This window comes from Bombina bombina, chromosome 9 (genome assembly GCF_027579735.1).
Source record: "Bombina bombina isolate aBomBom1 chromosome 9, aBomBom1.pri, whole genome shotgun sequence".
Classification (NCBI taxonomy): domain Eukaryota; kingdom Metazoa; phylum Chordata; class Amphibia; order Anura; family Bombinatoridae; genus Bombina; species Bombina bombina.
Window position 1 is genome coordinate 159,342,700 of NC_069507.1, and position 144,179 is coordinate 159,486,878.

At 38.4% G+C, this 144,179-nt stretch overlaps 1 protein-coding gene across 1 annotated transcript; it reads left to right on the top strand.

Annotated features, from left to right (window-relative positions):
- Positions 1 to 13,249: 13,249 nt before the first annotated feature.
- On the top strand, positions 13,250 to 110,928 carry LOC128640469 (steroid 17-alpha-hydroxylase/17,20 lyase). The gene is made up of 8 exons (XM_053692948.1): positions 13,250 to 13,564; positions 48,799 to 48,937; positions 65,485 to 65,714; positions 77,116 to 77,202; positions 87,678 to 87,890; positions 90,339 to 90,508; positions 105,890 to 105,993; positions 110,651 to 110,928. The coding sequence occupies exons 1-8, from the start codon at positions 13,250 to 13,252 to the stop codon at positions 110,926 to 110,928; spliced, it is 1,536 nt and encodes a 511-aa protein (XP_053548923.1).
- Positions 110,929 to 144,179: the final 33,251 nt, after the last annotated feature.

Sequence of the window (144,179 nt, forward strand, 5' to 3'; positions counted from 1 at the left end):
TGATCCCCCACCCCTTCAACCTCTGTAGCAATGCTGGCAGCATTCATACGTCTATTTCCCAAAGACAACCTCTGGATATGACGCTGAGCACATGCACTCAACTTCTTTGGTCGTCCATGGCAAAACCTGTTCTGAGTGGAACCTGTCCTGTGAAACCGCTTTATGTTCTTGCCCACCGTGCTGCAGCTCAGTTTCAGGGTCTTGGCAATCTTCTTATAGCCTAGGCCATCTTTATGTAGAGCAACAATTCTTTTTTTTCAGATCCTCAGAGAGTTCTTTGCCAAGAGGTGACTTCCAGTGACCAGTATGAGAGCGTGTGAGAGTGATAACACAAAACTTAACACACCTGCTCCCCATTCACACCTGAGACCTTGTAACACTAACGAGTCACATGACACTGGGAGGGAAAATGACTAATTAGGCCCTATTTAGACATTTTCTCTTAGGGGTGTACTCACTTTTGTTGCCAACGGTTTAGACATTAATGGTTGTGTGTTGAGTTATTTTGAGGGGACAGCAAATTTACACTGTTATACAGGCTGTACACTCACTACTTTACATTGTATCAAAGTGTCATTTCTTCAGTGTTGTCACATGAAAAGATATAATAAAATATTTACAAAAATGTGAGGGGTGTACTCACTTTTGTGAGATACTGTATATATATATATATATATATATATATATATATATATTATATATATATATATATATATATATAGATATATCTATATATCTATCTATCTATCTATCTATATATATATATATCATACATATCATATATATATATATATATATATATATCATATATGACCCCAGACACAGTCCCCAAATACTGACCCCAGACACAGTCCTTAGTAACTGACCCCAGACACTGACCCCAGACACTGACCTAACGAGCTGTCACCTCAGGAAACATGATGTTGATCATCATAGCATGATGGCAGACGCCGCCGCAAAATACGCTTTTTACTTCCTTACTGTCCTGTGGTGCGCAGCCCGTGTTTATCAGTGTGCGGGCATATAGAATACTGCGCGTCTGCGCTGCCGCACACGCTACAGGAAACATTGATATATATATATATACACACAGGTGTATCTCCTTTTATTGCACTTCACAGTCCAGATATTGTGTTTTTTACCACTTCAAGTGTTGTGGCAACCCTTCATCGAACAAGTCTATGAGTGCCATTTTTCCAACATTTATACTCATATAAACACATGTATACACACACATACTTATATATTTATATACTGTATATATATATATATATATATATATATATACACACCACTAGCAAAAAGATTATGACTCGCTGAAGGCTCAGATGATTTGTTAGCTTTTTTTTTTTAGCTATTGCATACTTAATAGACTACAGTATAGAGTAAACATAACTTTTATAAACGCCCAGGAATACAAAATATTTGTGTCTCGCTTTATTGCAATATTTGCTTTATTGCTGTGTTGTTAAGTTTACCTGAAGTTGTTGTTGTTGGGGATCCACTAACAGGTATTAGCACTCCCTTTATGTATACCCCTACTAGGAGCCTGGAGTGGGAACAAAACTTCCTAGAGAGAAGTAGGCACAAGGGCCGAAAAACAGTGTCCGGGAGAATCCGATGCCAGAAGATCCGTATGAAGGGAATACAGGGACAAGGCAAAAGAGGAGTTGAAAACAGGCCAGGATCAGCAACAGATGAACAGTCTGCCAGATAATTGAGCCAACAGAGAAAGAGATACGAGAGTCAAAGTCCAAGCCAGAGTCAGTCCAATCAGAAGTCAAATAATCAGGAAATAAATTTAGTTCAAAGCCAGTAAGGAAAGCCAGGGGTCTGAATACCAGAATACAGAATAAAGCAGAGGAATTGAAGCAGGTGGGGAAGACTGGATAACCAGGAAAATCAACTAGGAGAGTTGGGAGCTGGGGAAAGGAATGTCTTAACACTAGAATATGCAAGCAAGGTCTGAAAGGCCTTTAGAGGACTTTATAGTGCCTTGAATGATGTCACTGTGACATATTGCAGCATCCCTTGTCTTTAAATTATAGTGCGGCCTTGCGTGCAGGAACATCACTTGACGTGCCTTGAGGACCAATAGAAGTCACGGATTACGCGTCCAGCACAATCTTCATCTTTAATGCAGACAGTCATAGCACACTTGGTTCTTCAGCAGATAGCGCACCAAGACTCTGGGGAGCGGTATTCTGAGTTAGCACGCCCCTGCCTGACTTCACCGAAGGAGCAGCGCTCTGGATTAGAGCACCTCAAGTTGCTATCGGAGGAGGAGAGGGTTAGTGTGTGTGTATATATATATATATATATATATATATATATATACAGTATATATATATATATATATACAGTATATATATATATATATATGGACATACAGTCTGTCAGGTAATACATGTATAGTTTCTGTCTGGCAAGCACTGGATGCCTCTATGTGTGTTTTTGTTGTTTATATCACAAAGCTTACAGAGAGCCAATTACTGGGGAGCTTATTTTATCACTGTTTGGGTCACAATATTAGGACATTGTGTTTTTTAAAATATGGAGGATTTATTAGCATGCTTTTGGGATTTGCATGAGCTGTGACTTAATGGGTTAGTATACATCAGTCATCTAATGCTCTATGAACTCTTCATATATGTATGGGCTGAGTTTAAATGATTTATTATATATTAGCCACTTATGTAGCTGTTTGGGTGAATGCAAATATTTTCTAGTAAGACAATGATTACCGATGTCTGTATATCCTTTGTGGTAATTAATTAATAAATATCTATATGTATTTTTCATTAAGAATGGATTCTGTGTCCTTCTATTGACAAATACACATAGTGCCAGATTACGAGTGGAGCGCTATAGTTTGCGGGGAAGCGATATCAGGTTTTTGCTTTGTTTGTGCTCAAGTTAAATTGCTCTTGTATTACAAGTTGAATGTAAACACGATTGCTTGAGCACATTTGAAGTTAATACTTGTCGGGTTAGCGCCTCCAACTGTTTCGTGAAACAAAAAAGTGTCACAAAACACATCAAAAATACATTACACAATACAGTTACACTCATAATAACACTACCTAATAAAAATGATTAAAAAAAAATATTGCACAAAAAAGTTATAAGGGCTCAAAGATATGAGGTCTCAGGTGTGAAAAAAAAAGGTAGGCAAAGGGCATTAAAATTGAGAAACATAGGGGGCGTGTCTAGGCAACGGCCATGTTCGGTCGCAATATCTGTGGCTCTGAGTTGGATGTTCCTAACCCGCCAGTTATTGAGCCCATCCTGCAACTTAGACTAAAAACAGTGGTAACTATAAACAGCCCACATTCTGGGGATACCAAATTTGCAGAGTTTTATGAAAACTAGACCCAGATCTGGACCGCTGGAACCTTGGGCGGTTGCCTTTCAACAAGGAATCAGCACCCCCCCCCCCGCACTTGGGGTATAGCAGTTGTGTTCAAACTGCCTTTTCTACTTAAAACCACTTTAGCATTTTCAATAAGGCACCTGAAAATAGCACTAACCTAAACAATGGCGGCGACAGAAGCGTTTATACTGGAGCTCAGCAAGCTCCTTGAATTTCACAAGGCAGCCTTCACAGACATGCTTAATGAAGCTTGCAGCTCGATCCGGGAAGCTATACATAAGGGGTGTAACAGAGGAGAGTCGGATGGAGAGCTCTGCAGGAGTGACGATTTCTATGGACCACAACACCCGCCGAATTGTACCCCTCACCTTCACAATACAGAAGCAGACCAGGAAGCCTTGTGTGATTACTCACAAATTGCGGGTGCACTTCAGTCTTCCAGGGATCAGCCAGAGCAGTCCGGTGGCGGATCGGATTTAGAGGTCCAGACGGTGGAGGTAGAGCTCAGGCATAACCCTCTACACTCAACTGAAGCAGCGCCACATCCTATGGAAAGCAAAGCTGATAGGCAGCTTCAGATCTTACGGAGTGCAGCAAGGTTGATACGACGCTCCGATGTTGGTGAGATAGGGGCCTCTGGGGCTCAGCATATTGGGCTGTACGGGGCAGCTGTTTTCACGTTGGGCCACACTGCCTATCTGTGGGATCTGGATCCATTTAAACTCTGCAGGGAGGTAATCCAATTCCAGAAAAATGTGTTGCCCTTCCTATCAGCCCCTGCGGCTCTCACCACATCCTTTACCGAACAGCTAGAAGCGGGACCTCTACATGCTAGAAAAGATCTGTCTCAAATTTTGCTTGAAATGAAGCTAGCACCTGGATGCCTACCTTCCTATGTGACAAGTACTCTCAAAGTTGGTGTCGGCTGATCTCAGTGCACTTTTGCTCACATCGGCTGAACAGAGGGGTTTGACCGGTGAGAGTCTGATTGTTTCCCGGATCCTGGGGGAGGCAATACCTACCTGTAGCCATTTCATTATAAGGATTGTTCCCCAGAAAAGTTTTGCCAACCATTTGTGGCAGGACAGTGATCTGTTTGCGGTGTTCCTCTTTTTGACCCCCTCTGCCATTTATTGCGACACTAATGATGTGGACAACTGAGCTCTAGGTCTATGGATGGTATGTAGATGTGGGCTATAGCTGGTTGATTTTGAACCTTGTTCCATGTGTTTCCCCCACTGCCGGACATCTAGTTATGTTCCTTTGTTAAGTTTGACATTGTGTGTTTGTCTTTAATATTTTGACTGGGTGGTGTCACAATTTCATATCGGTTATGCAAATATTGTTGAAGTTGCGTATGTAAAATTAAGTATTCATATGCGTAGCTCACATAACAGCAATGTATGTTAAATCTGTCATGTCCACACATTCCTAGATGTTTATTTGTATTTATTTCGAACTGTGCCTTCCCAGGCTTGCAATTTAGAGACACCTGCTTAAGATCCTAGATATGTGTAGCAAGCAATGAAAGGATTATATTTCATTAACACTACCTGACTAACCCCTTCCTTTTACACCTTATTCTATCGCTATATAATCTACTTCTGCCTGTCATTGTCTCCATACAATAAGATAGGGTGCCTTCAGCATTTAATAGGTAATGACCCAGTACCTTATGTCCTCCTTTTCCCTGATATGTGATATAGTTACAGTATTTTAGTATTTTAGGGAGTTTATCTGTGTATCATACTGCATGTGAGGCTAATTGTACCCAAGTTTACACAGGCCCCCAGACTCTAAATTTATACATTGCAACAGGGCAAGTTTCTATGTTTCTATGTTACTATAATTTTCTAGTTCATTATAGAATTTAGTTTGTACCATCATGGCCTAAGAGTTGCCCTAAGCTTTATTAAACCCCCCTCCCATTGCCACATGATAGTACATAGGCCCAAAAGTGGCCTCCTGTTCAGTAGGGGTATATTAAATTAATTAATAAAATGGAAAACTGAGGTCTAATTCAGGTCGATCCATTCTCCTTGCAGATACTATTCTGATTTTTGGTACCATGGTTACTGTGTTGAATTGAGTCTCTTGTATGCCTGTATAATTATTTAAATACAATTGTCTGTAATCTTTTTTTCCTCAAAACCTCAATAATAAAAAAATATTTATAAAAAAAAATAAAAAATTGAGAAACATACATATACATGTATAAAGATGTCTATGTATGTATATATATTTCTATATCTGTATGTATATGTGTATATATGTATTTACAGACATATATACACATATAAATACATATGTACACACACACACACACACATATATATATATATATTTGAGCCCTTTGCTGTCAAGTAGATGAAAACATGAAAAAACATTTATGCAATATTCATATTTAATAGTGTTATACTGTGTATGTACTGTACATTTTTCACATTCTAATGTTCTATTTATTTATAAATAGATATTCCTATGTATATCTGTATATATCTATACCTATATATAATCATGATAAGTTTATACAGTATCTTTGTGCAAAGCGCTCACCATAGTTTTACTACGCTGACAGGGAGCCGACACAATGGAGCGTGGGCGGGGGCACACCCCCTTGAAGTTGATCCTGTGAAAGGCTGCCACTCCGAGCAAAGCTGCCAAACTTGCTCCAAATAGGGTATGTGCAAACACAGAGTGGAGAAAGGCGCTCAGATACAGGATTGGTATAAATATAAAGATTCCAGGCAGGCTGATAAAAGAAAGTTCCAATTTTATTGTTTAAAACGGATGTTGAGAAATCACGTCCCAACAAAGATAGCCAGATAGCCAGCAGAGATACACATCAGGTGTGGGGGCTGATCTCCACGCAGACGCGTTTCGTGCCCATGCGCACTTGTTCACTGCTTACCTGGAGATCAGCCCAGCACCTTTTTAAAAGCCATATCATCAAAGTTAATTGAGCACCTGATTGCAAACGGATTTAAAGGGGAAAAACACCTCTATAAGAAATACAATAAGAAAGCCTGCAAGCACACCGAGATATACAGATTCAGTATGTAAATATAAGTGTTATACGAACATCAAAAACTGATCTAGATATAAAGGGCAATACATAAAATTACAGTTTCATAAAAATTCACATGTCTCTGATCATATTAGGTAATTTAGAAAAGAATTTATAAAAGAATGTATCACCCATAAAGATAAGGATCAACTGGCAAGGATCCAATATGAATAATGAAGGTAAGGACTAATGTATATGTTGATGTAGAACCAATCCAATAGACTACAAATTTTCAATTGATACCATCAGACTCAACCATATACTGTGATATGATCCTGGAATAATCCTAATTATAATTATATTAAAAGGATTAATGCCTGATTTAGAATTTGTTATATATAGATTGTTCTATGCAAATACAAAGACTTTTAGATTAGGGTAATTGGTTAAGGGGTAACTAAAAATTAAGTGAAAACATCAAAATCTCTTCTTATGTTGAGACCGTCAGGTTCACTAGTTTTTAATGTGAACATCCAAAAGATTTCTCTTTTGTTGAGCACCATCTCCCTATTACCCCCTCTGATCTATACCTTGTATTTTCAATGATTACACATCAGAGCCATGAAGTAATTTAAAGTGTCTAGATATCGGAGTATCACTATCTTCATCTTCTATTGATCTAAGGTGTTGGAGGAACCTATCTTTTAGGGATCTTTTGGTTTTCCCTGTGTATTGTATATTACATATATCACAGGTGAGCAAATAACAAGCTAAAGAGGCCACTCAAAGGTTCATTGACAGGGGCTATAGAGAAAATGGCAGGGTGGTGAAAGAATCCACCTGGATGCAGCTTACTCTTTCACCACCCTGCCATTTTCGGAATCCATCTGGATGCAGCTTACGCTCTAAACCAGGAGGTCCATTGTTTGAGAGATATTGACTAGTTTAGTTATTTTTCCCATTTCTGTGTGTAGTTTGGTTTAGTGGGTAGGTGTGACTTAAGGAGGCACCTATACATCATTGATATTACTTTTTGGGGTGGTGTTGTGTAGTGCAGAGGGTTTCAAATATAGTGAATGGTCTTAGCAAATCTTTTTTTGATTTGTGGGTAATGATATAGAGGCCTACTTATCAAGCCGTCAACTTACTTGCATTCAATGGCACCAATACGCTCGCCTAACATCGCTGCTGCGGACCTGAATACTTTCTCCAAAGTTGCCAAAAAAGCTGTCAAAAAGCCGCGCACCAAGTACGGGGTGATGAGTAGCGGACTGTTGTTAACTAACAGTTATCGATCTCGCTGCTCTTCGGCTTTTTCACAGCTTTATTTATACCCTGTCACTAAACACCCACACTATACTATACTGTTTTACCCCTATCTCGCTGCTCACTGACCCCACCGCAACTAAATAAAGTTATTAAACCCTAAACCGCCGCTCCAGGAGCCCACAGCAACTCTAATACACTTATTAACCCCTATCCTGACGCTCCCAGAGCCCACCACCACCTACATTATGTTATTAACCCCTAATCTGCCGCCCCCTACATTATGTTATTAACCCCTAATCTGCCGCCCTACATTATGTTATTAACCCCTAATCTGCCGCCCCCTACAACGCCGCCACCTACATTATGTTATTAACCCTAATCTGCCACCCCCTATACCGCCGCCACCTACATTATACTTATTAACCCCTATCCCGCCGCTCCCGGAGCCCACCGCAACTAAATAAAGTTATTAACCCCTAAACCGCCAGCCCCCCACCTCACCATAAACTAAATTAACCTATTAACCCCTAAACCTAACAACCCGCTAACTTTATATTAAATATTAACTCTTCCCTATCCTATAATAAATTTAAACTTACCTTTAGATTTAAATTAAACTATATTAAACTAATAATTAATCTACACTAACTTTTATGATAAAATTACATTAAACTATATTAAACTAATAATTAATCTACCCTAACTATTATACTCAAATTACATTAAACTATATTAAAATAATAATTAACCTACCCTAACTGTTATACTAAAACTACATTAAACTACAAATTAAATTAACTATTATATATTTAGAAACCTAACCCTACTCAAATAATTTAAATCTACACTAAAAAATTACTAAGTTACAAAACACTAATAACTTAGTTACAAAAAATAACAAACACTAAGTTACACAAAAAAATAAACACTAAGTTACAAAAAAGAAAAAAGAAATGATCAAAGACTTAAACTAATTACACCTAATCTAAGGGCCCTATGAAAATTAAAAAGCTCCCCCAAAATAAAAAAAACCCTAACCTACAATAAACTACAAATAGCCCTTAAAAGGGCCTTTTGCGGGGCATTGCCCCAAAGAAATCAGCTCTTTTACCTGTAAAAAAATACAAACAACCCCCCCAACAGTAAAACCCACCACCCACACAACCAACCCCCCAAATAAAATACTAACTATAAAAACCTAAGCTCCCCATTGCCATGAAAAGGGCATTTGTATGGGCATTGCCCTTAAAAGGGCAGTTAGCTCTATTGCAGGCCCAAACCCTAACCTAAAAATAAAACCCACCCAATACACCCTTAAAAAATCCTAACACTAACCCCCTGAAGATCGACTTACTGTTCTGAAGACCGGACATCCATCCTCAAAGAAGCGGCAGAAGTCTTCATCCAACCGGGCCGAAGTCCTCAACGAAGCCGGGAGAAGTCTTCATCCAAGCCGGGCGAAGTGGTCCTCCAGACGGGCAGAAGTCTTCATCCAGACGGCATCTTCTATCTTCATCCATCCGACGTGGAGCGACTCCATCTTCAAGACATCCAACGCGGAGCATCCTCTTCATCCGGAGTCTTCTTACTGAATGAAGGTACCTTTAAGTGACGTCATCCAAGATGTCATCCCTTAGATTCCGATTGGCTGATAGAATCGGAATTAAGGTAGAAAAAACCCTTTTGGCTGATGCAATCAGCCAATAGGATTGAAGTTCAATCATATTGGCTGATCCAATAAGCCAATAGGATTGAGCTTGCATTCTTTTGGCTGTTCCAATCAGCCAATAGAATGTGAGCTCAATCCTATTGGTTGATTGGATCAGCCAATAGGATTCAACTTCAATCCTATTGGCTGATTGCATCAGTCAATAGGATTTTTTCTACCTTAATTCCGATTGGCTGATAGAATTCTATCAGCCAATCGGAATCTAAGGGACGCCATCTTGTATGACGTCACTTAAAGGTACCTTCATTCAGTAAGAAGACACCGAATGAAGAGGATGCTCCGTGTCGGATGTCTTGAAGATGGAGCTGCTCCGCGTCGGATGGATGAAGATAGAAGATGCCGTCTGGATGAAGACTTCTGCCCGTCTGGAGGACCACATCGCCCGGCTTGGATGAAGACTTCTCCCGTCTTTGTTGAGGACTTCGGCCCGGTTGGATGAAGACGTCTCCCGGCTTCTTTGAGGATGGATGTCGGCTCTTCAAAACTGTAAGTGAATCTTCAGGGGTTAGTGTTAGGATTTTTAAGGGTTTAAATCTAAAGGTAAGTTTAAATTTATTATAAGATAGGGATGAGTTAATATGTAATATAAAGTTAGCGGGTTGTTAGGTTTAGGGGTTAATAGGTTAATTTAGTTTATGGCGAGGTGGGGGACTGGCGGTTTAGGGGTAATAACTTTATTTTGTTGCGGTGGGCTCCAGGAGCGGCGGGATAGGGGTTAATAAGTATAATGTAGGTGGCGGCGGTATAGGGGGCCGCAGATTAGGGGTGTTTAGACTCGGGGGTTATGTTAGGGTGTTAGGTGTAAACATAACTTTTATTCTCCCATAGGAATCAATGGGATATCGGGCAGCATCGAACATGAGCTTTGCTGCTTTCAGACTCCCATTGATTCCTATGGCATCCGCCGCCTCCAGGGCGGCGGATTGAAAACCAGGTACGCTGGGCCGGAATAGCTGCGAGCGTACTTGGTAGAAATTTGATAACTAGCAAAAGTATTTAGATAGTGCCTAATTTGCATTCAGAACATCTGTAGTGACGTAAGCATCGATCTGTGTTGGACTGAGACCGGCGGATCGTGTGTTACGTCACAAAACTCTACTTTTGCCGGTCTGTAGGGTTTGATAACTAAGGGGAATCAAGCTCGCCATAATTACGCTGCGGAATTCCAGCGTATTTGCGGTTGACGGCTTGATAAATAGGGGCCATAGTGTCTAAACTGGTGATAAAGCAGCCAGGAGTTAAAGTGAGTGAATCTATTTTCTATTAGTGTCTGTCTTGGGGCTATTTGTCCTGACTCTACAAGCTCATGTATGGGGAGAAAGTCTAGCAAAGAAGGGGTATTAGAGGTAAGCAATTCTTTCCTGTGAATCTCGGTTGGGATGTCTTTGTTGAGAAGTAGGGTGGTCAGCGGGGAGTGAGGGGTCGAGATTAGATGGTATTTGTTGCGTATGGATACCCATTCTGACCAGGTTTCCTTTATAATCGGATATGATGAAATTGAGGTCAAGGGTTTTTTTTGGGGAGCCCAGCATATCCTCCTAATATGAGGTGTGTTCAGTAACTGGGTTTCTAGATAAATGCTTCTTGTATTAGATATTTCCTTTTCTACACCATTCAATGACTCTGTTTAGTGATATCACAATTTTATATAACTGAAGATTACGGTCTCCCAATCTACCTTCCTCTCTATGAGTGTATAGGGTGTTTTTAGCCAGTCTAGGAAGTCTGCGATGCCATATATATGTATCCATAATGTATTGTAGTTTGTGAATTTCTGCTCCTGCGCCTGAAATCATGAGAGCTTGCATTATATATAGGGCTTTTGGTAACAATATAATTTTAACGGCTGCTACTCTCCCTAGCCAGGAAATATACATTGGAAGCCATTAAGAGGTTAGAGCACAAAACGTGTACTGTAAACTGCCATAGTTCAATTTACGTAAGTCTTCTGTATTAGAGGTTATAAAATCTCCTAAGTATTTCAGTGCTTTCTTCTGAATCTTAAAGGGGAATTTTTGTTTGAGTGTAGTGAGTTCCTCAGTAGTTAAATTAATTGGGTTTAGTTCGGACTTTAAAGTATTAATTATAAAATTAGATACTGCACCATATGATTCTAGTTCAGATTGAACAGCGGGGAAATAATTTAATGGGGATGTCAATGTCATTAAAATGTCATAATTCTGAAAAAGTAGGAATGTAAGTATAGGAGCAAGCCCATTTTTAGTTCAGCACCCTAAATAGCGCTTGCTGATTGGTGGCTACATTTAGCCACCAATCAGCAAGCGCTACCCAGGTGCTGAATCAAAGATGGGCTGGCTTGTAAGCTTACATTCCTGCTTTTTCAAATACAGATACCAAGAGAATGAAGAAAATTTGATAATAGGAATAAATTAGAAAGTTGCTTCAAATTGCATGCTCTATCTGAATCATGAAAAAAAAATGGGTTCATTATCCCTTTAATATCATAGAATGTAAACTCTCTAGGGAGCTGGACCATGTGATTTTTTGGTCCCAGTCTGCCTTCCTTGTCTCACCTTTATTTATTGCTCTCCCTGTATAGTGCTACAGAATCTGTTGACACATTACAAATAAAGATACAGGTGACCCTCGGTTTACAACGGTTCAATTTACACCGTTTCAGAATAACAACCTTTTTTTTCCAGTCATGTGACTGCTATTGAAAAGTATTGAGAAGCAGTGCATTGATTAAAATAGCCAGTAGGTGGAGCTGTCTGCTTGTGTTGCAGCAAAGTCAAGCAAGCTGAAATTAATCAGTTTAACCAGACCTGAGCTATCAAGCAGATTTCAAAGGAACGAGATCTTCCTGTCTATAAATCAGTCCAGATTGGAATGCATAGAAAGAACTGTTTGCAGAAAAATGCAAGTGAAGTCTGTGTTGTGTAATTATTTTATTAGGTTTATAATGCTGTTTAGCAAATGTTTTTGTTCATTTAATTTAGTTTAATTATATATTCTGTGTTGTGTGATTATTTTATTAGGTTTATAATGCTGTTTAGCATTTAAAATCTTCATTTCAAAGCTTTAAAAATAATGTATTAGGTGTTACTTATGACAATTTTGAGAGGGGCCTGGAACCTAACTCCTTCGCTTCCCATTGACTTACATTATAAACTGGGTTTCAATTTACAACAGTTTCGATTTACAACCATTCCTTCTGGAACCTAACCCCGGCGTAAACTGAGGGCTGTCTACTGATAATAATGACTAAGGTGGAATTAATTATATATTGTTTTATGACACATTTAGTAAAGATTGCGGGAGACCTTGCAGGAATGTAATTCATGCCATTAAATACTTTAGTGAAAATCAGCCTCACTGTGAATAGGTAGTACCAGCAGTATGAGAGATGCCCCTTGCCAGTAGCCCTGTTCATTTTCTGCAGGCTTTTCATTCCACTTTGTATTCTGTATATAACTTGCATTCCTATTAAAGGGATATAAATGTGCGACATGAAAAAGCTCTAGTGTGTTACATTATTTTATTATTGCACTATTGTTTGTATATAACTGTGTTTAACCCCTGCAAATGGGTTGGAGTAAAATAGAGGCACCAGATAGGAGTATTTAAAAGGGGTTATCATGAAGTACCATTAAAGTGGGCATTATATTTTTAATAATTGACTGTTTTCTTAATAAACTGTATAAATAAATAGTTTAAACAAAGTATTATGTAAGATGCAGAAAATGATTTCAGCTGAATCATTTTTGGATGATGTGTGGATACATCCAGCAGCACAGGGGTTACACATCTGTATGTGAATCCATTCTTATTGGCTGCTGCTGATAGCTCCATGATATTTATTTGGAATGTAAACTGAGATTACTTTCAAGGCAAGCGAGAAGCTTCCAACATGTGCGCTCTGCTAGTAGGTGCATTTTTTCTCACCCTTGGGCTGGCTCTTTTTTATTTCTGGTGGTTACCAAGAAGACACCCTAGGAAGGTCAAATACCCCAGGAGCTTACCTTGCTTACCTGTCATTGGGAGTCTATTGCATCTTGGCAATAACCTTCCTCCCCATAGCCTTTTCTACAACTTACAAAAAAAGTATGGCAGTCTGTTCTCCTTCAAGATGGGCTCTCATTTTGTTGTTATTGTAAATAACCATAAGGATGCTAAAGAGGTTCTTCTTAAGAAGGGTAAAACATTTGCTGGGAGACCACGTACAGTGAGTATGACATATTCTTACTATAAAGTCATCACAATACTTACTTCAATTGCTTATAAGCTAATGGTTATGTCATCATTAAATTATCATCATTTTATCAATTGTATTTTATTTATTACATAAGTCATTTTGTTTCCTTTATTCTCATAGTTAACAAAGTATTATAGTCTGTGGAATATAAATATGTTATTAAAAAAATCTGAAATAATTTTGAATTAAAAACATTTTGAGTTTTAAGATCATTCTATATTGTCAGACATAAAGAATATGAAATTGTTGTAAAAAGATTACTGTCTAATTATCATTCAATTATTTGTGTTATTTTAAATATGGATATTTAGTCTCCTTTTTTTATTTTGAATAAGAATGATGTGGTAAATAGCTACTGTATTCAAAGGACACTAAACCCAAAAGTTTTGCTTTCATGACTCAGATAGAGCATGCAATTTTAAGCAACTTTCTAATTTACTTCTAATATCAAATTTTCTTAGTTCTCTTGCTATCTTTATTTAAAAAGCCGGAATGTGATGCATAGGAGCCAGCCTATGTTTGTTGAGAACCTGGGTTATGCTTGCTTATTGGTGGGCAAATGTAAGCCTCCAATAAGCAAGCACTATCCATGGTGCTGTACCTAAAATGGGCTGCTGCTAAGATTTACATTCCTGCTTTTAAAATAAAGATAGCAAGAGAACAAAGAAAAATTGATAATAGGAGTAAATTAGAAAGTTGCTCTATCTGAATCATGAAAGAAAAATTTGGGTTCAGTGTCCCTTTAAATAAAAACGTTAAATAAACAAAGATGAACGTGTATAAAATTACTTTTTTCCACCAGAAAGTGGACAGTTTATAAGTAATGAGGTATCTGATGACGGCATAATGCCGAAACGCGTAATACCGATTTTTCCTGTGCTTGCAAGCCATTTTATGGTTGAATTTTTGTTTTATCCTATTGCTAAATAAACTATTATATTCTAAAGTGCTTTCCTGTGCACCGCTATCTTTTGTTTTTCAGTTTATAATTAATGCAATGCAGCAACCAGCAAGTAGTTATCTTAAACGTCTAGAATAAGAGGCATTTTGAATGAATGTTTTTCATTTCTTTACTTGTTTATTTGCTGGTGTTATTTTAAACTTTTTAAATCTGTTAAGTAAAGGAACTTAGTCTGCGTTTTTTAAATGTATCTCCCCTATTAAGGGGAAACCCCTGCAAAGGAGTTAAACACATGGCTAAATTCAGCTCCATAGTGGCAATGCACTTCACCTCTTGAGCTGAACATGTCAGTGATTGGTGGATGTGTACGAGTATGTATCGCAATGTTAAAGCCCTTTACCTGCATTTTTTCTTTTTCTAGCACCTTAGACCTCATAACTTTGAGCCCTTATAACTTTTGTGTGCAATATTGTTTTTCTATCATTTTTTTAGATGTTATTATGAGTGTAGCTAACTGTACTTAGTAATGTATTTTTGATTTGTTTTGTGAGACTTTTTTGTTTTTGCTAAACTGTTAGCCACAGCTCTGAGTACGCGATTACCCAACGAGCTCAAGCGATAGCAATTACATACATCTTGTAATACGAGCGCTCCATTCATAATCTGTCCCATAGTTTTTGTATTTTGATATATGTAGGTACTTCACAACACCTTCACTGGAAATGAACACCACAATACCTGGTTGTGCGACAACATATCAAAGGGATATTAAACCCACATTTTTTTTTTCAGTATTCAGATAGAGTATGTAATTTGAAGCAACTTTCTAATTTACTTCAATTATCAATTTTCTTCGTTCTCTTGCTTATCTTTATTTGAAAAAGCAGTTCTCTAAGCTAAGGAGCCGGCCCATTTTTGGTTCAGCACCCTGGTTAGCGCTTGCTAATTGGTGGCTACATTTAGCCACTAATCAGCAAGCGCTACCCAAGTGCTGAACCAAAAAATGGGCCAGCTCCTAAGCTTACATTCTTGCTTTTCAAATAAAGATAGCAAGAGAACGCCGAAAAATTGATAATAGGAGTAAGTTAGAAAGTTGCTTAAAATTGCATGCTCTATCTGAATCACAAAATAAACAATTTGGGTTTAGTGTTCCTTTAAGGTTTTTTTTTGCTGTAATTCCTTTATATATCGGAAACTCACAGATTATCCACCCACATGATTTATCTGTACAGCTGAAGATAAAATTTATCTTAAAATGTCTCTGGCTCCAACAATTTTTTTAAAGAACAGCCCAAAATATTGATATTTTCAAAAGTGAAGATGTATTTAAAGGGACATTAAACCCAAACATTGATTCAAGTAGAGAATACAATTTTAAACAACATTTCAATTTACTTCTATTATCTAATTTGCTTAAGTCTTTAGATATCCTTTGTTGAAGAAATTGCAATGCACATCGGTGAGCCAATCACATGAGGCATCTATGTGCAGCAACCAATCAGTAGCTGCTGAGCCTATCTAGATATGCTTTTCAGCAAAGTATATCAAAAGAATGAAGCAAATTAGACAATAGAAGTAAATTAGAAAGTTCTTTAAAGTTGCATGTTCTTTCTAAATCATGAAAGAAAGAAAAAAATGGGTTTCATGCCCCTTTAACTTTTAGCTCATCAGCTTTTACATACTCCTAAAGCTGCTGATCTCACAACATACAGATCTGATTGGTTTATGCATTTTGTTTTCTCTGCAGCTGTCTAGCTTGTGTCCTCTCTGAGGCAATCTTATATACATTTCTGCATCTGGTGCTAAGACTTAAAGGGACACGAAACCCAATATTTTTCTTTCATGATTTAGGTAGACCATACAATTTTAAACAACTTTCCAATTTACTTCTATTATTAAATGTGCTTCATTCTCTTGGTATCATTTGTTGAAGGAGCAGCAATGCAGTACTGGTTTCTAACTGAACACATGGGCGAGCCAATGACAATTGGTATATACAGTATATATATGCAGCCACCAATCAGCAGCTAGAACCTAGGTTCTTTGCCGCTCCTGAGCTTATCTAGATAAACCTTTCAGCAAAGGATAACAAGAGACGGAAGAAAATTAAATAACAAAAGTAAATTGGAAAGTTGTTTAAAATTGTATTCTCTGTCTAAATCATAAATGTCTAATTATGACTTCACTGCCCCTTTAAGTCCATCAGATTTTGTTTATATAATAGTAGGAATTCTTATTTTAATTTAAACTTTGTTTAGTATTTCTGTAAAAAAAACAATATGGCTCCTGATTTGAAAAAGTTAAACATTGTTACATAGAAGATATTTCAAACCAATATATAAGAATTTGCTGTCTAAGACCTTGATAGGAAGGACGTTTGATGTAAAGAATGTTACCAGGCCTTCCAATGATATCTGTAATAAGAGATATGATGTGCTAATGTGTAAATTACAGGACCATGAAAAGCCAAAATATTTTGTCAGGCATTTAAAAGAACATATAAAAAAACTTGTAGCTGTAAAAATATCAGAAACTTTTTTCTCTTGTAAGGTGTATCCAGTCCACGGATCATCCATTACTTGTGGGATATTCTCATTCCCCAACAGGAAGTTGCAAGAGGACACCCACAGCAGAGCTGTTATATAGCTCCTCCCCTCACTACCATATCCAGTCATTCTCTTGCAACTCTCAACGCGCATGGAGGTAGTAAGAGGGAGTGGTGAAAAATAGTTAGTTTATTTTCTTCAATCAAAAGTTTGTTATTTTAAATAGTACCGGAGTTGTGCTATTTTATCTCAGGCAGAGATAGAAGAAGAATCTGCCTGAGTTTTCTATGATCTTAGCAGGTTGTAACTAAGATCCATTGCTGTTCTCACATATGTCTGAGGAGAGAGGTAACTTCAGAGGGAGAATGGCGTGCAGTTTACTCTGCTATGAGGTATGTGCAGTTACAATTTTTTCTAGGATTGGAAATGCTAGAAAATGCTGCTGATACCTGATAAATGTAAGTTAAGCCTGAATACAGTGATTTAATAACGACTGGTATCATGCTTACTCTCAGGGGTAATACCCTTATAGAAATGCTATATAAAGCGTTTGCTGGCATGTTTAATCGTTTTTTTATATATGCTTGATGATAAAACTTTATTGGGGCCTAATTTTTTCCACATGGCTGGCTTTATTTTTGCCTAGAAACAGTTTCCTGAGGCCTTCCACTGTTGTAGTATGAGTGGGAGGGGCCTATTTTAGCGCTTTTTTTGCGCAGTTAAAATTACAGACTGAGACATCCAGTTTTCCTCAGAAGTCCCCTAAATGCTACAGGACATCTCTAATGGGCCTAAAGTCGTTTATTGGGGAAGGTAGGAGCCACAGTAGAGCTGTGGCAGTTTGTTGTGACTGTTAAAAAAACGTCTATGTCGTTTTTTTGATCCGTTTTTTGAACTAAGGGGTTAATCATCCATTTGCAAGTGGGTGCAATGCTCTGTTAGCCTATTACATACACTGTAAAAATTTCGTTTGTGTAACTGCCTTTTTTCACTGTTTTTTCAAATTTTGACAAAACTTGTTTCTCTTAAAGGCACAGTACCGTTTTTTATATTTGCTTGTTAACTTGATTTAAAGTGTTTTCCAAGCTTGCTAGTCTCATTGCTAGTCTGTACAAACATGTCTGACATAGAGGAAACTCCTTCTTCATTATGTTTAAAAGCCATGGTGGAACCCCCTCTTAGAATGTGTACCAATTGTACTGATTTCACTCTAAGCAATAAAGATCATATTCTGTCTTTAAAAAATTTATCGCCAGAGGAATCTAACGAGGGGGAAGTTATGCCGACTAACTCTCCCCATGTGTCAGATCCTTTGACTCCCGCTCAAGGGACTCACGCTGAAATGGCGCCAAGTACATCTAGGGCACCCATAGCGTTTACTTTACAAGACATGGCGGCAGTCATGGATAATACACTGTCAGCGGTATTAGCCAGACTACCTGAATTTAGAGGTAAGCGAGATAGCTCTGGGGTTAGACGAAATGCAGAGCATACTGACGCTTTAAGAACCATGTCTGATACTGCCTCACAATATGCTGAAGCTGAAGAAGGGGAACTTCAGTCTGTGGGTGATGTTTCTGACTCAGGAAAGATACCTGATTCTGATATTTCTACATTTAAATTTAAGCTTGAACACCTCCGCGTATTACTCAAGGAGGTTTTAGCTGCTCTGAATGACTGTGACACAATTGCAGTGCCAGAGAAATTGTGTAGACTGGATAAATACTATGCAGTGCCGGTGTGTACTGATGTTTTTCCAATACCTAAAAGGTTTACAGAAATTATTACTAAGGAATGGGATAGACCAGGTGTGCCGTTCTCTCCCCCTCCTATTTTTAGAAAAATGTTTCCTATAGACGCCACCACACGGGACTTATGGCAGACAGTCCCTAAGGTGGAGGGAGCAGTTTCTACTTTAGCAAAGCGTACTACTATCCCTGTCGAGGACAGTTGTGCTTTTTCAGATCCAATGGATAAAAAATTAGAAGGTTACCTTAAGAAAATGTTTATTCAACAAGGTTTTATCCTACAGCCCCTTGCATGCATTGCTCCTGTCACTGCTGCTGCGGCGTTCTGGTTTGAGTCTCTGGAAGAGGCTTTACAGGTAGCGACTCCATTGGATGATATACTTGGCAAACTTAGAGCACTTAAGCTAGCCAATTCTTTTGTTTCTGATGCCATTGTTCATTTGACTAAACTAACGGCTAAGAATTCTGGTTTTGCTATACAGGCGCGCAGGGCGCTATGGCTTAAATCATGGTCAGCTGACGTGACTTCAAAATCTAAGCTGCTTAACATTCCCTTCAAGGGGCAGACCCTATTCGGGCCTGATTTGAAGGAGATTATTGCTGATATCACTGGAGGAAAAGGTCATGCCCTTCCTCAGGACAGGTCCAAATCCAGGGCCAAACAGTCTAATTTTCGTGCCTTTCGAAACTTCAAGGCAGGTGCGGCATCAACTTCCTCTAATGCAAAACAAGAGGGAACTGTTGCTCAGTCCAAGACGGTCTGGAGGCCAAACCAGACCTGGAACAAAGGTAAGCAGGCCAAAAAACCTGCTGCTGCCTCTAAGACAGCATGAAGGAACGGCCCCCTATCCGGTAATGGATCTAGTGGGGGGCAGACTTTCTCTCTTCGTCCAGGCGTGGGCAAGAGATGTTCAGGATCCCTGGGCGTTGGAAATTATATCCCAGGGATATCTTCTGGACTTCAAAGCTTCTCCCCCAAAAGGGAGATTTCACCTTTTCACAATTATCTGCAAACCAGATAAAGAGAGAGGCATTCTTACACTGTGTAGGAGACCTCCTAGTTATGGGAGTGATCCATCCAGTTCCAAAAGAGGAATAAGGACAGGGTTTTTACTCAAATCTGTTTGTGGTTCCCAAAAAAGAGGGAACCTTCAGACCAATTTTGGATCTAAAGATCTTAAACAAATTCCTCAGAGTTCCATCATTCAAGATGGAAACTATTCGTACCATCCTACCTATGATCCAGGAGGGTCAATATATGACTACAGTGGATCTAAAGGATGCTTATCTTCACATTCCGATACACAAAGATCATCATCGGTTTCTCAGGTTTGCCTTTCTGGACAGGCATTACCAGTTTGTAGCTCTTCCCTTTGGATTAGCTACAGCCCCAAGAATCTTCACGAAGGTTCTAGGGTCGCTTCTGGCGGTCCTAAGGCCGCGGGGCATATCGGTGGCCCCTTATTTAGACGACATCCTGATACAGGCGTCAAACTTCCAAATTGCCAAGTCTCATACGGACATAGTACTGGCATTTCTGAGGTCGCATGGGTGGAAAGTGAACGAGGAAAAGAGTTCTCTATCCCCACTCACAAGAGTTTCCTTCCTAGGGACTCTGATAGATTCTATAGAAATGAAAATTTACCTGACGGAGTCCAGGTTATCAAAGCTTCTAAATTCCTGCCGTATTCTTCATTCCATTCCGCGCCCTTCGGTGGCTCAGTGCATGGAAGTAATCGGCTTAATGGTAGCGGCAATGGACATAGTGCCGTTTGCACGCTTACATCTCAGACCGCTGCAACTATGCATGCTCAGTCAGTGGAACGGGGATTACACAGACTTGTCCCCTCTACTAAATCTGGATCAAGAGACCAGGGATTCTCTTCTCTGCTGGCTATCTCGGGTCCATCTGTCCAAAGGTATGACCTTTCGCAGGCCAGATTGGACAATTGTGACGACAGATGCCAGCCTTCTAGGCTGGGGTGCAGTCTGGAACTCCCTGAAGGCTCAGGGGTCGTGGACTCAGGAGGAGTCTCTCCTCCCAATAAACATTCTGGAACTAAGAGCGATATTCAATGCTCTTCAAGCTTGGCCTCAGTTAGCAACTCTGAGGTTCATCAGATTTCAGTCAGACAACATCACGACTGTGGCTTCCATCAACCATCAAGGGGGAACAAGAAGTTCCCTAGCGATCAGCTATCCATATCCCAGGTGTAGAGAACTGGGAGGCGGATTTTCTAAGTCGACAGACTTTTCATCCGGGGGAGTGGGAACTCCATCCGGAGGTGTTTTCACAAATGATTCATCGCTGGGGCAAACCAGGACTGGATCTCATGGCGTCTCGACAGAACGCCAAGCTTCCTTGTTACGGATCCAGGTCCAGGGACCCCAAGGCGACGCTGATAGATGCTCTAGCAGCGCCCTGGTCTTTCAACCTGGCTTATGTGTTTCCACCGTTTCCTCTACTCCCTCGACTGATTGCCAAGATCAAGCAGGAGAGAGCATCAGTGATTTTAATAGCACCTGCGTGGCCATGCAGGACCTGGTATGCAGATCTAATGGACATGTCATCCTTTCCACCATGGACTCTGCCTCTAAGACAGGACCTTCTACTTCAGGGTCCTTTCCACCATCCAAATCTAATTTCTCTGAGACTGACTGCATGGAGATTGAACGCTTGATTTTATCAAGGCGTGGCTTCTCCGAGTCAGTCATTGATACCTTAATACAGGCACGAAAGCCTGTCACCAGGAAAATTTATCATAAAATATGGCGTAAATATCTTTATTGGTGGGAATCCAAGGGTTACTCATGGAGTAAAGTCAGGATTCCCAGGATATTATCCTTTCTCCAAGATGGTTTGGAAAAAGGATTGTCAGCTAGTTCCTTAAAGGGACAGATTTCTGCTCTGTCTATTCTTTTGCACAAGCGTCTGGCAGATGTTCCAGACGTTCAGGCATTTTGTCAGGCTTTAGTTAGAATCAAGCCTGTGTTTAGACCTGTTGCTCCGCCATGGAGCTTAAATTTGGTTCTTAATGTTCTTCAAGGAGTTCCATTTGAACCTCTTCATTCCATAGATATCAAACTTTTATCTTGGAAAGTTCTTTTTTTGGTAGCTATTTCCTCGGCTCGTAGAGTCTCAGAGTTATCTGCCTTACATTGTGATTCTCCTTATCTGATTTTCCATACGGATAAGGTAGTCCTGCGTACCAAACCTGGGTTTTTACCTAAGGTGGTATCTAACAAGAATATCAATCAAGAGATTGTTGTTCCATCCTTGTGTCCTAATCCTTCTTCAAAGAAGGAACGTCTATTACACAATCTGGACGTGGTTCGTGCTTTGAAGTTTTTCTTACAAGCTACTAAAGATTTTTGGCAAACATCTGCTTTGTTTGTTGTCTACTCTGGACAGAGGAGAGGTCAAAAGGCTTCGGCAACCTCTCTTTATTTTTGGCTAAGAAGCATAATCCGCTTAGCCTATGAGACTGCTGGACAGCAGCCTCCTGAAAGGATTACAGCTCATTCTACTAGAGCTGTGGCTTCCACCTGGGCCTTTAAAAATGAGGCGTCTGTTGAACAGATTTGCAAGGCGGCGACTTGGTCTTCACTTCATACTTTTTCAAAATTCTACAAATTTGATACTTTTGCTTCTTCAGAGGCTATTTTTGGGAGAAAAGTTTTACAGGCAGTGGTACCTTCCGTTTAAGTACCTGCCTTGTCCCTCCCTTCATCCGTGTACTTTAGCTTTGGTATTTGTATCCCACAAGTAATGGATGATCCGTGGACCGGATACACCTTACAAGAGAAAACACAATTTATGCTTACCTGATACATTTATTTCTCTTGTGGTGTATCCCGTCCATGGCCCGCCCTGTCATTTTAAGGCAGGTAATTTTTAAATTTAAACTACAGTCACCACTGCACCCTATGGTTTCCCCTTTCTCTGCTTGTTTTCGGTCGAATGACTGGATATGGTAGTGAGGGGAGGAGCTATATAACAGCTCTGCTGTGGGTGTCCTCTTGCAACTTCCTGTTGGGGAATGAGAATATCCCACAAGTAATGGATGATCCGTGGACTGGATACACCACAAGAGAAATAAATTTATCAGGTAAGCATAAATTGTGTTTTTTTCCTTAGTAAAATCAAAGAACACTTTTTGTTTATTAGGAAACATAACTACATCTTCAAAGTCTTGCAAACCAAGTCACAATAAAGCAAAACACTTTATATAAATTTGCAGGTTGAACAAAACAAATGAAAAAAAAACTGATACTTGGAACCGCATAAAACCTTATTGTAAAATTGGAATAGTGGTTTATACATAAGCCACATATTTATTTTTAGACATATACCACATATTTATTTTTAGACATATACCACATATTTATTTTTAGGCATAGGCCACATATTTTATTTTTGTGATTTTTTTTTTCTTTTCCTTTTTTCATAATAATGCTATAAATCTTTGATATTTCAGTACCAATGTATTTTGCGTGCTGTGTTTTTTTAGTTTTTTATTATTCACATTATAAATTGGTTAACTGATTGATATATGAGAAATGTAATATATTTTATACTAAAGCTGTAAGAATTTAGCTTTTTGATTTGTTATTATGATTCTATCCCTTTTTTATACTGTTTATAAAAACTTATTAGTAAATATTTTACTTAAAAAAAACTGATTAAAATTTTTTTTTAAATATAAAAAGTGAGTTACAGAACAAGTTTAGATAGCTCATCCTGCAATGTCTATATCCTGAGCATGTGCACTGGCAGGGGGTGGTACAAAGAAATCGCTGAACATAATCAATTGCAACATACACAGAAGGAGAGAGTTGATTGTTGTACACATGTGCTCAACATCATTTTAAAAATGGTGACTCGGTGTGGAATAAAAAAAAATGAATAAAATAGGTCTTCATAATTTAAGGGACACTTAAGTCAAAATTAAAGCTTCACGATTCAGATAGAGAATGCAATTTTAAAAAACTTTACAATTTACTACAATTAACAAAATGTGCACAGTCTTTATATTTACACTTTTTGAGTCACCAGCTCCTACTGAGCATGCGCAAGAATCCACAGACTCAACGTATATGCATTTGTGATTGGCTGATGGCTGTCACCTGATATGGGGGAGTAAAAATAGACATAACTGAAATTTGTCAGAAAAAAAATCTACTACTCACTTGAAGTGGCATTGTATTTTTATCATGCATGTGTTAATTATGCAAATCTACTGTATTTACTGATCCTTTAATATAAAGATCCCACTTCCAGAGAGGCATATTTTAAAACTATAATAATTCCATTTAGAAAGAAAAGGAGTACTAAGGGCTATGGATAGATTTTTAGAAATGTATTTGTCAGCTGATTTTAAATGATAGTTCTTTGTTTAGCATGATACTTTCTTCCCATTCCTATGCTCTTCAAATGTTTGTTTATTAATTTTTATTTCAAATTAGGTATCATTGTTTGTCTAGTATGGCTGACTGACCAACTTCATGCATTCCTGGTCTCTGGATTTGAGAAATACATGGGACAAAAATTTACAGGGGCAGCACAAAAACAAAATACTCTATTTTCTTCTTAAACAGGAAGAGTCCACAGCTGCATTCATTACTTGTGGGAATTCAGAACCTGGCCACCAGGAGGAGGCAAATACACCCCAGCCAAAGGCTTCAAATACCTCCCCCACTTCCCTCATCCCCCAGTCATTCTTTGCCTTTCGTCACAGGAGATTGGCAGAGAAGTGTCAGAAGTTCGAGAGAGTCTCTTATGGAGGGTACTCTTCGAAATGGGACTGGAGTTTTAAGTAGTCCTGTCAGCCTCTCAGTGAGAGCATGGATGAAAGTTAGAGTCCAGAGATGCAGGGAGAGTTTTTCTGCGAATCCATCCATACTTATATTAACAGCTCCTTGGCAATCAGCGTTGACGAGTTTCGCTGCCTGCCTTTGTTCACTCAAGTCCATTTCAGAAGCGAGGCTACTATCTGTCACACTTGAAGGTCCGTGTTCCTGTTCCATGGCGTAGATTCCGGTAAGATCATTTCATTTTACTTCATTATGTGAATGTGATGTTAACGTAAAGGTAGGGTCCCAGTAGGACTCCTTTTATCTTAAAATAAGGAATCATGGGTTAATATCCCTAATGGGGGTTATTGAGCAGGGGGGACTTTAATCATGTTTGTTATGTGGTTCTATCGGCTGATGTGTAGTAATACTTTAGGCTCATGGTCTTTCGGAACATTAACGGCTTACGTCATTTGGCGCGATCTTTGGATTTGCACGCTATTTTATGACTTACGCAGTGCACCTCGTGACCAGGTGCGGTTACGTTACTTTTTCACTTCCATCTGCTGACCGTGTGGCGACAGACAGAGTCTAAGGCTTGTGGGTTGTCTGGTTCACAGGAGGTGGTGAGTGCCCCAGCCATTGGGGGTGTAAATAAGGTGTCAGTTACCGTTTGTCATTTTTGTAATCCCATGATGGAGGATTCTGACTTTTTAGACACGGATGTCTCCGATGTGGAGAATGCGTCTTGTGATGAATATGAAATGGCCTGGGTTATTCATGCCCATCAGTTATGTTCCGATTGCCGTTCCAGAGTACTCTCTTCTACCCATTCAGGGTCCTCAGAGTGCGTTGAGCCATCCACCCCCGAGGATGCTAGGTCCTGCGAGGCACGTGTCCCAGAAACTCCCTTTGCTATGCATGCAGGTGTCCCTGTGGTCTTTACTCCTTCTCCAGAAGGTGGTTCGTTTCCTCCAGAGGTTACGGCACCGTTGTGCATGGCCATATCTGCGGCCTTGGTGCATTTGTATCTCCCAAGTGAAATCTTTCTAAGATACTGTCCATGTTCTGTCAACCAGGGCCCGCTGAGCGGGGGATTGCCCGATTTAGTTCGGCCTTCTGGGGAAGCGGGGGCCTCTAAGGCTTCAGGGGCCCCAAGGGGCTGGAGTCGTTTGTCGATCTGGCGAGGGATAATTTTGCTTTTTGCTATAGGTTGGCACGTCTTCGTTTTGGCGTTGCTAAAGGATCCAAGTTCTAGTGGTCCAAGGGATTAGAGGCCTTAGATGCTGGATGGCAACCTGGATAGACGGTTGGGGATTAAGCTAATCTCCTTGTTGTCTCTGTTTTTTCTTTATTTTATGTATCGCTTCCAGTTCTAAGCTTGGGTGAAGGGGCCCTTCTGATTGGCTGGTCTGGTTGGGCGTATCCTTTTTTTTTTCCCTTGGGCGTTCACCTGCGGGTGCTGCCTTACTTTTAATCTAGATCTGGATAGGATGTATTTGATTTCATTTGTATAAAGCTCATGGATATAATTTTTGTGGAGAACTTACTTCTCTGGGACCGATACTTGAGATTTTGTGGTCACATGCGCACTTCCTCAGAAGTTGCGCACTTTGGTTAAGTCCGAGATTATGTTTCTAGTTCATATTATCGAGCCTTCGGGTCGATTTTTCTTGGACCTTAGACAGATCGGGGGTGCTCTTGTACCAGGCGGGTACTGGCCGGGCGCTGTCTACTGTTTCTTGGGTTCATGTCACCCTCATGGTGCTGATTAGCCTGTCGACTTAAAAAAAAAAAAATCTCTTAAGGCCTAGTGTTATGGATTCTGAACTCGGATCCTACAACAAAGTTTAGGGCCTGGGGCATAGATCCAATACTTCTGGTAGGAATGTTGTATGCTCCGATATAAGTTTTTTTTTTCTGGATATTGCTTGAGATGCGTGACCGACTTTTTCTTACGTCATCGTGGTTTCTAGGGTCCCTGGGGACTAGGAACTGTGGGTTTCTATTCCTTTAGTAATCTGGGGATGGGATTGATTTCCGGAGGTTTAGTATCTGAATAGTGGACTATTTGCGTCTTCACTTGCGGTTTCTCTGGATGACGACTTTGTAACCTAGTCGCTTTCTTTGTGGTGGCGATGTCTTTCTTCCCTCCTGTCTTGGGTTGGGTCATTTGTTATGGAAAAGTGGACATGTCCTTCTTCTTTGTCTCAGTGTTTCTTTTGCTCTAGTGCGTGGAGTGCAGGGGTCTCCCTGCTGTTTTACCAGGAGCTGCGAGGCTCCCGTTGCTATTCCATTTCAAGGATGTCGGGAGACAGATCCTGCAGGGATCTCTGGAGACTGTTGTCTTCACCAGATAATAAACTGCCCCTTGTCATACCAGGGTCTTTTAAATCTCAGGTGCTACCTGTCAATCTTATTGCAGATCTAGCTTTTGGGCTTGAGGGTACGAGGTCTAGGCTCAGTTACATTCTTTTCACCTGTCTGAGGTCAGGAAACTGACCATTTAGCCTTTCAGCGTGGGGTCAGGTCGTCTGACCTCTCTACAGGGATTACCTAGTGATCCAAGGGTACTGGTGGCCCTTTCCTAAACCGGTCGGGAGTTCTTTTCAGACTCTTGGGTTTGTGGATGTTGCTAGGTACTTTACATCTAAGGACTTTAGATGGCGGAAGGCTCTGTCTGGGTGCGCTCCTAACCATAGAAGGCAGTTTATGGGTTCCTCAGGGGCTTCAGATCTTCGTATTGGTTCCGTTTTTTCGAGGACTCCGGCTTAGGACCATGTCTCTTGCCTGGGAAGGGTATGGACAGTTCTGCTTAACCTTAGGGTTTGATTCCCCCGCGCGTCCCTTTGGAGGGAGTGGGGGTTTTCTGACTCTTATGAGATATTAACATCATCCTGAGGCTTCAGTTTGAGGTTTTCTGATGGGTGCCTACTTGTCTGCTGGGACATCTGGGACATCTGGTGCTTCCTAGTAGGCTCCAGGTGTTATCCATTTGGGCTGACAATCTAGTAGGGTGTTTTCCGTGGTTTAATCTTCTTCTTCTTACCTAGGGTGGGGAAGGGATGTTTACGTGTTCTCCTTAGTTGGATCTACCTCAGTATCTGTAAAGGTCTCGTGGGTCCTTATTTCTCTTGCTTCATAGGATTTTTTTCCCCTCTCTTGCGTTCTCAGTATCACAGAATTGATTTCTGGTATTGGAATGCTGTGGGTCAGAGTGCTTTCTTCCCTTGAGGAGTATTCCTTCTTATGGAAGGCTGCAGTGTAGGGGTCCTTGGACCCGAGCATGAGGTTCCTGTCATGGTTCAGGGTAGCATGCTAAAAATTTTTTTTAGTAGCAGTTGGAGTTCAACTCTGGGGCTTTGATGTCTCGTAGATCTGCCCCCTTTTTCTTCCAAAGGTCTGCGCCTATTGTCTACGAAAAGTTTTTCTCTAGCCTTGGGGCTGGGACCGTTATCCTGCAAGGAAGGTCGGGATCAGTCTGCTTTGCTGCATGGACCGTTTACTTTTACGAATCTGTCCTCGTCTTTGTTGCGGGGACTATTAGTGCCCATCTCTCTACTGGCGGCAGCGGTTGCCGGGATGGATCGCTCCTTGGATTCCAGGATTTTCTGGTTGGGAGCTGTTGTTGAGATTTTTCAGCGCTTTTCAGTGGGATGAGTCCCACGATGGCTTAAGATGGCTTTGTTGTCTGTGGAAAGGTCATCACGAGTTTGCCATAAGTGCGTCTGTGCCCTCTTGGAGAGCTCTTTTTAAGCTGCTGGGACGGTTTTCCTGTCTCTGCTTGTCTATGCTTAACCTAAAGGGTATTTTCTTACCTAGGTTACAAGGGAGAACTTGCGGGTTTCCTGGAACACCATAGTTGGTATGGTGCTGTGTCAGGGATGAGGGTGGCCTTCCGGTCATCTTAGTGACGTTTTTTCCTGACTATGGACTTATCTTCTGGTTCTTGTCTTCCTATGGAGTTTGTTCCCTGGACAGTGGGCCTGCAGCGACCTCGGGTTGCTCTATGTTAATTGATCCTTTGGATATCTCATGGGTCCTCTATTCTCCCTTTCGGGGGTAGATATAGAGTTTGACCAGTTTTTGATTTAAGTCCATTTTGGATGGTCCTTCGGATTCCTCTACTCTTCCTCTCGGGGGTTGATAGAGGTTTTTCGGTTTTGAAATGTGGGAGTTGAGTGCCGCAGGGCTGACTCCTTGGAGGCCTTATGCTCAGCAGACTCTAGGTCTGAGTGGTCTCTAGCACTGCTTTGCAGGTTGTGTAACTGATGAGTGGTTATCCAGGCTCCGGTTTTTCCCTTGTCGTTATAGTTTTTTGTAGGGTGTGGGGTAATTTCAGGCTGTGGTGCCTTTCGAAGGAGCCGCCTTTTTTGTACCCACCCTTGATTTGCATTCAGTGTCCTCTAGCTTGGCTATTGTTTTCCCACAAGTAATGAATGCAGCTGTGGACTCTTCCTGTTTAAGAAGAAAAACATAAATTATGCTTACCTGATAATTTTTTTTTTTCTTCTGACAGGAAGAGTCCACAGCTCCCGCACACGCTTTATCTATGGGGCGGCTGTACTGTTTTTGTTCTTCTGGCACCTTTTTTCACCCTGATATTTCTCCTACTGTTTCTTGTTCCCTTGGCAGAATGACTGGTAGATGAGGGAAGTGGGGGAGGTTTTTGAAGCCTTTGGCTGGGGTGTCTTTGCCTCCTCTTGGTGGCCAGGTTCTGAATTCCCACAAGTAATGAATGCAGCTGTGGACTCTTCCTGTTTAAGAAGAAAATAGAGTATTTCATTTTTGTGCTGCCCCTGTAAATTTTTGTCCCATGTATTTCTCAAATCCAGAGACCAGGAATGCATGAAGTTGGTCAGTCAGCCATACTAGACAAACAATGATACCTAATTTGAAATAAAAATTAATAAATAAACATTTGAAGAGCATAGGAATGGGAAGAAAGTATCATGCCATAGAACTATCATTTAAAATCAGCTGACAAATACATTTCTAAAAATCTATCCATAGCCCTTAGTACTCCTTTTCTTTCTAAATGGAATTATTATAGTTTTAAAATATGCCTCTCTGGAAGAAGAAAAGAAAATGATCAGGTAAGCATAATTTATGTTTTCTTTCATGTAAGTTGCAAGAGTCCATGAGCTAGTGGCGTATGGAATATACATTCCTATCAGGGGGGGGCAAAGTTTCCCAAACCTCAAAATGCATATAAATACACCTCCCACCTCACTCATACCTTATTTTTTACAAACTTTGCCTCCTTGTGGAGGTGGTGAAGCAAGTTGTGCTTGATTTCTTCTGTGATAGGCGCTTCTAAGCATATTGAAGCCCAGTTCCTCTCAAAGTACAGTGTTTGTCTGAGGGATGTGAAGGGAGTATTTCCTAATGATGCCATGTTTTCACCTATGGGAAATCTATTCTAAGGCTCTCTGTAATCGGTCGCAGAGATTCATCTCTACCTCCCTTTGCAGATCGACATTATACTCCTCTACCATTACCTCTGCTGATATGTTTCAGTACTGGTTTGGCTGTCTGCTATATGTGGATGGGTGTCTTCTGTTAAGTATATATCATTTTTAAGACACTCTCAGCTATTTTTGGCACTTTATCTTATAAAGTTTTAAATGTATATTGTATATATTTGCCATGAGTCAGGTCTGTGTATTTCCCTCTGCAGTCTAACAGTTTTAGCTTGGAAATTATGTTTATTGGAGTTTTTAGGCTTACCTAGGGTTCCAGTTAGTTGTAACTTGGAGTCTGTTTTTTTTAAAAATTTCGCGGACTTAGGCCGGCAATGGTGCAGAATGTTACTTTTTATTGTGACATTTTTGGCACGAAAAATGTTGGTGCGAAGTCTGCGAGTTATGTATTTTCTTGCAACTTTTTTTGTTGTAAGGTTTTTTGACGCAAAGTCACGCCTGTTATGATGCGAGTGTCGTCGTTTCATTTGTTTAGCGCCAAAAGTCTTTTTCTCTGCGTTTGCGCCATTTTTGGCACCTAAATTTGTTATATTAAGTCTCTCCCTCTTTTTGCTCTCTGCTCTCATTTGATTCATAGAGGGCTAGGTTCCTTGCTTTTGATTTTACTTTTGTATTAAACATTTTTATTATAAGCATTTTTTCCCATTACTGAAACTGCTATTTTGAGGAAATTGGATATTTTGTTTAATTGTTCTTGGGGTTTTTTGTTACATTTTGCAAGATGTCTCAAACTGATCCTGCCTCTGATGTTACTGTAGGAACCAAGCTGCCTGTACACAATTTCTACCAAAGCTAAGTGTGTATATTGTTTATTAGCTGATTCTTCTTCAGCTGAAATATGTGGCACTTGTTATGTTATATTATTTCCTACTGATAATGTTTCTATAGTACAAATACCTTCACAGTCTAATGTACATGATATTCCTGTAGATATAAGGATTTTATTGCTACAGCCATATAGAAGGCTATGACTGCTTTTCTGCCTTCAAATTAACATAAAAGATCTCTCCAAACTTCTCATAAATTTAATGAAGTTTGTATTGATCGACAGCATACTGAAGTATTTCTGCTGAGGAGGATTTCTCTGACTCAGATGATCCTACTTCAGAGACTGATATTGATAAATCAACCTTTCTATTGAATATCTTTTTATTTGTTCTTTATTAAGGAAGTACTGTATTGTTTACGTTGGGTATTGAGGAATCTAGTCCTCTTGATAATAAGAATAGCAAATGTTTGAATTCTAGTTTTGAAACCTTCTGAGGTTACTCTTGATTTTTTTCTTATTCCAGATGCTCTCTCTCGTATGTTTAGTAAGTAATCTAAACTCAGTGCTTCTTTTTACCTTTTTTCTAGGTTTTAAAAGCTATATCCTTTACCTGTGGCTAATTTAGAGTTTTTTGGGTAAAAGTCCCTAAGGTGGGGCTATTTCTACTCTTGCCGAACATACTATCACTATCTTATGGAAGATATCTCTTCTTTTAAGTATCCTTTAGATAGGAAGTTTGTATCCTATCTTAGGGAAGCATATTTACATATTGGCTATATTCTTTAACCTGCCATTTCTATGGCTGACGCTGCTGTTTCAACTTTTTGGTTGGACAGTTTAGTTATCAGATCTTGAATTGTCTAAGCATTGTTCTTTTACTTCAACATGCTAATCATTTCATTTGTAATGCTATATTTTATGTCATTTTAATTGATATTAAATCTTTGTTTTTAGCCATTCTTACTAGAAGAGTTTTATGGCTTAAATCTTTGATATGGTGTCTAAATTTAGATTACTATCTTATCTTTTTAGAATAGTAATTTTTTTGGTTTTCTATTGGATTTTATTATCTCCACTATTACTGGGGGAAAGGGAGATTTTTTATGCCCCAAGATAAGACATCTAAGGGTAATGTTTAAGCTCCTAATTATTTTTTCCTTCCCCTTAGGCCTCTGGCTCTAATTAGAGATCTATGCTGAATTTGAATAAATCCAAGCTTTATAAATAAAACCAAATTCAGCCGCTAAGACTGCATGAAGGTGCGGCCCTTAAACCAGTTCAACTGGTGGGGGGGGCAGATTGAATTTATTTCAACACATTTGGACAGTTTCTGTTCAAAATCAGTGGATTCAGAATGTTGTTTTCTCAGGGGTATCGAATAGGTTTCCGAATAAAAACTCCCATGGGAAGATTTTTTTGTTTCCCATGTTACAACAAACCCTGTGAAAGCTCAGGTTTTTCAGAAATGTTTTTCAGATCTAGAGTTTTCAGGGGTGATTGTTTTAGTTCCTCTTCAGGAATGGAGTTTGGGTTTCTATTTAAATCTATTCATTGTACCAAAGAAAGAAGATTCGTTCAGACCAATTCTGGATCTGAAATCTTTTAATCATTTTGTAAGAGTCCCAACTTTCAAGATGGTGACAATAAGGACTATTCTGCCTTTTGTTCAGCAAGGTCACTTCATGTCCATAATAGACTTACAAGATGCTTATCTTAACATTCCAATTCATTCAGACAACTATCGTTTTCTGAGATTTTCTTTTCTATATAAGCATTACCAGTTTGTCGCTCTTCTGTTTGGCCTAGCGACAGCTCAGAGATTCTTTTCTATGGTTCTCAGTGCCCTTCTATCTGTATTCAGAGAGCAGGGTATTGCGGTGTTTCCTTATTTGGACGATATCTTGGTACTAGCGCAGATCTTTTCATTTAGTAGAATCTCACTCAAAACAATTAGTGTGGATTCTTCAAAGACATGGTTGGACAATTAATTTACAAAAGAGTTTTTTGTTTCCTTAGACAAGGGTCACCTTTTTAGGTTTCCAGATAAGATTCAGTGTTTTTGATTCTTTCTCTGACAGACAAGAGACAAATTAAGTTAATTTTAGTTTGTCTAGACCTTTAGTCTCTATTATTCCCTTCAATGGCTATGTGCATGGAAGTTTTAGGTCTCATGACTGCAGCATCGGGTGCGATCCCCTTTGCTCGCTTTCATATGAAGCTTCTATAGCTTTGCAAGTTGCACCAAAGGTGCAGGGATTATTTTCAGATATCACAACTAATATACTTAAATCCCAAAACTCTATTCTCTCTGATTTGGTGGTTGTACTATCACCTTATTGTTCAGGGGGCCTCATTTGTTCATCCTACCTGGACTGTATTCTCAACAGATGCAAGTTTTCAGGTTGGGGAGCTCTCTGAGAGTCTCTGACAGCACAAGGGGTTTGGAAACCTCAAGAGGCAAGGTTACCAATCAATATTTAGATCTCCGTGCCATTTTCAGAGCTCTTCAGGCGTGGCCTCTATTGAAGAGAGAACTTTACATTTGTTTTCAAAAAGACAATATCACAACAGTGGCATATGTCAATCATCAAGGAGAGACTCGCAGCAATGAAGGAAGTATCTTGGATACTTTCTTGGGCGGAATCCAACTCTTGTTTAATTTCTGTGATTCATATCCTAGGTGTAGACAATTGGGAAGCGGATTATCTCAGCCGTCAGACTTTACATCCGGGGGAGTGGTCTCTTCATCCAGATCTGTTTTTTCATCTTGTACAGGTTAGGGTCTTCCAGAAATAGATCTGATGGCCTCTCTTCTAAACAAGAAGCTTCCCAGATACCTTTCCAGGTCAAGGGATCCTCAGGCGGAGATGGTGGATGTCTTAGCAGTTCCTTGGTTTTACCAACCTGCTTATATTTTTCCGCCTCTGGGCGGAATCCAACTGATGGTGGATGTCTTAGAAGTTCCTTGGTTTTACCAACCTGCTTATATTTTTCCGCCTCTGGTTCTTCTTCCAAGGGTGATCTCCAAGATCATAATGGAACAATCTCATGTGTTTCTGATAGCACCAGTATGGCCTCATAGGTTTTGGTATGCAGATCTTGTCCGGATGTCCAGCTGCCAGCCTTGGCCACTTCCTTTAAGGCTAGACCTTCTGTCTCAAGGACAGTTTTTCCATCAGGATCTCAAATCTCTAAATTTGAAGGCATGGAAATTGAACGCTTAGTGCTTAGTCATAGAGCTTTCTCTGACTCAGTAATTAGCACTATGATACAGGCTCGTAAGTCTGTTTCAAGGAAAATGTATCATCGAGTTTGGAAAACCAATATTTCATGATGTTCCACTCATAATTATTCCTGGCATTCTTTTAGAATTCCTAGGATTTTACAGTTTCTTCACGATGGTTTGGATAAGGTTTTGTCTGCAAATACTTTGAAAGGACAAATTTCTGCTCTTTCTGTCTTATTTCATAAAAAGATTGCTAAACTTCCTGACATTCACTGTTTTGTTCAGGCTTTGATTCGTATCAAACCTGTTATTAAATCTATTTCTCCTCCTTGTAGTCTCAATTTGTTTTGAAGATTTTGCAGGCTCCTCCTTTTGAGCCTATGCATTCTTTGGATATTAAACTACTTTCTTGGAAAGTGTTATTCCTTTTGGCTATCTCTTCTGCTAGAAGAGTTTCCAAATTGTCTGCTCTCTCTTGTGAGTCTCCTTATCTGATTTTCCATCAGGATAGGGCTGTTTTGCGGACTTCATTAAAATTTTTACCTAAAGTTGTGAATTCTAATAACATCAATAGAGAAATTGTCTTTCCTTCCTTGTGTCCTAATCCTAAGAATTCTCTTGAAAGATCTTTACATTCTTTGGATGTGGTAAGAGCTTTGAAATATTATGTAGAGGCTACTAAAGATTTCAGAAAGACTTTTAGTCTATTTATTATTTTTTCTGGTCCTAGGAAAGGTCAGAAAGCCTCTGCTATTTCTTTAGCATCTTGGTTGAAACTTTTGATTCCCAAAGCTTATTAGGAAGCGGGGCAATATCCACATCAGATAATTACAGCTCAATCTACTAGATCAGTTGCCACTTCTTGGGCTTTTAAGAATGAAGCTTCAGTTGATCAAATTTGCAAATCAGCAACTTGGTCTTCTTTGCATACTTTTACTAAATTTTACCATTTTGATGTGTTTGCTTCCTCGGAAGCAGCCTTTGGTAGAAAGGTTCTTCAGGCAGCTGTGATTTGAGTTTTTTTTAAATTTTTAAGAAAACTTAATTTTTTGGGAGGTTTAATTTCTCAGCGGATTTAGCTGTTATTTTTAACCCTCCCTCTCTAGTGACTTGTGGATTTCCACATCTTGGGTATTATATCCCATACGTCACTAGCTCATGGACTCTTGCCACTTACATGAAATAAAACATAATTTATGTAAGAACTTACCTGATAAATGCATTTATTTCATAGTGGCAAGAGCCCATGAGACCCACCCTATTTTTTGGTCGTTATGATTTTTTTGTATAAAGCATTTTATTTTTCCCAGTTCCTCTTTTTGTATGCTTTTTACTCCTTCTTTTACACCTCACTTCTTGGCTGCACGTTAAACTAAGGTATGAGTGAGGTGGGAGGTGTATTTATAGGCATTTTGAGGTTTGGGAAACTTTGCCCCCTCCTGGTAGGAATGTATATCCCATACGTCACTAGCTCATGGGCTCTTCCCACTATGAAAGAAATTAATTTATCAGGTAAGTTCTTACATAAATTATGTTTTTCTTAAATCAGATTATTTTTACACAAAAGCGCTTTCTTAAAGGGATACTGAACCCACATTTGTTCTTTCATTATTCAGACAGAGCATGCAATTTTAAGCAATATTCTAATTTACTCCTATAATCATTTTTTTCTTCATTCTCTTGGTATCTTTATTTGAAAAAGCAGGAATGTAAGCTCACTAGCTGGCCCATTTTTGGTTCAGCCTCCTGGATAGCACTTGATGATTAGTGGGTACATTTAGCCACCAATCAGCAAGCTGTACCCATGTGGTGAACCAAAGATGGGCCAGCTTGTGAGCTTACATTACTGTTTTTTTAAATAAAGATACCAAGAGAATGAAGAGATTTTGATAAAAGGAGTAAATTAGAAAGTTGCTTAAAATTGCATGCTCTGGGAGTGGGAGGAAGAGGAGGAGTCTGTGCTGAGAGAGCATTCTCCAGGCTACCATCCCCTGTAGCTTGTCCAGTGGTGTTTTTTTTGCGCGCCAGGACCCCCCTGGGACAAGGGAGAGATTGCTGCAGCCCAGGAAAACAACAACTTTTACAGCTAGGTGTTCCCCCCGGCAGCGCAAGATACCAACGGCGCTAAAATAGACCTGTCCCTCCAGGAGCTTAGAGCGAAGGGCAGAATATTCACGCAAGCTCCGCTATTTGTGGAAGGACCTGAAAAGCGAGTGTGGGCCGCCCACTCACAGATCTGCCAAGTGAGGAGGGTAAGAAGTCCCAAATTGTGTTCAACTATGCAGCCCGGACACAGTGGCAGCTAACCGACACCCGCCGCACTTCTACATACCGCAGGGGCTCTCGTGACCCAAGAGAAGAAGTCAAGGTAACGTCGGTATCTGAGGTGAGACTTTGCGAGAACAGCTGCTCATCTATCCCACCCACTGGTGTTGCGTGTGGGGATTGAACGGCACGGGCTCCTGTCTTCCCCGGTCTACCTGGCTGGAAGGTCTAAGGAGGATCTATCTCTGGCGGCGAAGGTGGCTCCTCCCCACCAATGCTGCGAGGTGGAGTCCGCAGCACAGGTTGCCACTCTGCAGGAAAAAGAGACGGCAAGTGTCTCGGCAATCGGGAAAAGTGTTGTGAACCGCAGGATCCAGTAATACTCACTGAGACAGGCAGAGATTGACTGAACGAATCACTCCAGCTGTTTCACGAGAGTCCGACACAGAGCCTCCAAGGGAAGACGGGTGAGTGCGGGGCGGCTGCTACTGTGTGTGCACAAGCCAGCTGGCCGTTGGGGAACAGAAACTGTAACGGGAACTGTTTAAGTTATGATTGCAAGAGTTATGCTTAAAAATTCTCCTCTAGAGCCAAAGCTGCACCCACTGGCTAAAAAGCACAGCTAAACTGCATCATAAATTGCATCTTAAATCTAATCTTTGTAAAACAGAGTTGGAGGAACTTGCAATTCCTATTTAGTTACCGGGCAAGAGATCTATTTTTTGTCTGCTGAAAAATCTACATAAATTGGTGGGGAAGATTGGTTATCGCCACTGCAAAGCTGTGGATTGTGTGTTTCCTTGATGACTCTGAGAGGAGGGAGGTTGTGAAGAAAGGAACAAGAAAGGTTAAAGAGACACATGAATCCTCACTGGAACTTGCTTACATTGAGGCAGGGGTAAAGTTTACAAGCAAATTAATGCATGAGCTTTCAACGTTCTGGGGACATTTATTCCTTCTGTGGTAATCAAGAGCCACCCTCTTCTAAACATTGTTTAGCAACCTTCTACGTTATTAGGTGCTAACCTGTCAGGAAAGGAAGAGGAGGAAGAAAGAATCTGTTGTTTTTTTCTTATTTTTAGTTCTTTCTTTTTTTTTCTCTCTCTTTTTTTTTTTTTTTTTTCTTCTTCTGTTACAGTCATTTATAAGCAGCTGCAGAGTTAAAAGTTGATGTCATAGCTATCTGCTACAAACAACAAATGGTTTATCTATCATAGTATTATTGTTTGTGCAATTGTGAAATACACTGTGTAGAGGTTAAGACATATGATGTGGCAATTGTAATAAAATAATTCACAGAGTTTAGAAACTCAAATAGGTTAAAAGGTTTTGGGGTAAAGAGAGGGGAACTAATAGCTGGGGCACACCTTTAAAGGATATAGTGGGTATCACGCACTCCACATACCCAGGAAATTCAAGTAACATTGTACATTCTCAAGGTTTAAGACAATATAAATATGTTTTCTTGATTTGTTTATAACAAGTAAGATCAGCCTCTGAGTCTACGTGACTAAATAAATGAATGCACAATTTATTTATTTTTTCTGCTTAGAGAATACACTTAGATAGGAGTATACAACAAAGCTACTCTGCCCGACGTGACAGGAGGTCACCTAGGGAACACATTGAAAAAAGAAACAGCTGTACTTTTAACCACAGAGCTAGCAGTTACATCGTAGTTACAGGTTAATATTGAGGGAATTACAGGTGAATACACAGTCTTGAGTTGATAAAGTTATTAAAATCCTGCGTCCTTGATTTTCAGCACCAGAATACACTAAGCACGTTGGCATATTCTGTCCCTTAAAAACTGAGGGTTCTTAACGCTTATCGTCTTCTTAGCTATAAGTCACTCAATTTGCACTTCACTTCTTTCACGGAATAGGTATCACTGAATAAGAGGCACACTAGTTCCTGCCTTTCGTACGTCACTTCTCTTGCACCTCACTCTTCTTTTTCACGTAACAAGCACTTCCAAAGTGAGAGGAACTGATTATTTTTTTTCACTTCCTCCTTATTGTCTCACACTCAAGTTTTGGTAGGGTTTAAATTACTCGCACCCCGCCTAGCACCCCCTCCTGCATCACCTAACACGCTTGCACGAAATTTCTTGTATGGATAAGTACATCACTTCACCATCACTTACGGGCATTAATAATAATTAATAATAAATAATTTAGGCATGGCAGCCAAAAACAAGGACCGCAGGAATAAAAACCCTCCAGGGACATCTGCAGACCTCCCTACAGAAACGACCCCCTCAAAATCCCAAAACTTATCGATCTCACATGATTTGCAAAATCTCGTTGCTAATATACTAGAAGCCATTACTCCAAAATTTGATCTATTAAAAAACGAAATCAGACAGGATATCTCAATACTGACTCTGGAGGTAAGACAATTTTCTAAGAGAATCCAAGAAGCAGAGCAGAGAATTTCAGACCTAGAAGATACATCAAGCGCATATTTCTCCAAAACTGATGATAATCAGTCTAAGATAGCGAAACTCCAAGCTAGAGTCGAAGATTTAGAAAATAGATCAAGGAGGAATAACCTCAGGGTTATAGGTTTCCCAGAGTCAGTTAAACAAGAGGAACTCATGCAGGTCATGACACACGTCTTGCCACAATTATTAAAAATTCCCCCAACGCAAGTACTTATTCCAATTGAAAGAGTTCACAGATTGGGGAGAGCTCCTGATTCCTCAACTAATCTGACCAGACCTTGACCTATTATCGCAAAAATTCCTGAACTTTAAGGACAAAATGATGTTTCTTCAATCTTATCGTAAAAACCAACCCATTTCCATAATGGAAATAAAATTCTGTTATTTCAGGATTTCTCAATAGAGACCTCCTTAAAGAGGAGGGAGCTCTCCTCGGTCTGTTGCAGAATGTTGAAGCTGGGCTGGCAGGCCACTGTCATCTTCCCAGCCAGACTCAAACTTATACTCGAAGGTCAAACGTTTTTTTTTTTTCTGCAGCTGAAGCTGAGAAAAAAATAGCTGAACATGGGGCTAATTGATAAATTTATGAGAGTCAGTCTAACAGCAAGAATTAAAGATTATATAAGATATTATGCTGCCAGTAACGGCAGGAGTTTTACCCCTTTTTTTTTTTTTCTCTTTCTCTCTCTCTCTCTTCTTCTCTTCTTTACGCGCTCCCTCTCCTTCCCCGCCCTCTACCCCTGCGTGCGCCCCTCATTCACTAGGATTAATCTACACATAATCTATGCCCTCCAGAGGCATAAGAATAGTGCCATGAATAAAGCCATTAAAATTACCTCATGGAATATAGGTGGGATTGTTACACCCATTAAACGGAAAACAATCTTAGCGCACCTAAGGAAAACAAATACTCTTATAGCGCTACTCCAGGAAACACACCTTAACACAGAGGAATCATTAAAACTGAAATCTTCCTGGGTGGCCGAATGTATTTTTGTGCCCTCACCTAACAGGAAGAAAGGAGTTGCAATTCTTTTAGGGAAGAAGTTAAGCTATGAAAAATTAGATATACTGATCGACCCGGGCAGCAGATTTATAATATTAAAATTGAAAATCTTAAATTCAATATACACCATATGTAGTCTGTATGCGCCCAATATAATCGATTATGGGTTCTGGGACTCTCTTCAATCGAAAATCTTGCAAATAGCGGAAGGTCATGTAATAATAGGAGGGGACTTTAATATGTCCCCACGAGCACCTCTGGATAGACTAAGAAGGGGGGTGGCGCAGAAGATAAATAAGAAAGATAAGTTGGAAAGTAAACTATTTAATTCTATTATGCGCAATTTAGCAGTCAGAGACATCTGGAGGGTGCAAAACCCTGGCCTAGATTTGGAGTTCAGCGGTAAAAGGGCTGTTAACGCTCCGCGGGCTTTTTTCTGGCCGCACCATAAAATTAACTCTGGTATCGAGAGTTCAAACAAATGCTGCGTTAGGCTCCAAAAAAGGAGCGTAGAGCATTTTTACCGCAAATGCAACTCTCGATACCAGAGTTGCTTACGGACGCGGCCGGCCTCAAAAACGTGCTCGTGCACGATTCCCCCATAGGGAACAATGGGGCAGTTTGAGCTGGAAAAAAACCTAACACCTGCAAAAAAGCAGCGTTCAGCTCCTAACGCAGCCCCATTGTTTCCTATGGGGAAACACTTCCTACGTCTGCACCTAACACTCTAACATGTACCCCGAGTCTAAACACCCCTAACCTTACACTTATTAACCCCTAATCTGCCGCCCCCGCTATCGCTGACCCCTGCATATTTTTTTTAACTCCTAATATGCCGCTCCGTAAACCGCCGCCACCTAAATTATCCTTATGTACCCCTAATCTGCTGCCCCTAACATCGCCGACCCCTATATTATATTTATTAACCCCTAATCTGCCCCCCTCAACGTCGCCGACACCTGCCTACACTTATTAACCCCTAATCTGCCGAGCGGACCTGAGCGCTACTATAATAAAGTTATGAACCCCTAACCCGCCTCACTAACCCTATCATAAATAGTATTAACCCCTAATCTGCCCTCCCTAACATCGCCGACACCTAACTTCAATTATTAACCCCTAATCTGCCGACCGGAGCTCACCGCTATTCTAATAAATGTATTAACCCCTAAAGCTAAGTCTAACCCTAACACTAACGCCCCCCTAAGTTAAATATAATTTTTATCTAACGAAATAAATTAACTCTTATTAAATAACTTATTCCTATTTAAAGCTAAATACTTACCTGTAAAATAAACCCTAATATAGCTACAATATAAATTATAATTATATTATAGCTATTTTAGGATTAATATTTATTTTACAGGCAACTTTGTAATTATTTTAACCAGGTACAATAGCTATTAAATAGTTAAGAACTATTTAATAGTTACCTAGTTAAAATAATAACAAATTTACCTGTAAAATAAATCCTAACCTAAGATATAATTAAACCTAACACTACCCTATCAATAAAATAATTAAATAAACTACCTACAATTACCTACAATTAACCTAACACTACACTATCAATAAATTAATTAAATACAATTCCTACAAATAAATACAATTAAATAAACTAGCTAAAGTACAAAAAATAAAAAAGAACTAAGTTACAGAAAATAAAAAAATATTTACAAACATAAGAAAAATATTACAACAATTTTAAACTAATTACACCTACTCTAAGCCCCCTAATAAAATAACAAAGCCCCCCAAAATAAAAAATTCCCTACCCTATTCTAAATTAAAAAAGTTACAAGCTCTTTTACCTTACCAGCCCTGAACAGGGCCCTTTGTGGGGCATGCCCCAAGAATTTCAGCTCTTTTGCCTGTAAAAGAATAAATACAATACCCCCCCCAACATTACAACCCACCACCCACATACCCCTAATCTAACCCAAACCCCCCTTAAATAAACCTAACACTAAGCCCCTGAAGATCTTCCTACCTTGTCTTCACCATACCAGGTTCACCGATCCGTCCTGAAGAGCTCCTCCGATGTCCTGATCCAAGCCCAAGCGGGGGCTGAAGAGGTCCATGATCCGGTCAAAGTCTTCATCCAAGCGGGGCAGAAGAGGATCTTCCATCCGATTGAAGTCATCATCCAGGCGGCATCTTCTATGGTCTTCCATCCGGAGCGAAGCGGCAGGATCCTGAAGACCTCCAGCGCGGAACATCCATCCGGACCGACGACTGAACGACGAATGACTGTTCCTTTAAGGGACGTCATCCAAGATGGCGTCCCTCGAATTCCGATTGGCTGATAGGATTCTATCAGCCAATCGGAATTAAGGTAGGAATTTTCTGATTGGCTGATGGAATCAGCCAATCAGAATCAAGTTCAATCCGATTGGCTGATCCAATCAGCCAATCAGATTGAGCTCGCATTCTATTGGCTGTTCCGATCAGATTCAAATAATAAAGATTCAGTCTCTAGTCCAGTGATTTTGTGGGAAGCAGCAAAAGCGGTACTGAGGGGAGATATAATTGCATACATGGCAAAGTTCAAGAGGGAAATCCGTTTGAGAGAGAGACAGGTAATTGCTACAGTAACCAATGCTTATAATAGATATTTGAATCTATCCTCCGATGAGAACTGGAAGAAATACATTAAAGCCAAGGAGGAGAGAGATACTTTTTTAACCCTCAATGCGACACAAGTGGACTTAAGATTTCAATCCAACCTGTACAGGTTCGGAAATAAATCAGGCAAATTAATGACTAAATTGGTAAAGATCTTGAGAGCCTCAAAAACAATTGAAGCATTACAACTTAATAATAAATTGCTCACCTCACCAGAGGAAATAACCGAAGCTTTTTTTCAATATTATAAATCAATCTATGCGGCTAACCCAGTAAACACAAACATAAGGGAGAGATTCTTGGAAGACATTGATATCACGAAAATATCGCCTGAATTCAACCTGGTGTTGAATGCTCCAATAACAGAGGCGGAAGTTAGTCAGGCAATTCAAGCTTTAAAAGGGGAGAAAGCGCCGGGCTCTGATGCCCTACCAAATGAATTTTATAAAAGTCTAGATAAAGCAATTACTCCCCAACTGACTAGTCTCTTTAATTATTTGTTTCAACCGAACAATCAAATACCTGCTAGCTTTCTTGCATCACATACCATTCTTATACCTAAAGCCGGTAAAGATCCACAATGCAGAGAATCTTATAGACCTATCACATTATTGAATACGGATTATAAAATATTTGCTTCAATCTTGGCTAAAAGAATGCAAGAAGGCTTAGCTGAGATTATTCATAGCGATCAAGTGGGGTTTCTTCTAAAAAGCTAAGATCAGACAACTTCTTTTAACTATCGATTATTTCAGAAACAGTGAAAGAATATTACTTGAGGGCCTTCCGGATGCAGCGATAATAGCTATCGACGCGGAGAAGGCGTTCGATCGAGTCAGCCATGATCATATTCTAACTACACTAAAACAATATGGTTTTCAAGATAACTTTGCAAATTTAGTAAACAATTTATGCACTCAGGCATCAACAAAATTAGTTATGCATGGGCAAGAGTCAAAGAGCATTCGCTTAGAGCAGGGTACGAGGCAGGGCTGCCCGCTCTCCCCTCTTCTGTTCGATCTGGCAATCGAACCTCTAGCCATAAAAATTAGAAAGCATATCGAAGGCATTAAGATCCAGAATTATGAGGCAAAGGTGGCTCTATATGCGGACGATCTGCTCGTATATGTTTCGAATACCCCTAGGAATATCCCAAAGCTGCTTAACATAATTGAACAATTTGGCCAATTTGCAGGGTATAAAATGAATAAACAAAAAACAGAATTACTCTGGTTAAGAAAGACTGATACTTCATACTTAAATAACCCACTTAAAACAGTTATTGAATCGCTTAGATATTTGGGGATAATAGTTTCGGCCAATCCTCAGGAGTGGTATTCCCTAAACATAACCCCAATTATCGCACGCGCCATCACACTTATGAGAGACTGGCAAAATCTGCCTCTCTCTCTCTCTGGTTGTATTGCCCTATATAAAATGATAATTCTGCCAAAGATATCATATATTCTTCAAAATCTCCCGCTTATCGTTAAGACACAAGAAAATCAATATGGCGCTTCGAAAATTCATATGGCAGTCAAGGAAACCCAGAATCTCCCTGCAGAGATTATATTTGGCAAAGCAATTCGCTGGGCTGGCTCTCCCAAATTTATACCTTTATAACTTAGTTTTCTTAGGCCGAATTGCGGCAGACTGGGTAGCAGAAGCCGATTACTTCACGAATAATGGGTTAGAGAATAGCATAACCCATCCTTTGAAGCCAGTATCGCTACTACACACACCGATTCATTTAATACCTAAACAGGTGAAAAAGCTTAAAACATTGTATGTAATAATCCAGGCATGGAAAAAGATTGGTGTATTAGTAGGAGTAAATACTAACATTCCTAGATTCCAAATTTTTATAGGTAATCCAGAATTTCAAGAGGGCTCACAAGCTCCACACTTGAAAAAATGGCAGGAACAAGGACTCAGATATGCTGCACAGCTACATCACACAGAGACATGAATCATTAAATCTTTCCAAGAACTAAAACTGGAATTCAATCTTGGCAACCAAGACTTCTTTGCCTACTTGGAAGCTAGGCATTACACTAGCCAATTGTATACCCAATTTAACTGGAAGTGGACCTGGGGGAGATTAGAGTCGTGGCCAGCCTTGATCAAGGCGGGCCATTACTCTATTTCTCCATGGTACTCCTATCTTAACTCCCAGAAGGGTAGCGGTAACATAGAGAAACTAGCTTTAAAATGGTCAGATCAATTGTCGATGAATATTGATAAGGAAGTACATATTAAGAGATCACTCACGCTACTCCGTGACACCACTATAGCTGAAACTTGGAGAGAGTCTCATATATATCAGATATATTATACACCAGATAAAGCCTATAGATGGAACAATACTGATTTCAATAAATGCTCAAAATGTAGTTTATTGGCCGCAGACTTACTGCATATGGTGTGGTTGTGCCCAAACATTAAACAATTCTGCCACAGAATTGAGTATTGGTTGCTTAAAGTGGTGAAAATAAAGCCTTTCAAACTTACTCCCCTAAACATAATCTTCTTGTCTAGTAATAAGGAGGACTTCAGAGATGCTAAAATATTAAACCTAGTTATTCTGGCCGCGAGAAATCTGATATTCAAAAAATGGAAAACTAGAGTCATACCCACAATGAATGAGGTAAAGAACTACCTTAAAAGACAATACCGGATAGAACAGCTCGCCACAGACCTGAATTCAGAATGCAAAATTGTAGCTTTTTTCAGTAAATGGTCAAAGTTTATCAAAAGCTTTTCCCCGGCTGAAATAGAGTACATGATAACCCCATTCCAAGACTCTGAAATAGTTTTATTGGGCATATGGTAGTGGGGGGTTGGCGCGGCAGGGGGGTGGAGGAGAGAGAGAGATCTTGTGTGAGGTAAGAGAAATTCTCTTTTTCTTTTCTTTTTTTTTCTTTTTTCTTTTCTTTTCCTTGTTCCTTATGGTTTTTTAAAGGTCTTCGTTTTTCGGCTGTTATAAAATTAAAAACTCCAACAATATTTCATAAAACCAAGGCGAAGGAAGCCTAGAGAGGTTATTTTATGGGTAAAAGGTACAAGGTGGAAATGTCGTTTCCTAAGAGGCATGTACTTGTTATGTTGAATAGACACAAATAGTGCAATGTTGGTTACTTGTCTCTTTTTTCTTTTTTTTTTCTCTCATTTTCTTTTTCTTGATTATTGTCTGGTTTATATTATTGCTGAATATGTTATATTGTTGGTTCAAAAAAAAAAAAATATAAAAAAAAAAAAATTGCATGCTCTATCTGAATCATGAAAGACAAAAATTGGGTTCAGTATCCCTTTACATGAAAAGGGGTCAAGCTCATAGTTGAAGATCCATTCAGGAGTTGGATACACATGATTTTACCAATCACAGGCTGTGCTGGAGTTTAAAGGGACGTACAAGTGTAAAAAAGAAAATGCACTAATGTGATAGAGCTTTTTATTACTGTACTGTTGCTTGCATATAACTATGGGGTCGATTCTAATCTTTCCATTCCCATTTATAGTTTTTTTTGGGCTCATGCTGATTCAAGGTTTGAGTGTTCACAGTCCGAGCAATAAAACCATTTCTGTATTGGGAAAAGTTTGGATCAGAATTGTGCGGATAGCAGGAAAATGGCCCATATGGCACACAGAGCAATGGCTTCAGTGCTAACAATCCTCCTGACGATGGGTTTTGTACTTTATTTTGGAAACAATGGGTGTAGACTAATTGCAAAATTGTCCTTTTCGTCATGTTCGCCAGTATTCCAAAATTATTTAGAATAATTCTATTTTCTGCATGTTCCAAACACTCTGAAGCCATTTTAGATGTGCGTGTGTGTATATTTATTAAAATATGGTCTAGATTAATGATGTCCATAATTAGCTCTATAGTATAGTCCCCCTGTAGTGGGCAGGACAGACACTTGCATATCTAATTAATAGACATGTACATGATGTCTCATACGGCTAATGAGATCTGAGGGAAACCTGAGTAATTGAAATCATGTCTGCGACAACTAGAAATGGCATTTAGCAATCTCGTTCTTAAAATGTTTCTTTTTATTTCATACTCGCATTTTTGTGATTTTAAGTTACAGTAATTTAATCTTCTTAAAGGGACAGTCTACTCCAGAACTGTTATTGTTTAAAAATATAGAAAATCCCTTTATTACACATTCCCCAGTTTTGCATAACTAACGCTTATTTTAATACACTACCTTGTACCTAAGCTTCTGCAAACTGCCCCCTTATTTCATTTCTTTTGACAAACTTGCATTTTACCCAATCTGTGCCATCTCATAAGTAACTCCATGTGTTTGAGCACAATGTTATCTATATGGCACACATGAACTAATGCCCTCTAGCGGTGAGAAACTAAAACTGTCAAATGTATTCAGATAAGAGGCGGCCTTCAAGGACTTAGAAATTAGCATATGAGCCTACCTAGGTTTTGCTTTCCACTAAGAATACCAAGAGAACAAAGCACATTTGCTGATAAAAGTAAATTGGAAAGTTGTTTAAAATTACATGCCCTATCTTAATCATGAAAGTTTAATTTTGACTAGGTTTTCTTAAAGGGAAATGAAACCCAATTTTTTTCTTTCATGATTCAGATAGAGAACACAATGTTAAACAACTTTCTAATTTACTTCTATTATCAAATCGGTTTCATTCTCTTGGTATCATTTGTTGAAGGAGCAGCAATGCACTAATGGTTTCTCACTGAACTCATGGGTGAGCCAATGACAATCAGTAAATATATGCAGCCACCAATCAAAAGCTAGAACCTAGGTTCTTTGCTGCTCCTGAGCTTAACTAGATAAACCTTTCAGCAAAGAATAACAAGAGAATTAAGCAAATTAAATAATAGAAGTAAATTGGAAAGTTGTTTAAAATTGTATTCTCTATCTGAATCCTGAAAGAAACATTTTGGGTTTCATGTCCCTTTAAGAAATTAAAAAAATACTTTTAAAATATTAAGAACAAGACCAAACATGCCCGTTATGGCATTCAGATTGTTTAATACATTATTGCTAGTTCTGAGAACTGTTGTGTAAAAATGGAGATCATAGTTTGTGTGAGGTAAAAATCTCAGCTGTTTTTGATGTGGAAAGATTGTGATCACTTTGTTAAAGGGGCACTCAAGTCAAAATAAACTTTTATGATTCAGATAGAGCAGCAGTTTTAAGACACTTTCCAATTTACTTCCATTATCAAAATGTGCACAATCTTTTTATAGACACACTTTCGGGGGAACAAGATCGTACTGAGCATGTGCACAAGCTCACAGGGTATACGTATACTAGTCTGTGATTGGCTGATGTCTGTCACATGATACAGGGGGCCTGGAATATAGGAGAAAAAATAAATTTGTGAGAAACAAATCTACTGCTTATTTGAAATTCAGAGTAGGTATTAAATCATTGTCTTTTTATTATGTACTTTTTGATTATGTAATTCTACTGCATTGAGTAGTCCTTTAATGGAAAAAAAGGCTGTTCCTGGTTTTCCAATATTGGGAAAAAAAGAAAAGATTGAAACCAACCCCATCGTGTTTAACCCCTGTAAAGCGGTTAAGCACATAAATAAAGTCAGCTCCTGAACAGCAATGCACTACTGGAATATAGCTAAATACTTCTGGTAAGCCAATAACATGAGGCATATGTGTGTAACCACCAATCGCCAACTATCTCCCAGTAAGAGCATTGCTGCTCCTGAGCCTACACAGGTTTTCAACAAAAGATACCAAGAAAAGATCATTGCAAAGTCTCTTAAAATGACACAGTGTATAAATTAGCATATTTACAGACTAACTTTATGAGCAATCCCTCTGATTGTTAAAGGGACATGAAACCCAAAATATTTCTTTCATGATTTAGATAGAGAATACAAGTTTTAAAAAGTTTCCAATTTACTTCTATTATCAAGTTTGCTTTGTTTTCATGCCTTATTGAAGAGATATCTAGATAGGTAGCATGCACGTGTCTGGGGCACTACATGACAGGAAATAGTGCTGCCATCTAGTGCGCTTGCTAATGTATAACATTTTTGCAAAACTGCTGCCATATAGTGCTGAAGAGTTGTGCACACTCCTGAACTTACCGTCCTGTTTTTCAACAAAGGATAACAAGAAAACAAAGAAAATTAGAATAGAATTAAATTGTAAAGTTGTTTACATTTGTATGTTCTTTCTGAATCATGAATGAACATTTTTGGGTTTTATGTCCCTTTAATAAGATAATTACGATAAAGGAGGGGGGGGACACTTGCTTTAAATTTCAAGGAAAAAGTATCTCAAATGACTCAAATGTATTGTATTTCCTATAATTGTTTCCATTTTTGTACTAATGTATATATATATATATATATATTCTTGTTTGTTTTTCTTGTATTAAAAAGGTCACAACTGATATTTTGACAAGAAATGCCAAAGATATTGCATTTGCTGACTACAGCCCAAGCTGGAAATTTCATCGCAAATTAGTACATTCATCGCTGTCAATGTTTGGAGAAGGAACCATCGCTATTGAGAAAATTAGTAAGTACATACCAAAGTTATCGAAGAGTTAAAACTAAGAATAAGAGTATACCTTGTACTTGGATGTTAAAGGTTTTAGCCTACCTGTCAACTGAATCATCATACATATGCTAGAGAGTAATGTTGTCTCTACTATATTGGGAAATGATTCTGTGAACATGTGAATTAGCATATGTATATCCAATGTTGCTATATAATGTCTTTTTTTATTTAAAAAACAACAACAAAATTGCTCATAAGGCATATTATGTGTGGATTGTAATTTATTAATTTACCAGTTACAGGAAAATACAGGGTAATCTCATAGGTCATGGAAAGACCTATGAAGATTATTGCAGAAATATTACAAAGGATTCAAGAAAAACAACATGAAAGTGTTGTCTGGAGTGCTAATTTTCTCTTTTTAGTAACTATTTGTAATGTTAGGATCAAAACCATATATTATCTTAAATGGACATAAAGTATTTTATATATGCATCAGACATTAATCACTTCACTCAATGGATCTGCATACAAAATACATGTTTATCTTATCTCCTTTGCTGTAGCCAGAGGCGTAACTACAGGGGTTTCAGGGTCTCCACTGCTACCTGGCCTGTCCTTTTAGGGAGCCCTCTGCTGCTCAAGCAAAATCAGATTTCAGAGCAGCTTTTTTACAGGGCTGCAATTTTTCTAATCACCACTAGAGGCTACACCTTTGGGGACAGAAAAACAACTGGCAAAATATATATATATCGAAAAGAAAGTGGTGTGATCTGGGCGCTGAGAAATAAGTGCTATGAAGCAAAAGTATGCTGCCAAAATCCACCTATTGTGTAATCTGAATCCCCTCAAATCCAGAGGCACAATATAAAAGAAAATTAAAAGATAAAAGGAGGTTTGTGGATTGGCGCAGAATCACAAAATCATAAACACACACAAATCTCAATGATTGTAATGTGTCAACAATTTGATGATAGTATATCGCAGATGGTATCATAGAAACATAGAAACATATAATTTGACGGTAGATAAGAACCAAAAAGGCCCATCAAGTCTACCCATATTACATGTTACTTTTTCCTTAGGATAGCCTTATGCATGTCCCAGGCATTTTTGAATTCCTTTACAGTCTTTGTGTTTACCACCTCAAATGGAAGTTTATTCCATGAATCCACCACCCTTTCTGTAAAAAAATGCTTCCTCAAATTTCTCCTGAATCTGCTACCCTCTAACTTTAGATTGTGACCCCTTGTTTTGGCATTTATTTTTTTGTGAAAATTGCTTTTAGCTTCTATTTTATTAAGTCCCTTCATATATTTGAAGGTTTCTATCATGTCACCTCTTTCCCTTCTATCCTCTAAACTATACATATTTAGATCATAGAGTCTTTCTTTGTACGTTTTATATTTTAGACCATGTACCATTTTAGTAGCCCTCCTTTGGACAGCTTCTAGTTTATTTATATCTTTCTGAAGATATGGTCTGCAGAACTGTACACAGTATTCCAGATTTGGTCTAACTAATGATCTGTAAAACCTTGCTATTTCTGCTACTAATACCTCTTCCAATGCAACCAATTATTCGACTGGCCTTACTGGCTGCACTGCTGCATTGTGTACCAAATTTTAAATCATCTAAAATAATAATTCCCAAGTCCCTTTCTTCTTTAGTTACAGTCAGTAATGTACCATTGATCCTATATGCATAATTTTGCTCTTGGTAATATTTCATTTCAGATCCTATTAATTTGACCAGTCCTCTAGATTTTTAATATCCCAATTCATTTGACAACCCCTCCTGGAACATCTACCCTGTTACAAATTTTTGTATCAGCAAACAAGCAAACCTTCCCCTTAAGCCCACTTCTAATATCACTTATGAAAATGTTAAACAAAACAAGCCCAAGAACTGACCCTTGGGGAACACCACTAGTAACTGATGCCTCATTTGAATGTACTCCGTTAATTTAAAACCCTTTGTCGTCTATCTTTAAGCCAGCATTCTACCCACTTAACAATCTTAGCATCTATACCAAGGCAATACATTTTGTGAATAAGCTTGTTGTGTGGGACGGTGTCAAATGCTTTGTTAAAGTCTAGATATGCAATATCTACGGCTCCACCCTGGTCTATTATTTTAGTTACATGGTCAAAGAAATGAATTAGATTAGTCTGACATGATCTTCCAGCAGTGAAACCATGCTGTCCTTTGTCTTCTAAATTGTTTGTCTGAAGGAAAGATACAAGTCTTTCCTTTAAAAGAGTTTCCATTAATTTCCCTGTAATTGAGGTCAAACTGACTGGCCTATAGTTAGCAGAATCTTTCCTAGTACCCTTTTTATGAAGAGGGACTACATTAGCAATTTTCCAGTCTTTTGGAACAACTCCTGTTAGAAGTGACCAATTAAATAAATCAGCTAATGGAGTAGTTATTACGGATTGAAGTTCTCTTAGAACCCTTGGATGAATATTATCTGGACCCACAGACTTATTTACTTTTATTTTTGATAAAGCCCTTGAAACCTCTTCCTCTGTAAAAAGAAAAGTACTACTCACATTATTATTTACAGTAACATCCCTTAATATAATCTCACTATCTTTACCATCCGTTGTAAAGACTGAACAAAAGTAATCATTTAAACAGTTTGCTATTTGTTTATCTTCTTCCACTACTCTATCATCATTCTTGAGTCTAACTATCCCTCTGTTAGTTTTTCTCTTTTCACTGATATATCTAAAGAAGGTTTTGTCACCGTTTTTTACTGATTGTGCTATTTTCTCTTCTGCATCAGCTTTAGCCTTTCTGATTAACTGTTTTGTCATATTTTAATGGGTTCTCCATTTTTCCTTATCTTCCTTATCTTCTGAGCCAGTGAGTTTGAATTTTTTTATAGACTGTCTTTTTGTCTTAACTGCATGTGCTACTTCTCTTGAAAACCATATTGGTTTTCTTTTACTTTTACAAACAAGCCTAATATAGTGTTTAGTTGCATCTAGAATAGCATTTTTTTAAATATTCCCACTGTTCTTGTACTCCTGTAATCTGTGCCATCCCTTTTAGAGATTCATCTAGGTATCTGCCCATGTAAGAAAAATCAGTTGTTCTAAAGTCTAAGACTTTTATTTTACTATGGTTGCACAATACCTTGGCCTGAATATTAAAACATACAGACTGATGATCACTAGAACCTAAGTTCTCACCCACAGACACCTCAGAAACTATATCACTGTTTGTAAGTACTAAATCTAATATAGTTCCTTTATGTGTTGGTTCTTTTACTAGTTGCTCAAGAGATTCCCCTTGTAAAGATTCCAGAATATATTTACTTCTAGTTGATTTGACAACAGGTACTTCCCAGTCTATATCAGGCATATTAAAGTCCCCCACTACTATAACATTGCCCTTCATTGTAATTTTGGCTATTTCATCAATTAATACATTGTCTGATGCTTCATCCTGTAATGGTGGTCTATATACTACTCCTATTCTAAACACCTGTTTCCCTTCAGTTTCTATAGTTACCAAAACACTTTCTACATTGTCATTTCAGTTACTTTAATATTATCTTTCATGTACAGAGCAACTCTGCCCCCCTTTTTTCCTACTCTATTTTTTTTTAAACAAGATGTAACCAGGTATGACTGTTTCCCAGTCGTGAGAGTCATTGTACCATGTCTCTGTTATAGCTACGAAATCCAATTTATCTTGAATCATTATTGCAGTAAGTGCAGGTAATTTACTTACTAAACTGCGAGCATGTGTGCACATTGCACGTAGAACATTTCTAGGATTCTCAAATCCTTTTGCATGGTCAATACAACCCCTGCCTACATTATTCAAAGTCTTATTCCTAAAAGTAAAGTTTTTTTATTAAAAAAACAAGAATGTAAAATTTGGTTGACTGTCTTGTCATGCTCTGGGGGACAGATTGGTATGTTAAAACTGTCCCCCTTCTTTAGTTTAAATTGCTGCTAATAAAATCTTTAAATTATTTACTCAATGCTCCTGTCCCTTTAATATCCAGATGTGAACCATCCTTCTTATACAAGTTACTATCAAGCCAAACAGGGCTTTGATGGCTAACAAAACCATATCTTCTCTCCCTGCACCACCTCTAACCAAGAGTTAAATTCTATAATACGCTGCATTCTTCCTACTTCCTGTCCATACACAGGTAAAACAGCAGAAAAGGACACAGATGCAGTCACATGATCTAAACAACTTCCTAGTTTAAAAAACTCATTTTGCACAGCAACAACATCATTGCTAGCCAGATCATTTGTACCTAGGTGAACAATAACATCTAACTCACTGTCTTTTCTAGCTGCCTTAACAATTCTTGAAATACGATTTAAATCTCTGTGAGCGGTAGAACCTGGAAGACATCTAACCTCTCTCAAATCTCAGATAGAGCTAAAACAATTATTGTAGGTTCTAAATCTATTAGAACCACAAAATAGTAAAAATAGTGGTAGTCAACATGGGTTAGTAAGGAAGGAGGTAGGTGGTACTAACATGGGTTAGTAAGGTGCAGAGAGGTAGATTTGGGTGTCATCGGCATACAAATGATATTGAAACCCATGGGACTTTATTAAGGAACCTAATGATGACGTGCAGATTGAAAAGAGGGGACAGAGGACAGAGCCTTGAGGTACCCCAACAGAAAGTGGTAACGGGGCAGCGGATGCTCCGGAGAAGGGTACACTAAAGGTACGGTTATATAGATAGGAAGAGAACCACGAGAGAGCTGTGTCGCAGATGCTGGAGGATTGGAGGGTTTGGAGCAAAAGAGGATGGTCAACAGTGTCAAAGGCTGCAGACAGATCAAGGAGGATAAGCAGAGAGAAGTGGCCTTTGGATTTTGCTGTAAGTAGGTCGTTGGTAACCATAACAATTGCTGTCTCTGTGGAGTGATGGGGACGAAATCCAGATTGCAGTGGGTCAAGAAGAAAGTTTAGTGTAAGGAAATGGGATAGACGTGCATATACTAGCTTTTCGAGGAGCTTTGAGGCAAGAGGGTGTAGGGAAATAGGACGGTAGTTGAATGGGGAGGTTGGATCGAGGGAAGGTTTTTTGAGGATAGGTGTGACCAGTGCATGTTTTAGAGATGAGGGAAATATACCAGTGCTGAGGGAGAGGTTGAAAACGTGTGTGAGTATAGGGGTGAGGGTAGAAGAGAGGGAGGGGAGTAGCTGTGAGGGCATGGGGTCGAGGGGACAGGTAGTGAGGTGGGAGGACAGTATAAGGGCAGAAACTTCTTCCTCGACAACAGGGGCAAAAGAGTTAAATTTATGGGTATTTGAGTTTTGGATGATTGGGAGCATTTGATGGGGTTGGAGATTGGTAGTATGTTGAGAGCTGATTTAATTTCTGAAGGAGTCAATTTTGTTTTTGAAGTGGCTGGCAAAATCTTGAGCTGAGAGAGAAGTTGTATTAGGAGGTGGGGGTGGGCAGAGAAGAGTATTGAACATAGACAACAGACGTTTGGGTTAGAGGAAAGAGTAGAGATGAGATTAGAGAAGTATTGTTGCTTATAAAGATTAAGGACAGAATAGTAGGAGTTCAGGATGAACTTGTAATGAAGAAAGTCAGCTGAACTCTGAGATTTCCTCCAGTGTCGCTCAGCAGTATGGGAACATCTGCGTAGGTACCGTGTCAGAGGAGTATGCCAAGACTGAGGATGAGAGTTTGGTTTCTGAGCTATGGTAGGAGGTGCCAGAGTGTAAATGACCGATGTAAGGGTGGAGTTATAGTTGCAGATAGATTGGTCAGGGCAGGAAAAGGAGGTGATGGAAGAGAGGAGATGTTCGAGAGGTTCGAGAGAGCTAGCGAGCTGTTGCTGATCTAATGACTTAGTGCTTCTAATGACTTAGTGCTTCTGTGATGTTTGGTGTGAGGGGTAGAGGAAGGGGGGGTTGTAGGGAGGGAAGTGATGTTGCAAGTTAGGAGATGATGGTCAGAAAGAGGAAAAGGGGAGTTTGTGAAATTTGAGATAGTGCATCGATAGCTGAAAGTCAGATCAAGGGAGTGACCATCTTTGTGAGTGGGAGAGTCAGTCCATTGTGACAGGTCGAAAGAGGAAGTGAGTTGCAGAAGTTGTTTTGCAGAGGAGGCAGTGGGATTATCAAGAGGGATGTTGAAGTCGCCAAGAATGAGGGCAGGGGTGTCTGAGGAAAGGAAGTAAGGAAGCCAGGCAGCAAAGTTATCTACAAATTGAGTTGGGGAGAAAGGGGGCGGTATATGACTGCAAAACATATAGAGAGGGGAGAAAATAAACAAATCATGTGTGCTTCAAATTAAGAAAATGTTAGGGAAGAGAAGGGCTGTATTTGTTGAAAGGTGCAATGAGAGGAAAGTAAAATACCAACACCACCTCCTTGTCTATTGCCAGACCTAGGAGTGTGGCTCAAATGGAGATCCCCATGTGACAGTGCAGCAGTGGATGCTGTGTCTGAAGCAGAGAGCCAGGTTTCTGTAAGAGCCAGAAGGTTAAGAGAGTGGGAGATAAAGAGATCATAGATAGAAGTGAACTTGTTGCAAACAGAGCGAGAGTTCCAGAGTGCACAAGTGAAGGGGGTGGTGGTTTTAGATGCAAGAGGAATGAGATTAAGGTTACCAGAGTTTTGTTATTGAAGTCTACTGAAAGGCACACATGGATGTGCAAGGCTAGGAAATTGTGGGGGACCAGGATTAGGGGAGATGTCGCCAGCAGCTAGTATGAGCAAGAGGGAGAGTGACATGAGATGAGATGCAGTTTTGCAGTAATGAGACTGTTTTCTGGCTGAAGTGCAAGGGGGAGAGAGAGTGTTTAGGAATGTGGGAAGTTCATGAATACAAAAGTAAGGTGAGGTTAAGGGAGATGGGCTAATGAGCAGTGCAGGTGGTGAGGGGGAAGGAGTAATAGAATAAAGTAGTTTGCTATAGAGACAAAGGGTAGCAAAAAGGAACGTGAAGAAACTGAGCATTATAACAAGCTAAGCAAACAGTCAATAAAACAGTGTTACAACAGGACTTGCCTTATCCCTTGTCCAATCCTTGTGTAATTCTTTTGCTCAATTGTTAATGTCTCACTTATAAATGTTCACTTAAAGGGCCAGCCAACACAGTAGATTTGCATAATCAACAAATGCAAGATAATAAGACAATGCAATAGCACTTAGTCTGAACTTCAAATGAGTAGTAGATTTTTTTCTGACAATTTTAAAAGTTATGTCTATTTCCACTCCCCCTGTACCATGTGACAGCCATCAGCCATTCACAAATGCATTCACGTACCATGTGACAGCCATCAGCCATTCACAAATGCATACACACTTATTCTTGCACATGTAAATATAAAAGACTGTGCACATTTTGTTAATGGAAGTAAAGTGGAAAGTTGTTTAAAATTGCATTGTCTATCCGAATAATAAAAGTTTAATTTTGATTGAGTGTCCCTTTAAGAGATGTGAACAGATGATGTTACACTACTGCTATCTAACCTGCATTGCTAGCCCCTGCATTGCTTCCCCTTAGCAGTGTTACATTTAAAGGCCACAGCATTCAGCTGATTGCAATACATTAGGTAAAGACACAATCAAAGACAGTCAAAAGGACAATTGGGAAAGTTTGATTAAGGGTGAGATAAATAAAAAATAACAGACAATAGCATTTGGGGGAAGCTGGGGTTATACCATTAGTGAAATTAAACATTTAGGAATTATAACAAGTATTGACAAGGTTTGAACATCACATAGATAATGACAAGATATCAGCAGAATAAATACATAACGTATTACACAGACTACAGACACATACCAAAAGAGAGACTTTGAGAACAATTAACACAGAAAACAGAGATTTTGGCAGCAGTAGAATGCAGGGACACAATTCACATACCTGAAAGCAAAAGAAAGAGAGTATGTTAACTTAGCTTTCCTTAGCAGATGCCAATAGGCAGTATATTATGTGTATATGATTGCATATCGTGGCATGTACTTAACTTTGAATGTGTTTAACTCCTTAGTAAAAGGGGCATGAAACCCCAATTTTTTCTTTCATGATTCAGACAGAGCATACAATTATAAACAACTTTCCACTGTAAGTCTATTATCAAATTTGCTTCATTTTTTATATCCTTTGCCGATGGAGCAGCAATGCACTACTGGGAACTAGTTGAACACATCAGGTGAACCAATCACAAGAGGCATATATGTAGAGCTCGAGTGTGTGTGTGAGCGAGAGAGAGAGTGAAGTGAGTGAGTGTGTGAGTGTGTGTGTGAGTGAGAGAGTGAGTGTGTGTGTGTGAGAGAGAGAGTGTGTGTGTGTGTGTGAGAGAGAGAGTTAGTGAATGTGTGTGTGAGAGAGTGAGTGTGTGAGAGAGAGAGAGAGAGAGAGAGAGTGTGTGAGAGAGTGAGTGTGTGTGTGTGTGAGAGAGAGTTAGTGAATGTGTGTGTGAGAGAGTGAGTGTGTGAGAGAGAGAGAGAGTGTGTGAGAGAGTGAGTGAGTGTGTGTGTGTGTGTGTGTGTGTGTGAGAGAGAGAGAGAGAGTGTGTGTGTGTGTGAGAGAGAGTTAGTGAATGTGTGTGTGAGAGAGTGAGTGTGTGAGAGAGAGAGTGTGTGAGAGAGTGAGTGTGTGTGTATGTGTGAGAGAGAGTGTGTGTGTGAGAGAGAGTGTGATTGAGTGTGTGTGTGAGAGAGTGTGTGTGTGAGAGTGTGATTGCGTGTGTGTGTGAGTGAGTGTGTGTGTGAGTGAGTGAGTGTGTGAAAGAGAGAAATGTACTTTCTACTTTTTAATCGTATGAAAAGAACTGTCAAGTCACATTATTAGACAGTATGACTCACTATTTAGGCTCTGTTCTCCAAATCACAATATGGATCAGTAAAATCACATTTATATCTGTCATATCTATCAACTTACAAATAACAAATCTATGGGCCGGCTCCTAAGCTTACATTTTTGCTTTTTCAAATAAAGATAGCAAGAGAACAAAGAAAAAAATTATAATAGGAGTAAATTAGAAAGATGTTTAAAATTGCATGCTCTATCTGAATTATTAAAGACAAAAATTAGGTTTTGTGACCCTAATACTCACAATGCAACAAAAGCGTGTCAAATAGAAAGATGTTTCTTAATTTAGATACAAAATAATTATTAATACTGTGTGAAAACAGGAATTACATTATATGTGTATAGAGTAATTCTCATATTTAAATAAAATACTCCATCTAGTGGTGCAAAGTTAAAATAGCATCTGTAAGATACATTGGCCATATTACTGAGTCACTGTGAAAAGCAGGCCCAACAAATATATACCAAACTTGTGAGCCATGCACAAAAACATTGAGGAGCAGTTACATATGTTTTAAGAGTCCTTGATTAAATTATAGAATTTGTGGCGTCTTAGTATTTCTCAAGCTCTGTTGAAGAACATTTATAAGCTCGAGTCAAGCTCTCCTATTAATCGTCTCATGTAATGTAAGGTTTTTATTATTATTAGTTATTTGTAGAGCGCAGCGCTAAAGCCATGGGTCTATGCAAGGTGACAATTATGGGAGACAAATGGACAGAGGACCCTGCCAGGAGTTTCACTGTTGTAAACCATCTCTCATGAAAGTGATCTACAAAGCAGCTAGGCTCGTAGGCTTTCATGCTAAGGGCGTTCAAGGTGATAGCTAAAACTAGGATAGGGTTACTAGAGTGGCTGCCGGGCAGGTCCCTGTATACTTCATGGTTCATGTAAATTTCTTTTAGCACTTTGCAACTATACTCATAATGTCATACTATGTTGCTTATATGTTTGCACTCTACAAATAAATTATAAAAATAATAGTAACGTACCTCCCTACCATTCTGCATCTTGCAGAATTCTCACGGGTTGGGAGGTATGACCTGCTTTCTGCCTGCAGCCCCTCTGTGTCCTGGTTTTTAAAGGACAGTCTAGTCCAAAACAAACTTTCATTATTCAGATAGGGCATGCAATTTTAAACAACTTTCCAATTTACTTATATCATCAAATTTGCTTTGTTCTATTGATATTCTTTGTTGAAAGCTAAACCTAGGTAAGCTCATATGCTAATTTTTAAGCCCTTGAAGGCCTCCTCTTAGCTCAGTGCATTTAGACAGTTTTTCCCAGCTAGGCAGCGCTAGTTCATATGTGCCATATAGATAACATTGTGCTCACTCCTGTGGATGTACCTATGGGTCAGCACTGATTGGCTAAAATGCAAGTCTGTCAAAAGAACTGAAAATAACGGGGCAGTCTGCAGAGACTTAGATACATGGTAATCAATGAGGTAAAACGTGTATTAATATAACAGTATTGGTTATGCAAAACTGAGGAATGTGTAATAAAGGGATTATTTATCTTTTTAAACAATAAAAATTCTGGAATAGACTGTCCCTAAATGCATAATAATCAGACAATGCAATGACACTGAATTTCTGTCAGAATGCAACAAGTCTGAATTTCAATTTCACACAGTGGCAGCTTTATGGACACTAAAGGGGCTATGCACCCTTACTGGGTAAGTCCTAATGTATGGACACTGTCTCCATTTATATATATTTATGTCTATATATATCAAATTTTTTTTCATGACTCCTGTGTGTGATTATGTGTAAGTTTGTACTTTTACACATTTATATGCATGCACATATGTATTTGTGTATATTTGTGTGTGTCTGTTTATTTGTGTGACATTGTGTGTTGTTGTATGTCGTATACATGTAGAGGGAGTCAGTTGCTATTTGTGTTTCTGTATTTTGTGTGTGCTGTTTGTTGTGTATGTGTGTGTGTGTGTTATTAGTTGTGTGTGTGTTTTGAAATAAGTTTCTTAGTAGTCAGGTTACCTTGTGTATGTGTGTGTGTGTTGTTTGTTGTGTGTGCATGTATGTTTTGAAATAAGTTCCTCAGTAGTCAGGTTACCTTGTGTATGTGTGTGTGTTGTTTATTGTATGTGTGTGTGTTTTGAAATAAGTTCCTCAGTAGTCAGGTTACCTTGTGTATGTGTGTGTGTTGTTTGTTGTATGTGTGTGTGTTTTGAAATAAGTACCTCGGTAGTCAGGTTACCTTGTGTATGTGTGTGTCTGTTTTGAAATAAGTACCTTAGTAGTCAGGTTACCTTGTGTATGTGTATGTGTTGTTTGTGTGTTTTGAAATAATTACCTCAGTAGTCAGGTTACCATGTGTGTGTGTGTTTTGAAATAAGTTCCTCAGTAGTCAGGTTACCTTGTGTGTGTGTGTGTTGTGTGTGTAATTTGAAATAAGCTCCTCACTCAGTAGTCAGGTTACCTTGTGTGTGTGTTTTGAAATAAGTACCTTAGTAGTCAGGTAACTTTGTGTATGTGTGTGTGTTGCAGTGTGATTTATAAGTGCTGCAGGGATTATGTTTCAGGCTATAAGAAAGGAACAATGCACAAGAAAAGAATTTAAATATGACTATTTTGGCCACTTGCAAATTATTATTATTATTATACTTTATTTATGAAGCACCAACATATTCCTCAGCACTGTCCATAGGTACAATTCATTTAAATAAAACAATGATATAAAACTTGTAAGAGACAGGACAACATTTACAAACACATACAGGAGTAATTGAGGGTCTTATTCCCGTATGAATTTACAATCTAGAAGGGTAGGAGGTTGAGAAACAGGAGGTGAGGACTTCAAGATTGAGAAAGATGTTAATGCAGAGTTAGATAAGGGAAATGTTGTTAGGTGAGTGAAATTAATTTATTATTGAGTTGGGTGGTAGGCTTCTCTGAACAAAGAAGTCTTCAGGAAGCATTTAAAAGAAGAAATATTAGGGCAAAGTCTGACAGCACGAGGGAGAGTGTTCCAGAGGGTAGGTGCTGCATGACAGAAGTCCTGCAGTCTAGCATGGGAAGAGGTGATAGTCGACGATGCAAGGAGCACATCATTGTTGGATCTTAGTGAGCGGGCTGGAGTATACTTGTTTATTAGAGAGAATAGGTAGTAGGGAGCGGTGTTGGTGAGAGCTTTGCATGTAAGGGTGAGAATTTTGAATTTAATTCTGCTGTGAATGGGGAGCCAATGAAGGGACTCGCAGAGAGGTGCAGCAGATACAGAGCGACGGGAAAGGTGGATTAGCCTGGCAGAGGCATTTAGGATGGATTGAAGAGGGGAGAGACGGGAAAGAGGAAGGCCATTAAGTAGGTTATTGCAGTAGTCAAGTCGGGAAATAACAAGGGAGTGGATTATTTGCTTTGTGGTGTTAGCGCTCAGAAAAGGGCGGATCTTGGAAATATTGCATAGATGGTTGCGGCAGGATGTAGAAAGTGATTGGATGTGGGGGGCGAAGGATAGATTTGAGTCAAGTGTAACTCCAAGGCAGCGGACATGGGGCGATGGGGAAATGGTGATGCCGTCGACAGGGATAGAGAAGTCAGACGTCAGCGTAGAGCTTGAGGGGGGATTAGAAGGAGCTCAGTCTTGGACATGTTACTTTTTAGGTGGTGAGAGGCTATCCAGGAAGAGATACCAGATAAGCAGTCGCTGACATGAGAAATGACAGAGGGATAGAGAGCAGGGGTGGAGAGGTCGATCTGGGTGTCATCAGCATAGAGGTGATATTTGAAGCCATAACTGTTGATAAGTTTACCCAGTGAAGAAATATAAATGGAGAAGAGTAGACGACCCAGAACAGATCCTTGAGGTACTCCAACAGACAGAGGCATTGGAGAGGAGGAGTCCCCGGCAAATGACACAGAGAAAGACCTTTGATAAAGATAGGAGTGAATCCAAGAAAGAGCAGTGTCACAGAGGCCAAAAGAGCTAAGGGTCTGTAGGAGGAGGGGTTGGTCAACTGTGCCGAAGGCAGCTGAGAGGTCAAGTAAGATGAGTATAGAGTAGTGACCAATACTTTTAGCAGAGAGAAGATCACTAGTAACCTTGGTAAGGGCAGTCTCAGTTGAGTGTTTGGGGCGGAATCCAGCTTGCAGGGGTCAAGCAAGGAGTTGGTGGACAGGTAGTGGGTTAGGCGATTGTAAACTAGTTTTTCAAGTAGTTTTGATGTTAGTGGAAGCATTGATATGGGGCGGTAGCTTTCAGGAGAATTAGGGTAGAGGGAGGGTTTTTTGAGTATGGGAGTGACTTTTTCATGTTTGAAAGAAGATGGGAATGAACTGGTAGAGAGGGAGTGGTCGAAGATGTGAGTAAGAGCAGAAGTGAGGGTGGAAGACAGGGAGGGTATTGAATATGAAGGGATAGGGTCGAGCGGGGAGGTAGTGAGGCGTGAGGATGATAGTAAGGAAACTTCAAAGTTATCATGTGTACCAAGGTGACATTTTTAAAACACCAATTTAAAAATAAGTAATTAAACCATACAAATCATGTACCTTTTAACATATTTTTAGAAAGAGATTTATTAAAAAAAAACATGCGAAGGATGTATTTAGATGATTATTTGACACATTTTATTGATATTTGATAATGTTGCTGTTGCTTTAGAAGGAAAATATATAAGGTCAAATTTTGGCATATATTTAATTTCTTACATTTGAATATTATTTAATTATTATCTTACATTTGAAACTAAAAAAAGAAATACTTGACTCAGAGATCAGCTCTTTACAAAAGAACTGATGCAGTTTTTGCATTATTTGCAAATTGTTTGTGTATCTTTCCCTTTTTTTCAGTGTTGCTTTAGTGCAATAGCCATCTGAAATTCTATTATCCTAGGTGCAGTTATAAACTACCCCATTACACAAAGTTATTTAACTGCAAAACAATGAAGTACATTAATAACAGAAAAACTAAAAAAGATAGTGTGATACATAATTAAAGGGATAGTTAAGTCTAAATTAAAGAGACGGTAAAGTCAAAATTAAACTTAAATGCACTGGATAGATCATGAAGTTATGAACAACTGCTGCCATATACTACTAAAGACGTGCACACTCCTTAGCTGCTATCAGCCTACCTAGGTATGCTCTTCAACAAAGGATACCAAGAAAAGAGCAAAATAGATAATATAAGTACATTGGAAATTTTAAAATTGCCTGCTCTATCTGTTTTGCTCTTCTCTTGGTATCCTTTGTTGAAAGCAATGCTAAGTAGGCTCTGGGGTAGCAATGCAGCAACAATGCACTACTGGGAGCTAGCTGTTGATTGGTCGCTGCATATATATGCCTCTTGTCATTGACTCATTCAATGTGTTCATCTAGCTCCCAGTAGTGCATTGCTGCTCCTTCAATAAAGGATACCAAGAGAATAAAGCAAAGTGATAATCGAAGTAAACTGGAGAGCTGTTTTATAATAGCATGTTCTATCTGAATCATGAAATAAATTTGTGTTTTATGTCCCTTTAAAGGGACAGTCTACTTCAGAATGTATATTATTTAAAAAGATAGATAATCCCTTTATTACCCATTCCCCAGTTTTGCACAACCAACACGATTATATTAATATAATTTTTACCTCTGTGATTACCTTGTATCTAAGCCTCTGCAAACTGCTCCCTTATTTCAGTTATTTTGACAGTCTTGCATTTAAGCCAATCAGTGCTGACCCCACAAGAGTGAGCACAATGTTATCAATATGGCACACATGAACTAGCACTGTATAGCTGTGAAAAACTTTCAAACTGCACTGAGAAAAGAGGCGGCCTTCAAGGGCTTACAAATTAGCATATGAGCCTACCTTGGTTTAGCTTTGAACAACAAGTACCAAGAGATCAAAGCAAATTTGATGATAAAAGTAAATTGGAAAGTTGTTTAAAATCGCATACCCTATCTGAATCATAAAAGTTTAATTTTGACTAGACTGTCCCTTTAAATCCCCCTTTCCAATTCACTCTGTACAGCAACACTGTGTCACAAAAAAGGCAAATCCTTACACCTTCCTTACACTGATTTGCAGAGGGGCTGGACATGATACCTACAGTATGTAACCTGGGTCCAATAAGCTCCCCCTCTAATAATGCCTCAAGTGACTGCAGAGCCAGATGCGCCCCCTAGAATTGAGACCTCTGAGACCCTGTAGTTACGCCCCTGTCTCTAATGTGTTTTACAGTTGTGCTCATAAGTTTACATACCCTGGCAGAATTTATGATTTCTTGGCCATTTTTGAGAGAATATGAATGAAAACACAAAAACTTTTCATCATGGTTAGTGTTTGGCTGAAGCCATTGATGTATATGTGTATTACTAGCAGATAGATGTTAATGGCTAAGTTCTTATTTTGTGGAAAATTAAATTAGGCAAATATTATATGAAATTTGTTTGAGAGGGCAGTAGATGTCTGTATGGGTAGCCCATATCCTCAATACACCATTGTGCGCACAACATACAAAATTAAGAAAGCAAAATGACAATAATTTATATCAGAGTGATACCGCTTTGATTAGCCTTCATCAATATTAAGTGAATCTAGTGATGTTGCTTTCACAATACAGCACATTTAAAAAGTTATTTTCTCCTTGCAGGGAAACAAAATCTTCAATAAAATAATAACTAAAGTATTGTATACATTGTTTGATAGTATTGTATACATTGTTTGATAGTATTGTATACATTGTTTGATAGTATTGTATACATTGTTTGATAAATTAGTGGCATACCATGATCACAAACGAAGCAAACGCTTAGAAAGAAGATACTTTGAAAGAAAGAAAGATTTTACTGTTAAAAACAATTCAAAATACTTGTGCATGAGCATATTTGTTATTCTATTGAAATATTTTTTCATACATATTGATTCAACTTGAAAAATTGGTTAGTGCTATATTAATAGGTTAAATGAAAGTGTACAATGAAATATTTTTTTTAATTAAATTGATTGCATAGAACATGACATTTTAAACAATTTGATTCTATAATCATTTTTGCTTAGTTCTTTTGATATCCTTTGTCATGTCTTAAAGGGATATTAACAAAAAATAATCAATTTTTTCGTTTGCTTGGTATCTTTATTTGAAAAGCAGGAATGTAAGCTTAGGAGCCATCCCATTTTTGGTTCAGAACCTAGGTAGCACTTGCTAATTGGTGTAGCCAATGTAGCCACCAATCAGCAAGCGCTAACCAGTGTGCTGAACCAAAAATGGGCCGGCTCCTAAGCTTTATTGCTTTTTCAAATAAAGATACCAAGAGAACAAAGAAAAATTGATAATAGAAGTAAATTAGAAAGTTTCTTAAAATTGCATGCTGCTGAATCATGAAATAATAAAAAAAATTTGGATTAATATCCCTTTAAGCCTCTGGCAGCAGTGTTTGCAACATTGTTTATAGCAGTGTTATACATAGTTACAAACACTGCTGCCACTGCTGTAGACACGTGCATGCTCCTAAGCTCCTATCCGCCTACCTAGGTTTAGTCTTCAACAAAAAATACCAAGAGAACAAAGCAAATTTGATAATAGAAGTATATGTGAAAGTTGTTTAAAATTGCATGCTCTATCTGAATCATGAAAGTTAAATTTTTACTTTACTGTCCCTTTAATAAATGTTTTTATACTGAAATGCAAATTAAGATAGAATATTGTTAATCTTCCTTTATCTTGACAATACATCAGTGGCGTCCGTTACATATTTGTCCTAATTGTCTTTTCCTTCTTATTTATTAGTTTCTCGTGAAGCCACATCATTATGCCAAACGCTTATTGATTTTCAGAGCAATCCACTGGACATGGCACCAGAACTGACCCGAGCTGTCACCAATGTGGTTTGCGCTCTGTGTTTCAATACCAGATACTGTAGAGGTGATCCAGAGTTTAAGTCAATGCTGAAATACTCCAAAGGAATTGTGGACACGGTTGCTAAGGATAGTCTGGTTGACATCTTCCCATGGTTACAGGTGAGGGATTACAGGGATGCTCCAGATCTATTGCAAAAGGGTTTAATATAACAGTAAGCAACATTATAATTCTGTACATGGACTTAATATATGCTCTCTATATACCAAAGCTACTTGAACTTTTTCACCTGGGACTCTTTTTTTACATTGGAAAATATTTAGCAACATGCATTATTATAATATAGTCCAAAACAAACCACTTGTCAGACCAGAATACAAATTTTGTTTTATTCATCTATATACCATAAATGTGAGGGGATTATTAGTGAAATAAGTAACTTTTTTAGCCATTGCTAATCACTAACCGTTTCACTCATTGGCCTCTAGTTATCAAGCCATCAATTTACCTGCATTCAACGGCACCAACACGCTCGCCTAAGATTGCCACCGCGGACCTGAATACGTTCTTCAAAATTATAAAAAAAAGCTGTCAAAAAGCCGCGCACCAAGTACGGTGCGATGAGCAGCGGACTGTTGTTAACTAACAGTCATCGATCTCGCTGCTCTTCGGCTTTTTTACAGCTTTCTTGCTACCCTGTCACTAAGCACCCACACTATACTATACTGTTTTACCCCCTAAACCGCCGCACCCGGACCCCGCCGAAACTCTAATAAATATATTAACCCCTAAACCACTGCTCTCCCCCCCCGCCGCAACTCTAATACATGTATTAACCCCTAAACCGCCGCTCCCGGATCCCGCCACCTACATTATATTTATTAACCCCTAATCTGCTACCCCCAACGTCGCCGCCACTATATTAAATTTATTAACCCCTAAACCTAAGTCTACCCCTAACCCTAACACCCCCTAACTGAAATATAATTACAATAAATCTAAATAAATATTCCTATCATTAAATAAATTATTACTATTTAAAAGTAAATACTTACCTATAAAATAAACCCTAAGATAGCTGCAATATAACTAATAGTTACATTGTAGCTAGCTTAGGGTTTATTTTTATTTTACAGGCAACTTTGTATTTATTTTAACTAGGTAGATTAGTTAGTAAATAGTTATTAACTATTTAATAACTACCTAGTTAAAATAAAGACAAATTTACCTGTAAAATAAAACCTAACCTAAGTTACAATTACACCTAACACTACACTATAATTAAATACATTTACTAAACTAAATACAATTAAATACAATTAAGAAAAATTATCTAAAGTTTTTTAAACTAATTACACCTAATCTAATCCCCCTAATAAAATAAAAAAGCCCCCCAAAATAATAAAAAGCCCTACCCTATACTAAATTACAAATAGCCCTTAAAAGGGCTTTTGCGGGACATTGCCCCAAAGTAATCAGCTCTTTTACCTGTAAAAAAAGAAATACAACCCCCCCATCATTAAAACCCACCACCCACACACCCAACCCTACTCTAAAACCCACCCAATCCACTCTTAAAAAATCCTAACACTAACCCCTTGAAGATCACCCTACCTTGAGACGTCTTCACCCAACCAGGCAGAAGTGGTCCTCCAGATGGTCCGAAGTCTTCATCCTATCCTGGCAGAAGAGGTCCTCCAGACGGCCAGTCGAACAGCCAATAAAATGTGAGCTCAATCCTATTGGCTGATTGGATCAGCCAATAGGATTGAACTTCAATCCTAATGGCTGATTGCATCAGCCAATAGGATTTTTCCTACCTTAATTCCGATTGGCTGATAGAATTCTATCAGCCAATCAGAATTGAAGGGACACCATCTTGGATGACGTCACTTAAAGGAACCTTCATTCTTCAGTTGGACTTCATTTGAAGAGGATGCTCCACGTCGGATGTCTTGAAGATGGACCCGCTTCGCTCCGGATGGATGAAGATAGAAGATGCCGTCTGGATGAAGACTTCTGGCCGTCTGGAGGACCTCTTCTGCCCGGATAGGATGAAGACTTCGGACCATCTGGAGGACCACTTCTGCCAGGTTGGGTGAAGACCTCTCAAGGTAGGGGGATCTTCAAGGGGTTAGTGTTAGATTTTTTTAAGGGTGGATTGGGTGGGTTTTAGAGTAGGGTTGGGTGTGTGGGTGGTGGGTTTTAATGTTGGGGGAGTTGTATTTCTTTTTTTACAGGTAAAAGAGCTGATTACTTTGGGGCAATGCCCCGCAAAGGCCCTTTTAAGGGCTATTTGTAATTTAGTATAGGGTAGGGCTTTTTATTAATTTGGGGGGCTTTTTTATTTTATTAGGGGATTAGATTAGGTATAATTAGTTTAAAAAACTTGTAATTATTTTATTATTTTCTGTAATTTAGTGTTTTTTATTTTTTGTACTTTAGATAATTTTATTTAATTTTATTTAATTGTAGTTAATTGTAGCTAATGTAGGTAATTAATTTAATGATAGTGTAGTGTTAGGTGTAATTGTAACTTAGGTTAGGTTTTATTTTACAGGTACTTTTGTATTTATTTTAACTAGGTAGCTATTAAATAGTTAATAACTATTTAATAACTATTCTACCTAGTTAAAATAAATACAAACTTGCCTGTAAAATAAAAATAAATCCTAAGATAGCTACAATGTAACTATTAGTTATATTGTAGCTAGCTTAGGGTTTATTTTATAGGTAAGTATTTACTTTTAAATAGTAATAATTGTATTTTGATTTATTTAAATTATATTTAAGTTAGGTGGTGTTAGGGTTAGTGTTAGACTTTGGTTTAGGGGTTAATACATTTAATATAGTGGCGGCGGTGTAGGGGGGGCAGATTAGGGGTTAATAAATTTAATTTAGGTGGCGGCAGTGTAGGGGGCAGATTAGGGGTTAATAAATATAATGTAGGTGGCGGCGGTGTAGATGGGGCAGATTAGGGGTTAATAAGTATAATGTAGGTGGCGGTGGGCTCCGGGAGCGGCGGTTTAGGGGTTAAACACTTTATTTAGTTGTGGCGGGGTCCGGGAGCGGCGGTTTAGGGGTTAATAAGTATAATGTAGGTGGCGGCGGTGTATGTAGGTGGCGGCGGTGTAGGGGGAGGCAGATTAGGGGTGTTTAGACTCGGGGTACATGTTAGGGTGTTAGGTGTAGACATTCCCATAGGAATCAATGGTATATCGGGCAGCAGCGAACATTAGCTTTCTCTGCTTTCAGACTCCCATTGATTCCTATGGTATCCGCTGCCTCCAGGACGGAGGATTGAAAACCAGGTACGCTGGGCCGGAATAGTGGCGAGCGTACCTGGTAGAAAATTGATTGATCCAAAAGTAGTCAGATTGTGCCGAACTTGCGTTCGGAACATCTGTAGTGACGTAAGCATCTATCTGTGTCGGACTGAGTCCGGCGGATCGTATGTTACGTCACTAAATTCTTCTTTTGCCGGTCTGTAGGGTTTGATAACTAAGGCGAATCAGGCTTGCCACAAATACGCTGCGGAATTCCAGCGTATTTGCGGTTGACGGCTTGATAAATATAGGCCATTGTCTAATTTCTTGTACCTTCCATGTTGAATTCGCCCCTGTGTGTGGAGATGAGCAACACTGTGTGTACTCCGCACTCAAATTATCCTCTAATTTTTTTTAGCAGTGTCCACAAAAAAATTGTCCGTTGCAATTTTTGTGACTATAACACATATGTTAACATTTGAAGAGGTACAAAATTAGCTTCTCATTCTGTACGTCAGCAATGACAAAACTGTCTTCCTCCAATCACGGTGTGGCCTCACAAGATGGAGGCTCTGGGGTGCACACCATGATTGGAGGAAGCCGTTTTTATCATTGCTGACGTAAGTACAGAGGCGCTGTGGGATCGCCGGTCCGGCTTTACTGAAGAAAAAGGTAAGTATTTAAAAAAAAAACGCAAAAATTTAAAGTTTCATGAATGAAAGTGCCCCTGTTTTTAATATAATTTTTTACATTCTCTTTAAGCAAAATACAGAAAAAAGTTACTCACACAACACACACACACTCATACATACACACAATCACTATTAAATATATATATATATACACATACAGAAACATACAAAGACAATCACAATACACATACACTTATTTATACACACAATCACTTATACATTCACTAATAAATACATTCATATATATATATATATATATATATATATATATATAAAAATATATTGTAGAGATAAGTGCACTCTCACTAACAGCATAAACACATGCCAGGGTGCTAAGAGGAAATCACAGGGTTAATTAGACGAAGCACTCACTGGTCTTATCAAGTGTATCCAAATTGTATTCCTTAGTGACGTTTCGGGGTGTTCACCCCTTCATCAGACCAACAACAGTGCAAAAAACAAACAAACTTTTAAACAGTATTAAGTCCCTCCCCCAATAGAAAAAAACGCCAAAGAGTTGTCATGGTGATATCTAAATAGCAGAGTAGCCGTATCAACAGAAAAAAGCAAAATAATCCACATTTGAAAATATAAACAATTCATCTAAGTGCTATGACCTTCATAGTAGTGCAAAATCATTAATAGCAAACAGTGATATAGTTATAATAGCTTCAGCACTATAAAGTGTACTCATATGTGTGGCTAAGCTAAGTGTATAACGGTAGTGTGAGGTGATATGTAATGGGACATCTAGGGATATCAATTACGGCCTATATGGGGTTTATTTATTAGTGTGCGGACGGACATGATACAATGTAGCGTATGCTGTCGGCATTTATCATTGCACCAGCAGTTCTTGTGAACTGCTGGTGCAATGCCGCCCACTTTAGATTTGCGGCCAATCAGCCACTAGCAGGGGGTGTCAATCAACCCGATCGTATTCGATCGGGTTGATTTCTGTCCGCCGCCTCAGAGCAAGCAGACAGGTTATGACGCAGCGGTCTTTAAACCGCTGCTTCATAACGTCTGTTTTCGCCGAGCCTGACGGCTCACCAGAAACACGGGGCATCAAACTCCATACGGAGCTTGATAAATTGACCCCTATATGTGTCATGATGTCTAATACATAACAGGCCACCACGGTATTCTTACCATAATGCAAACATGCAGGGAAGGAAAGCTGGATGTTAGAAATGTAAACAGTTATCTGTGCCAACAGTGGAGTGGATAATTCCAAAAATTCTGTTCACTCTGCATGTGCGCATGTGTGATAACGCCCCTGATGTAATGCCCCTACTACTTGCATATCTTGATGTAGACATAATAACACATAAATTTACTGCACAGATACAGCCTAGCATTTAAAAAATGCTAACATTTACAATACAGTGCTTTCTAAACTGGTCAGGTTGGGACCCCCTTAAATAATTTTGAAGGTCCCCACAAAATTTGATAATGTACTGTGCTCAGGGAGATAGGTCAAGAGTTTAAGTTGGAATTATGAACCAAACAGCAGCAGTAAAGCAATTATGAAGAAAGGAAGATAAGGTTAATATTGACCTCTGCTTGTTCTTCAAATGTATTTTGGGTTTGGCTAAATGTTTTCAACTTTTCACACAACCTTGTCCATAAAGAAAAGTTAATGCAAATACAGTTTTTGTGTGTGTGCATGTATGTGTGTGTGTGTGTTTTGTTTATGTATGTATATGTACTGTATTTATGTATGAGTGAGTGTGTGTGTATGTATGAATTTATGTGTATTGTGAGCGTCTTTGTATGTGTCTGTATGTATATATATATAAAGGGTTAATTAGACGAAGCACTCACTGGTCTTATCAAGTGTATCCAAATTGTATTCCTTAGGGACGTTTTGGGGTCTATGCTCATGATAGAATTTCCTTCACTTAAGGAATTATTTAAAGTATTAGTTACTTTTCATACCTTTCCCAATAAAGAATTTTCTATAGTTAGAGAATTGGGGTTATTTTCATGTTATACTACAGGTCTGTTCCTATTTATATTTTTCCTGTTCTAAGACAAGCCTCTATACTCTTAAAGTGAAGGTGTTAATTTTTAAGTATTTTTATGGCGTCACATGCAGTGCCCTGCGGTTCTTCTCAGTCTCCTGGATGAGTTATTTGCCTGCAGAATTTGCTGCCCAGGAATCTTCTGCTGTATCTGTGGCTGTTCCACCTGCTGCTATATAGGTTGCCCGTCCTCATAGGTCTGTTGAGGAGGATATGTCGGTTGCCTGTGAGGGTGAAATCTCAGATTCGGACAGCATAATTCCTTCATTTGATGCTGAAGTAGTATCCTTCAGATTTAAGCTTAAACACCTCCGTGTATTGTTTAGGGAGGTTTTGGCTACTTGGACAACTCTGATACGCCTGTTGTTGTCAACCCTAAGAAATCTAGTAGACTTTTTAGTTACTACGATGTTCCTTCCTCTGTGGAAGTGTTTCTGTTCCAGAACGTGCAACAAAGGTATTTCGCAGGAATTGAAGAAGTCAGGGATTCCTTTCCCCCGTCTCCTGTATCTAAAATGTTTCCTGTTGCTGACTCCATTAACGGTTTATGGCGCATGGTGCCTACAGTGGAAGGGTCTATTTCTACTCTGGCTAAGAGAACTATGATCACTATAGAGGATAGCTGCTCTTTTAGGATCACTGGACTAATCTGGAGGCTTATTTTATCTTTGTATTGCTACTGTGTCAAGTGCGGCATCTTTTGGGTGCAAAGCCTTGTCTTATTCAATTTGGTAGAGACTCCTTTGGGAGATCCTGGCCAGAAGCCAATTCTTTTATTTCTGATGCTACCTTACACGTTTTTAAGCTGGGAACCAAGATATCTGGTTTCGCTGTGCTAGTCCACAGGGCATTGTGGTCAACTCTTGGTGAGTTGAATTTTCCTCTAAGTCCAAGCTTCTGGCGCTTTCTTACAAGGATAAGACCTTGTTTGGTCATGGTCTGGCATAACAATTTCTGATATTACGGGTGGAAAAGGGTCTTTTCTACCACAAGACAAGATGAATAGACCTAAAGGATATCAGAGTAGAAAACTGCAGCTGAGTCTAACTCAGCATGATAGGTTTGCCCCTGATCCGGGATCGGACTAGTGGGGGGCTGAATTTCTCTGTTTCTTCAGGATGGATACGAGTTGTCCCAGATGGGCTGTGGACTTAGTATCTCAGGGTTTCTAAATAGATTTAAAACCTTTCTTCCCAGAGGCATATTCCTCCTCTCAAGTTTATCTACAGTCCAGATTAAAGAGAGGCGTTTTAGAATTGCGTTTAGGATTTTTTCTCTCTGGGAGTAATAGTTACATTCCTGTAAGGGAACAGGGTCTAGGATAAAAGATGGAAATCATTCGTTCCATTCTCCTTGGTCCAAGAGGGTCAGTTCCTGACTACTATAGACCTGAAGGGTGTGTATCTTCAAATTCATGAGATTTGCCTTGCTGGAAAAACTCTTTTAGTTTGTGGCTATTTCTTTTGGCCTTGCCACGGCTTCCAGAATTTCCTCAAAGGTTCTGGAAACTCTTAGATTTCGGGGAATTGCAGTGGCGCCTTTCTGGATTATATATGGTTCAGGTGCCATCCTTTCAAAAAGCAAATTCTCAACTAAGATCTTGTTGTCCTTTCTGCGTTCTCACGGATAGAAAGTGAATCTGGAAAAGAGTTCCCTTGTTCCAGCTGCAGGGGTACTTTTCTTAGGGACCATAATAGTTTTCCCTATCTATGAAAATATTTTGACAGTGGTCAGAAAATCAAAGACTCTTTCTTCTTGCCTCTTTCTGCAGTCTACTATTCGGCCATTAGTGGCTCATGGTATGGAGGTCATTGGTCCATTGGTTGCTTCCATGGACATCATTCCCTTTGCTCATTTTTCGTCTGAGAGTTCTGCAGTTATGCATACTCAGACAATGGAACAGAGACCATTCAGATCTGTCTTAGAGGATAGATCTAGATCAGTCATCAAGAGATTCTCTTCTGTGGGGTTTTCTCAGGAGCATCTGTCTCAGGGCACATGCTTCTGCTGACTTTCCTGGGTGATCATGACCACGGACGCCAGCCTGCTGGGCTGGGGAGCAGTCTGGGACTCATTTAAGGTGCTAGGACTTTGGACTCGAGAGGAGTCTGCTCTCTCCATAAACATCTTGGAGTTGAGAGCAATTTTCTATGCTCTGATTGATTGGTCTCAGTTGTCCTTAGCCCGGTTTATCAGATTCCAGTCGTACAATATTATCTCCGTGGCTTACTTTATTTTCCTAGGAAGCAACTCAGAGTTCCTTAGCCATGAAGGAGGTGGCTCGGATTGTTTAGTGGATGGAAGCTCACACAATTGTTGTCTATCTGCCATCCACATTCCAGGACAACTGGGAAGCGGATTTCCTGAGCAGACAGACTTTTCTTCCGGGAGCAGACTCTCCATTCAGAGGTGTTCTCCAGGTTAGCCCTCAAATGGAGGGTGCCGTAGTTGGACTTGATAGTGTCTCAGCAGAATGCCAAGCTTCCAAGGTATGGTTCAAGGTCAAGAGTTCCAAAGGCCGCCCTAATAGATGACCTGGCGGTTCCTTGGGATTTTAGTCTAGCATACCAGTTTTATCCGTTTGCTCTCCTTTCATGAGTCATTGCTTGTAACAATCAGGAGAGAGCATTGGTCATTATAGTAGCTCCTGTGTGGCCTCACAGTATCTGGTATGCAGACCTAATAGAGATGTGCTCTCTTCCACCTTAGAGGTTGCCTCTGAGGAAGGATCTTCTAACTAAGATCCATTCCTTCTCCCAAATCTCGTTTCTCTGAAGCTGTCTGCTTGGAGATTGAACTAAGCATGGTTTTTCTGAGGCGGTCATTGGGACCATGATTCGGGTTCGCTAGCCTGTTTATAGAAAGATTTTCCATAAGATATGGCGTAAATATTTTTCTTGGTATGAATCTGAGGGTTACTCTTGGAGTATGGTCAGGTTTACTAGGATTTTTGTCTTTTCTCCAGGAAGGTCTGGAGAAGGGTTTGTCAGTCATTATTCTGAAGAGTCAGATTTCTGCATTATCCATTTTGTTACATAAGTGTCTGGCAGGATACGTCAGATGTGCAATCTTTTTGTCAGGCCTTTTGCTCCTTTTTGGAGTTTCAATCTTGTTCTTTTAGTTTTGCAGCAGGCTCTGTTTGAGCCTTTGCATTTCATAGCTATTGAATTATTATTTTGGAAGGCTTTGTTTCTTTTTGCTATCTCTTCTGCTCTGAGAGTTTCGGAACTCTCGGCCTTGCAGTGTGATTCGCCTTATCTTCTCTTTCATGTTGATAAGTCGGTTCTTCGTTCTAAGTTGGTTTTTCTTCCTAAAGTGGTTTCTGATAGAAATGTTAATCTGGAAATTGTTGTTCCTTCATTTAATCCTTCTTCTTATAAGGAACGTTTGTTGCACAACTTGGATGTGGCGCGTTCTCTAACATTCTACCTATAGGCGACTTAGGATTTTCACCAGTCTTCTGTCCTGTTTGTTTGCTTCTCAGGAAAGTGTAGGGTCAGAAAGCTACTGCTACTTCTTTTTTCTCCTGGTTGAGAAGTATTGTTCGTTTTGCTTATGAGACGGCTGGTTAGTAGCCTCCTGGGAGAATTACAGCTCATTCCATGAGGACTGTATCCTCTTCTTGGGCCTTCATAAATGAAGCTTCTGTGGATCAGATTTGCTAGACTGCAACTTGGTCCTCTCTGCATACTTTTTCTAAATTATTTTGCCTCGGCTGAGGTTTCTTTTGGGAGAAAGGTTCTTCAAGCGGTGGTGCCTTCTTTTTAGGTCTGCCTGTCTTGTTTTCCCTCCCTAGTCCTCTGTGTCCCGTAGCTTGGGTATTGATTCCCACTAGTAACTGAGGACATAGTGGACCTTAGGAAAGAAAACAAAATTTATGCTTACCTGATAAATGTATTTATTTCCGGATATGGTGAGTCCACGACCCAACCCCTTTTTTTTTATCAAGACAGTTATTTTTGACTATACGTCAGGCACCTCTATACCTTGTATTATTCCTTTTTCCATTTCCCTTCGGTCAAATGACTGGGATTTGTGGGAAGGGAAGTTATTCTTAACAGCTTTGCTGTGGTGCTCTTTGCCTCCTCCTACTGGCCAGGAGTGATATTCCCACTAGTAATTGAGGACGTCGTGTACTCACCATATTCGGAAATAAATAAATTTATCAAGTAAGCATAAATTTTGTTTTTGTAACTCATACTAAAATAACCACCTTGGGCTTCCCATGACAAAAATTTTTTTGTTTATGAGGTGACATTTCCACCTCTTATCCAATAGCCATACTAGCCATTTTTGCCGTGGCCTGACGAATGGGGTCATTTTAGTATGAAAAGCAACAAAATAAAGGTACGTTTTTTTGTACATTCAGTTAAACATCATTATTTATTGCACAGATGCAGCCTAGAGTTTCAAAAACACTAATATTTATAATTACTTTAAGTAATATTTGCATATATAAATGGTGGCTCTATAATTCCCTTGATATTTATGTGTGCCATTTATAAAGATGTCCAACATAGTTGGAACCGATCAGAAGATTTTGGCACCCTAGCAAGCTGAAAGCAATACAGAAATCAGGAACTTGTATATTGGTATTTAGTAGGTGAAATACTTCCTTTTATTAAATGAGGCATACCACTTATAAAACCACAAAGATTCAAGGATTCATATTGTAATACTGGTTCTAAAGCAAAGTAACCTCATTGTATGAATTGATACCTATTTAAAAGGATAGGAAGTCAAAATTAAACTTGCATGCTTCTAAAATAGTGTAATGTTAAGGCACTTTTAAATGTACTTCTATTTTCAAATGTGCTTCATTTTCTTGGTATCCTTTGTTGAAAAAGAATACACATATATCCTGCTGATTGGTGCCTGCACACATTTATCTCTTGTGATTGGCTAACTAGATGTATTCATCTAGCCGACAGTAGTGCAATGCTGTTCCTTCAGCAAAGGATGACAAGAGAAGAAAGCAAATTTGATATTAAGGGGCCGAATTATCATTGTGCGAGCGGACATGATCCGATATTGCGGATAATTTCCGCTGCACATCGATAAATGCCGACAGCATACGCTCTCTGCATTCTGGTGAACTGCTGGTGCAATACCGCCCCCTACATATTTGCTGCCACCAGCAGGGGGTGTCAATCAACCCGATATTCAATCTGGTTGATTTCTGCCGATTTCTATCCGCCGCCTCAAAGCAGGTGGACAGGTTATGTAGCAGCGGCCTTTAGACCGCTGCTTCATAACTTGTGTTTCGGGCGAGCCTGAAGGCTCGCTAGAAACTCGGGGCATCAAACTCCATACGGAGCTTGATAAATATGCCCTAAAAGTAAATTGGGAAATTGTTTTAAATTGTATCTTCTATTCAAATCATGAAAGATTGTTTGGGGGTTTCCTGTCCCTTTAAGAGCCTACAAGAAATGGCTCATTTAAAACTGTATAACCTTCTAGAGCTATGAAGTATTACTAATTAGTTACCTAAAAGGTATCACCTACCAGGTATTTGTAACCATATTAATTTTTCATTACTAATAGTGTGATAACATCCAACTTATATTTCTTTTGCAGATATTTCCAAACAAAGATCTTGAAATACTGAAGAAGTCTGTAGCAGTTCGAGATAAACTATTGCAGAAGAAATTGAAGGAACATGAGGTACGTATTTAAGATTATGCTTGTTAAGCTGTTTTGGAATCATCTTATAGTGTATCTAGAATGGTAAAACTGGGTAATAACTGTATTAAGGATGTTATGCAAATACGTTAAAAGAAGAAAAAATTGACAGGCTGAATGAAACACAAGGAACTGATAAAGCTGATTCTATGGGGCCAATTTATTAAAGTGTGGATGGACATTATACGATGTAGCGTATCATGTCCGCCGCACAATGATAAATGCTGACAGCATACGCTGTCTGCATTTATCATTGCACAAGCAGTTCTTGTGAACTGTTTGTGCAATGCCGCCCCCTGCAGATTCGCGGCCAGTCGGCCACTAGCATGGGATAAAGTTCAATGTACATTTCATTAGGAAGTTATAAAAAAATAAATAGATTATACATATATGACCACTGAAACTTTGGTAATTTACAGCTGGTACTATAGGCAGGTAATATGCTAACAGGTGTTCTAGACAAGTAAAGAACACCATCTAATGCAATATGTAGTTTGTTAACAGACTACTGGACCCCTATCCTGCTGTGTGTTAGAGGAACATGGCTGCATCTCCAATGATGAGGCCCATATAGGTTGATAGGTATGTTTGAGGTTAGCAGTACAAATACTTTGTTCACAAGAACATTCCTTGATATTTGAGGCTAGATTGTCTCTCTAGATGGGACCAGACTGATATATTGCTCTTCATGAAAAGCACAAGTGGGCTAAAAAAGGCTACATGCAGGGTGGGTAGAATGTCCTTTTCCATTTGAGTGTTTCCCTTTTCTTGTCTTGTATGCAAATTACCCTTAGGTTTATGAGTCTCTTAGGGAGATGGGACAGCCAGACATGGGCCTTGTAACCAGTGTGCTATTATATAGCTGCAGACAGGTCACCTTATGTGCCACTTACACTAAGACAGACCCCATAATGCCTTTCTACACCTTCAAGCCAGATTAACAATAAGCAACCAGCAAATATCCAGTTGGTAATCCATGATGAAGATATTTCAGTACAATCTTCTGTTAATTTATTCTACTACAATATAATATCAATCATATTAGAAAATCATCATATAAAAGTATATTAAAAAAAAGTATAAAAATGTAGTTCAAGTGCCACACCTGATATGTTACCATCTTATGTTTTTTGTGTGAGTTCCACAGATGATGGGTAATTATGTAAGATTAAAAAGGCTATTTTACTGAGACACCTGCATAGACTTGGACTATAACCTGATTGCTTGCTTGTTGTAAAGATGAGTTACCCCAATAAAAGACACCTGGCATCTGTCAGCAGAATGTGTTTTATCATCCATAATTTAACAGAAGCTGCAGATTCCTCAAGTGCAATGATAATCACAGCAGTCTAGAGCACCTATGCATCAAAAGCTACTTTTAAGGGACATTAAACACTAAGGGCTAGATTACAAGTAGAACGATAAATTATCACGAGCTCCCAAATTGGCAAATTTTCCTTTTTGCGAGCGCACAATAATTAACAAGTCATTACAAATGGCTGGCTATAACTACTGCATGCTCGCGGTAGCAATTAGCGCTCAGAAAATTAACTAGAGATCCGAACTCTGGTTAATTTTCTAAAAGTGCCCCAAATGCCCTCAAAATAGAGGGCATTATAGTTTTTAATAAAAAAAAAAGTCGCTAGGTAGTTTTTGGGGTCTAAAGTTGGTGGGAGAGGGGTGTTAGAAAAAACATTGCAGTCTATGAGAACTGTGTTCCCTGTAAATGGCAGCATTTGTCAATATATATGTATATGATTAAATACATATATATTTATGTGTTAATATGTCTATATACAGATATTAACACATACATTTATATGTATATATTCATATAGATATATTTACAAATGCTGCCATCGCTGCGCTACTAACCCCCTTCGCTGCCCGAGGTTCTGATGCTGTCTGTGATGTCATCAGAAAGAGGCTTCCATTAGAGCCTATGGAAGCGCACTCTCGTGAGCGCAATGATTCCCAGCAATCCGAATGTGAGCTTGAGTTCGCATTGCTGTTAACTTCTTTTTTTTTTATATATATATATATATTTATTTATCAGTTTTTCAACAATACATAAAAAGGCAAAACAAATCAAACCAAACGGGGGAAAAAAAAAAGGGAAGAGAAAAAATAAATAAATAAATAAAAAAGATAACTTGTGGAGGCGCAGCTCCTAGTCATATTATAACTTCCATGGAGACGCAGCTCCACATCAAAAAGAAGAACGTTACCTTATTCTGCGTTACATATTTGAGCTTTCCTAACTAAACATCAATATAAACCTAAGTTATGGACTTACAGCTCCAATTCACAATATCACTTTCTCGAAGACGCAGCTCCACATCAAAAAAAATACAAAGGTCTTGATTTGCTCTCCTAGAAAACTATTATCTTAGCTTACATCGCTTTTTCTATCAACTAAAATTAATCATCATATTAACATTTTCATTGCACCATGCGGGATGTCTTAAAAGTAAATCAAAACATATGGAACATGATATCTTTATAGCAAAACATAAATAAAAATAGTGTATATCAACCTGTCCTACTTGGTTCCTAAGTCAGATACAATGTAAGTCATATACTTCCTTATTACATTATAGAATATAAAAAATAAAAAAAAAGGGACAAATTGTCCTTGGTCTCTCCCCCCCGTCCCCCACCCGCCCCACTCTACATCCTTCCTTTAATGGACTTCACCAACGTTCGCAATCCATGTCGATGGATAAACATCTTGTAATGTTAATTCTACAAAACTAATAGAACACAACAACGGTAATAGAATTTGTTTTTGAAGTGGGAAAGGATATATTTTCATTACCGGTGTCCATCTATATAGGAAATTTTTAATTCTTTTCTACAAAACAGATTGGGGATGATAAGATTCATATAATGAATCCTGAATACCTTTCAGAACCAAAGCAACTCTTGGGGCCCAACTAGCTTTCCAATTTTGAAGTATGCAATGTCTAATTATCAGAATAATAGTATTTAAACTCTTTATCCACATATTATCACCCGTATCTTGTGACGAAAATAATAAAAGAATATTCTCTAATGATAATACTATGACCGTTTTAAATAATTTATTAAACCAGAAAATAATTTTCAGCCATAATTGATTAACTTTAGGACATAACCAAAACATATGGATCAAATCTGTATTATCTTTTGAACAATAGGAACATGTACTAGGCTTGGTTATATAAAACTTAGATAATTTAAGTGGTGATAAATAATATTTATTAATCAGTTTCATGTGCGATTTTCTCCAGCTCATAGATACTTTATATTTGAACAGAGTCTCAAAGCTCTGTTTAACTTTTTCATGATCTATTAAAGGAATTACTGGCAACCAATTGTTACATATATTATCTAAAAACCCTAGACTTTGTTTAGGCAGCATTATATCATACATCAGAGATATGGAAGTATCACCAGATATAAATTTTTGTATGCAGAGCTTAATATCCGACCATGCACTTGCCGGAGAAAAGAGCCAAATTCTGAGATGAAACAAAGTGTCGTATTTGAAAATAGGCAAACAGATTAGACCTAGGTATTGGGTAACTCATAATCTGAAAAATTGTTTCAGCCATAAGAATTTGATAATCTCCATCTAGTAACTGACTAGTCATTTGAAGGCCTTTTTCGGCCCAATCTTTAAAAACTCTTTGATTAATACCCGGAGAAAATAAAGGATTACTAGTTATAGGTAAAAATTCTGAAAAAGTATAATCAATACCCAAAATTGTACAAAACGTATGCCATGCTAGGACCGTGTTCTTAATTGACACGAGATGTAACATGTAATATTTGAAGGCAACTTCCCTGGTGGACAATGTAAAATAGATTTTAAAGAGAATGGAGAGATTAAAAATATTTGTAAGTCTCCAGATGAGACTATATTGGTCCCGGCAATCCAATCTATTGCTGTTTTAGCTAAAGCAGCCAGATTATACAACCTAAGATTAGGGAGCACCAATCCGGCAGATCCATGATTTTGCATTAGCCTTGAAAGTGCTGTTAACTTCTAATACCATCGCACATTAGCGTGCGCTAGTATTACATAGTGGAGCACAAATTTCACTTTCATAATAGCGATATTTAGCGCTCCACTTGTAATCTGGCCCTAAATACATCATTGCTTGAATGATGTACTCAGAGTAAAAAATAGCCTGAGAATAATTCGTACATGTATTTTTAAAAATAGTCGGCCAGATTACGAGTTTTGCGTTATGAGCGGCTCGGTAATAACTTGCAAGTTATTTCCACCGCTCACCTTTAATAGCACTGCTATTACAGGTTTTCCAAAAACCTGCGTTAGCGTGCAATATGGCAGCGTTGAGCTCCATACCGCACACAAATACCATCGCTGCTTTGAGCTGGTTTTACATGCTCGTGCACGATTTCCCCATAGACATCAATGGGGAGAGCCGGCTAAAAAAAAAGCCTAACACCAGCAATAAAGAAGCGTAAAGCTCTGTAACGCAGCTCCATTGATTCCTATGGGGAAAGAAAAGTTATGTTTACACCTAACACCCTAACATAAACCACGAGTCTAATCACCCCTAATCTGCCGCCCCAGACATCGCCGCCACCTATATTACACTTATTAACCCCTAATCTGCCACCTCCGACATCGCCGCCACCTACATTACACTTATTAACCCCTAATCTGCCGCCCCCAATGTCGCCGCCACCTACATACATTTATTAACCCCTAATCTGCTGCCCCCAATGTCGTCGCTACCTACATTACACTTATTAACCTCTAATCTGCCGCCCCCAATGTCGCCGCAACCTACATAAATTTATTAACCCCTAATCTGCTGCCCCCAACGTCACCGCCGCCGCCACTATACTAAAGTTATTAACCCCTAAATCTCTGGCCTCCCACATCACTAACACTAAATAAATATATTAACCCCTAAACCTAACCCTAAGTCTAACCCTAACCCTAGCTTTAATATAATTAAAATAAATATAAATAAAACTTACTATCATTACCTAACTAATTCCTATTTAAAACTAAATACTTACCTATAAAATAAACCCTAAGCTAGCTATAATATAACTAATAGTTACATTGTAGCTATCTTAGGTAGACTAGTTAGTAAATAGTTATTAACTATTTACTAACTACCTAGTTAAAATAAATACAAATTTACCTGTAAAATAAAACCTAACCTGAGTTACACTAACACCTAACATTACACTACAATTAAATAAATTACATTAATTAAATACAATTAACTAAATAACAAAACAAAAAAAACACTAAATTACACAAAATAAAAAAGAAATTATCAAATATTTAAACTAATTACATCTAATCTAATAGCTCAAAATAAAAAAGCCCCCCCCCAAATAAAAAAAACCCTAGCCTAAACTAAACTGCCAATAGCCATAAAAGGGCCTTTTGCGGGGCATTGCCCCAAAGAAATCAGCTCTTTTACCTGTAAAAAAAATACAAACAACCCCCCCAACAGTAAAACCCACCACCCACACAACCAAACCCAAATAAAATCCTATCTAAAAAACCTAAGCACCCTATTGCCCTGAAAAGGGCATTTGGGTGGGCATTGCCCTTAAACAGGCATTTAGCTCTTTTTTTTTGCCCAAACCCCTAATCTAAAAATAAAACCCACCCAATAAACCCTTAAAAAACCTAACACTAAGCCCCGAAGATCCACTTACAGTTTTTGAAGACCGGACATCCATCCTCATCCAGCTGGGAGAAGTCTTCATCCAAGCGGCAAGAAGTCGTCCTCCAGGCGGGCAGAACTCTTCATCCAGACGGCATCTTCTATCTTCATCCTTCCGACGTGGAGCGGCTCCATCTTCAAGACATCCGGCGCGGAGCATCCTCTTCTTTCGCTGGATCTTCAAGAATGAAGGTTCCTTTAAATGACGTCATCCAAGATAGAATAGAATAGAATTCTATCAGCCAATTGGAATTAAAGTTGAAAAAATCCTATTGGCTGATGCAATCAGCCAATAGGATTGAGCTCGCATTCTATTGGCTGTTTTCTGTTTTTTTAGATAGGATTTTATTTGGGGGGTTTGGTTGTGTGGGTGGTGGGTTTTACTGTTGGGGGGGTTGTTTGTATTTTTTTTTACAGGTAAAAGAGCTGATTTCTTTGGGGCAATGCCCCGCAAAAGGCCCTTTTAAGGGCTATTGGCAGTTTAGTTTAGGCTAGGGTTTTTTTTATTTTGGGGGGGCTTTTATATTTTAATAGGGCTATTAGATTAGGTGTAATTAGTTTAAATATTTGATCATTTCTTTTTAATTTTGTGTAGTTTAGTGGGGTTTTTTGTAATTTAATTAATTGTATTTAAAGGGCCATAATACCCAAATGTTTAAACACTTGAAAGTGATGCAGCATAGCTGTAAAAAGCTGACTAGAAAATATCACCTAAACATCTCTATGTAAAAAAGAAAGATATTTTGCCTCAAAGGTTCCTCAGTAGCCACATCCCATTGTAAAGGATTCTAAGCAGCATATTAGTATGTCTGTCCCGGGACAGCTGAAAGGATGAGCCTCGTGCACTCTCATATTATTTCCCTATTCAGATTAGGGAAGTTTACAATGAAATCTCATGAGAGTTAAGTCAAATCTCATGAGATCACAGTAAAAGAGTTCATGACCTCAGCACTGCTGATGCTGATTGGCTGCTGTTCATTTATTTATTTATTTTTTTTTTTTACCTGCAGCTGGGAGCAGCTGAATATAACATTTTACACAAAACTTACTCTGCTGATCTGAGGAGATTGTGAGGTAAAATATCTTCCTTTTTTACATAGAGATGCTCAGGTGATATTTTCCTGTCAGCTTTTTACAGTCATACTGCATCAGTTTCAAGTGATTTAGCATATGAGTATTATGTCCCTTTAATTAATGTAATTTATTTAATTGTAGTGTAATGCTAGGTGTTAGGTTAACTCAGGTTAGGTTTTATTTTACAGGTAAATTTGTATTTATTTTAACTAGGTAGTTAGTAAATAGTTAATAACTATTTATGGTTATATACTACTCTAGCCATATATTAGTAGTTTAAATACTGAATGGCTTACTAGAGTGTGTAACCAATGAGTCTGTAAAATATAGCTGAGTCTGCACTTCCATGTTTAACATAGGAAAGCCCACAATATTCAAAATTGAATTACGGGAAAGTAGAACAAAATAAATAATAAAATTAATATGGCCAAGTTGTTTTACTACATGTAAATAAACAATTTATATTAATAGCTTAAGGTGTTTGATGTCCCTTTAAATATGCTGTCCCATTCTGTTGAAGGTCCCAATATTATTGCACCAGCTGTACCTGCTAATCTCAAATCATATTAGATGCATCTAAATGCACCATAGAAATCCACCTTATACTTGTCATTTTGTACATGATGTGACAGACACCACATAATCCAACCTTTTAATGCCTTAATATTCACATAAAGAGTTTTCTCAGAGTACAGCAGATGCTTCTGTAATTCCGCTGCCTTTTGGCCTAGATTGAAATGTATTATTCTGTTTGTGAAATACAAAAATATTTTCCTCCCATCTTAAAAGTTTAAGATTGAAGAGAGAAAAATGTAAACGTTAGCGTTAAAAAATTTAAATCTCTTTGGGTTTTTAAATAATAGTTCTAATGTCTATATTTTTACTAATGTTTATGCTGCTGTATTTTATTTAAAAGAACAATTAAGTCAAAATTAACCTTTCATGATTTAGATAGAGCACACAACTTTCCAATTTACTTTCATTATGTAAATGTGCTGAATCTTTTTCTATGCACACTTTCTGAGGCAATAGTCCCTACTGAACCACATGCAGGAGTTAACAGAATTTACTTCTCTGCATTTTGCGATTCGCTAGTGGCTGTCACATGATGCAGTGGGAAGTAAAATGAAACTAATGTATAATTTGTCAGAAAGACTTTTGCATTGTCTTTTTAAACTTTCATGATTCATATAGGACATGCAACCTTCTAATTTACTATTATCATCAAATTTGCTTTGTTCTGTTTTGGTATTCTTTGTTGAAAGCTAAATCTAGGTAGGCTCATACACTGATTTCCAAGCCATTTAAGGCTGCCTCTTATCATTTTGATTGTTTTTCACAGTTAGACACTGCTAGTTCATGTGTGCCATATTGATAACATGCCATATTGATAACATTGATAACATGCTAATTCCCGTGGAGTTATTTATGAGTCAGCACTGATTGGCTAAAATGCATGTCTGTCAAAAGAACTGAGATAAGGGGGAAGTTGCATAGGTTTAGATACAAGGTAATCACAGAGGTAAAAAGTATATTAATATAACTGTTGGTTATGTAAAACTGGGGAATGGGTAATAAAGGGATTATCTATTTTTTTAAACAATAAAAGTGTTCAAGTAGACTGTTCCTTTAATTATATGGATTTAGATCAGGCAGCTGTTAAAGTATTAGGAATTGTGTGTCTCTTTAAGAACCTAATGAATTAGGTTGTTAAAAGCCCGTCAAGTGCACTTACCGTATTGCATTCACCTTCACAAAGGCACGCTCCGGTTTAGAAGTTCATTAATGTAGGCTCAAACACGTTGAAACGCACTGTTGTGGCCATGTTTGAAATTTACAGCACATAAATTCATATCCCCTATAAAACCTGGTCATGAAGATACAATCTAGTTTGAACATCTCCTCGGCAGATACAGGGTTACAATGGAGCGGGTTCATGCTTTACAGTTTCAGTACCTTTAAAAATTCAGTATAAGAAGATCTTATAAGTCCTTTCAACAGAAACCTGTATTGGCGATCTTGTTTTCTGATAACACAAAAATGGAAACAGTGCTTTAAAAACACTAACAATAAATATTATAAAAAACGATACTAGTAAAAGTTTGGCATCCAGATGGTTAAGCAGTAGTGCAGATAGAAACAGATTGCAATAGGTCCCTAAGGAAGCCATGACTCTGCAATCCCATTGTAAAACCAGGTTATGAAGACCCTTGTACTGTTAGTGACAGACACAACAATTCAAGTTTGACTTGGAATCAACATTCTTTTTATGAGATTACTACACTCTATTTATTGTGGCCTGACTGTTAGCCGACTGACATTTGGCAGACAGACATTTGGCAGACAGACATTTGGCCGACGGATAATAGTCCGACACACAAGTGGCTGTCAGATAACAGTCCGGCCACGAGATAGGTAGACAGATAGATAGATAGATAGATAGATAGATTTGATAGATAGATAAATAAATGCAATAGATAGATAAATTCGATAGACAGATTAATTTAATAGATAGATATATAAATAGATAGATTTGATAGATAGATAATTTCACAGACAGAGAATTACAAGACGTGCGGGCTGGGACCCATGGTTAGGTTCCCAGAGGCGGTTGCAGCGCCCAAGGCTCTGATTAGAACAGAGCACTCAGGAGCGTATCTGCCCTCGGCCGAACTCGGAACATGCTTCGGCATTCTGTCCGTCAGCCAGATGTCCGTCAGACAGAATGCTGTTGGCCAAATGGCCATCAGCATTTTGTCAGAGCACCCTATTTATAGATGATGGGATCCTGATATAACTTTTCCTGCAGATCCCTTAGCTTTACAGCATATCACGTACTCAACACATATACATTTGTAAATTAATATATACATATGTAAATGTGTGTCCTGTCTACTGTATACAGCCTATAGTGATGAACAGAGCTTTAATGAATCAATACCATGTATTTTAATACACCTCTACAATGTCTCCTGTGGCCATTGCAGGGTGTTTTGCACATGTGCAAGATAATAGACGGTTTCCAAATAATAATAAAATAGTTGCAAAGATGTCCAAAATGCCTTTTCGAGGTTCTATCGAGTGCCTTGAGATTTTGAATTTGAAAAGTCAATTGGTATCGAAAAAGTGTTAAAAAGTCACTCAGAAATGGATTATGATCACCAAGAACATTTCTCCTCATTGTAAAAATAGGACTTTTAGAAAAGATCGGAAAACGTGATTATGGGTGCGAGAAATAGGCAAAAACAAACAATTTTGATCACTTTGAATCAAAAAGTGACTTTTTCAGCCAGAAAAGGGCTAACAAAGCCTCAGCTGATAGATTGTGATCAAGGCCATTGTTACAAAAGCGCTGCCACATAGTGCTCAAGTGAAATGCTAAACCTACCTCAGTATTCCCTCATGGAAAGGAGCTAACTTTTAAAAAAAACTGTGCGCTCCCACAGAAGATTATTATGCAAAAGATTTAGTGCAGTTGCTCTATCTGACATGCAGATGTTAGCGCACACTATCACTTGAGCAATAAAAATATAACCTTAGACTTGTAATATGAGCGCAAAAATAAACGCACTGTTGATTGCACTCGAACAATGTTAGCTCACAATAGATATAATATTTGTAATCTGTAGGGGGGTTTATGCAACAGTTTATAGTTTTCTTCACTTATTCTCTGTGCAGGAGGCATTTTGCAGTGAGACAATAAACGATTTAATGGATGCACTTCTTAAAGCAAAGCTTAGTATGGAAAACAACAATAGCAATATTTCCCATGAGGTTGGACTGACGGACGATCACATCCTTATGACTGTTGGGGATATATTTGGCGCAGGAGTGGAAACTACGTCAACTGTGCTGAAGTGGGCAGTTGCATATTTATTGCATTATCCAGAGGTAAGATATTTACTTAATATCACTCCCGCAGGAACAAGAGACCAGCTGTCTTATACTAATATTCCCTTGAGAATTACTAGTGCAAACATGTTAGTACATTGCTTGTTGGTTATACAAAATTCTGTTTGACATATAATGAGACTTCCAATTAATATCAAGTTATTCTTTTTGTTGTTGATTTAATATTACTGCGGAAGTTTACTTCTATTGTTCCATGTCATAGACATTGTTTCCTTGTTACAGTGGTGCATTACAGTTAATTTTTACTGTTGTTATTAAAGAAGGATGTTTTAAATATACGTTAGAGTTGGGGTTTGTTTTTGTTTTTTTAAAGGGACGTGACACCCAAGTTTTTTCTTTCATAGAGCATACAGTTTTAAATATTTGTCTAATTTACTCATATTACCTTTGTTGTTGATAATACCTAGGTAGGTAGCATGCACATATCTAACTATTTTTAATAGCAATTTTGCAAGAATGTTTTTGAGAACTAGTTGGCAGCAGTGTTTGAATAATGTATAATATTGTTAAAAGCATATGCACTGAGCATGCTCCTGAGCCTGCCTACTTGCTATTCAGCAAAGGACAATAAGAGAACAAAGTACATTTGCTAAAATAGGTCAATAGAAATGTTTTCATATCCCTTTAATGGATGGTACATTGACACAAATTACTACTTTATTTTGTGATTCAGACAGAGCATATCCTTTTAAAAAAGTTTCCAAATTTGCTTCAACACCACGGTATTCTTTGTTGAAGAGACGCCTATTTAGGTGCCTAGAGCACTACATGACAGGATAAAGTGGTCTTACAAATGGATAACATTATTGCAAAACTACTGCCACATAGTGCTTCAGAAACATATACACTCTTGAGCTCACTTCCCTGCTTTTCAACAAAAGATACCAAGAGAACAAAGAAAATTTGATAACAGAAGTAAATTAGAAAGTTGTATAAAATGACTTGCTCTATCTGAATCATGTCCCTTTAAGGGTGTTACCTGGTAACCATTAGCAGTGTAGGAGTTGTCTTTATGAATCAGATATAATTTGATATATGGGTATCAGTTGGGCACAATTTCCTGTGAGCTAAAAGAATGTTATAGACAAAATTAGTCTCAGAGTATGGTACTTAGCAACTCTTACCTGATGGTATAAAAGAATTGGTGGGCGTGCCACCTTCACCTGTGATCGACTCATCTGCAATAGCCACACAAATATAAAAGTATAAAGTATTTAATAATCTATTCAATTTACATCTGCATCAATTAATATACTTTTCTTCATGATTTGAAATACTATTTTTTATATAGTTAAAGGGAAAGTAAAGTAAAAAAAAAAACTTTCATGATTCAGATAGGGCATGTCATTTTAAACAATTTTTTCCAATTTACTTTTATTACCAATTTTGCTTTGTTCTCTTGGTATTCTTAGTTGAAAGCTAAACCTAGGAGGTTCATATGCTCATTTCTTAGACCTTGAAGGCCGCCTCTAATCTGAAAGCATTTTGACAGTTTTTCCACCACTAGAGGGCGTTAGTTCATGAGTTTCATATAGATAACATTGAGCTCAGGCACGTGAAGCTCCTAGGAGTGAGAACTGATTGGCTAAAATGCAAGTCAGTCAAAAGAATTGAAATAAAGGGGCAGTTTGCAGAGGCTTATATACAAGGTAATTACAGAGGTAAAAAGTGTATTTATATAACTGTGTTGGTTATGCAAAACTGGGGAATGGGTAAAAAAGGGATTATCTACCTTTTTAAAAAACAAAATTTCTGCTGTTGACTGTCCCTTTAACAATTCTTTATTACAAGTTGTTAATGGACTCAGTGTAAACTAAGTGCAATATATTGTACTGCTGTCATTTCTCAAGTGGAAAATGAGAATCCAAAAGCTTTATAAAATACTGGAGGGTCTTAAAGGGACATGAAACCCACATTTTTTCTTTAGTGATTTAGAAAGAGCATGGCATTTTAAACAACTTTCTAATTCACTTCTATTATATAATTTGCTTCATTCTCTTGATATCATTTGCTGAAAAGCATATCTGGATAGGCTCAGAGGCTGCTGATTGGTTGCTGCACATAGATGCCTCGTGTGATTGGCTCACCCATGTGCATTGCTATTTCTTCAACAAAGGATATCTAAAGAATTAAGCAAATTAGATAACAGAAGTAAATTGGAAGGTTGTTTAAAATTGTATTCTCTACCTGAATCATGAAAGAAAAATGTTGGGTTCATTGTCCCTTTAACTATTTCAGCAGATATTTTACCAGCTGTCAGCCAGATGAAAATAATTATTAATACAAGCAATGTCAATTCAGCCATAGTAGTTTAGATATAAGCAGTTTTTCTAAACTAAAAGCATAAGGGCAAATTCATACAAAAAAACTTACACATTCATCCAGTTTACTTTCTTTTTTGGATTTTTATTTATAAACAAAATCTAGGTTCAGAAGAAGATCCAGAAAGAAATTGACACCAAGGTTGGATTTGGGAGATACCCAGTGCTCAATGACAGGAGAATTCTGCCATACTTGGAAGCTACAATTTCTGAAGTTCTACGAATCAGACCAGTGTCACCACTGCTTATTCCTCACGTAGCTCTAAAAGAGTCAAGGTATGTGCGAATATCTTTTTGTAATTTACAGTATACATATGGGGGTCGATTTATCATTGCGTCAATCTCAACGCATTTGCTGGAGTCAATATACTCGCCAGACATCGCTGCCGTGATTCTACATACGACGGCCTTATTTATTAAAAATCCTGTCAAAAACACGCACGTCAAATACGGCCCAATGAGCATGGTCTGTTGATAAATAAGAGTCATTGATGTTGCGGACATTCTGTTTTTTTCCAACTTTATTTATACCATTTCATTACTGTCCATGAACAAGCACATGTCTCTAAAGCTAATCTTTTATTTTTCATATGTTAATGTCCAAGAAATAGCTAGATATATACCTGAACAAACAATAATATCTCATAGAAAGTTATTTTTTTATTTATTTGTTATACAAAAAATCTGATATATGATATTTTCACATTAATTAATGTGTATTTGTATTTCTTTAAATCATTATATGCCTATCTCATGATTTTGTCTTTTTTAAAAATGATTATTAATGCTAGAATTTGTACATATATCTTTGCACATACTTGCATATGTATGTGTGTTATGTCAGAAATCTTTTGCAAACATATTTATGTCTCTAAATTCCTTTTTTTGTTCTAAACAATGTTGTCTTTCATATCTCTGTGTTTATTTATACCACTATATGTCGATAGTGTAAATATATTATTATTCTGAGCAAGAATAATTGCGAATATAACGTGTAATCAGGGTATCATATGTATTTATTTGCAATCAATAGATATTTTAAGAGCTGGGCCAGTTTTCTTTCTGCACCTGTGTAACCCTTCCTGATTGCAGTCTAGTTTGAAACACCACCCCTACACAGGTGTTAAAAAATGGGCTGGCATTTAGGATGACATTTCTTAATAAAAATGAAATTCAAGAGAAGGAAGAAAAACACTGAAAATAGCATGACAGTAAAGAGGTGATTTTAATTTCTGCTGTATCTGATTCATAACAGTTTAATGTTAGGTAGACTATCCCTTTGAGCTATCATCTTAAGATTATATTGAATTAAACATCATTTGATTATTAAAAATCATTGTCAGAAATATTACACTGTGTGGCTTAATGTCATCATCAATGTTTATCTTTAATACTAATTTCACATATACATACTTTCAAAGTATAAAACACAATGTAACAAATGGCACTTACAAGTTCTGATGAGTGATCAATGATAAGTGATCAAAGTATAGAGCAATTTGATTCGTTAGGTATAGTAGAAAATGTATATTTAAATTCAATCAGATTGGCTGGTTTCATTAATCACGTGATTATGCATTTACCAATAAGAAGTTGTGGAAAACTTTACCAGTTTGTGGGTTGTTTAGGATTTTAGGATATCTACTAGTGCACCAAATTTGGAGCAATACTTCACACCAAATTTGGAGCAATAATATTGTCCCCTTGCTTTGTAATGAGAAACAAAGATGTGACATAATCCATAAGTAGGGTAACATCTCCCTAATTTACTTTATTTTCTAATATTTTTAATTGTCTTGCAGCATCGTACATAACCTTTCTGTGTTTTCAGACTCCCATTGATTTCTATGGCATTTGCGGTCTCAAGGGTGGCGGTTTGAACGATAGGTATGCTGCGTCGGAATAGACTCGAGTGTACCTGTTTAATGTTTGATAAATTGACAAGAGGCTCAAATAGAGTCGAATGTGACGGCGGATGATCAGTATTCCGTTCGAATAACACAAGCATCGATCTGCGTCGGATTGATATCGCAGGAGCGTATATTACATCACATTACAACATTTGATGATCTTGACACTTTGTTAACTACGGTGGATCAACTTTGCGTCTAATTTGACGCGAGATTCCAGCGTATTATCAGTTGAGGCATTGATAAATTGGCCCCATGGTGTGAGCTGCATATGTTTCTCACTGTTATGTATATAGACATATGACAGGATTTTTTCTACTCTAAAAACATAATTTATGTAAGAACTTACCTGATAAATTCATTTCTTTCATATTAGCAAGAGTCCATGAGCTAGTGACGTATGGGATATACATTCCTACCAGGAGGGGCAAAGTTTCCCAAACCTCAAAATGCCTATAAATACACCCCTCACCACACCCACAAATCAGTTTAACGCATAGCCAAGAAGTGGGGTGATAAGAAAAAAGTGCGAAAGCATAAAAAATAAGGAATTGGAATAATTGTGCTTTATACAAAAAAATCAAAACCACCACAAAAAAGGGTGGGCCTCATGGACTCTTGCTAATATGAAAGAAATGAATTTATCAGGTAAGTTCTTACATAAATTATGTTATCTTTCATGTAATTAGCAAGAGTCCATGAGCTAGTGACGTATGGGATAATGACTACCCAAGATGTGGATCTTCCACGCAAGAGTCACTAGAGATGGAGGGATAAAATAAAGACAGCCAATTCCGCTGAAAATAATCCACACCCAAAATAAAGTTTAAATCTTATAATGAAAAAAACTGAAATTATAAGCAGAAGAATCAAACTGAAACAGCTGCCTGAAGTACTTTTCTACCAAAAACTGCTTCAGAAGAAGAAAACACATCCAAATGGTAGAATTTAGTAAAACTATGCAAAGAAGGCCAGCATCAGAAGAGACAGGACGTATGTTTCATGGGCTCCTGAAAAGCTAACAAACATTAAGCCTAATAGAACATCTAATTTACATCCTCTGTTGATTTAGCTTGGGTACTACAGTCGTGAGAGGGAAAAAGCAACTCTTTACTAGTTTCATTTAATGAAATCTAACATTTTCACTGAGGTTCTGGCTTGAGTGTACGGCGCTTACTAAAAGCACGAGGCAGAACTGACTGCTGGCCGATTAGACATGGCAGACCTATATGAACAGCTACAAAAGTGGTGTACAACCTTTGAGGAGAAGATGGATTATTGTTACCACGACCTTCTATCTGCTACTAAAGATCTGAGGGAGGAAGAAACTGATCCGCTACCCAAGATGGCGACTGATCTCTCTAAAAATGCTGAGACCTCCCGGCTTTGTGTAAGAGCAGCAATTTCACTACTGGAGCCGCCACAGACCCGCACAGAGTCTTCCCCACATGTTACTCTACTGAGCATAGACGCACACTACAGTGGGGAGAAGTGCCCCTTCGCTTCGGTCTCATGTGGAAGAGAGGCCTGTGCATCGGGCAACGCCTTTCATCTCACATGCAGCTTGCATTCTCCCATTGAGAGTAGGATCACTAATAACGAAATGGCCTCAACTGTAACCGAATCGGCTGTGGAGCCTAACAGCGCTATGGTCAAAGGTGAGATAGATAGAGATCCTCAGATATCACCCCACACAGCTAAGTCCATACAGGTACTTTGCAACACTGACCTGCAGTCATCCACATGGCCAAACTTTATTGTCGCCAGTATCCAGCCAACCAACCGAAGACAGCCAGTGGGAGATTTGGGATGCATAACAGCTGCTGAGACAGATTGCAAGCCCGATCGGAACTTTGACGCTACTCGCCCTATACTTAAACTCCGGTCACTATCTGCACACCCTTACCTACTTTGGTGCGTACAAGTAGCTGTGATACTCCCTGGCCTGCACTTTACAGTTTATATAGAGCCCTGGATCAGATTAACGGTGAGTCCCTATAACAGGCAGTCTAGCAAAGCTGGGATCGGGTAAGGTAAAATGTGGCTTAGGTTGTGCCCACACACACGGTAGCCAAGATGACACATATATATCCGTGAGTAGGCACGTACTGATGATAGCTATTACCTATTTAGAACTGCAGAGATGACTTTGCTGTATTTCTTGCCCAGCCACGGCTTGCACCCGCTAAGGATTCCCACTACAGGTCTTTGCTATACCCATGCAGAGATTTCTTATCTGGGACATATGACTCTATACCCCTGATCCGAGTAATAATATGATATATTTACTTCCTAGGGTTCTTTTTCTAGATATAAGTGAAAGTGACAACTTATACATAAATATCTTTATGCAAATCACAATGCTATTTACATGTAACATAATTTAACTCCACACTGTCTGGTTGATTTTTCTAGTTATGCTATTTGATTAATGTATAGCTTCTCTCACAGGTGTATTTATTCTAGCAACATGATGTGTGAAGTGTGTGTTGTCTTCTTTCTTCACCTGTATATATGCAATCCTTTAAAAGTTTAAAATTTTACTGCATTATCAGTTACGTATGCCTAAATTGTAGAGCTGGGTTAGTGTTCACATGTTATTGCTCTGTATTTTAACAGTTAGGTATGGTTGAATACTTGCTGAGTGCTGTTTTTGTTCACTTCATAAGCCTAATTATCCTAGTGCTCCTTAATATTGGCAATGTGCGCCATATTACTCTAATCTCCCAACACTTTAGCTTGTCAGAGGATCCTTAATATTACAAGATAGGGCTACAATCTGCTCTGCGGTTTAAATATTTATTAAGCTAGTTAAGCTGCTTGGACCTATATTCCATGTTTATGTATCAATATATATAGTGGCATTGTGGCAGAGCTCAGAGACACTAAGCTATAGTTCTATAGGTCTGGATTCCAGTTTGCGTAAGATATATTCAATTAGGCTCCCCTTGGTCTAAAAGTAATTACTCCATATCCCACTTCGCTTATTTCTAAAAAACCTTTATTTATAGCATGGATGTTTATAATAGCCCTTTAGATGCCCTTTACACCAGATCTATGCTATTTTAAGGGCTATCCTCAGCTTTTGTTACAAACTGCTACTCACTACGCTCTTTATGGCCAGAGGAGTCACAATCCTGCTATTAAGCAGTAATTATTTTCTTTTTAAGTAAATTAACTAACTAGCCATCTGTAGAAAGTCTCTCTATACGACAGTATGCACCTGGTTTTATATATGGACACACTACTGTTTTTAGGTTTACAGGAATATGTTTCTGCTGGCTAAATGTTGTGCTATTCTTATTGTACATGTTATCTGTTTTGTTATGGTTCTCTCATGTATTCTCAATTTCAGATAAGTTTAAAATATTTAGTATATTTACTAAGCTAGATGGGCTGCTTGGTCACATGTTTTATGTACTCCTGCCAGTCTATTCACTTGTGCTGAATTATTAGTTATTTATTAAGTTTTAGCATGTTAGGACCTTGTGTGCAGGATAAGACTATAGTATCTCATTAGCATGGAAGTCAAGTGTACTACCTGTTGTCACTATGTAAGCAAGATAACATGGCCATCTACTGTAGGCTAGTTTAATCTATTTAAGTGCCTGTCCATAATACATTGTTCAGCATGCTTCCGATATAGTGGCACCTCCTGGTGCATATACTATGCCTTTACATTTTTAAATATACTATATTTATGCTTACGCAATCTTCTCACCTAGCCTATAAGCCACATACAGGAAAGGCATACCGGAGGTCATAACTACCCCCCTTTGATATTAAGCAAATCATCTTGATATAGCCCTCTTTCCCACCTAAGTTAAGAAACTAGCACAATATATATTGTCGGTTTCCCAATAGATTATTTAACCCACTTGCTAATACTAAAATATCCTTTTGTATACCCCCAACATGATTACGCATGGCCCATAACAGACAGTTAGATAGCACATCCCCATGGCACATCTATCTGGTTTCGCTAGCACGATTAAGATTTATAACCAAGGTACCACCCAAATACATCTGTGTATTTATTTATATCTGGCTCCGCCCTCCCCCCTCCCCCCAATATGCATAGCGGTGCTTACCCGCTGAATACCCCCCCCCTTTTTTCTTACTATATATGTGTTCTCCTTCGGGAGCTTCTACCGACCTATATACCCGGTCATTAGTTACTTTGTATAATTGTGGCCCATTGGGCCTAGAAATCTGGTACCAATAGGTCGGTCATTTATGCTATTCTATCAAAAAATCGAGGTGTCATTAGCCTGCTACCATTCTTATGTATAACTACCGAATTGTTACACTCATTTTTGTTTGTACCTTTTTCATTCTATCAAAAAGGCGTATTATGTTTTATGTTTATCATGCTAAACCTCAATAAAAATATATTAAAAAAAAAAAAAGTATGCAAAGAAGACCAAGTTGCTGCTTTGCAAATCTGATCAACTGAAGCTTCATTCCTAAACGCCCAGGAAGTAGAAACTGACCTAGTAGAATGAGCTGTAATCCTTTGAGGCGGAGTTTTACCCGACTTGACATAAGCATGATGAATTAAAGATTTTAACCAAGATGCCAAAGAAATGGCAGAGGCCTTCTGACCTTTCCTAGAACCGGAAAAGATAACAAATAGACTAGAAGTCTTTCGGAATTTCTTAGTAGCTTCAACATAATATTTCAAAGCTCTAACTACATCCAAAGAATGCAATGATCTCTCCTTAGAATTCTTAGGATTAGGACACAATGAAGGAATCACAATTTCTCTACTAATGTTGTTAGAATTCACAACCTTAGGTAAAAATTTAAAAGAAGTTCGCAACACCTCCTTATCCTGATGAAAAATCAGAAAAGGAGACTCACAAGAAAGAGCAGATAATTCAGAAACTCTTCTAGCAGAAGAGATGGCCAAAAGAAACAAAACTTTCCAAGAAAGTAATTTAAAGGGACATTATACACTCATTTTTTCTTTGCATAAATGTTTTGTAGATAATCTATTTATATAGCCCATAAAGTTTTTTTTTTTAATTAATGTATAGTTTTGCTTATTTTTAAATAACATTGCTCTGATTTTCAGACTCCTAACCAAGCCCCAAAGTTTTATGTGAATACGCTCGACTACCTACTCCAGCTTGCTCCTGTTTGTGTAAAGGGTCTTTTCATATGCAAAAGAAGGGGGAGGGGGGAGTGTCTTATTTGCCACTTGCAGTGGGCTTTCCAGCTACCTTTTCAACAGAGCCAAAGTGACAGCTTCTAAGTAAGTTTTTAAACAGTTTTATACTGGATTTTTATATCAGTATCTGTGCATATTATTCTTTATAGTAGTGTCTATTACATGCAGTTATATGAAAATGAGTGTATACTGTCCCTTTAATGTCCAAAGAATGCATAGGTTCAAACGGAGGAGCTTGAAGAGCCCCCAGAACCAAATTCAAACTCCAAGGAGGAGAAATTTACTTAATAACAGGTTTTATACGAACCAAAGCTTGTACAAAACAATGAATATCAGGAAGATTAGCAATCCTTCTGTGAAAAAGAACAGAAAGAGCAGAGATTTGTCCTTTCAAGGAACTTGCAGACAAACTTTTATCCAAACCATCCTGAAGAAACTGTAAAATTCTCGGAATTCTAAAAGAATGCCAGGAAAAATGATGAGAAAGACACCAAGAAATGTAAGTCTTCCAGACTCTATAATATATCTTTCTAGATACAAATTTACGAGCCTGTAACATAGTATTAATCACAGAGTCAGAGAAACCTCTTTGACTAAGAATCAAGCGTTCAATCTCCATACCTTTAAATTTAAGGATTTGAGATCCTGATGGAAAAAAGGACCTTGCGACAGAAGGTCTGGTCTTAACGGAAGAGTCCACGGTTGGCAAGAGGCCATCCGAACAAGATCCGCATACCAAAACCTGTGAGGCCATGCTGGAGCCACCAGCAGAACAAACGAGCATTCCTTCAGAATCTTGGAGATTACTCTTGGAAGAAGAACTAGAGGTGGAAAGAGATAGGCAGGATGATACTTCCAAGGAAGTGACAACGCATCCACTGCTTCCGCCTGAGGATCCCTGGATCTGGACAGATACCTGGGAAGTTTCTTGTTTAGATGAGAAGCCATCAGATCTATTTCTGGAAGTCCCCACATTTGAACAATCTGAAGAAATACCTCTGGGTGAAGAGACCATTCGCCCGGATGTAACGTTTGGCGACTGAGATAATCCGCTTCCCAATTGTCTATACCTGGGATATGAACCGCAGAAACTAGACAGGAGCTGGATTCCGCCCATACCAGTATTCGAGATACTTCTTTCATAGCCAGAGGACTGTGAGTCCCTCCTTGATGATTGATGTATGCCACAGTTGTGACATTGTCTGTCTGAAAACAAATGAACGATTCTCTCTTTAGAAGAGGCCATGACTGAAGAGCTCTGAAAATTGCACGGAGTTCCAAAATATTGATTGGTAATCTCACCTCCTGAGATTCCCAAACCCCTTGTGCTGTCAGAGACCCCCAAACGGCTCCCCAACCTGTCAGACTTGCATCTGTTGAAATTACAGTCCAGGTCGGAAGAACAAAAGAAGCCCCCTGAACTAAACGATGGTGATCTGTCCAGAGAGTGTCGTACAATCGGTTTTAAAGATATTAATTGAGATATCTTTGTGTAATCCCTGCACCACTGGTTCAGCATACAGAGCTGAAGAGGTCGCATGTGAAAACGAGCAAAGGGGATCGCGTCCGATGCAGCAGTCATAAGACCTAGAATTTCCATGCATAAGGCTACCGAAGGGAATGATTGTGATTGAAGGTTTCGACAAGCTGAGATCAATTTTAGACGTCAGCAAGAGAAAGAAGGGTGGTGTGAGTGCTAGTCAAGTGGTTAATGCTTAAATCCCTTGTAATGTCTGAAAAATCTCAAATTTCAGACTATTGATAGAGGAATAAAGATAGATGTGGGATAAGCGCTCTCAAGATAGAGCTAACCAACAGATGGTTTAGATTATACAATGAAATAACTGGAAAAACCAATGTTACTAAGAACAAAGTATTTTTATATATAATAAATTTATATAGCGGTTTAGGCAAATATCTTGTTAACACATACACAATTTACTAAGGATGCCGGCATCTAAAAACAATAATAAAACATCATAAATATATTAAAAAATGCATTAAAAAACAAAGGGAATCGGCCGATACTTAAATTCTAAATCATATAAGATAGACAGTAGAAATATATCTATTTATAAACTTGTTTAAGGCAGATGACTCTTGTCACAATAATCTTAACTCTATGTATATTACCAATGTTTAGATTAGACAGTTGAGGCACAGTACATGAGGAAAGCGTCTAATCTGTTAGCTGTTAGGAGTGACTGTGGGTGATGAGACGTGAAATTGAACGTCACGTCACCTGACTAATAGTTTTCCTCCAATCCCTGGATTCAGTGGTTATTTGAAAACATATATTTCTTTGAAAAAATATATATGTATATATATGTCCCAGTTGAGAAATATACAATTGTATCAAAGTGTGATTTAGAATATAGCAGTTAGTAACAATACTTGCAAGTGTCCGATATCCAATAATCTTTTCCAAATTGTAGCAAGTTGTTGTATCCGCGGCTTTAGATTATGTGAAATGTTGATCTGTTCTTTTTCATCCGTTCTTTTTCATCTGTTTTTTGTCTGTTTTTTTCTCCAGTGAAGCTCCTAAGCACTTAGTTATTATCAGTACTGTAGTTTTGATTAAGGCTATGATGGGAGCGAGATGAAACAAGAGGGCACACAGGAATTACTCATACATCCATCTCAGTGTTTTAATCAAGGGGATGGAAATGAACCTGATTGTAGTGCCAATGAAACAGTTCAGCATATGAGTGACTTTAGGTTAAGTTGAAATTGTTACACACAGGAATTATTCATATGTCTTCTCTCCATATATATCATAGAGATAGAGATGAACCTGTGAGTTGTAACACTGAGGATACTAAAAATATCAGAGAACAAAAGTAAGCAAATCTACGCGTTTCGGCAGTGTTAGCTGCCTTATCCGTTTAGCCGAAACGAATAGATTTGCTTACTTTTGTTCTCTGATATTTTTAGTATCCACAGTGTTACAACTCACAGGTTCATCTCTATCTCTATGATATATATGGAGAGAAGACATATGAATAATTTCTGTGTATAACAATTTCAACTTAACCTAAAGTCACTCATATGCTGAACTGTTTCATTGGCATATATACATATACATATATATTTTTTCAAAGAAATATATGTTTTCAAATAACCACTGAATCCAGGGATTGGAGGAAAACTATTAGTCAGGTGACGTGACGTTCAATTTCACGTCTCATCACCCACAGTCACTCCTAACAGCTAACAGATTAGACGCTTTCCTCATGTACTGTGCCTCAACTGTCTAATCTAAACATTGGTAATATACATAGAGTTAAGATTATTGTGACAAGAGTCATCTGCCTTAAACAAGTTTATAAATAGATATATTTCTACTGTCTATCTTATATGATTTAGAATTTAAGTATCGGCCGATTCCCTTTGTTTTTTAATGCATTTTTTAATATATTTATGATGTTTTATTATTGTTTTTAGATGCCGGCATCCTTAGTAAATTGTGTATGTGTTAACACGATATTTGCCTAAACCGCTATATAAATTTATTATATATAAAAATACTTTGTTCTTAGTAACATTGGTTTTTCCAGTTATATCAATTTTAGACGTCTCTTGTCTGTCAGAGACAGAGTCATGGACACTGAATCTATCTGGAAACCTAAAAAAGTTACCCTTGTCTGAGGAATCAATGAACTTTTCGGTAAATTGATCCTCCAACCATGATTTTGAAGAAACAACACAAGTCGATTTGTATGAGATTCTGCTAAATGTGAAGACTGAGAAAGTACCAAGATATCGTCCAAATAAGGAAATACCACAATACCCTGTTCTCTGATTACAGACAGAAGAGCACCAAGAACCTTTGTAAAAATTCTTGGAGCTGTTGCTAGGCCCAACGGCAGAGCCACAAACTGGTAATGCTTGTCTAGGAACGAGAATCTCAGAAACTGATAGTGATCTGGATGAATCGGAATATGCAGATATGCATCCTGTAAATCTATTGTGGACATATAATGCCCTTGCTGAACAAAAGGCAGGATAGTCCTTATAGTTACCATTTTGAATGTTGGTATCCTTACATAACGATTCAATATTTTTAGATCCAGAACTGGTCTGAAGGAATTCTCCTTCTTTGGTACAATGAAGAGATTTGAATAAAACCCCAGCCCCTGTTCCAGAACTGGAACTGGCATAATTACTCCAGCCAACTCTAGATCTGAAACATATTTCAGAAATGCTTGAGCATTCGCTGGATTTACTGGGACACGGGAAAGAAAAAATCTCTTTGCAGGAGGCCTTATCTTGAAGCCAATTCTGTACCCTTCTGAAACAATGTTCTGAATCCAAAGATTGTGAATTGAATTGATCCAAATTTCTTTGAAAAAACGTAATCTGCCCCCTACCAGCTGGGCTGGAATGAGGGCCGCACCTTCATGTGGACTTGGGAGCTGGCTTTGGTTTTCTAAAAGGCTTGGATTTATTCCAGACTGGAGATGGTTTCCAAACTGATACCACTCCTGTGGGTGAAGGATCAGGCTTTTGTTCCTTATTGTGACGAAAGGAACGAAAACGATTATTAGACCTAAATTTACCTTTAGATTTTTTATCCTGTGGTAAAAAAGTTCCTTTCCCTCCAGTAACAGTTGAGATAATAGAATCCAACTGAGAACCAAATAATTTATTACCCTGGAAAGAAAGGGAAAGCAAAGTTGACTTAGAAGACATATCAGCATTCCAAGTTTTAAGCCATAAAGCTCTTCTAGCTAAAATAGCTAGAGACATATACCTGACATCAACTCTAATGATATCAAAGATGGCATCACAAATAAAGTTATTAGCATGTTGAAGAAGATTAACAATGCTATGAGAATTATGATCTGTTACTTGTTGCGCTAAAGCTTCTAACCAAAAAGTTGAAGCTGCAGCAACATCCGCTAAAGATATAGCAGGTCTAAGAAGATTACCTGAACATAAGTAAGCTTTTCTTAGAAAGGATTCAATCTTCCTATCTAAAGGATCCTTAAAGGAAGTACTATCTGCCGTAGGAATAGTAGTACGTTTAGCAAGAGTAGAGATAGCCCCATCAACTTTAGGGATTTTGTCCCAAAACTCTAATCTGTCAGATGGCACAGGATATAATTGCTTAAAACGTTTAGAAGGAGTAAATGAATTACCCAAATTATTCCATTCCCTGGAGATTACTTCAGAAATAGCATCAGGGATAGGAAAAACTTCTGGAATAACTACAGGAGATTTAAAAACCTTATCTAAACGCTTAGATTTAGTATCAAGAGGACCAGAATCCTCTATTTCTAATGCAATTAAAACTTCTTTAAGTAAAGAACGAATAAATTCCATTTTGAATAAATATGAAGATTTATCAGCATCAACCTCTGAGACAGAATCCTCTGAACCAGAGGAACCATTATCAGAATCAGAATGATGATGTTCATTTAAAAATTCACCTGAAAAATGAGAAGTTTTAAAAGACCTTTTACGTTTACTAGAAGGAGGAATAACAGACATAGCCTTCTTAATGGATTTAGAAACAAAATCTCTTATGTTAACAGGAACACTCTGAGTATTAGATGTTGACGGAACAGCAACAGGTAATGTAACATTACTAAAGGAAATATTATCTGCATTAACAAGTTTGTCATGACAGTCATTACAAACAACAGCTGGAGGAACAGATACCATAAGCTTACAGCAGATACCCTTAACTTTGGTAGATCCAGCACCAGGCAGCGTTTTTCCAGAAGTATCTTCTGACTCAGTGTCAATCTGGGACATCTTGCAATATGTAATAGAAAAAACAACATATAAAGCAAAATTGATCAAATTCCTTAAATGACAGTTTCAGGAATGGGAAAAAATGCCAGTGAACAAGCTTCTAGCAACCAGAAGCAATAAATAATGAGACTTAAATAATGTGGAGACAAAAGTGACGCCCATATTTTTTAGCGCCAAAAAAGACGCCCACATTATTTGGCGCCTAAATGCTTTTGGTGCCAAAAATGACGCCACATCCGGAACGCCGACAATTTTGGCGCAAAAAAACGTCAAAAATGACGCAACTTCCGGCGACACGTATGATGCCGCAAACAGAATTTTTTTTGCGCCAAAAAAGTCTGTGCCAAGAATGACGCAATAAAATGAAGCATTTTCAGCCCCCGCGAGCCTAACAGCCCACAGGGAAAAAAGTCAAATTTTAAGGTAAGAAAAAAATTGCATTATCCCAAATATGAAACTGACTGTCTGAAATAAGGAATGTTTGAACATCCTGAGTCAAGGCAAATAAATGTTTGAATACATATATTTAGAACTTTATATAAAAGTGCCCAACCATAGCTTAGAGTGTCACATAAAATAAGACTTACTTACCCCAGGACACTCATCTACATGTAGTAGAAAGCCAAACCAGTACTGAAACGAGAATCAGTAGAGGTAATGGTATATATAAGAGTATATCGTCGATCTGAAAAGGGAGGTAAGAGATGAATCTCTACGACCGATAACAGAGAACCTATGAAATAGACCCCGTAGAAGGAGATCATTGAATTCAAATAGGCAATACTCTCCTCACATCCCTCTGACATTCACTGCACGCTGAGAGGAAAACCGGGCTCCAACCTGCTGCGGAGCGCATATCAACGTAGAATCTAGCACAAACTTACTTCACCACCTCCATAGGAGGCAAAGTTTGTAAAACTGATTTGTGGGTGTGGTGAGGGGTGTATTTATAGGCATTTTGAGGTTTGGGAAACTTTGCCCCTCCTGGTAGGAATGTATATCCCATACGTCACTAGCTCATGGACTCTTGCTAATTACATGAAAGAAAAAGCCCCTTCTCTTTGATCTTTTGTTTTACACTAACTAGAAATATGTTTTCCCAATTTATACTAAGATCTTGCCTTCTGTGAAACAATGATATCATTCACCATTTACTGAGTGATAAGACTGCGATAACTAGGTATAGATTTAGGATAGGTCTAGAAATCTGATTAGGATGAACTATTTGGTTGCACCCCTCTTTGGTATCCAAGAGGTTAATAAAAGTGGCACATTGTAGTGTGAGACACTGATGCACATGCCACATTGCGCATAGCCACTTCTTGAGAGAAAGAGCTTGGTTCATGGAATTACACATCCAATAGAGGTGGTAAAGACAGATACTATAAAAAGGCAAGAATGTCTTGAGAATTAATTCATTTTACACTTTAAAAGTAAATAAAGGCAGACTCCGACGACTTTCTGATTACAATCAGCTGTCAAATTCTATTTCTGTGTAAACTATGACTGGCAGGGGTTGACAAATTTACATCAACATTAGGAGCCAGCAAGAATAATGAGGAGCAAGATAAATATATTAAGGAGCCAGACATTGTGTTGTATATCCCGAAGAGTTAGGAGCCAGGAGTATGATTCTGTGAGCCGTGGCACCTTAGTTTCTGTGATTAAACAAGTCCTAACTCTTGTTGTTTAAATTAACTAGAAGTTTATTTTGATGGTTAAAATCTCTACTTGAAACCTCTAACTGAAATTCCGATCTGTGTAGAAGTGTGATATGCAATGTCTGTAAGAGGCAAGATCAGAGATACAAATGCGGAAATGCCACACTGCTGAGGCTTCAATAACTTCTTCTTGTGTTGGCAGAACATAAGATACTGATACACAACATTTCAGAAGAGGAATTATTCATTGTGCATCAGCCTCTCTACTGCAGACAAAATATGGTTTTATTGAAACCCCTGACTTTGTGGTATCCATCCAAACTCTGAATTTATGAGTATAAAGAGTGTATAGGGAGACAAAGCCTTCTCTAAAGAACAATTTGTACTAGCAAATACTGCTGGGGGTATTGACACAAATGACACATGAGAGGAACTTTAGAAAAAGTCTTGGATAAAAATGTAGGGCAGATTTTTTGTGAGATTTGGATTTCATCAAGGTGGCTACAATAAAAAAAATGATTAAAGCTTCAAGTTAAAGGGACATAAAACCCAAAAAATTTTATTTCACGATTCAGATAGAGCATACTTTTATAAACAACTTTCCAATTTTCTTATCAATTTGGTTTCATTCTCTTGGTATCCTTTGTTGAAGGAACAGCAAAGCACTTCTGAAAGGTAGCTGAACACATTGAAACGTCAATGACAAGACACATATATGTGTAGCCACCAATCAGCAGCTAGCTTGCAGTTCCTGAGCAAATTAGATAGAAGAAGTAAATTGAAAAGTTGATTAAAATTGTATGCTCAATTTGAGTCATTAAAGAAATTTTTTGAGTTTCATGTTCCTTTAAGAAAAATTCCTGTTTCTCACAGCTTTTCTGAATGTAAAGTAGTACTTACTTCCCTTCTAACCCTTATCAAAACCCTTGCCATATTTATAAATTTATATAATACCATACTTATCGCTCTTCCAATCTATTCTTAATAAGGTTCTGATTTTTTAAAAATATTTTTACACCACGTGCAATCTGTTTCACTTTGCCTATAGGAAAGAGAAATGATCCCACAGCCGGTTAATCTTTTGATGTTGCTATAGGATTATTTGAGAATGGTCATTACCAGTTGTACTTAACTAGATATCTTTATTTAATAGCATTGGGGAATACACAATTCCAAAAGAAGCCAGAGTGGTTATAAACCTGTGGTCTCTTCATCATGATGAAAAGGAATGGGAAACCCCTGAAATGTTTAATCCAGGTTTGTGCATTTAAATCTTTCAATGTGTAATTCCTGCATTACTGATGTTGGAGAAACATACATGTGCTATGACTTGGCTCTCACCCTAGGAGTTTACATACAATGATCACACTAAGGGGCCGATTTATCAAGCTCTGTATGGAGTTATGAAGCAGCAGTCTAAAGACCGCCCGCTCTGAGGCCGCGGACAGAAATCAACCCGATCGAATACGATCGGGTTGATTGACACCCACTGCTAGCAGCTGATTGGCCGCAAGAACTGCTGGTGCAATGATATATGCTGTCGGCATTTATCGATGTGCAGCGGACATGATACGCTACATCGTATCATGTCAGCTCGCACTATAATAAATATACCCCTAAAAGTTTTTAGTTACATTTTTACTTGCCATAAACAATGTATGTATACCTCCAACATTTTCTTTTTTTTATACTGGTTCTGGGAGGTTTAAGGTGTAGATTGTGTGATCCGGGTATGTGGTCTGTGCCGATTAAGGGGAATTAAAGAAACTACCAATAAGTATGTATGACAACGTTACATATATTATATAAGAATCAGGGCTTATATATTATGTTCTATTTTATTAACTTTTTTCTATAGTATGTGTCTGGGAATGCAGACATTCCTTGCTGTGTGTGTATTATGACCACCTTGAGAGAAGCATCATGTGTAAAGTAACAGTAAAGTCAAAATTAAACTTGAATTATTCTGGTAGCGCATGCAATTTTAAACAACTTTCCAATGATTTGTTTTCTTGGTATCCTTTGTTGAAGAAACAGCAATGCACTACTGGGAGCTAGCTGAACCAAAGACAAGAGGCATATATGTGCAGCCACCAATCAGCTGCTAACTCCCAGTAGTGCACTGATTCTGCTTTTCAATAGGTGCAAAGAGAACAAAGCAAATTAGTGAATAGAAGTAAATTGGAAAGTTGTTTAAAATTACATGCTCTACACGAATAATTTGTAAGACTGCTGCTCCTTTTGTGGCGGACTGAAATCATCCTGATCCAATACTACTAGGATGATTGATACCCTCTGCTAGCGGCCGATTGGCTGTCAATGAGCAGGGGGAGGAATTGCACAAGTATTTCACTAGAAATGCTTGTGCAATGATAAGTGCTGACAGTGTATGCTATAGCAAATCATGTCCGCTCGACATTTAACAAATTGACCCCCACCTCTCTGGATTAAACATGTAATAGGAAATAGGTTAAAGGGACATAAAACAAGTTGGGATAGAGACAAAATATAATAATATTTACTTTAATTACTTTACCTTTAATTATTTATACTGCAGTGCCTCGCCATTTACCCTTTCTTTTTAGTTTCTGAATTGTAAAGCTCTAACCCCCCCACACAAATTTCCTTCTATGGCTGTATCTATATCTATTGTTATTTTGGTAGAATGCAAAAGTGAATAGGGATTATCTGCTGGAGCATGCCTAGAAGATGGGAACTCAGTTGAAATACAATGCCTGTGTCTAAACTCTGATAAGGGGGTGGAGTTTGTTCTCCAGGCAGCTTAGCTATGTAATTCATTTTGCTTATGTTTGAAAATTATTTTAAAATACTTGTCAGCAATTTTTAAACATTTTTTTTATGCAAACTATTTTTAATTAGCCCTTTTAGAATATGCACAGATCTCAACCTGTTTTATGTCCCTTTAAGAAAATAGATCACTATGGGCTCTATTCACAAAGAGATTAATTGCAGGTGAATTGTGGGTGATTTGAAATCTTTCCCAAGTTAATGCTGCATACAGTTCACCTGCAATTCTCCTATTTTAGGTGAATTGTACACAGCATTAACTATAACTCAGCTCTTCAGATAGTGTGGCCGCGCTAAATTCCTCACCTTATAGACTCCGGGGCACACTATAAAACTCAGGCCTGGCTTTCGCTCAAGTGCTAACCTAAAGGGGTATATATGTTACGGGTAAAGTCAGAAATCCGGGTAATCCTAGCATTACCCGGTTAATTCTAGGATTACCCAAGCAGCTCTGGGTAAAGCCCGAAGTGATGTAATTCCCCATCTACACTATTTTTTGCCTCTGCCTAGGGAGTTGAAGGAAGGCGCCGCGCCAATCCTCTGGCATCCAAACCTTGGGGAATGAGGTTTCCCCCCTTGAACCCCCCAGGCAGAGTAAAAAAAAGATAGTGAAGATGTGGAAATTACAGTGCATCGTATATATGTTTGATAATTGTATTTGTCATTGAAATGTGCTAAAAAGCAGTTTGTTTTCTTTTAAATCAAATATATAGAAGACTAGTCCTAAAGCCTGTGTACACGGTCCAAAATCCCCATCTATTTGGATCCCCACTCCCTCCTTCCCCTTCCCTGCTGCTCTCAACTTTTTTTTCTGTAGTACAGCGGTCCCCCCGCTCACCCCCACCCCCTGCCCGCTTTCGCCTCCCCCTTGCGTGTCACCTCTCGCACGGCCCCTCTGCTGTCTGATCCTCATTGACTGATTCTTCCTTATGGCCAGGTACTGCGCATGACTGCATCGGACAAACATACTTGGCCTTTTATAATATAGGATCTGGGAATTACAGTGCATTGTATATATGTTTAATGCAGTGACTACTCTGAGTAGATTTATGTTATTTTGGGCTTTACCCACAGCACTCTGAGTAGATTTATGATGTTACTTTGGACTTTACCCAGAGCTGCTTGGGTAATCCTAGGATTACCCAATTTCTGACTTTACCCGCAACATATATACTGTATATATATAAATATATATGCAGTATATATATGTATCTATATGACAGAGTGTTGGACTGGGATCTGGGAAGGACTCAGTTTTGTATTTGTATTTATATGTGTGTGATATAATTATTTTAAGTCTGTCACTTTACTTCAGGTATCCAGTCACACTAACTTTTTTAGCCTTATAATTTGTTTGAGTGAAACACAAAATAACTCACCACTTGTAATATAAGCGTGGCCACTCTATCCTGTGAAATTAAAGGTCGCTAACATTCTCTGGTTAAAGGGACACTGAACCCAATTATTTTCATTTGTGATTCAGAAAGAGCATGCAATTTTAAACAGCTTTCTAATTTACTCAAATTAGTAAATGTTCTTAATTCTCTTGGTATCTTTATTTGAAAAGCAAGAATGTAAGTTTTGATTCTGGCCCATTTTTTGTAAACAACCCAGGTTGTTCTTGTGGATTGGTGGATAAATTTATCCACCAATAAATAAAATAACTGTTCTGGACTTTCCTTTTTAAATAAAGATAGCAAGAGAATGAAGAAAAATTGCTAATAGGAGTAAATTAGAAAGTTGCTTAAAATTGCATGCTCTATCTGAATCATGAAAGAAAAAATTTGGGTTCAGTGTCCCTTTAATCTTTTTTACCATTAACTTGTAATATCAGTATGTGCACTATCATAATAGCGCCCTTGGCATTATCAATAGTGTCTCACTTGTAATCTGTGTCTTACTATATAAACAGTGCTAATAAGACCCATTAGGTAAATTCTATCCATCTGAAAAATAGATTAGGGTTTACTAATTTGTACTATTAATATGAAAGGAATTCTTTATTTTATCTACCATTTGTTTCCTCTTCTTTTTGCCAAAAGGATAATCCACTTACTGCCTCTTTATTAAAGTATTTATTTTCCTATCTACCCTTCTTTCCCTTACCCATCAACTTTAAAGGAACAGTGAAATCAAAATTAAACTTTCATTGTTCAGATAAGGCAAAAGAGATTTTCTAATTTACTTTTTTTTATCAAATCTACTTTGTTCTTTTGTTCTCTTTTTATGTAGAGTAAACTTAAGTATGTTCAGGGGCAGCAATGCACTACTGGGAGCTAGCTGAACACAATGGCTGAACCAAAGACAAGAGGCATATATGTGCAGCCACCAATCTCTAGCTAGCTCCCAGTAGTGCATTATTGACCCTGAGCCTACCTAAATATGCTTTTCAAGAAAACAAAGCAATTTTGATAATAAACAGTAATTTACCATACTGTGCTGAAACCTGAAAGGAACGACTTCACCTAATTTAAAGGGACTTTTCATCAAGCTGCACATATCCTTTGATTGTATTGCAGTGCATTTAATTTTTCAGTTAAAGGGATACTAACCCCAATTTTTTTTTCTTTCATGATTCAGATAAAGCATGCAATTTTAAGCAACTTTTTAATTTACTACTATTATCAATTTTTCTTTATTTTCTTGATATCTTTATTTGATAAGTAGAAATAAAAGCTTAGGAGACGGCCCATTTTAGGTTCAGCACCTGGGTAGCGCTTGCTGAATGGTTGCTAAATGTAGCCACAAATCAGCAAGCGCTATCCAGGGTCCTGAACCAAAAATGGGACAGCTCCTAAGCTTTCATTCCTGGAGTAAATTAGAAAGTTGTTTAAAATTGCATGCTCTATCCAAATCGTAAAAGAAAAAAATGGGTTTAGTGTGCCTTTAATAAAAACATAAATTGAAAAGTTCTTTAAAATTGCATGCTATCTAAATCACAAAAGTTTCATTTTGAGTTTACTTTCCCTTTAACTTTAGTCTCCTTTTATTCTGAAATATGTTACACATTTTAATAGTGATATATTTAGATCTACAGTTTCACAAGTGAATTAATTTTGGGTAAACAAATGTAGTGGGATTCTAACAGCAGCGTTATTAATTTCAGATCGTTTCTTGGATGAAAACGGTAATCGCGTGTACTCTCCTTCCCCGAGCTATCTTCCTTTCGGAGCCGGAGTTCGGGTGTGCCTTGGAGAAGCCCTGGCAAAAATGGAAATATTTCTCTTTCTCTCTTGGATTCTGCAGAGATTCACTCTTGAGGTCCCAGAGGGAGACAGTCTGCCAGACCTGGAGGGGAAGTTCGGCGTGGTACTTCAAATGAAGATGTTCAAGGTCTCAGCAAGGTTAAGGGAAGCTTGGAAGAACATAGAGATCTTTACATAAAGGCAGCACATTATTGACCATTTTTACACGTATATGATTCTCCTATCTGAAAAGTTTTTTATTTGCTCCAATACAAACTATGCAGCAAATTTTGTTTAATAAGCTATAAAATGTATTTTCTATTTTAAAGTTATTTACTGACCTCATGTTTCTTTTACTTAAAGATACTTTGGACATACTTTAAAAAATAATGAATCTACAGAAAAATCCTGTAGAATATACTGTGAATTTTATAGAAAGTCTTGATATGCTTTTACTAAAGAATTAGAATATACTCCAATTTAGGCAATTTTTTTCTATTGTGTGTAAAAAAACAAACAAACAAAAAAACAACAAATAACCATAAAAGTTTTGGTTTTTTTTGCACAAAATAAGGTTAAAGGGACAGTCTACACCAGAATTTTTATTGTTTAAAAAGATAGATAATTCCTTTATTACCCATTCCCTAGTTTTGCACAACCAACACAGTTATATAAATACACTTTTTACCTCTGTGATTACCTTGTATCTAAGCCCAGTGAGCACAGTGTTATCTATATTATACACATGAACTAACACCCTCTAGTGGTGAAAAACTGTCAAAATGCCCTGAGAGAAGAGGCGGCCTTCAAGGGCTTAGAAATTAGCATATGAACCTCCTAGGTTTAGCTTTCAACTAAGAATACCAAGAGAACAAAGCAAAATTGGTGATAAAATTTAATTGGAAAATAGTTTAAAATTACATTCTGTATCTGAATCATGAAAGTTTATTTTGGACTAGACTGTCCCTTTAAGAAAAATAAAGATAATTGGATACGGTGTCTTCCTTACTTGTTGACACAACTCCCCAGCTGAATTAGACTATATGGGAGAGTGATATTAATTCAGCCATTATTATTATTATTATTATTATTATGTAGTGCAAGTACTACATTTTCTACATATGATTTTGGGGAAAAAACATTAACAAAAATAAAAATTAAATATTCATATGTGGATTCTCATAGACTTGAGAAGTATTTGATTCAACATTCCATGCATCCAACCAGCATCTTCAGTGCTGAATTTACACTTTATTTTACTGTGATCTTGTATGATTTGTTCATAATCTAACGATATTTCACCACAATCTCATGAGATTTCTTACTATATTTCCTTAAACTGAGTAGGGAAATAAAGTGATTGTGCCTGAACATCCCAAAAACTCCCTTGCTAGTCCTGTGACAAGCATTCAGATTGGATGTTTAAATGTCCTCTACAATGGGATGTGGCTACTAAGGTTACATATCTTCCTTTTTTCATAGAGATGTTGATGTGATGTTTCCAGTCAACTTTTAAAGATATACTACAATGACTACATCACTTTTAAGGGATTTAGCATATGGCTAGCATGTCCCTTTAATACAGCAATATATGTTGCTCATAGACATACATTTCTTGTTAGTTTCAAGCTAATGGAAATCACTTTTACATAGCCTTTTTCAAGCAAGAAAAAATTACCATGTCAAATTGCAGCTGTCCATCGGCATGATGTAAATGTTTGAATACAATGTCCTTAAAGGGACATTCCAGCCAAAAAAGGAATCCACTAGGATGCATTTCAGTTTTGAATAGAATCATTTTTGTAATGTATTAGCAAAAATGCTTCTAATAAAAAGATATAGCTGTAAATTGTATTTATGTATGCACCGTGCACCAGCATTTTAAACAAAGCACTTGCTCAGAGAGAAATAGCTCAGTTTGCACCTTTGCTGATATGATACAAGCCCCACTGGTGCTCTGAGCTGCTGCAGTATTTAACATGCTGGTGCACTGAGAATATCTAGATAGGCTTCATATGCATATGCAGAGAACATTTTAACACTAAAACGGTGATAACTTTTACTAGAAGCAGTTTTTCCAATACATGTATTAAATTTTGACCGGAATGTCCCTTTAACGTTTTACTGTAATCTTAAAGTAACTTGAGAGGATAGTCAATACATGTCTATATTTGTAAAATAGTTGTACAAATTATTTTAATAACCTATTTTAGAAAATACTGTTAGTATTTTATATGTTTTTATTTGCTTTTATGAAGACAGACTATACATATTATGTTTATATTATAGGTTCTTTATCTGTATTAGCACCAATGTGTGTATTATTTGTAATATTCTATTAGCGTGTACCAAAACCTTGAGTCCCATCTCTATTAACATACTTAAAATGAACTTGTTTTCTGAATTGTTTCCATTCTATGGCCTCTATTTATCAAGGTCTGGCGGACCTGATCCGACACTGCGGATCAGGTCCGCCAGACCTCGCTGAATACGGCGAGCAATACGCTCGCCATATTCAGCATTGCACCAGCAGCTAACAAGAGCTGCTGGTGCAACGCTGCCCCCTGCAGACTCGCGGCCGCCAGCAGGGTGTGTCAATCAACCCGATCGTACTCGATCGGGTTGATTTCCGGCGATGTCTGTCCGTCTGCTCAGAGCAGGCGGACAGGTTATGGAGCAGAGGTCTTTGTGACCGCTGCTTCATAACTGCTGTCTCTGGTGAGTCTGAATACTCGCCAGAAACACAACCCTTCAAGCTCCGTACGGAGCTTGATAAATATTGGCCTTAGCATAGAGTTTATGTTGAATTATGATGATGATTAAGTTGTTAGGGATTTCTTCAAACCTGGGTAAGGAAGGATATACTTCTCAGGAAAATAAATATTAGAATAGACTTTTTAGTAGTATAAAATAAACTTCACTCAATTATTATAATTCTTCTTTGTGTGTGTAAGATAATGTTATAAAGTCAATGAATCTAAAGAATGTCTCGATGACTAATTGTCTACACTATCTTTTATTTTCAGAAAAGATTTCCAAGCAAAACTACTTCTCAACACAATCATCTCTGTCTTCTAATCCTAATTGTATTTCACCCATGTTTAACCCCTTCACTACCATGACTTTCACAGAAGAACTTGCTCAAAATACTAGAGAATTTTTAGCATGTTTGCTATCACTTCATTTAAACAGAAACAGAGTCTTGTTTTTTATTTACCTGTCAAAACTATATATATTTTTAAGTAGACAACCCAAGGTATTGATCTAGGCCCATTTTGGTATAATATATGCCACCATTTCCCAGCCAAATGTAATCATATAAAACATTTTTTTAACAAACTTTGGGTTTCTCACTGAAATTATTTAAATACTGCTTGTGCAATCATGGCACAAATGATTGTAAAAGTTTCTCTGGGATCTCCTTTATTCAGAAATAGCAGACATATATGGCTTTGCCATTGCTTTTTGGTAATTAGAAGGTTGCTAATTGCAGCTGTGCACCACCCTTTTATTATTCCTGGCAGTCATGGGGTTAATCAGGTAGATTGTAAGGTTCATTTTAGCTTTAGTGTAGAGATTACCCTCCCACCTGACACTTCCCACTCCTTGATCCCTCCCAAACAGCTCTCTTCCCTCCCTCACCCCTCACTGGTCACCACCATCTTAGGTAGTGGCAGACAGTCTGCTAATATAAAGATTTAAAACAACTTTTTTTTTTGTTTATTAATCCCTCCCTATTTGCTACAGTGTGGGATCCCCATAACCCTCCAACCTCCCTGATCCCTCCCAAACAGCTCTCTAACTCTCCCCCTCTAACTAGTGTTCGATATCTTATGTACTGACATGCCTGCCAGTACCTAAAAAACACCTTTTTAAAATATATATATATTTTTTACGTTTTATGTAGTGTAGTTGTCGTCCCCCCTCCCGTGATAATTAGTTAGGGATCCCCAACCCCCCTTTTTTCTGTAGTGTAGCTCCCCCTCCCTCCCTCTTTATTTTTTTATTTCCGCAGTGTAGAGCCCTCCCACTCCCTCCTCCTTCCACTGCTGGACCACCCACCCGCTTCCAGGTTTCCCTCCCACCGGCACTAGTAGATGATCGTTACAGACAGTGACACACACAGACCGTCTGTAAAGATCTGGCATCTGTATTCATATATGGAACCAGAGCACCAATTGCACTCTGGTTCCATATGCAGGCAGATGCGTGGAGCTCAGGAACTCCAGCTCTCGGCTCTAATTTAACAGCCGAGACTGCTGAAGCTTCCTGCAGCTCAGATGTATATATATATATACGTTGTGCAGTACAATAAGCAAAGTACTGCACAACGTATATATACGTCATTATGGGTTAAAAGGGTTAATGCTCTCATGTGCTCACCCTAACCTCCTATTTCCACCTGTCGATAATTCCATCATTACCCCTAGCCCACATGCCCGATGTCTTGGGGTCACACTTGACTCTGATCTTTCTTTCACTCCTCACATTCAATAATTGGCTAAAGCCTGCCGCTTCGATCTTAAAGCCATCTCTAAAATTAGACATTTCCTTACACAAGACAAAACTAAGATTTTAATCCACTCTCTCATCCTTTCCCGCCTCGACTACTGCAATGCCATCCTCTCCGGTCTCCCTATCTGCCACCTAGCTCCTTTACAATCCATTATGAATGCCTCTGCCAGGCTCATCTTCCTTACATGTCGCTCTTCATCTGCTGCACCTCTTTCCCAATCCCTTTACTGGCTTCCTCTTGCCTCCAGGATTCCCACTCTGACATACAAAGCCCTCAACTGCACTGCTCCCCCTATATCTCAGACCTTGTCTCCATATACTCTCCCTCCGTCTCCTTCGCTCTGCTCACAATCTCCTACTTTCATCCTCTCATGTTACCTCCTCACATTCCTGTTTACAGGACTTCTCCAGACTGGCTCCTATCTTGTGAAACTCTCTGCCTCTCTCCTAGTTTTGAAAGCTTCTAAGCATTCCCTGAAGACTCTACTATTCAGGGATGCATACAACCTACATTAACCTTTCCTATCTCCATTGCTATCCCCTTGAACCCCTTAGCATGTAAGCCTTTGGGCCCAGCTGTTTGTAGATCACCTTCATAAGAGCCGACTACAACAGGGCAACTGTCGGCAGGCCATCTACCCATTTGATCTCTATAATGTTATCTTGTATACTGTCTATGTTTATAGTGCTCCAGAATCTGTTGGCGCTCTACAAACACTTAATAATAATAATCTCTCAAACATGTACTGATACCACCAATCCATAAGAAACTTTTACTTGGTTCAGCCTCCTCCTCCAAATACTGCTCAATCACTCTTCTACCCCATGGTTCCAAACATCCTAAAATGCTTGTATACATACGTTCTCTCTTTCTCACTTTGAACTCTCTTTTTGACCCTTCACCACCAATTATTGTACCAAGGTGACAAATGACCTGTTTATAGCCAAGTCTAAAAGCTGCTTCTCTCTGCTACTCCTCCTCAACCTACCTGCAGTTTTTGATGCTGCTTACTATACTATTTGTCTCCAAAATGTACAATTAATGGTAGCTGGTGACAAAGCTTTTTGTAATTTTTTTCCCTATTTCTCTAACTGTACCTTCAGTGAATCCTTCTTTAGCACATCCACTTTCCCTTTACCACACTGTTTGCATGCAACAAAGGCTCTAGGTCCCTTCCTTTTTTCTTCAGACTACGTACTATCCCCAGGTTCCTTAATCAATTCATGTGGGTTTCATTATTGTACATACAGTACCTGTCTGCAGCTGATATATACTCTTTCCTGCTCTCCATGTTCACTAGCTGCCTATACACTATCTCATCCTGAATCCCCTCTCATTATTTAAAGCTCACCGTCTCCTAAACCAAGCTCCTTCTCTTTTCCCCTTCTTTCACTCTCCCCTCACCACAAATCCATTATTTTCTTCATTGACTATTGCAGCTATATCTTCTCTGGTTTTCCAACCTACCATCTGTCCTGCACTGCAATCCACCATAAATGTCTGTCACATGATACTTGGCGCAGAGAAAATAGAACTAACTTTGCACTTTGTCAGAAAAAAATCTTCTACTCATTCAAAATTCAGATTAAGGACTCCATTATCAAGCTGTGCAAGCAGCTTTGAATGCCCTTCCCTGCAGGCTTACTTGAGCGGAACACTTCTGGTGAGATAACGAGAAGAAGCATATGTATATAACCACCAACAGCTAGCTCCCAGTAGTGCATTGCTGCTCCAGAGTGTAGCTATCTATCGGCCAGATTATGAGTTTTGCGTTATGGCCCATAACGCTGCTTTTTCACTACCGCTGCTATTACGAGTCTTGTAGGTATAGCTGTACCGCACAGCTTTTTGGCCGTAACGCAACGTAACTACCACACCTTTCAAAAAGTCATTTTTCAATGGGACTTCCATAGTACAGGTATTACGAGTTTTGCCTGGGAGGCAAAAAAGTGAGCGGTACATCCTATACCGTCAAGATTCGTACCGCCATCTAAAGTCAGTAGTTATGGGTTTTGCGCTACAAAGCTGTAGCATAAAACTCATAACTAAAGTGTTACAAAGTACACTAACACCCACAAACTACCTATTAACCCCTAAACCAAGGCCCTCCCCTCATCGCAAACACTAAAATAAAATTATTAACCCCTAATCTGCCGCTCCGGACGTCGCCGCCACTATAATAAACATATTAACCCCTAAACCGCCACAATCCCGCATCGCAAACACTAGTTAAATATTATTAACCCCTAATCTGCCGCCCCCAACATCACCGCCGCCACTATACTAAATTTATTAACCCCTAAACCTAACCCTAAGTCTAACCCTAACACCCCTAACTTAAATATAATTAAAATAAATCAAAATCAAAATTACTATCATTAACTAAATAATTCCTATTTAAAACTAAATACTTACCTATAAAATAAACCCTAAGCTAGCTACAATATAACTAATAGTTACATTGTAGCTATCTTAGGTTTTATTTTTATTTCACAGCTAAGTTTGTATTTATTTTAACTAGGTAGATTAGTTAGTAAATAGTTATTAACCTTAGATAGTTATTACCTTACACTAACACCTAACATTACACTAAAATTAAATAAATTACATTAATTAAATACAATTAACTAAATTACAAACAATAATAAACACTAAATTACAAAAAATAAATGATCAAATATTTAAACTAATTACACCTAATCTATAAGCCCTATCAAAATAAAAAAGTCCCCCAAAATAAAAAAAAACCCTAGCCTAAACTAAACTGCCAATAGCCCTTAAAAGGGCCTTTTGCGGGGCATTGCCCCAAAGAAATTAGCTCTTTTACCTGTAAAAAAAACCTACCTAAAAAACCTAAGCTCCCCATTGCCCTGAAAAGGGCATTTGGATAGGCATTTAGCTCTTTTTCATTGCCCAAAAGTCCCTAAGCTAAAAATTAAACCCACCCAAGAAACCCTTAAAAAAACCTAACACTAACCCCCGAAGACCCACTTACAGTTTTTGAAGACCGGACATCCATCCTCATCTATGCGGGCAGAAGTCCTCATTGAAGCGGCAAGAAGTCCTCAACAAAGCTGAGAGAAGTCTTCATCCAACCGGCAAGAAGTCGTCCTCAAGGCGGGCAGAAGTCCTCATCCAGACGGCATCTTCTATCTTCATCCTTCCGACGCGGAGCGGCTCCATCTCCAAGACATCCGGCGTGGAGCATCCTCTTCTTTCGACTCCTCTTCAAGAATGAAGGTTCCTTTAAATGACGTCATCCAAGATGGCATACCTTGAATTCCAATTGGCTGATAGAGTTCTATCAGCCAATCAGAATTAAAGGGTAAATAATCCTATTGGCTGATGCAATCAGCCAATAGGATTGAGCTTCAATCCTATTGGCTGATCCAATCAGTCAATAGGATTGAGCTCGCATTCTATTGGCTGATTGGTACGGCCAATAGAATGCAAGCTCAATCCTATTGGCTGATTGCATCAGCCAATAGGAATTTTTACCCTTTAATTCCGATTGGCTGATAGAATTCTATCAGCCAATCGGAATTCAAGGGAAGCCATCTTGTATGACGTCATTTAAAGGAACCTTTATTCTTGAAGAGGAGTCAAAAGAAGAGGATGCTCCGCGCCGGATGTCTTAAAGATGGAGCCGCGCCGGATGTCTTGAAGATGGAGCCGCTCCGTGTCGGAAGGATGAAGATAGAAGATGCCATCTGTATGAAGACTTCTGCCCACCTTGAGGACGACTTCTTGCCCCTTGGATGAAGACTTCTCCCGGCTTCGTTGAGGAATTCTTGCTGCTTCGATGAGGACTTCTGCCCGCTTGGATGAGGATGGATGTCTGGTCTTCAAAAACTGTAAGTGGATCTTCGGGGGTTAGTGTTAGGCTTTTTAAGGGTTTCTTGGTTGGGTTTTATTTTTAGCTTAGGGACTTTGGGCAACAAAAAAGAGCTAAATGCCCTTTTAAGGGCAATTCCCATCCAAATGCCCTTTTCAGGGCAATGGGGAGCTTAGGTTTTTTAGGTAGGTTTTGTTTGGGGGGGTGGATGTGTGGGTGGTGGGTTTTACTGTTGGGGGTTGTTTGTATTTTTTTCTTAAAGGTAAAAGAGCTGATTTCTTTGGGGCAATGCCCAGCAAAAGACCCTTTTAAGGGCTATATAGGCAGTTTAGTTTAGGCTAGGGTTTTTTTTTTATTTTGGGAGGGCTTTTTTATTTTGATAGGGCTATTAGATTAGGTGTAATTAGTTTAAATATTTGATAATTTCTTTTTTATTTTTTGTAATTTAGTGTTTATTATTTTTTATAATTTAGCTAATTGTATTTAAGTAATGTAATTTATTTAATTTTAGTGTAATGTTAGGTGTTAGTGTAAAACAGGTTAGGTTTTATTTAACAGGTAACTTTGTATTTATTTTAACTAGGTAGTTAGTAAATAGTTAATAACTATTTACTAACTAATCTACCTAGTTAAAATAAATGCAAACTTAGCTGTGAAATAAAAATAAAACCTAAGCTAGCTACAATGTAACTATAAGTAATATTGTAGCTAGCTTAGGGTTTATTTTATAGGTAAGTATTTAGTTTTAAATAGGAATTAGTTAGGTAATAATAGTAAGTTTTATTTAGATTTATTTTAATTATATTAAAGTTAGGGTTAGGGTTAGGTTTAGGGGTTAATGTATTTATTTAGTGTTAGAGATGTGGGAGGCCAGAGGTTTAGGGGTTAATAACTTTAGTATAGTGTCGGCGGCGACTTTGGGGGTGGCAGATTAGGGGTTAATAAGTGTAGGTAAGTGTCGGCGACATTGGAGGCAGCAGATTAGGGGTTAATAAGTGTAATGTAGGTAGCGGTGATTTCGGGGCAGCAGATTAGGGGTGTTTAGACTCTGGCTTTATGTTAGGGTGTTAGGTGTAAACATAAATTTTATTTCCCCATAGGAATCAATGGGGCTGCGTTACGGAGCTTTACGCTCCATTATTGCAGGTGTTATGCTTTTTTTTTTTGCTGGCTCTCCCCATTGATGTCTATGGGGAAATCATGCACGAGCAAGTAAAACCAGCTCAAAGCAGCGCTGGTATTTGTGTGTGGTATGGTGCTCAACGCAACCATATTGCCCGCTAACGCAGGTTTTTGGAAAACCTGTAATAGCAGCGCTATTAAAGGTGAGCAGTGGCAATAACTTGCAAGTTATTGCCGCTCATAACGCAAAACTCGTAATCTGGCCGTATGATTTTTAACAAAGTAAGTTTAAAATTGCAAGTTAATAGACTTTTTAAATTGAATGCCATTTTTTCCCACTAATTTAATTACATTTATTCCAGGCATGTAGAGTTTTAATATTTTCTCTACTTGCTCCTTTTAGCATTTAAAAATTAAACTGACTGGATCTATATCAATATTATCAGTCAGAACCTTTATGTCAGTATCACCAGAGTGCTCTTTCCTTTTCTCCATTTCCCAACCTATTTAGTTAAAGACAGAAAAACTGCCCTAACATGAAGGCCTCATGATTTTAGGTGTAAGGGGTTAACTCTTTACCTTTGTTGTAAATAGTGGTAAGCTTCACTAGAGAAAGCTTTATTGCCTAAGGTCAATTTTATGACCCAACTTAAAGGGACAGTCTACTCAAGAATTGTTATTGTTTAAAAGGATAGATTATTACATAATTACCCATTCTCCAGTTTTGCATAACCAACACGGTTATATTAATATACCTATAAGCCTCTATAGACCAACACGGTTATATTAATATACCTATAAACCTCTGTATACTGCCGCCTTATTTCAGTTATTTTGACAGACATTTTAGCCAATCAGTGCCCTTTCACAAATAACTCCACGGGGTGAGCATAATGTTATCTATATGAAACACATGAACTAACGCCCTCTAGTTGTGAAAAACTGTCAAAAGCATTCAGATAAGAGGCGGCCTTCAAGGGCTTAGAAATTAGCATATGAGCTTACTTAGGTTTAGCTTTTAACTAAGAATACCAAGAGAACAAAGCAAATGTGATCATAAAAGTAAATTGTAAAGTTGTTTAAAATGATATGCCCTATCTGAATTATGAAAGTTTAATTTTGACTAGACTGTCCCTTTAACACAGAGGGATTTTTATGATGCAAAGATGTCAACAGAAAAGTGATATATAGCATTGTTCCTACCATGACACAAGCCTTAGGTCAATTAACAATCATTGTTAGATCAAATTAGTAGAATATTTTCTAGATATTATGCCATTCAAACACCTCTTATGCTAAACATGTAATATTTCATACTCCTTATGATGTTACAAGGGTATTGCTTATATGTGTTTATGTATACATAACAAAAAGTTATAAGTTGTTCTATAATTTCAGCCAAGGATTAAGAGGTTTTTTTAACATGCCATAAAAATGGGTGGTGGTTATCTCCTGGCCCACTCTGAAAGGGGAAAAAAGTGTGTATAAATTTGATTTAAACAATATTAGTTTGTCATTCTACATGGGAACCTGCTGAAACAGGGTGTCTGACCAATTTAATTTCCATTTCCCTGAAAGCAGCAACTATATTCTTTGTTTGAAGTTATAGATTCTGTTATTTTCTCCATTTATTTTTGAAAGATATTTTGCCTTGTGTAATTTTATTTGTTAACTCATTTTTTTATATAAATGCATTGTGACATAATAAATGTTCCTTTATTTTGCCTCTGTCTAATATTTGAACCACATTGCTGAAAGATTTTTAATTGGTTAGTCTGGGTTTTTCCTTACAATTTCCCATATAATAATCATACGTTGTGGCAGTAGACATAGTTAAGTGTGGGTGGCATAAAATGCAAGTTTTTTCTAAGGTCTAGTACAGACTAGAGTGTTATTATGCCTTTAAATACAAAAGGCGCAATACCTTGGATATCTGACATCTATCTTGCCTCTTGAAGAAGCCCGGCCATAGACCGGGGGAAACGCGTTAGACTCCTGCATATCACCTGGAGGTGATAGTGACTTACAAGCCGTCTTGTCCCCACAAGCTATACAGTGATCTAGCAAAAGATCCGGAAACTCTGCCTGATGTGAACTGGAATAGCTGGAAAAAGGCAGACCAACTACGCCTGTTATGTGAGATAAGACAGCTGTAGGAATACAGCGCACCTTGTGAATGTATTTTTAATTTTGAATCTAGTAAGTGCAATAATTTGTAATAAAAGCTTTTCACTTGAGTCTTGCCCTGTGTGCCTTTTCTTCTTTTTTCTTTCATGTTACAGACTAGAGAATGTTTCTTAACCCTTGCACCCACTGAACTAGGTCACAGGTTTGCCTAGAGTGGCTAGACTGTGAGAAACTGGTTAAGGTGGAAATGCCAAACTGGTGACTGGTTAACCCTTTCAATGCCAAACTGGTGACTGGTGCAGTGTTGGTTAACCCTGTATGTCACAAGCCCATCATATGTTTATGCAAATATCCTTTATCTTGGCAAAGGGAGGTAGCACAAAGAATTGACTAATTGGGTGTCAATAATTGTGCCACACATATATTTAACAAAGATTTATTAATTTTTTTATAAACCTGTGTTGTATTTGTTATTGTTTGATATCCATGAGAGCAGAGTATTTTTGTGTATTCTTTTAACAAAAGATCAAAAGGTTAAACAATAAAGACAATTTTTTACATGCTTCTTTGCTCATCTTTACCAAGGGTGACAATATTACTAGAGGGCACTGTGTGTGTGTGTGTATATATATATATATATATATATATATATATATATATATATATATATATATATATATATATATATACCTGTATATATATATACTATCAACGGTGAATCCGTCCTCCTGCTGTGAACTACCTGGTTAGGTCAGCTGGCTCTATACACCAAAACCAATTAGCTACATGCCAAGATTTTCATCAAACAATAGTAGAATCCCCTTCTTCAGATTCTACATTCCCCTGAAACGTCAATAACATTTGGCTATTGTTTAACCCCTTAATGACCGGACCATTTTTCAGTTTTCTTACCCTTAATGACAATGGCTATTTTTACATTTCTGCAGTGTTTGTGTTTAGCTGTAATTTTCCTCTTACTCATTTACTGTACCCACACATATTATATACCGTTTTTCTCGCCATTAAATGGACTTTCTAAAGATACCATTTTTTTCATCACATCTTATAATTTAATATAAAAAATATATAAAATATGAGGAAAAAATGGAAAAAAACACACTTTTTCTAACTTTGACCTCCAAAATCTGTTACACATCTACAACCACCAAAAAAACCCCATGCTAAATAGTTTCTAAATTTTGTCCTGAGTTTAGAAATACCCAATGGTTACATGTTGTTTGCTTTTTTTGCAAGTTATAGGGCAATAAGTACAAGTAGAACTTTGCTATTTCCAAACCACTTTTTTTCAAAATTAGCGCTAGTTACATTGGAACACTGATATCTGTCCGGAATCCCTGAATATCCCTTGACATGTATATATTTTTTTTTAGAAGACAACCCAAAGTATTGATTTATGCCCATTTTGGTATATTTCATGCCACCATTTCACTGCCAAATGCGAGCAAATAAAAAAAATTGTTCACTTTTTCACAAATTTTGTCACAAACTTTAGGTTTCTCACTGAAATTATTTACAAACAGTTTGTGCAATTATGGCACAAATGGTTGTAAATGCTTCTCTGGGATCCCCTTTGTTCAGAAATAGCAGACATATATGGCTTTGGCGTTGCTTTTTGGTAATTAGAAGGCCGCTAAATGCAGCTGCGCACCACACGTGTATTATGCCCAGCAGTGAAGGGGTTAATTAGGGATCTTGTAGGGACCTTGAAGGGTTAATTTTAGCTTTAGTGTAGTGTAGTAGACAACCCAAAGTATTGATCTAGGCCCATTTTGGTATATTTCATGCCACCATTTCACCGCCAAATGCGAGCAAATAAAAAAAAAGTGAAATTTTTCACAATTTTAGGTTTCTCACTTAAATTATTTACAAACAGCTTGTGCAATTATGGCACAAATGGTTGTAAATGCTTCTCTGGGATCTCCTTTGTTCATAAATAGCAGACATATATGGCTTTGGCGTTGCTTTTTGGCAATTAGGAGGCCGCTAAATGCTGCTGCGCACCACACTTGTATTAAGCCCAGCAGTGAAGGGGTTAATTAGGTAGCTTGTAGAGAGCTTGCTGGGTTAATTTTAGCTTTAGTGTAGAGATTAGCCTCCCACCTGACACATCCCACCCCCTGATCCCTCCCAGACAGCTCTCTTCCCTCCCCCACCCCACAATTGTCCCCGCCATCTTAAGTACTGGCAGAAAGTCTGCCAGTACTAAAATAAAAGGTGTTTTTTTTTTGTTTTTGTTTTTTTTAATTATTCAGCTGTGATGGACCCCTGCCTTAACCCCCAACCTCCCTGATCCCCCCCAAACACCTCTCTAACCCTCCCCACCTACCTAATTGCCACCATCTTGGGTACTGGCAGCTGTCTGCCAGTACCCAGTTTTCCCCAAAAAATAAAGTGTTTTGTTACATGTTTTATTTTTATTTTTTCTGTAGTGTAGCTGCCCCAACCCCCCCCCAAACCCCCCCCCCCCAGATCCAGATCCTGATATTGATCATTTATTTGAAAAATTCTGCCCCCCTCCCTCTTACCAAAATTCATTGGTGGCAGTGCGAGTGATTGCTGCGCGCGCGCGTGCACGCAGCCCCCGCACGCTCCCGGCATCCGGCGTGCACAATGCACTTGAAGGAACCGGATGCCGGGTAGCGATGGGCCGCCCACCCTCCTCCCTGTAAGCTCCCACCCACCAACGAACGGCCGCATCGCTACCGGTGCAGAGAGGGCCACAGAGTGGCTCTCTCTGCATCGGATGCTTTCTAAAGGGTATTGCAGGATGCCTCAATATCGAGGCATCACTGCAATACCCTGAGAGCTGCTGGAAGCGATTGCGATCGCTTCCAGCACTCTCTAAGACAACTGACGTACCAGGTACGTCCATTGTCACTAACTGCAAGTTTTTGCAGGACGTACCTGGTACGTCAGTTGTCATTAAGGGGTTAATGAAAATCCTGGCATGTAGCTGATTGTTGTTAGTTTATATATACACACTCAAACATATATATTTATATATATTATATTTATACAGCCAAATGTTTTTTTAATCATATGGGTGACATTCCCTCTGGTATCCATCCTACACTTGTTGGTTAATATTGGTGTGTGTATATAAGGGGATTGTGGATATTGATGAGTTACCTTGAGAAAGGCCCAAGCTGGGGCCAAAACATTTGAACTCTGTAACTAAATAAATAGATTTTGTTTTCATATAAAAATGAGCAGAGTTTTAATTGAGGAATATTTAATTGAGGAACTCGTGGCTATCTATGGTAGAGAGTGTGCTATTTTATATGCGCTTAGCGCAATTAACCAGAGGTCAGACCTTTGGTTAATTAAAACAAATGTGTCCCAATTGACCCCCAAATAAATTGGACAGTACTTCAAAAGGAATTAAAAACATGAACATATTTGTTTATTTATTTTATTTTTAAAACGGCAAAAAGCAGTTTTAAGGGTTTAAAGTGAGGGGATGTGGGCTATTTGGAAGAAAAAAAAACACCACTGAAAGTGCCTTTACATTGCGGTCTATAGGAACTGTGTTTTAAATGTAAATGCTTATATACATATATTTATGTTTATATGTGTATATACACATATAAACACACACACATATATATGTATATATTCATATCCCATCAGTTGTACAGTGTTACCCTCCAATGGTCATCTGCCCGGGTGCCAACATGCAATTAATATTCCGGAAAAATAGTCGCACTCTCAGGTCTTTTAGTGAAAATCGTAGATAATTTTAATGAAACGTTTTCGGGGTATTCCTCCCCATCATCAGCATAAACATACAGTGCATCAAACAAACTTAAATAGAGGCATATTGCTCATCAAACAAATACGAAATACCTGTGTGTGAAAATTTTCTCAGTGTGGTGACGCCAAACAGTGTGTGTGTGGACCGCATATTCTGCGTTCCACTGTGAGAACCGGAAGTGTTAAGTGCAGTATTATATCCGGTATCCTCAGTTTTACAGAAAAAACTTATAATATTGTTTTACGCAAATAAACTTGCGGTGTTCATTTATAGTTAAGTTACTAAGTGTGCCGTAGTGCTTCATTGTCTGTGCCATTATTGACAGCGCATCACATTCTTTGTGAATTATTCCAATTACGTGAATTTATTTTACTGATGCATTGTCCACTACTCGTAAACTCTTATATGTGCACATTGTTCCCTATTATCTTAAATTACATCTCCCTTTCTGAAGTATTACTAGTGTCCGTTTCAATCATTTCTATGACTGGTTCTATAGGACTCGCTGTCATATTCTGGTTGTCATAGAAACCGTTTGTTATGCCGGTTCTACTTGGGCGGATTGATCTATTAATTTACCTTTATCAGATTTAACTCTATCATATAACCAGTATAGGCTACCTTCGTGCCTTGCTATTAACATGGTTTTATGGACTTCATTCATTTATGTATCTCTTTTGCTTGTCCTAGAACATGCCTGTTAGAGGTATATATAGGGGCTAAAGAGTATTCTCTGGCACTTGTTATGTGTACTATCTATGTATCATCCCGGTTATCGTGAGTGTACTTCTAAGCTGTCAATGTGGATTGTGTGTTTGATCCACACAAATAGACCTAGATTACAGTGAAGAAAAATAAAAGCATCAAACAATCTAACACAAATAAAAAATAAAAAGCAACCTAAACGCTGTTGCTACATTATACACTTAGCATTAGTAATGTATAATTGGTTTCGATTTTGTTCTAAATTATATCTATCCCTCTTATGCCTGTATACAGTTTACGTATAATATACACATCTTAGCTCTCTTATTGTATATTAGAGAAAGCTATTATTGCCCTATTAGTCCATATAGTTATTCTGTGTCACATTGCTATATAGTAACTTCCATCCGTGATTCAATCTTTGGTTTCATCATAGTTAGATAGTCCTAGTACAGTGTCCCTAGTTTTTGGTGTTAGCACAACCTGACCCTGGGGTGTATGGGGTGTCTTCCTCAATTTAGTGGTTAATGTCATCTCTGACATGGTTGTATGTCCATGGTTCCTAGATCTGTGGCTTTTTTGGTGTTCCAGTTGGTTAATTTCTACACGTTGAGATTATCACCTTGGATTGGTGCAGATGGATGATCTCTATGTAATTGCTATGTATTTAAAGGAGGCTCAGTATTTTAAGACTGCATGAGAACTTGTTGGCAATTGGCATTAATAGACCGAGTGCTGCTGCATTGGAGGGAATCATTACCATGACTCCCCCAACAACAGGTAGTGCGCCCTGCACTAAATAGTCTACCCCCCAAGAGGCCTGACCCTCAGTGCATCGTCACATACTACTCGAGGTGTATTTGCCATGCCCCAGTGTGTGTCTCTGCTTAAATGAGCGCTTTAAAGTCTGGAGGTGAGTTTAACCCTCCTGGGACTACAGTGCCCAATCTGTATATCCATTCAGCCTCTCTTCTAAGCAGGGCCTTGTTTCTATCACCACCCCTGTCAAGGGGGGGGATGTGATCAATCAGGATATACCTGATAGTGGACACCTGGTGTCTCATGTTGGCACAATGTCTAGCCACTGGTTGATCCGATCCTCCTTGATCCAATGCCAGCCGTATTGCCCGTCTATGGTTAGCCATCCTGTTGCGGATTGTTCCGCTCGTCTTGCCCACATAGAACCGGGCACATGGACAGAATAACAGATAGACTACAAATGTTGTGGTGCAGGATATTGAGTGCTTGATCTTGAATACTTTATTTGTGTGAGGATGGTGAAAGTTCTTAGTTGTCATGAGACCATTACATGTTGTGCACCCTAGGCACCTGTATGAGCCTTTGATGTTAATATGGGCAGTGTCCATGTAGCTTGATTTAGGGTCTGTGCGTACCAGGCTGTCCTTAAGGTTAGTTCCCCTCCAGTATGCTATCATTGGTGTCAGGTTGTGCGTAAAGGTCAATTTAGGGTCAGACTGTACTATTGGCCAGTGTTCTCTTAGTATGTTACCAGCTTGTGTTGTGTTAGGTGAAAACGTTGTTGCCATTATCAATTTGTTCGGTTTCTCTGTCAGAGTCCCCTTATATATCAGACTGTCCTGGGTGTGTGGAAGGACTTCTCTTAGGGTACTATCAAGTATCTGTTGCTTGTATCCCCGCTGCAAGAATTTGTCCCGCATGAGCTGCAACTGTGAGACCCCTGTAGCTTTGTTGGAATTATTGCGCACAACTCTAGTCATCTGTGATTTGACTATCCCTTTTAGTAAGGCTGGGGGGTGGCAGCTTGTTGCACTTAAAATGGAATTTTTATCAGTAGGCTTACTGTAGAGTGTGGTGCCTAAGGTATTTCCCTCTATGTAAATATTGAGGTCTAGAAATTGTATCTCCTTGTGATGGTGCGTGATCTTGAATCTCACTGGTGTAGGGGTATTGTTCCATTTCATAAACCACTCTAACAGTGCCTGTTGTCCGCCACGCCACACCATGAACACATCATCGATGTATCTTACGTAGAAAACAACCGGCGATGTGTCAGTGCTCCATAGGAATTGGTTTTCAAATTGAGACATATATATGTTGGCATACGATGGGGCCATGTTTGACCCCATCGCAGTGCCCGTAAGTTGCAAATAAAAAGATGTCTCAAAGCGAAAGTAGTTCCTAGTGAGGCAGTGTTCCATTAGTGTCAAAAAGTAGTCAATAGGGGGTCCCTCATATAGTGTGCTGTCTATGAGGTGTTGTTTGGTAGCCATGAGTCCTGTATCATGAGGGATGATAGTGTAGAGACTGTTGACATCCAGGGTGACCAGGATGTCCCCAGTCTCCACACGCACATCCCTCATCTTCCTAATTAGGTCATTGGTGTCTGAAATAAATGATCTGACTGTCTTGACAATGGGTTGAAGGAAAATATCTATTACTTGTGCCACTGGCTGTGTGAGTGACTGTACTGCGGAGACTATGGGCCGCCCTGGTGGGTGGTGTAGGGTTTTGTGTATTTTTGGGGTGGTGTATAGTATTGGGATTCTTGGGTGTGTTGTGGTGCAGTACTCAAAGAGTTGTTCCGTTAGGTATCCTTGGTCAAATCCTAGTTTAAGGATACCATCCAGTTCTTTTTTGTATTTGACCGTAGGGTCACCTAGTAGCTTTCTATAGGTGTTGTTGTCAGTCAATTGCATAAGTATATCTTCTTTATAATCCTCATAGTCCATTAGGACTATTGCCCCGCCTTTATCCGCGGGGCGGATGACCAGAGCATGGTCGTTTTGTAGGGTTTTAATTGCTGCTCTTTCTGTGTATGTGAGGTTATGTCTCCATTTGTTGGACTTTCTATGTGTTTCCATGTCTTGTGCTACTAGCCTTATAAAGGTCTTAGTGCTAGCACTACTGTTTGTTGGCTCAAATGTACTAGGCTTTTTGCACTTATAGATAGGATTAGTAAGTTCTGGTCTTATTGGGGCGTTTTGAAAATATTCTTTAATTTTCATTGTGCGGTTCAACTTATGCAAGTCTAACTTAAGGTCCATTTCATTAGTATTGTGACTAGGTATAAATGATAGACCTTTATTCAACATGGAGCTCTCTGCTGTTGTAAGAACATGCTTACTAAGGTTGATCACTATATCCTCCGTCTGTTGCGGCGTGTGGGTCTGTACCTGCCCCCTTGCCCTCCTGATGTGTGGTCTAGAGTGCCTCCCCCTCCTCTGCGTGACCTCGTGGTAACCCCTAAAAAATGATGATCTGGGGTGGATTGTCCCCTATGTGTATATGGGGGATGGTATGGAGGTTGCGTCTGGTATGTATTTGGTGATGTGGGTGTGTGTCTTGTAATGCTAGTGTCTGTTTCTGACGAATCAGCACCGCTGGTGTCAACTGTTGTAAATTGTACTCTCCTAGGTCGGAAGGGTCTCCTAGCTCTACCTTCTAGTGAATTAGTTAACCACTTGTAAACTCTACCATTAGTGTAGTCTGCTTTCACTGACTCCAATTTTCTGTTTTTAAATACTGCTAGTTCAGTTTTATATTTGTCAACTTGTTGCTGTAGTTTGGTGAGCCAATTCTCTTGCTGATCTGTTACAAGTGTCTCATTATGTATTTGTTCAAATGCCACTATCTCATTTTTGACCTTATTAAGTACTGTAGTGACCTCCTCTATTACTAGTAAGATCAGATCTAGGGAGCACTTATTTAATATATGACACCACTTCCTTCTAAATTCAGGGTTATCTCGACCTATTGTAGGGATGTTTTTTACCCTAAAACCCCTAGGGATATGATTCAATCTGTGATATTCTGAGAGATAGCTACCGTGTAGTGTTAGGTCTATCTCTGGCTTTTTAAGTTTCAATAGGTTATGGTATATATTAACAGGGGTCTCACCAGTCGTTGCTCTGTTGATAGGGGCGAACAGGATCCTTGCCGCATCGTCTGGGGTGTATGTGACTGTGCCGATCTGGGCCCCGCGGGCTTGTGCTCCTGCATCCGGATCTTGTTCAATGGTAGTTGTCCCAATAGGAGGAAGGGTCAAAGGAGTAAGAGATACTGGCTCCATACCTGTGCTTGCTGTTAGTTATAGAAGTGCACAGCGTAAATCCCAATATATTTTAGTGTATGCACTGAAAGGGAAATTCAAAACCTATTCCAAAACTATAGTTCACTGAGTGAAAAAATCAGGCTGAGGGGGTACACTTGTATATAAATATCAAATCCCATCAGTTGTACAGTGTTACCCTCCAATGGTCATCTGCCCGGGTGCCAACATGCAATTAATATTCCGGAAAAATAGTCGCACTCTCAGGTCTTTTAGTGAAAATCGTAGATAATTTTAATGAAACGTTTTCGGGGTATTCCTCCCCATCATCAGCATAAACATACAGTGCATCAAACAAACTTAAATAGAGGCATATTGCTCATCAAACAAATACGAAATACCTGTGTGTGAAAATTTTCTCAGTGTGGTGACGCCAAACAGTGTGTGTGTGGACCGCATATTCTGCGTTCCACTGTGAGAACCGGAAGTGTTAAGTGCAGTATTATATCCGGTATCCTCAGTTTTACAGAAAAAACTTATAATATTGTTTTACGCAAATAAACTTGCGGTGTTCATTTATAGTTAAGTTACTAAGTGTGCCGTAGTGCTTCATTGTCTGTGCCATTATTGACAGTGCATCGCATTCTTTGTGAATTATTCCAATTACGTGAATTTATTTTACTGATGCATTGTCCACTATTCGTAAACTCTTATATGTGCACATTGTTCCCTATTATCTTAAATTACATCTCCCTTTCTGAAGTATTATGCATCAGTAAAATAAATTCACGTAATTGGAATAATTCACAAAGAATGTGATGCACTGTCAATAATGGCACAGACAATGAAGCACTACGGCACACTTAGTAACTTAACTATAAATGAACACCGCAAGTTTATTTGCGTAAAACAATATTATACGTTTTTTCTGTAAAACTGAGGATACCGGATATAATACTGCACTTAACACTTCCGGTTCTCACAGTGGAACGCAGAATATGCGGTCCACACACACACTGTTTGGCGTCACCACACTGAGAAAATTTTCACACACAGGTATTTCGTATTTGTTTGATGAGCAATATGCCTCTATTTAAGTTTGTTTGATGCACTGTATATATTCATATATATTTTTAATCTGCTGCACAACGCTGCACGACTTAACCCCTGTGCTGTGCTAGGTGCTTTTCTGTGTCTGAAACCTATGGAAGCGCGCTCTGGTGATCACAAGGCTTCTTAACTTGTAATACTAGCGCACATTTGCGTGCGCTAATATTACTGAGTGGGTCGCAAATATCACGCTTGTGAAAGCTCAATTTTGCGCTTCACTCATAATCTAGGCCATTTATATTTATACGGGCTGCTGTCTCACAGCCTCTTGTATTATTCTTTTATTGCTTCATTTTAATATACCCATTTGTGGGGCTCTTTTCAAGACCTTCACATGATGCAAACACATAAAAAAATTAATTTATTATTATCAATATATATTTTGCTTCTTTATTTTGCGTGTAGGAACAGAAAATATAGTGAAATGCCCCTTTTTCCATTTGAGAGAGAACATATTTGCTATATTTGTTTGTGTTCTGCAATCTACCTAAGAGTCTCAAGAAAACAAAGTATTTGCTATTCCAGTAATCAACACTTTCAAAATTGCTAACAACAATTAATAACAAATCTCCAGCAGAGAGGAAATTAAATTGCAGAATTAGCTCTGCAGTAACCATGGTTTTATTTAATATGTTTAGCTAGTGGGAGGTCATAAAAATAGAATTTTTTGTAAAAACTTTATAACATGGAATTTCACTTTACAAGAAAAATAAACTCAAGTTTAGACAGTTTTTCCATCTAAAACTTGATCATTTTTGCCTGTTTTTTTCCTCAGTCATCTCTATAAAGTCTCAATTATTGCTAAGATAAGGAGTATGGAAACTATATTGAAGAATTAATTATAGTAAATATTCATTCTATTCTTGTTTTCATCTCTCCTTTCCCTCTTTTCCTTTTCTGTGTTTTTCTCATTATCCCTATCTCTTGGCCTTGTTTTTATTTATCTTTTTTTCATATCTATATTTTATGATACTGAGAAACTGTACTATATAAATAAATAGTAGATAGGCCTGCACTTGCGGTTCAATTTTATTCAACCATGGGTTCTTCCAAGGAATTGATAGTAGCATAAAGAAAGGATGCACTCTCCAGGATTTCTAATGTTACTCCTTTAATGTAACGTTTTGGGTTGCTATCCCCTTCATCAGACGGTACAAAATAACAGACTGTTATTTTGTTATACACCAATTTTCATGTAACTGCATGTAATAGATACTACTATAAAGAATAAGATGCACAGATACTGATATATACATCCAGTATAAAACTGTTTACAAAATTACTTAGAAGCTCTCAGTTTAGCTCTTTTGAAAAGGTAGCTGGAAAGCCAACTGAAAGTGGGAAATATCAGACACTCCCCCCCTCTCCCTTCTTTTGCATATGAATAAAAATAGATCATCTACAAAACATTTATGCAAAGAAAAAAAATGAGCGTATAATGTCCCTTTAACAACCAAAACCTAGGATCCTTTGTGTTGAAAACACATTGATGGCTATGTGCCTTTAGCTCCCTAATTCATTTTAAATTGTAATCACTCGACAAAACATGCTGAAAACAATTTGTTTTAGAGCAGATAGCCAATAGATTGTAACGAACCCTATAGACAGATGAGCTTCTAATGGATTAGAATGTTGTTTTTTTATATATTTTTTTCTTTTTTAGTTGAGAGTTAGAGATTATACAGATAAAATAAAGGTACTACTATACATTACGTACTATGCAAAATCCACATATTTTTAACATCTACTAGGACTTCATATCATATACTACAATTCACATATATTCATCATATTTCAGACTAAGGATATGCCCTCTATGCTTCTAAATTATGTACAGCTCTTCAACTCACCTTCTTGCGTCTTAGATTCTAGATAATAAATCTTCTGCAAAATAATCCAAACTACATCACTTAAATTAAACATAGTATTTCCATACGCATGAAGCCACAACAGTAAGACTCTCTCAAAATTATAATACAATTTATCTATATCTATAATCTACTTCTCTCTCAAAGTCGGACTTCATTTGATTAGGACTTGTCCACCTAGTCCTGGGAAAAGTCCTCACACATTGCTTTAATTTATACCATGCTGAAATTTATAACTTGGCGTGGTGGCAGTTACAAAAAATAAAACAAAAGGGAGAAGAAAAAAAAAGAAAGAGGAAAAAAAATATATTAAAGAACCAGATAATCATCTCTCCCTCTCCCCTTAATACATTTAGTGTATTGAAAATTTTAAATCCTCTGTAATAGATGATCCACATATTTGCAAGTGAGGAGCGGGGCTAAAAACTGTGCTTGGGTAGTTTTATCATATGTCTTTATAAAGCTGTACCATTTGTTACAATATTTCTCTATACGCTGTTCAGATCCTACAGAGCAATCAAATAGTTCCATTACCGCCTTTTCATCATTAAATTTATTGTTATTTATTGATTTTTTATTTTTTTTTCCAAGTTTTAAAAATCAGATAACGTCCACCTAAGATCGTACAGTTAATAAACTGTACATTCCATTGTCTAAGGGGGCCAAAGTCAACCGGAAAGAAAATATGTTTTTTTTAAAGTTTAAGTGAAACCTGTAGTATTTTACTTAACCAATAGCTTATCCTGCCCCAGAATTGCTGAATTTTGGCACACGTCCAGAGCATATGGATTATATCGGCACTAATATTTGCAACAATGACACAGATTGGAAAACCATTTATTTAAAGTGACAGGTGGGACATAAATCCTAGTCAATAATTTGAAATGACTTTCTCGACAGCTTGCTGCCAATGTGGCATTTTCTACTTTCTGAATACTTCTGATAACGTCTTTTTTATTTAAGTCTTGTATCTCTAATGACCAAGATAAAACTATTCTTTGTAAGTTCTCCTCACCTGATTGCTCTAATATCAGTTTAAGCCAGTATTTTAATTAATGGATACCGGCTGAGTATGAGATTATACCCGATTGTATACCAGAGTTTATCCATATATAATTTGGTCTCCTAGTTATTGAATTATACCAATGTCGTATTTGTAAGTACGCATAAAAGTCTGAGACCTAGATTTGGAGTTTGGCGTTAGCCGTGAAAACCAGCGTTAGAGGCTCCTAACGCTGGTTTTAGGGTACCGCCGGTATTTGGAGTCACTCAAAATAGGGTCTAACGCTCACTTTTCAGCCGCGACTTTTCCATACCGCAGATCCCCTTACGTCAATTGCGTATCCTATCTTTTCAATGGGATTTTTCTAACTCCGGTATTTAGAGTCGTTTCTGAAGTGAGCGTTAGACATCTAACGACAAAACTCCAGCCGCAGGAAAAAAGTCAGTAGTTAAGAGCTTTCTGGGCTAACGCCGGTTTCTAAAGCTCTTAACTACTGTACTCTAAAGTACACTAACACCCATAAACTACCTATGTACCCCTAAACCGAGGTCCCCCCACATCGCCGACACTCAAATAAATTTTTTTAACCCCTAATCTGCCGACCGCCACCTACGTTATCCTTATGTACCCCTAATCTGCTCCCCCTAACACCGCCGACCCCTGTATTATATTTATTAACCCCTAATCTGCCCCCCTCAACGTCGCCTCCATCTGCCTACACTTATTAACCCCTAATCTGCCGACCGCAAAGCGCCGCCACCTACGTTATCCTTATGTACCCCTAATCTGCTGCCCCTAACACCGCTGACCCCTATATTATATTTATTAACCCCTAATCTGCCCCCCTCAACGTCGCCTCCACCTGCCTACACTTATTAACCCCTAATATGCCGAGCGGACCGCACCGCTATTATAATAAAGTTATTAACCCCTAATCCGCCTCACTAACCCTATAATAAATAGTATTAACCCCTAATCTGCCCTCGCTAACATCGCCGACACCTAACTTCAATTATTAACCCCTAATCTGCCGACCGGAGCTCACCGCTATTCTAATAAATTGATTAACCCCTAAAGCTAAGTCTAACCCTAACACTAACACCCCCCTAAATTAAATATAATTTTAATCTAACGAAATTAATTAACTCTTATTAAATAAATTATTCCTATTTAAAGCTAAATACTTACCTGTAAAATAAACCCTAATATAGCTACAATATAAATTATAATTACATTGTAGCTATTTTAGGATTAATATTTATTTTACAGGCAACTTTGTAATTATTTTAACCAGGTACAATAGCTATTAAATAGTTAAGAACTATTTAATAGTTACCTAGTTAAAATAATTACAAAATTACCTGTAAAATAAATCCTAACCTAAGTTACAATTAAACCTAACACTATACTATCATTAAATTAATTAAATAAAATACCTATAATTACCTACAATTAAACCTAACACTACACTATCAATACATTAATTAAATTCAATATCTACAAATAACTACAATGAAATAAACTAACTAAAGTACAAAAAATAAAAAAGAACTAAGTTACAAAAAATAAAAAAATATCTACAAACATAAGAAAAATATTACAACAATTTTAAACTAATTACACCTACTCTAAGCCCCCTAATAAAACAACAAAGCCCCCCAAAATAAAAAATGCCCTACCCTATTCTAAATTACTAAAGTTAAAAGCTCTTTTACCTTACCAGCCCTGAACAGGGCCCTTTGCGGGGCATGCCCCAAGAAGTTCATGCCCCCAACATTACAACCCACCACCCACATACCCCTAATCTAACCCAAACCCCCCTTAAATAAACCTAACACTAAGCCCCTGAAGATCATCCTACCTTGTCTTCACCTCACCAGGTATCACCGATCCGTCCTGGCATCCAACCCAAGCAGGGGTTGGCGATCCATCATCCGGTGGCTGAAGAGGTCCAGAAGAGGCTCCAAAGTCTTCATCCTATCCGGGAAGAAGAGGCGATCCGGACCGGCAACCATCTTGATCCAAGCGGCATCTTCTATCTTCATCCGATGACGACCGGCTCCATCCTGAAGACCTCCACCGCGGACCCAACTTCTTCCGGCGACGTCCAACTGAAGAATGACGGTTCCTTTAAGGGACGTCATCCAAGATGGCGTCCCTCAAATTCCGATTGGCTGATAGGATTCTATTAGCCAATCGGAATTAAGGTAGGAATATTCTGATTGGCTGATGGAATCAGCCAATCAGAATCAAGTTCAATCCAATTGGCTGATCCAATCAGCCAATCAGATTGAGCTTGCATTCTATTGGCTGATTGGAACAGCCAATAGAATGCGAGCTCAATCTGATTGGCTGATTGGATCAGCCAATCGGATTGAACTTGATTCTGATTGGCTGATTCCATCAGCCAATCAGAATATTCCTACCTTAATTCCGATTGGCTGATAGAATCCTATCAGCCAATCGGAATTCGAGGGACGCCATCTTGGATGACGTCCCTTAAAGGAACCGTCATTCTTCAGATGGACGTCGCCGGAAGAAGTTGGGTCCGCGGTGGAGGTCTTCAGGATGGAGCCGGTCGTCATCGGATGAAGATAGAAGATGCCGCTTGGATCAAGATGGTTGCCGGTCTGGATCGCCTCTTCTTCCCGGATAGGATGAAGACTTTGGAGCCTCTTCTGGACCTCTTCAGCCACGGGTTGATGGATCGCCAACCCCTGCTTGGGTTGGATGAAGATTTTGGAACCAGGACGGATCGGTGATACCTGGTGAGGTGAAGACAAGGTAGGATGATCTTCAGGGGCTTAGTGTTAGGTTTATTTAAGGGGGGTTTGGGTTAGATTAGGGGTATGTGGGTGGTGGGTTGTAATGTTGGGGGGGGGTATTGTATGTTTTTTTTTACAGGCAAAAGAGCTGAACTTCTTGGGGCATGCCCCGCAAAGGGCCCTGTTCAGGGCTGGTAAGGTAAAAGAGCTTTTAACTTTAGTAATTTAGAATAGGGTAGGGCATTTTTTATTTTGGGGGGCTTTGTTGTTTTATTAGGGGGCTTAGAGTAGGTGTAATTAGTTTAAAATTGTTGTAATATTTTTCTTATGTTTGTAGATATTTTTTTATTTTTTGTAACTTAGTTCTTTTTTATTTTTTGTACTTTAGTTAGTTTATTTCATTGTAGTTATTTGTAGATATTGTATTTAATTAATGTATTGATAGTGTAGTGTTAGGTTTAATTGTAGGTAATTATAGGTATTTTATTTAATTAATTTAATGATAGTATAGTGTTAGGTTTAATTGTAACTTAGGGTAGGATTTATTTTACAGGTAATTTTGTAATTATTTTAACTAGGTAACTATTAAATAGTTCTTAACTATTTAATAGCTATTGTACCTGGTTAAAATAATTACAAAGTTGCCTGTAAAATAAATATTAATCCTAAAATAGCTACAATGTAATTATAATTTATATTGTAGCTATATTAGGGTTTATTTTACAGGTAAGTATTTAGCTTTAAATAGGAATAATTTATTTAATAAGAGTTAATTAATTTCGTTAGATTAAAATTATATTTAATTTAGGGGGGTGTTAGTGTTAGGGTTAGACTTAGCTTTAGGGGTTAATCCATTTATTAGAATAGCGGTGAGCTCCGGTCGGCAGATTAGGGGTTAATAATTGAAGTTAGGTGTCGGCGATGTTAGGGAGGGCAGATTAGGGGTTAATACTATTTATTATAGGGTTAGTGAGGCGGATTAGGGGTTAATAACTTTATTATAATAGCGGTGCGGTCCGCTCGGCAGATTAGGGGTTAATAAGTGTAGGCAGGTGGAGGCGACGTTGAGGGGGGCAGATTAGGGGTTAATAAATATAATATAGGGGTCGGCGGTGTTAGGGGCAGCAGATTAGGGGTACATAGGGATAATGTAAGTAGCGGCGGTTTACGGAGCGGCAGATTAGGGGTTAAAAATAAAATGCAGGTGTCAGCGATAGCGGGGGCGGCAGATTAGGGGTTAATAAGTGTAAGGTTAGGGGTGTTTAGACTCGGGGTACATGTTAGAGTGTTAGGTGCAGACGTAGGAAGTGTTTCCCCATAGCAAACAATGGGGCTGCGTTAAGAGCTGAACGCGGCTTTTTGCAGGTGTTAGGTTTTTTTTCAGCTCAAACAGCCCCATTGTTTCCTATGGGGGAATCGTGCACAAGCACGTTTTTGAGGCTGGCCGCTTGCGTAAGCAACTCTGGTATTGAGAGTTGAGGCTGCGTTAAAAATGCTCTACGCTCCTTTTTTGGAGCCTAACGCACCCTTTATGTGGACTCTCAATACCAGAGTTATTTTTATGGTGCGGCCAGAAAAAAGCCGGCGTTAGTTTTTCGGGTCGTTACCGACAAAACTCCAAATCTAGCCGTGAGTTAGATAAATCAAATTGTTGCTTTACCTCTGCAATTGAGAGAATATTGAAACCCCCTGGATCTTTTAGCTGGAAAATATATTTTAAGCTTTTATTAGCCTATATTTTAAAATTTTTGTTGTTAACTCCTTCAGCAAAGAAATGTTCCCAATGATCGGTAACCATTTTGAAACCGAATGATCTACTTTTAACCAATTTCATATAAGATACCAGGCTTTAATAATAACATATATAGTCATATGTTATTTTACTTTAACTGGTAAGTTCCTTGGGTGACAGTGTAGGAGTTTTTGTAAAGAATATGGAAATACTATATGTTCCTCAGCAACTATGGATGCAATATAGTTACGCTGAGTAAGCCAGTCTAATGCCACTTTTCAGAGGCAGATATTGTTGTATATCTCTAGAGAGGGAATGTTGTTGGTGTCGTGAGTGAGCTTGTCTCAGGTGCAGTAATAAAGAGGTCCAGACCAGATATTTATCAAACAAGGGCGCACCTCAGGAGAGGTAATCTTTATTACACTGTTGCAACAGTGTCCCAGAACAAAAAACAGCCATGCAAGACTAACACATTTTCATATACATGCATTTTTATACTATTACAGTTCCTTACAAAGCAGAGAGCTAATTGGCTGATAATGATTGGCCAATAAATCTCACGTGATTAGTGGTTACTAGGAAAGGGGGAAAAAAACAGGTCCTCTATGTTAAAATTTGGGAGATATGTTTTCTTGGAATGTGACCAGAGGCTAGTTGGCTAATTGGATTGAGACGTTGATACTGTACAGAGAAGCCTTGGATTTTACCTTGAGTTTCAGATATTTAGAGAACGATGTATGGGAGAAGCCATAACTTTAAGATGTACTGATACATACTTATTAGGCTAAAAGTAAGTTGTTAAAGATAAATCACTTATTGGAAAATACAGAAGTAATATATCTGCAGTTTCAGAGAAGAGTTCAGTAAAAGAAAAGGAAAAGTTTGGTTAAACATATAAAATAATGAAAATATAATAAGCAGCTAATAACATTCCCCCCTTTAATCGCAAACGTCAAAGTGCCGCGATCACAAAAAGTAAATGCGACTCATGGCGGTTTGACAATCACAATGCTATTAGTACATGGGTGCTCGCGTCCAAGATTGTTCACAAGATTACAAGAGGGTAAGCAAAAACAAGGTAGGAGTGAAGTTATTAGGTAGTAGGCAATTCCGCTATTACCGGAACGCTAATCGCCATCGGGTGGAGTAGACAACTACCTAAACATTCCTATGCTGTATATGTGTGTTTGGCATGACATATGTGTGTGGCATGAAATAGTGCAGAAACATCCCCCCCAGATTCATTAACAACAATTAACAATCCCCATCATTCTTGTAGAGTTGATGGCGAATAGTGGGTTGTCATTCAGTGTCATGGCATGTTTGGGAGGTGAAGGAATTCTGCACCTGTGAAGGAAACATAGAGAGTATAAGTATAAGGCAAGGCAATGCAATATGAAGGCAAAATAAAACAACACAGAAAGACAGGAGAGATGGGGACCACCAGGGAGGGAAAAAGGAATGGGTTATGGGTATACAGGCTACGACCGGGGTGGCCATCAAGGTAGATGATGGTCTCTCCGTGGCCAGTTTCCCAATGTAGGAAAGTTCTAGACGATCCTAGGGACGTAGTGCATCCTGCATAGGGATAAGACAGGGAATTTTAGGGCACAGCTGGTGGGTAGGCAATAACATTGTAAGATCAAGAGGTCAAAAGAGACATAGAGTAGGAGAGAAGTAGGTGAACTCAGAAGAAATCAGGGTCAAGAGAGATCTCAACATGGTGGGGAGATTCAAAACGGATAGAGGGAAACAAGTATTTGGGAGAAGAATGAGACACGGTGAAAACATTTTTGCATGTAGAGATTAGACCAGGTACACATTGTATACAGCAACACATCAGGATAAGGCATACTATAATAACAATGCCATACAGAAAAAGGGAGTGTAACCATCTCAAATTAGGTAGCCAATCAAAGAGATGGTTAAAAATACCTCCAAGGCCAAATTTGTCATCAATCACATCTTGGACATCCTGGGATAAGGACCTAATAACTGTGAGATGGTGACTCAAATTAAGTGATTGATCAGTAACATAGGTACAACATTCTTTGCTCACAAGAGTACACCCCCCCCCTCCCCTCCTTGGGATGCCAGGAGGTAATTAAGGGCCATCCTATTCTGCAATGCTAGTTGTCTAAGCTGTTTCAACTCTTGGGCCACACTCTGAACAACTCCTGCACTCTCATTCATGAAGGTCTGTAGTGTCACAGATAACATGATGATGTCCTGATGATTCAGGTAGACACCAACGGCTGGGAGGATAGCTCGACCAGTTGAATCTCCAGCATACTGTTGGACAAGGGGGAGCAGCGAGCTTCCAGATTCACGTTTATTGCGAATTGGGCCCAAGGGCAGCATGGGGACAACACGGATGGCTGGGGTTACCACACCCAGGAAGCAGATGGTTGTATAGTTACCAGGGAGGACTGACACCGCTGTCTGTCTACATATCCAATACAACCCTGGGGGTGGTCTGCTGAGGAAAGATTGTACAAGGGATGGGGAAGCAAAAGTACAATTGGGGCCCTGGAGGAAACAAAAAAAGTGCAGTGAGATTATAATTCACAGTTAGGATCATACCAGAGGAATTTACCAGCCGGAAATGAGTGCCATTACTGGAGATTACATACTCACATAGGGAGGCACCCAACCGCACCGTACCTTGGCCAATTTACCTGCAGATAGTACCATATGAGGTGCCTCCCAAAGAGATAAAATTACCTGATAGGTTGAACAATGGTGTACCTGGAGGAATAAAAGTAGACAAATCAAAGGTAAACAAATCAACATTAATACCCATAAGAGGAATACCCCCCTTATGATGAGTGGGAATGCGAGCACAAATATAACAATTGCCCTCAGTGTGATGGGCTATAGTTTAGAGTAGGACAACGTGCGAGTTTTGTCCCCATTCACCTAAAGAATTGTTCTCTGTGGACAATTGGACATTAAGTAAATGGGGAAAGAATCATGGGGGTAAATAGGAGTTGTGGCAAAGGTAGTTATATGGGAACGTCAAGCAAGAAGGGGTGACTTTCGTTTCTCAGCTACCCACTTCATAATTTTCAAACCACATTCACTAGTGGGGCTATGCAAATAGACTGGATAACAAACCCCTTAGGACCTTTAAATACGAAATTTGAGTATAATTACTTGTTAGGCAACTAGTAGTGGGAGGAAAAACTGCCACAGATACAAGGTTACCAGAACAGGAGTATTTAGTAAAAGGGTTAGAAGAAATACACTGACCAGGAGACACATATTGGGAAATAGAGTAAGAGAGCATGGTCAAAAGTGTGACACAAAACAAAGGAGACATATTGAGTTACTCAAGATAACAGAGGAGTGAGACAATGAAAATAAGAGTAAGGAAGACAAATCTTTCAGTTTCACTCATTCAGATAGTGGAATTTTACTATTTCTGGTTAGTCTGAGTTTCAAACCAGGAAGGGTCTGAATTAATCACTCGTCGTCAGGGGTCTTGGTTACCCCTTCGTCAGAGGCCTTGGTTGCCCTAGCTTCTTCTTTCTTTGGCTTGTTGCAGGCTGCTTCTTTTTCTGGGCTGTATCTTTTACACATGGAGTAGTGGATCCAAGAGTCGACCTTGGCAACTTTAATAGTTGTTGGAGTAGTCAGCAAAACCAGTAAGGACCTTTCCAGAGAGGCTGCAGTGGCTTTTTTTGATAGGTCTGGACTAAAATGAAGTCACCTGACTGGAAGGGATGTGCAGTCATGTCCAATGGCAAGGGCTGAGAGAGAGAGACATGTCTGTGGAGAGAATGTAATATGGTGAGAGCTTGAAGGTCCCCCTATGGTTTGTGTGAGTCCCAAACAGTGCTAGGGGCAAAGCATCTACCCATTTAAGGCTTGCTTGAGAACAAATTTTAGCAATAGTCTGTTTTAGGGTCTGGTTCTTTCTTTCCACTTGGCCTGAGCTTTTCTGGATGACAAGGGGTATGGAGATGCCAAGTAAAGCCTAAGGCTAATGTCAGTTGCTGAATAATATTACTTGTAAAATGTGTTCCTCTGTTAGATTCAATTACTCTGGGGAGACCAAACCTGGGTATGAGTTCTTTTAGCATTCACTTGGCAACTTCTTGGACTTTCACAGTTCTTTTAGGAAAGGCCTCGACCCATCCAGTAAGTTGGTCCACTATCACAAGTAAATGTTTGAAACCCCTACAAGGAGGTATGTCAGAAAAGTCAATTTGTAAACGTTCAAAAGGTTGAAATGCCCATGGGCGTCAACCTGGTGGGCCCTTGGATTGAATTTAGCACGTCTCACAATTCAATACAACTCATTTTGCAGCTTGATGGGGGGGCAAACCACTGTCTGTTAAGGGTTTCAGCAAGTTGTGTGGTACCTCAGTGTGTTTGGTTATGCAGAAAGGATAGCATAAGAGAGAGGTGTGGTTGAGGTAGAGCAGGGCATCCATCTGGAGTGGACCAGATACCAAAAGAGTCACAGGTAACACCAAGAATAGTCCAGAGGTGAACAGTTTGTTCAGGAAGAGAAGTGTAAAGAGAAGACAATGCAGTGTCAAAAAGGTGAGGTTTGTGAGTGGGGGTGAGAGAAGGATAAATGGCAGAGAAGCTGCATGCTAAGCAATTTGATTAGCATAACTATTACCAAGTGAAATGGGTTCCTGTGAGTGGGTGTGTGCTTTGCAATGCATGACAGAGATGGAAGTGGGTAAATGGATTGAGTCAAGGAGTGCAGAAATCTGTGGTGCATTGGCAATTTGGGTACCAGCAGAAGTTAGAAAACCCCTTCATTTCCATAATTGACCAGTGGCATATACAATCCCTAAAGCATATTTACTATCAGTGTAAATGTTTACTGACCTGTCCTTTGAGAG

Bases quoted from the DNA above. Each gene is read 5' to 3' on its own strand.
- LOC128640469 (XM_053692948.1), top strand. From the start codon at position 13,250: ATGTGCGCTCTGCTAGTAGGTGCATTTTTTCTCACCCTTGGGCTGGCT. The intron at 87,891-90,338 runs GTAAGATATTTA...AACAAAATCTAG, and splicing joins ATTTATTGCATTATCCAGAG to GTTCAGAAGAAGATCCAGAA. The intron at 105,994-110,650 runs GTTTGTGCATTT...TATTAATTTCAG, and splicing joins CCCTGAAATGTTTAATCCAG to ATCGTTTCTTGGATGAAAAC.